Source organism: Budorcas taxicolor, unplaced genomic scaffold, assembly GCF_023091745.1.
Source record: "Budorcas taxicolor isolate Tak-1 unplaced genomic scaffold, Takin1.1 scaffold233, whole genome shotgun sequence".
NCBI classification, from domain to species: Eukaryota; Metazoa; Chordata; class Mammalia; order Artiodactyla; family Bovidae; genus Budorcas; species Budorcas taxicolor.
This window is the reverse complement of record NW_026291827.1, coordinates 90,089-194,925: the sequence shown is the minus strand read 5'-3', so window position 1 is coordinate 194,925 and position 104,837 is coordinate 90,089. Positions and strand designations below refer to the sequence as shown.

The 104,837-nt window shown below is 45.0% G+C and overlaps 4 protein-coding genes and 2 non-coding genes across 7 annotated transcripts; 3 read left to right on the top strand and 3 right to left on the bottom strand.

The window, feature by feature from the left end:
* Window positions 1-3,184: 3,184 nt before the first annotated feature.
* LOC128071153 (polycystic kidney disease protein 1-like 2) lies at window positions 3,185-48,384 on the top strand (the record flags this gene model as incomplete). The annotated part of the gene is made up of 25 exons (XM_052664117.1): window positions 3,185-3,309; window positions 4,522-4,645; window positions 5,325-5,456; window positions 7,187-7,409; window positions 7,968-8,161; window positions 12,305-12,535; window positions 14,495-14,596; window positions 17,279-17,457; window positions 19,368-19,514; window positions 21,785-21,984; window positions 22,685-22,902; window positions 23,735-23,951; window positions 26,771-26,999; window positions 28,659-28,863; window positions 30,086-30,182; window positions 33,443-33,580; window positions 34,897-35,082; window positions 35,839-36,166; window positions 38,436-38,569; window positions 40,185-40,312; window positions 42,795-42,955; window positions 44,611-44,821; window positions 46,350-46,451; window positions 46,959-47,090; window positions 48,223-48,384. Coding segments are annotated over 25 exons (4,305 nt in total), but the record flags the coding sequence as incomplete, so codon positions are not given.
* Window positions 48,385-52,666: 4,282 nt separating this feature from the next.
* Window positions 52,667-64,267, top strand: LOC128071156 (glycine cleavage system H protein, mitochondrial-like). The gene is made up of 5 exons (XM_052664123.1): window positions 52,667-52,909; window positions 56,318-56,397; window positions 57,856-57,919; window positions 63,251-63,382; window positions 64,136-64,267. The coding sequence occupies exons 1-5, from the start codon at window positions 52,762-52,764 to the stop codon at window positions 64,231-64,233; spliced, it is 522 nt and encodes a 173-aa protein (XP_052520083.1). The 5' UTR covers window positions 52,667-52,761; the 3' UTR covers window positions 64,234-64,267.
* Window positions 64,268-68,053: 3,786 nt separating this feature from the next.
* LOC128071159 (U6 spliceosomal RNA) lies at window positions 68,054-68,157 on the bottom strand. The gene has a single exon (XR_008201720.1). It is a non-coding gene; the product is annotated as a U6 spliceosomal RNA (small nuclear RNA).
* A 7,007-nt stretch (window positions 68,158-75,164) lies between these two features.
* On the bottom strand, window positions 75,165-75,237 carry TRNAG-CCC (transfer RNA glycine (anticodon CCC)). Its single transcript has one exon. It is a non-coding gene; the product is annotated as a tRNA-Gly (tRNA).
* A 1,151-nt stretch (window positions 75,238-76,388) lies between these two features.
* LOC128071158 (uncharacterized protein C16orf46 homolog) lies at window positions 76,389-85,179 on the top strand. 2 transcript variants are annotated; one of them, XM_052664126.1, is made up of 3 exons: window positions 76,389-76,598; window positions 77,743-78,702; window positions 85,156-85,179. In XM_052664126.1, the coding sequence occupies exons 1-3, from the start codon at window positions 76,389-76,391 to the stop codon at window positions 85,177-85,179; spliced, it is 1,194 nt and encodes a 397-aa protein (XP_052520086.1). The 2 variants fall into 2 exon arrangements, with proteins under 2 accessions (XP_052520086.1, XP_052520085.1); XM_052664125.1 differs by lacking the exon at window positions 85,156-85,179 and having other exon boundaries at window positions 77,743-78,747.
* Window positions 85,180-87,416: 2,237 nt separating this feature from the next.
* Window positions 87,417-102,869, bottom strand: LOC128071154 (ATM interactor). The gene is made up of 4 exons (XM_052664120.1): window positions 102,543-102,869; window positions 93,210-93,335; window positions 92,143-92,342; window positions 87,417-91,177 (listed from the first exon to the last, which is right to left on the bottom strand). Exons 1-4 carry the CDS (start codon window positions 102,867-102,869, stop codon window positions 89,365-89,367), a joined length of 2,466 nt encoding a protein of 821 aa, XP_052520080.1. The 3' UTR covers window positions 87,417-89,364.
* Between the last annotated feature and the right edge of the window lie 1,968 nt (window positions 102,870-104,837).

The window sequence follows — 104,837 nt, the reverse complement described above, 5'->3', positions numbered from 1 at the left end:
AAAACAAGACTGGGAGCTGACGTGGCTCAGATCATGAACTCCTTATTGCCAGATTCAGAATTAAATTGAAGAAAGTAGGGAAAACCACTAGACCATTCAGATATGACCTAAATCAAATCCTTCATGATTATACAGTGGAAGTGAGAAATAGATTTAAGGGACTAGATCTGATAGATAGAGTGCCTGAAGAACTATGGACGGAGGTTCATGACATTGTACAGGAGACAGGGATCAAGACCATCCCCATGGAAAAGAAATGCAAAAAAGCAAAATGGCTGTCTGGGGAGGCCTTACTAATAGCTGTGAAAAGAAGAGAAGCTTTTAAAAGCAAAGGAGAAAAGGAAAGATATAAGCATCTGAATGCAGAGTTCCAAAGTATAGCAAGGAGATAAGAAAGCCTTCCTCAGCGATCAATGCAAAGAAATAGAGGAAAACAACAGAATGGAAAGATTAGAGATCTCTTCAAGAAAATTAGAGATACCAAGGGAACATTTCATGCAAAGATGGGCTCAATAAAGGACAGAAATGGTATGGACCTAACAGAAGCAGAAGATATTAAGAAGAGGTGGCAGGAATACACAGAAGAACTATACAAAAAAGATCTTCACAACCAAGATAATCACGATGGTGTGATCACTCACCTAGAGCCAGACATCCTGGAATGTGAAGTAAAGTGGGCCTTAGAAAGCATCACTACGAACAAAGCTAGTGGAGGTGATGGAATTCCAGCTGGAGCTATTTCAAATCCTGAAAGATGATGCTGTGAAAGTGCTGCACTCAGTATGCCAGCAAATTTGGAAAACTCAGCAGTGGCCACAGGACTGGAAAAGGTCAGTTTTCATTCCAATCTCAAAGAAAGGCAATACCAAAGAATGCTCAAACCACTGCACATTTGTACTCATCTCACATGCTAGTAAAGTAATGCTCAAAAAAGTAATGCTCAAAATTCTCCAAGCCAGGCTTCAGCAATACGTGAACTGTGAACTTCCAGATGTTCAAGCTGGTTTCAGAAAAGGCAGAGGAACCAGAGGTCAAATTGCCAACCTCCGCTGGATCATCGAAAAAGCAAGAGAGTTCCAGAAAAGCATCTACTTCTGCTTTATTGACTATGCCAAAGCCTTTGACTATGTGGATCACAAGTAACTGTGGAAAATTCTGAAAGAGATGGGAATACCAGACCACCTGAACTGCCTCTTGAGAAATCTGTATGCAGGTCAGGAAGCAACAGTTAGAACTGGACATGGAACAACAGACGGGTTCCAAATAGGAAAAGGAGTACGTCAAGGCTGTATATTGTCACCCTGCTTATTTAACTTATATGCAGAGTACATCATGAGAAACGCTGGGCTGGAAGAAGCACAAGCTAGAATCAAGATTGCTGGGAGAAATATCAATAACCTCAGATATGCAGATGACACCATCCTTATGGCAGAAAGTGAAGAGGAACTCAAAAGCCTCTTGAGGAAAGTGAAAGAAGAGAGTAAAAAAGTTGGCTTCAAGCTCAACATTCAGAAAATGAAGATCATGGCATCTGGTCCCATCATTTCATGGGAAATAGATGGGGAAACAGTGGAAACAGTGTCAGACTTTATTTTTTTGTGCTCCAAAATCACTGCAGATGGTGACTGCAGCCATGAATTTAAAAGACGCTTACTCCTGGGACAGAAAGTTATGACCAACCTATATAGCATATTCAAAAGCAAAGACATTACTTTGCCAATAAAGGTCCGTCTAGTCAAGGCTACGGTTTTTCCTGTGGTCATGTATGGATGTGAGAGTTGGACTATGAAGAAGGCTGAGTGCTGAAGAATTGATGGTTTTGAACTGTGGTGTTGGAGAAGGCTCTTGAGAGTCCCTTGGACTGCAAGGAGATCCAACCAGTCCATTCTGAAGGAGATCAGTCCTGGGGGTTCTTTGGAATGAATGAAGCTAAAGCTGAAACTCTAGTACTTTGGCCACCTCATGCGAAGAAAAGGCTCACTGGAGAAGACCCTGATGCTGGGAGGGATTGGGGGCAGGAGGAGAAGGGGACGACAGAGGATGAGATGGCTGGATGGCATCACAGACTCAATGGACGTGAGCTTGAGTAAACTCCGGGAGATGGTGATGGATAGGGAGGCCTGGTGTGCTGCAATTCATGGGGTCACAAAGAGTCGGACACGACTGAGCAACTGAACTGAACTGAACTGAAGTGTTCATGTTCACTTTTGCCATCTCCTGTTTGACCATTTCCAATTTGCCTTGATTCATGGACCTAACATTCCAGGTTCCTATGCAATATTGCTCTTTACAGCATTAGGCTTTACTTCCATCACCAGTCACATCCACAACTGGGTGTTGCTTTTGCTTCGGTTCCTTCTCTTCATTCTTTCTGGAGTTATTTCTCCACTGATCTCCAGTAGCATATTGGGCACCTACCAACCTGGGACGTTCATCTCTCAGTGCCCTATATTTTTTTCCTTTTCATGCTGTTCGTGGGGTTCTCAAGGCAAGAATACTGAAGTGGTTTGCCATTCCCTTCTCCAGTACCTACCCACATAAACAAACTCAAATACTTATATTCACACAAAATCCTCCTCAACATGCATGTACACACTCACATTCACACATGTACACACACCTATCAGATGTATGCACACATGCATACATGGTCTGTCCTCTGATAGGAACTCCCCAAAAATGTCCAGCCCTCCTGGTCCTCACGCCTGCCTTGGCTTCAGTGAGGCCACATCTCCACTCAAGGCTTGAGCAGGGTTGAGGAGGAGTTTGAGCCCGGGTGAACCGCGCAGTGGCTCCGCCTGTGACTTTCCATTTCTCCTCGGGTAAGGCCTGGGCTGTGGGTGGGCATCAGGTTCCAGTGGAGCAGCAGAGGCAGGCACACAGTGAGCCTCCCCATGGTTCTGCGGCTTCCCCTTATCAACACGTGGCCTCCACAATTCACCACCCTCTCTGTGCCTCTGTCTCCCCGTCCGCCAAACAGGATGGTAAAAGCACCTGCTCACAGCACTTGGAATCTTCTCAGGGCTTATGCCCAATTCCCTACAGCACCTGGTGCTTGGTGAAGTGCTTCCCATCCGAGTCTCTGCTTTGCTCCTGCTGAAGGCCCACACGAGCTTGGTGGCAGCAACCAGAGGTGGTATATGGAGACTGGCCCACAGCAGTGGTCCCCTGCTTCCTTTTCCAGATGGCTACAGTGTCTCGGCTGCTGGAAGCTGCAGAGCATGTGCAGGCCGCCCTCCTGCTGGGGAGACTGCCCGGGGGCCTTCCAGCCATGGTGACAACCTCCTCCATCTCTGTGTACACAAACAGGTAATCTGCTGTACTGTGGGTGACCCAAAAAGCTTATCCCCTGCCCTGTTTCACTCCACATCCACATCTCTGCCTGGGACAGGCAGAGCCCAGAAGACCCACCTGGTGGGAGGCAGGGGGGTGAGTGACGGGACCTAGAAGTGGGAAGGGCTTTTCACTGTAAGGTCCCCATACTGGGTGTTTGTACAGCATGAGAAGGGAGGTGGTAAGCGCCACGTCAGTGTGGTAAGTGCACCCATGTGTCTTGAGAGATGGGTCATATTGAAGAGGGCTGAATGAGGGGGACCAACCCACTTTTAACCTCACTTAGAGTGTGTCTGGCAAGCCCGCTGCTCCGTGGACTATGGGACTTCCAGACACTCTGGCCTTAGGTGTTTCTCTGAGGAGTGCCAGCCTCTTTTCACTGAGCCCTCCTCCAGCACCTAGGGATGGCCTGCCACTTCCATGCCACCCCCTGACAATTGGGGGCTGGATGACACTGCAGGCACTGCTGGGACCCTCGGCACTGAGCACCCTCCCTTGGTTCCTCTGCCACAGATGCCCTCCTGGATCCCAGGGGCAGTTTCCCAAAGCAGCATTGTGATCATGACTAGGATCTGAAACCAGGTCCCCAGTCTACTCAATTGGGACGAGGTCAATGGCCAGTAAAGATGGAAGGTCAAGTAGGTTGGGGAGATAGGTCTGGAGAAGTGTCTACATCCAAGCTCATTTATTCATTCAACAAAATATGTATTGACCACCATCACATGCCAGGCACTGCTCTAGGCACTGGGGCGGCACGGGAGAGAAAGCAGGCTGGAGCCCTGTCCATGTGGGGCCACCTGCCCAGCCTTGAGGCATCTCCTGCCTTTTATGCTATTCCCACTGAGGCAAACAAAGAATCATCTGAGTAAGGCAGGGGTCCCTAACCTCCGGGGTCTAATGCCTGATGATCTGAGGTGGAGCCGATGTAATAATAATACAAAAAAAGTGCACAATAAGTATAATGTGCTTGAATCATCCCCAAGCCCTCCCCCGACCTGGTCTTTGGAAAATTTGGCTTCCATGAAACGGGTCCCTGGTGACAGAACGTTGGGGGCTGCTGATCTAAGGGGATCACAAAAGAAGCGCTGATGCTAAAGTAGTCCCCATGCAGTGCTAGAGTGGGCAGATCCTCCTCCGACACTGACCTTCTCCTCTCTCCCGGCACCTCTGCTCTCACCTTGTGGACAGAATACAGCCCTGGAGTTGGCGAGGCTCCTCCGTGCATGTTGCTGCAGCCAGCTCTGTGACCTTCACCCTGCCCACTGCCCCCCTCGGCTCCATGGAGGACTATCGGGAGCCTGTGGACATAAGGGTAACAATAGAAAGAACACCCTTGGAAGCAGCCCTTTACAGTCTGCAAAGCACCTGCACATATGCTTGCTCATTCATGTTGCTAACAGCTCTATAAATTAATTAAGCCCATTTTACAGGTGAGTTCAGTGACTTGCCCGAGGTGACCAGCAAAGTGGCAGGGCTGGGATTCAGACCCAGGCCTTCTGACTCCCCAGACCATCCTCTTTCCACTGTATTGTGGAATTTCTCCAGCAGCCCTGGTTTAATTAGTCCTTGGAAATGAAGCTCTTCAGACTCCATTCCATAAGTAGGCAATAGTAAACTCAGGGCTTTTTCCTTCTCAAATTAGGGCACATCTGACTCTTGGCTCCTTGAGCCTCCAAGAAAGCAGACAAACATCTTTCTCTTAGAGACCTTGTGCCTTGCTATAAGAAAGTGTCACACTGTTCATAGTCCAGTAATTGCTCAGCTGTGGCAAGTGTGATCAGGTCTCTAGGCCCAGATTTCTGAGGTCAGAACCTTGAAGGTCACACAAACACACACCAGGAAAGATAGCAGCAGCTAAAGACAGGGCCCTCTCATTCACCCCACAGCACAAGGGCCACCTGTCCACCTGTCTGGGGAAAACTTTTCCTTCACACAGGGGCCTAGTTACCTTCTGGCCCTTGGACTCCTCGGCTCTCTGTTCTTGGTTTCAGATGATGAGCTTCCCCAAGAGCCCCTTTCCAGCCCGAGGTCACTTTGATGTCAGCGGAACTGTGGGTGGCCTCTCTCTGACCAGTCCTAGTGGACAGCTCATCCCTGTGAAGAATCTGTCAGAGTATATCGAGGTAGGCTTGGGGTGTGCTCAGAAGTCAGGTGGCACTTCTGTCTTCTTTTTCAACTTGGTTCGGTCCAAAAGTTGACTGGTTATGAAATAAAATAAAGAAGAGAATCATTGGGAATCACCTGGAGTCCAGGAGGTAGGACTTCACATTTCCACTGCCAAGGGCCCAGGTTCAATCCCTGGTCAGAGAACTAAGATCCCATAAGCTGCATGGTGTGGGCAAAAAAAGAAAGGAGAAAAGAAAAAAAGAGGAGAATATTTTATTATACCCAGTAGTATATACTAAACATGTTCTGCTTTTATGGCTTCACAGAGATTCAGTTCATTGCCTAATTCATGAATAACTTTTGTGAAGTACAGAGAGAAACAATAAAATTTATTTTTTGCTTTCAGAGTAAAAAAAAGAAGAGAATCAAGAGAAATTATCCTCATCCTGCTATAAGCATTGCAAGCATTGTGGTTTAACATAAAACTATATATTTTATACAGTTTAACATAGAACTATATATTATTTGGTTATATATATGCTGTGATAAAGAATGTTCAAACGACTGGTTCAACCCCTGGTCAGGGAACTAGATCCCACATGTCGCAACTAAGATCCAGCTCAATCAAATAAATACATATTTAAAAAACGAAAAAGGGTGGAGGGAATTCCCTGGTGGTCCTGGTTAGGACTTGGTGCTTTCACTACGGTGGTCCCAGATTCAACTTTTGTGGTGCAGTCAAAAACTTTTTTAACTAACTAACTAAATAGTGGGTGGAAGGCTTTAGTTAATCCAGAGAGCTGATTAAATGGAGAGTGGTTATAAGAAGTTCTAATGTAAGAATAAAAGAGAGGAACAGCACCAACTAATTGAGCGCTACTGTGTATGTGGTGCTTGGCTAAGGATTTTGTACATAATAACATTTTTAATACTCTCAGTGAGGGCTTCCCTGGTGGCTCAGAGGTTAGGAATCTGCCTGCAATTCAGGAGACTGCCTGTAATACAGGAGAACCGGGTTTGATCTCCAACGCAGGGGACATGGGTTTGATCCCTGGTCTGGGAAGATCCCACATGCCATGGAGCAACTGAGCCTGTGCGCCACGATTGAGCCTGTGCGCTGGAGCCTAGAGCCAAGCTGTGCATCTTCTGTGCAGGTGCAGCCCCGAGCCAGGGTGCACAGCTTGAGGAGCAGGGGCCGAATAAAGGCCCCCAAGATATCCTCCTCCCTGAGCCATGAATACGTCACCTGACACGGCAAAATGTGACTCTGCAGATGTGATTTAAGTTAAAGATCCTGAAATAGATGATCCTGATCACCTGGGTGGGCCCAGTGTCATTGAGAGGTCCTTCTAAGCGGCAGGCAGGTTGCGGGGCGGGGGAGGCAGTTTGATGACTGAAGCAAGAGGTCGGGTGATGCAAGGAGGGGTCCATGAGACAATGACTGCAGGCACTTCCAGAAGCTGGAAAAGGCAAAGAAGTGGGTTCTCCCTCTGGAGCCCTGAGAAGGAAAGAAAGACAACTGTAGCCCCATGCAACTGATTCTGGGGCTTCTGGCCTAAAGGGCTGTAAGAGAAAAAACTTGTGCTGTTTTAAGCCACAAAGCTTGTGGTCATTTGTCATAGCAGCCTCAGTAAACTAATGAAAAGAGCAGAGCACAGGTTGGATTTCAGCTCCCCAGGGGCTCACCCTGATGTTCACTGGCATTCCTGTCCTTGCACACCCTTGATTTGACTGTTTCTGATGACAGATCCTGCTGCCTCGGCTTTCAGAAGGGCACAGTGAACCAACTGTGCTGAACCTGAGCAGACCTGAAGCCCTGTGGGTGAACCTGACGTCAGGCAGCGCGGCTTTGGGGATCCAGCTGCACTGGAGACCTGATGCCCCACTCACGCTCAGCCTGGGTTATGGCTACCACCCCAATGAGACCAGCTACGATGCCCAGGCTCACCTCCCGCCAACAGCTGCTTCAGGTAGTCCCACCACCCAGGGCGGCTTCTTGAGTTGCTTCCTGGGGGTGTGACCAGCTTAAAACTTGGGAATCAGAGCCATAGAGGAAAAAAAAGAAAAAGAGAAAAAACACTTGCTACATTCAGTACTTATTTTTGTTGGTGGTATTATTATTAGGCAATATACTAGGTGAACAATTAACTATATGTCCTGAAGGAGCTGAGAAGCACTCACAGAATTGACCTCATTGCAGTCCTCATGACAGGCTTTGGGGATGAGGATGACTGAAATGTTTCCTTTCCAGATAAAAACAGAGAGGTTAAGTAACTGGTCCAAAGTCACACAGCCAAGGAGGAGCAAAGTCAGAATTTGTGCCCTCATCGGTCTGATTGGCAGCCTGCTTGGCACACTGAGCTGGGCGTGCTTCCTCTCCTATACTCCTGGGACATCAGGGAGACCATCAGTGCCTGCTTCCCTGCCCAGGCACCTGGTGCTCCCCTCCCATCACATTAGATCCAGTTTCCATGAGCCTTCAGGCTGACCTGAACACCCCCACCCCCCGTACCCACTGCTTCCTGCAGATGAGCTGTCCACGTGGATCCTGAGCCCAGAGGACCTGCCTTTTGGAGAAGGCGTCTACTATCTGACTGTTATCCCAGAGTCTGACCTGGAGCCAGCTCCAGGCAGGGACCTTACAGTCGGCATCACCACCTTCCTGTCCCATTGTGTTTTCTGGGACGAAGTCCAGGGCACTTGGGACAACTCCGGGTGCCAGGTAAGGAGGGGGAAGTAAAGAAGATGGTAGAGCCGAGAGTCAAACCCAGGTCTGTCCCCAGAGCATAAGCTTTAAGCAACATGAGGCACTGCTTCTCCAGAGCCTACTCCAGGCTCCCGGAGCCCTGGAGGCAGGTGGTTCTATTAATATCAATCACACCCTTGTCTCAGGGCAGCTCAGATCTGCCTCCGAGGAGCCAAGGCCTGTGACAGTGTCCTGGCAGCAGACATTGGTTTTGAGGCCATCAGAAGCCATTTCTGGGGTAGCAGTGTCCCCCTTCCTTCTTCCATGGCTTTGCACATGCAGTTCTTTCCCCCAGAATGCCCTTTTTCCCTACCCTGACTGGAAAACTTCCATTCCCACTTCGATCTTCCAATCCAAAGCCATTTCTTGGGGGGGCAGATGTCTGCTGTCTCCCTCTGCTGGACTCCACACCCTCCCCAGGAACAGCCTCCACGTCTAGTTGAAATTTATCACACACCCGTCCCCATCCCCTAGATCATATTCCTTCTTTCATTCATCCTACACATGTTCCCCAGGTGCCAGGCCAACTGGTAGGGATACAATGATGAGACAAACCAGTGAGCACTCAGTCTAGTAGAGGACACAGACGAGAAGCAAATGGTGCGTATGTCCAATGATAGCAGTCACAAGTAGTTAAAGAGGCCAGGTCCCAGCAGAGCCACAAAAGGGGACTCAGAACCAAGCTCCTTTGGGATTTGTGTCTGCTTCCTCTTTGACTTCCTTGTCAACTCCTGCCTGGCTTCCAGCTGCCACAAACGGCAGTTCCCCAAAGTGCCAAGAAGAGACAAGGGCTCATTGAGATGCCCAAGAGACAGCATGTTTCCCACACTTGCAGCCTAAGTCTTTGTACCTTGTGAATAAGACCTGAGTGTGTTGCCACTTTTGAGAGTCCTCGCTACCAGTGACTTGTCTGATCTCCACGTTGCTGACACAGAATACCCACTGATGACTGCCTTCTGAGGCCTGAGGCTCAGATTAGGATGGTGCAGGGGCTGGCCACAAGGAGTCTGCCATTGGACAGACTTGGGTCCAATCCCACGTCATCAGTACTTTCAAGATGACCTTGGACAGGCCCCACACCTCTCTGAACTTTCCCATCTGAAAACAGGGATAAAGGATGGCTGCCACTTTCCACAGTGGGGGATCTAGACCAGGTTAGAAGTGCATACCAGTGAACTCAGTGTGGCACCTGGCACACAGTAGGTGCTCCACAGATAAAAGTGACTGCTGTGGCAGACACTCTGGGCTGAGAGAGCATGAGGACAGACTGAGGGAGGACCACTTAGCTAAATGCAAGTTACTGGCAAGTGCCTAGCTTCTGGGTGGAATCATGGGGTCCAGGAGCTTACATGTGTTTAAGAATATATAGATACTAATGCCCACACACATAAATGTGGGGCATACAAAGGTCATGTGGGAGTGTGTCATATTACTGAAATTATGCTAACCCGATACAGTAAAACCTGATGGTCATTATAGAAGCAGATGTTGGCACAGATGAATACCGATACAGAGCCATCTGATATAGGACACAGAAACCCACTCCAGTGTTCTTGCCTGGGAAGTCCCATGAACAGACGTGCCTGGCAGGCTACAGTCCATGGGGTTGCAAAGAGTCAGACACGACTGAGTGAAAGCGCACAGAGAGAGAGAGAGAGAGAGAGAGAGAGAGAGAGAGAGAGAGAGAGAGAGAGAGCCATAAATAATTAAACGGGGGGGAAAAAAAATAAATAGGATCACCAATTTTCGATGGAAAAATCACCACTGTCTATTCTCTAAATAACTAAAGAAATCTCCAAATCTGTGAACTGCAGACCTTTTCAGTGGAGTAAAGGCAGAATTATTGCAAGGGGTTTGAGAACTCTATTCTTTTTTATGTATTTTTTCAAAGGATACTAAAGGTGCAGCTTCTGTCATGGGGGAATCTCATGAAGAGTTTCTGGTTTTTCCAGATTAGCTCTGGTTTTCAAAAGGGCTGTCATGCTGGAAAAGAGTAGGAAAGCCACTGCCCTCCAAGTCTTTGTGAAAACCCAGGAAAGTAAAACGTTAGGCATAGATCAGGTTTGGCCCCTGGGTGCCTAGTGCTGAGAGGGTCTTGTCAGGCGCACTTGCTTGGGGTTCTTCTCTGAACCAGCCCCACCCCTCCTGGGTGTGCCAAGGGTTTGCATAAGACCCACAGCTGATGCAAAACACTGATCAGGATTGGGAAACAGTAAGCAAACACGGATGTGAGACCCACATGAACTCTGTCAATAAAACAGTTGACACCATAGCTGTCAGAGGGGTCAGCCCCGCCAGGAGGTGTGTTAAGGGTAAAAGATAAGAATGATCTGCTGAGGCATGTTTGGGCTGCCACAGGTTCTTCCTCACCAGGTGTTGAGCAAAGAACTTTCCACATGTCAGTATTTTCTGTTGTTGCCTACCTTACCACCTCATGGTGGACCCTGGAATGAAAAAGCAGTGCTGGGTTGTGGGTCTGAATGAAATCTACACCCTCCAAATAGCCCTGGGTGGACTGCAAGCTAAGGAAGGCCATAGCCTGCAAGGGAAGTCTTGCCGCTAAGTGTACAAAATGAATAAAGAGCCACTTAGAGTGCTCTCCCCTGCCTCACTCCTGTCTCTCTCTCCCCTAACCTCAGTCCCCATACCACAAGGACCCCAAGCCCAGGCTCCATCTACATGCCCCATTTCCCCATGTTTTGCCACAGGAAATGGCAACCCACTCCAGTATTCTTGCCTGGAAAATTCCATGGACAGAGGAGCCTTGTAGGCTACAGTCAAAAAGAGTTGGACACGACTGAGCGACTTCACTTCACTTCACTTCTTTGCCACTCTTGTGCTCGTGGGTGGCCACACCAGTAGCCAGTCCTCCACAGAAGGACGATCCTGAGGAATGGGTCTGGGCAGGCCCTGGAGGAGGGAATTCTGAGGTCCAAGTCCCCAGACCACAGTCTAAAAGTGGGAGTCCTAGGGTTAGGATTAGGAAAGACAAATGAGGCATCTGGAGTGCAAAATTTAAGGGGAGGCTCTTTCTCAGGGTCACCAAGGATCTCGCCCTGGTCTTTGCTGGGTTGTATGTGCTGTGGTGGGCATTCCCTCTGCCCCCATGACTCTCTTCATCTTGTGCGCAAGGGCACAGCCCTAGGATGGCTAGAGTGGGACCCTTCAAAGCATGATCCCGGGACAGGGGCCACAGGTCCTTAGGTCCAAAGTGGGTAAAATTTAGAGAATTATTTTCTATTGCTGAGAATCAGCTTAGGATGTGAATATTTGTCCTTCCTGTTTCCTTGCCATGGTTCCCCTTATCTCTGCTGTTTTTCTCTTCAGTGTAAGATAACCCACTGTCTCAGTTTGCCTGGGACTCAGGGGGCTCCCAGGATCTAAGACTTTCAGTTTGAGAAGCAGAGAGGTCCCTGGCAAACTGAGATGAGTTGGTCACCCTGAATGTCCTCTCAGCACCTTGCCCGTTGCCTGGCCTGGAAGCAGCACCCTACAAACACCTGCCTGGTGAGTGAGCACCAGGTGGGAGAGAGTACTGGAAAGGATGCATACCAAAGACATGGCAGGGGCTGCTTCTGGAGGCTGGGGGACAGAGGGCGTTTTGGCTTTACCCTTAATACTCCCTATTCAAAAAGGCAAAGCAGGTTGGCAAGATGGACATGGTCGCTCACTGAGAATGACAGGTGCAAAAATGCTTATTACAGACATGTGTAAGCATTAAGTCGCTCAGTCATGCCTAACTCTTTGTGACCTCATGGGCTGTAGTCTACCAGGCTCCTCTGTCCCTGGAATTCTCCAGGTAAGAACACTGGAGTGGGTAACTATTCCCTTCTTCAAGGGATCTTCCCAACCCAGATATTGAACCTGGGTCTCGGGCATTGCAAGCAGATTTTTTACCATCTGAGCCACCAGGTGAGCCCACTACAAGACATAATTCACTATATTTAAAAAATTACTGTTTAACTAAATAAAAAAGCCCAAAGAGAATCCTGAAGCTGGCCTTCAGCAGTCTCCCAGCCCTCCCCAGGACACCATATCTTCCCCACTCCTCACTGCTCTCCTCCCATGGGTGGGGAAGATATGCTCCCCGAGTGCTTTCACCAGGGCCTCTTCATGCAGGTGGGGCCGCAGACCACCCTCTCGCAGACCCACTGCCTTTGCAACCACCTCACCTTCTTTGGGAGCACGCTCCTGGTGATGCCCAATGCCGTGGACGTCCGCCAGACTGCTGAGCTCTTTGCCACCTTTGCGGACAACCCTGTGGTTGTGACCACCGTGAGCTGCCTCTGCGTGGCCTACCTCCTGGTGCTGATCTGGGCGAGGAGGAAGGATGTTCAGGATCAAGCCAAGGTGAGGTGGCATGATCCACGGGAACAGCAGGGGGCGAGCAGTCCCCTTGCAGGAGCTCCAGAGAATGGAGCCCTGGCGGGGAGCTGAGGGGCCAGCTGCAAATCCAGGCCTTGACCCCTGGAGTCATCTCCTGTTAGCTGGCCTCTCAGCCTCTTTACTTCTAAAATGTTCTTGTTTATCAAATTATCAGGAGGATTATAAAGCTGACGACTTATTGAGGATTGACTATGTGCCAGGTACTACTCCCACTTAATGCCCACAACAGCACCAAGGGGGAGGGTACTGATGTTGAGAGTCCCCTAGACCACCCTCAAATTCAGTGATTTGCTAGGAGGACACACAGAACTTTAAATAGCTATTATCCTCATGGTTACAGTTTACTACAGTGAAAAACTGCAGATTAAAATCAGAAAAAGGAAGGGTTCAAGAGATATCAGGCAAGAGATTCTAACTGTCCTCTCCCCATGGAGCCCTACAGACCGATGAATTCTTCTAGCAATGATGTGCAACAGCACATGTGATGCATTGCCCACCAAGGAAGCTCCCCAAACCTTGGTTTTACTAGGGGTCAGTCTCATAAGTATGGCACCCGCATGACTGCCTTTAGTCTCCAGCAACCACTGCCCCTCATCCCTGCCCAGGTCAGACTGATAGACCATGGCCCAAAGCTCTCACTACAGATCAGACTGTTAGCACATAATGCCTTGGGTGGCCCGAGGCCCCAGATAGTCAGACACCCTGATCATGCAGAATATTTCAAGAACTTAGAGATTATCTTCCAGGAGCGTGCCAAAACCAATCCTTTCTTTGGAATGTGTAGGATAACTATCTAGTCCAAAGCCACCTCCAAGGAGCCAGAATTCAAACCCAGATCTGCCTGACAATAAGTCAGGTCTGAGGGTAAAAACAAGATCAAACAATAACCAATTGTGACAACAAAGTTCTGATTCTGATACACGCATCACACCTGACCCATAGGAGCTTTCAATACACACTCACGAGTGAGTGAGCACATAAATGAATATAATGCACTGAACCTTTCAACATTGCCTACCCTCCCTACATACAGCAACACCTCTCAGGATGTGAATGGTATGAAACCTAAAAAGATAATAGTTGCCCAATTTATACTGTTGTCTTTGATTTGCCCAAGGGGTTTAACACTAATATTTTAAGTCCTTCAGCTGTAGGTTGGTTTCTGGGGAGCAGACCCTCAGATGGAGTTGAATATGCAGATTGTTTATTAAGAAGTGTGTGGGATCAGCCCCGGGGCAAGGAAGGAAGAAGGTAGGATGGGCAGGGGGAGAAGTCAATTTGGGATGCAGCCTACTGATACTTGATTGACCCCTTGAGGAGCTCTGGAATTGTCCTGAACTACGCTGAGAAGCCCAGGTCTTGATCTTTGGCAATGAACCAATCTGTCCTTAGATATCGGCTTCCCTAGGAGGTGCATGACTTTGACAGAGATGACTTGCATCCCTGACAATTCCACCTTGGCAACTGAGAAAACAGCCCTCCACTGACAATAGATCTGGGCAGCTCATCACTGACCAGCCCTCTGTAGCCTCTGACCAACTCCAGCTATTTATTTTTTACTAAAACAACATTCATTCTTTTAAAATTTCCTTAGAGGCACAATCTGGTTACCAATGGTATGAGAAATCATTTATGAACAGAGTTTGTATTTATCAGCTCAAACATCAAACATTCTCAGCTTAATACCAAATTCATTTCCAATTTGACTACTTTGGGTCATATTTAATAATAAGTGTATATTTTTTATTTTAAAAGTTTTGGTTTTCACTTGAAACCCTGCTTTTATAAAGAACAGTTCTTACCTGATGCAATGAATCAATAGCAGACATAAGTGTGATTCCCCCCTTTAACTCTCATGAACGCCCAACTCACTCCTGGCTACGTGTGTGGTGGATGACCCCACAATGCCATCCTTCTGCCCAGGTAAAGGTCACAGCGCTGGAGGACAACGACCCCTTGGCTCAGTACCACTACCTGGTGACAATCTACACCGGACACCGGAGGGGGGCAGCCACCTCCTCAAAGGTACTTGACTTACAAGACCCCTTGGTCAGTTAGCATGTACCACCCAGCAAAGCGCTGGCCAGTTGGTTGTTGAGTTACTTTAGCACACTGGATTTTGTTGTGGGTTTTTTTTTTTAACTTCTGCTTTTTTGGAGAAGAGTATCTTTTTGCTAGACAAAAATAATACCCTAAGCCCCCATATTTAAAAAGATAAAGGAGGAGTGGATTAAGGGAGATCTGGGGTCTGGTGCTGCTTCCCTGGTAGCTCAGTTGGTAAAGAATCTGCCTGCCAATGTAGTAGACACGAGAGATGTAGGTTCAGTCCCTGGGCTGGGAAGATCCCCTGGAGAAGGAAATGGCAACCCATTCCAGCATTCTTGCCTGGGAAATCCCATGGACAAAGGAGCCTGCCAGGCTACAGTTCATGGGGTTTCTAGAGTCGGACACGACTTACCCCTATCACTGGACCCACTGGTCTTCTCATTTAACCCTACTAAAGGATAATTCAAACAGCTAGTTACCTGCACTCAAATGTGCTCACATATGCAGAACAGTCAGTAGACTGCTACCAACGAATAAAGGGGAAAAAGGAATTTTTAAGAGAAAGGGGACAAAAGAAAGAAAGAAACAATGGCAATCATTTGAAAAAGAACCTCGAATTACATTTTTGAGGAAAACAGATTAGCTGGCATCCAGCTAAGAGGTCAGGCTGTCCTTGAAAGGCTGACTAAAGGTAGTGAAGCCATGATTTCATTTGTTTGTGGATTCTCCAAACTCCCTAAAAGTTTAGTTGTGGAGCACACAGCAGGTTGCTTCTGTCATGTCTCAGCATCCTTAGTTAAGTCTGGCCTGCGTCATGTCCTTCATCAGAATGTACCATCCCTCACAGCAGCCTCCAGGCTTCCTTTACTGAAACTGTGCTCCATGGAACATAGTTTGAGAACCACGGATACTGTGTGTACTCTGCTGAAGAAAGCTCTGTTGATTTGGGGTTTTTAAAAAAATACTTATTTATTTATTTATTTGGCTGCACCAGATCTTAGTCGTAGCTTGCAGGATCTTCCATCTTCATTGCAGCATGAAAACTCTTAGTTGTGGCATTCAAGATCTAGTTCCCTGACTAGGGAACTCCCTTGCATTGGGAGCTCAGAGTCTTAGCCACTGAATCACCAGGGAAGTCCCTCCATTGTTTTTTTAAAAATGATATTAGGCTCCATGAGAGCATGGCATGTGTCCATTTACTTTTTACTTTTTGAGTCCTATTTAAATCTTATTTTTACTTGTCTATACATTTATTTTTATTTGAACTAAATAAATTTTTAAAAATTGCTGCACCTCAGCGCCTCAATCAGCTATCTAACGCAGAGTAAGTACTCAGTAACTGTTTGCTGAATAATTGCAGGAATCACTTTCATCCATCTAACGAAACACCCACCCCATTTCTGTTTGATACAAGGAACTGACCTTCCTAGGAATGAAAGAGTGAAAGTATGTGATCTCCACAGGCCATTTCATGGCTCCACATTTCACTTTTCAATTGATACTTCTTAGTTGGGTTCTCCTGGTACAGTGGTTCTCAAATGGTTGGCCCCCAAGGATGGCTGGTAATTTTGGAAGTTGTTCTGGTTGTCACAACTTGGGAGAGGAAGAGATGCTACTGGCACCTAGTGAGTGGAGGCCAAGGTCGATGCTAAACATCCTACAGCACACAGGAAAGCCCCAGAGCAAGCAATTATCTGACCGAGAATGTCTACAGGGGAGACTCTGCTTTAGAAACTGACTCTGAAACAAGGATTCAAGCACAAGTAGTTCATTTGAGAGGGGATTCCAGGGCACCCCATAGGGGAGTGGGAAGCCAGGCAGGGAAGGGAAGGAACAAAGAACTCATAATCAAGCCCACCACCCGCCCTGGGCAACTGTAGCCCAATCCCACTGGGGAACTCTGGAAAGCAGTGAAGAACGTGGGCCTCAGAGTTATCCCAGCAGAGGACCGAGGGAACTGGACTGTTTATCCACCAATCCCACAAGTTATCGGGGGAACACAGCTTGCAGAGGACATTAATTCTCTGCCAGCTTTCACCTGCTGCTCTGACAGCCAAGAAACCCCTAGAGCAAGAGACAGAGCAGTGGGAGTGGGAGAGCCTCATCACAGTGGTGAGGCTGAGGGATGGGTATCAGTGGGGAATAGTGATACCTGCTGTAGTTGTTTTGGGCTCAGGTAATCAGGCATGGCCACCAGCAGCACCTGCAGGGCTTCAGAAAAATACAGATTCCTGGTAGATCTGGATGGGGCCCAAGAATATGTGTTTTCAAAGTAATGGCAGTCATTCATTCCTGCCTCAATACTGGGAACTCTGGGAGCCCTAAGAATATAGTCATTAGGGAGAAAAACCAGTTCCTGCCCTACGGCCCTTTCAAATAAATAGATGGGAAGTCTGAAAAGTTCATCAGGAAGCATTTTATGAGTACAGCTCATCTCAAAGATGTGCACACAGATAGTGTATGCAAAATCAAAGATGTGCATACAGATAGCGTATCCAAATCTTCATACAGCTGAAAAATAACTCAGGCAGGCCCAAGGTGGGAGGAGAGGAGGAGAAAGGGCTGAGCTCCGTTGGGTTTCATTGGTTTTCAGACACCTCCAGTGAAACACGGGGCTCAGTTACCATGCAGAGTTGGCCACTCCTGGCCTCTGGGTTTCAGGTGACTGTCACCCTATATGGCCTGGATGGAGAGAGTGAGCCCCACCACCTGTCGGACCCCGACATTCCGGTTTTTGAGCGAGGGGGAGTGGATGTCTTCTTGCTCTCCACCCTGTTTCCCCTGGGGGAGCTGAGGAGCCTGCGACTATGGCATGACAACTCAGGGGACCAGCCATCCTGGTGAGTCAGGGGTGGGCAAACCATGGGGACCTACTAAGCGACAGGTCCAAGGCTGGGCACTGTGCATGTGCTGCCTTGCTGATCCTCATGAGCCTCTGTAAGAAAACAGAATGGATCCCTATTTCACAGATGAGGAAACCAAGGGTCAGAGAGGCCCACCAGTCCACAGGCCACACATAATGCTCAGTCTCTCATTTAGCTCTCAGTTTCCACATCTATAAAATGGGGATAGATGTCTACTCTAATGACAAACCCTGCCCAATTTGAGGAGAGTAGATGAGACACTGGCTGATTCTCCAGAAGATGTCAGAACGGCTCCCATGCTTTCCTCACTGGACACTGACCCTCTGGGACAAGTGTGCTTTATAAGTGGGAGAATCTAAACTTGGGAAAGCTTAACTGACTTGCCCAAGGTCACACAACTGGCAAGCTCAGAGCCAAGAGTCCTCCCCATTTTGTCTGAGGCCCAGATGAGTGGCCTCCAGCCGGAACACTTGCCGGTGGCTGGCAGCTTTCAGAAAACATAGCATTTCAACCACTGTCCTTAACTCATCTACAGGATTAAGACCCTCAGCTGAGGGTTGGTTCCTAGGATGCAGACTCTGAGATGAAGTTGAATATGGAGGCTGTTTACCTAAGGGATGCCTGGTATCAGCCCCTGGACAGGGAGGGAAGCAAGCAGGATGGGCAGAAGAGCTTTGATACAGCCCAAAGACAGCTCAGCTGACCACACAGGGAGGCCTGGAGCTGTGCTGAGTTGGGTTGAGATGTCCAGGTCTTGATCACACCCAGGTGCCTCACCCAATAGGCACTGGATGTCAGCCACCTCAGGAGGGTGTGTGACCTCAACAGAGGTGGCTCTTACATGACTGATGGGGACTATCCTCCATGAAAGGAGAAAATGCATGTCAAGAGGTTCTTAGCATAATCCCCACCGTGCAGTAAATGCTCAATAAAGAGTGCCTACAAGGCTTCCCTGGAGGCTCAGTGGTAAAGGATTCTCTTGCCAATGTAGGTTTGATCCCTGATCTGGGAAGATCCCACATGCCTCAGAGCAACAAAGCCCATGCACCACAACTTTTGACCCTGAGCTCCAGAGCCCTGGAGCCACAACTACGGAAGGCCAAGCGCCCTAGAACCCATGCTCCACAACAAGAGAAGCCACCGCAATGAGAAGCCCACCTACTGCAACCAAGAGTAGCCCCCACTTGCTACAACTAGAGAAAAGCCCACACAGCAACAAAGACCCAGCTGAAAATAAAAATAGATAACATTATTTTTTAATAAATAAAACATAAAAGTAGATAGTTAAAAAAAAAAAAGAGTGCCTATTGATATCATAAGTCTCATTTCCCTGTAAGGCAACAGAGAAAACAGTTGCTGCTGAATCTGACCACCCAGCAGAGGCAAGATGACTTCATTTCTTCCCTGGGCCTCAAAGATCTAAATCAGATTTGATGATCACCACAGAGCCCTTGGAGGGCAGGCCCATTCTGTGGATGGAGGCCCAGGGGAGGACCAGGTTTGTGTGCTCAAGCCTGCACCTCCCTGGACACACAGTCCAAACAATTCCACTTTCCTTGCTTGTATCAGGATGGTGACCCTGGGCTTGCTCCCCTACACGAGGGTGCACAGTTTCAGAATGCACGCTCTTGCAGCATACCTGTGAAAACTTGGCAGCCTCCAAGCTGGTGGTCTACACTAGCTGAATTCCCCAGATGAAGCCAAATTCACCCACTGATTGGGGCATTTTGATCAAGGCACTAACGGCAATGAAGAAAAATACAAAGGCTCTTTTTAGGAGTTCTCGTTCTTGGGCTCAGGTCTGCAATATATTAACATTATCTTCAAGGGGTCCAAAGACATCTCATCCGCCTAACATTATCTTCAAAAGTGTGGGTCCCCTCCAGGTATGTAAGCCGGGCGCGGGTGCATGACCTGGCAATGGACCGCAAGTGGCACTTCCTCTGCAACTCATGGCTATCCATCGATGTCGGAGACTGTGTCCTTGACAAGGTATTTCCGGTGGCCACAGAGGAGGACAGGAAACAATTCAGGTACTGTTCTTTTTTCTTTAAAGCAAATGCTCTTTTACTTTGTCATTTCATCTCTAGAGAAGTTGCCTCATAATTCAGTCTCAGCCAAATAAAAGCATGTTTCTGCTTGCAGGTCTGGGTAGCTCTGAATGTGTGATATTAATGACTAATCAGTTTTTCTTGATGTGATAGAAGGGCCCTGGAGGGACACGGATCCTTCAAGGCAGAATTATCTTCAGGTGGTGATAACAGTTATAGAACAGTTATCCAAATTTCCTTGGATGTCACAGAATAATACTTTTTATATGAGTGAACAGACTGATCTGAATGGTGATTCTATGTCTGGCCACCTGGAGCCTCTTCTTCACATCGCTTTACTCTCAATGCGTTTTTCAGCGTCTCCCGTGCTTTACTCACTCCCTCATCCCCTTTCCTGTTGTGCACCCTTCCACAGCTGTTCCCAGACACACATAAGCAGATACAAATGTACATGCCTGTACACCCACACACACAGGACACCACATATTGCCGTTTATCTTATATCTTTTAAAACAGCATGTTATTCTGAATATGTTGCCTTTTTTCTTTTAAAGGACTTCCCTGGTGGCTCAGATGGTAAAGCATCTGCCTACCATGCGGGAGCCCCGGGTTCAATCTCTGGGTCGGGAAGATCTCCTGGAGAAGGAAATGGCAACCCATTCCAGTATTCTTGCCTGGAAAATCCCATGGACGGAGGAGCCTATAGGCTACAGTCCATGGGGTCGCAAAGAGTCGGACACAACTGAGCAACTTCATTTTCACTTTTCACTTTAATAATATATCACACACATCCTTCTAGGAAGGTCAAACTTCTGAGTTAAACTTTCCTTATTGGCTGCATGATATTCCACAGAATGGATGACCCACAATTCTCCTACACATGGGCATTCGGTCTACTTTTAGTATATCTACCAAAAGGTGACATTTTCTCCCAGCTGCCACTGGGAGCAGCTCAGCCTCCAAGGGGGAAGAAGTCTGAACCAGAGAGACTTGGACCCCAACAGAGGCATAAAATAGATGTGGGCACAAGTCATAAAGTCCCACACGCCTGCTGGTGACTTGCTGTGTAACCCTGGATAAGTCACCACACCTCCCCAGGTCTCAGCTTCCACATCTGAAAACTGACCAATTCAATGTGCCTACCCCATAGGGGGCCTTGGGTCCCATGGAACAATGTAGTAATGTGCTTGGCACACTGTGCGGTTCAGGCTAAGTACTCAGTTCCAGGGGCACCTCTTATCTCCAACTGCATCAGCACACATGATGCCTGGAAACCTGGCAATGAGCTCTCTGAAGACAGGAGCTTCTCATCCCTGTGAATCCCTGGGGCCCAGCAGACAGCCTGGGACAGGGCACTGGGGTATCAAATATTTGCTGAATAAGACAAATAACATGGACACTGTTTTTGGCAACCGACCTCTCTCTCTTCCTTCACCTTTACTCTGAGTCTAGGGCACCCACATTCCCTACAGTGACAGTCAAAGTATTGTACAACCCTGGAGGGTGCTGGCACTGACCAATCAGAACAAGCGACAGTAGGAAATCTCTGCTCTGGACACTCTATTATCAGAATCTGCATCTTTCAAAAGCTCCTGAGGTTGAACTACATTCTACTCAACAGGGAAATAATACAAATCCCAAATAATACAAATGTGATGCCTTTTCTGAGATCCTGTTTCACAATTCTTACTCTCTCAACTCAGTCTGAATCCAAAACCTGGGATTTTTAACCACTATTCTCTAATGCTGTAATTATAACAAAGCAAATAATATTAAGAGTTATATTATTATATTATATATTATATTATTATATTATATTATTATATAAAAATTATAACAAAAAATATTGCTAACACTGATGAATACTCACCTGTATGTCAGCTACTTTGCCAAATGCTTTTATCACTTTTAATCCTTTCAACAATCCAGTGAAGCACTTTCTGTTATTAACTGCCTCCCCCCATTTTACAGATGAGTAAACTGAGGTACAAAGAGTAAAGTAACTTGCCTTGCCTGAGGTCACACAGTAGGTAAGAGGGCTCCAACCACTCTGTCCAGAGTCCCCATCACTAATTCTAAATGATGCTACTATGATGCTGTATTTCTTCTATAACAGAAAAAAAAAAAAAAAACAGATGAAGAATTTTAGAAACAAATCCTCTCTCTCAGTCCAGGATTGCTCCAAAGAGACCAGGCCTCTCCCCTATTCCTGTCTCCCTAATGCCTGTCACTCTCCCCTGGTCTGTCCACAGCCACCTGTTTTTCTTGAAGACCTCCACAGGCTTCAAGGATGGCCACATTTGGTGCTCCATCTTCAGCAGCTCAGCTTGGAGCAACTTCACACGTGTCCAGAGGGTGTCCTGCTGCTTCTCACTGCTCCTCTGCACCATGCTGACCAGCATCATGTTCTGGGGTGTCCCCAAGGACCCAGCTGAGCAAAAGATGGACTTGGGTAACTCCCACTCTCAAGGCATGGAGAACAGGCCTACAGGCAGTAGACATGAGCTGTCACTGCCCCAGAAATGCCATGCAGTTTCAGAGGTCCCAAGACTACCCTGAAGTTCAATAACTCATTAGAAGGACTCAGAAGTCAGATATGCAATTATACTCATAATTATTAGAGAAAGGATACAGATCAAAATCAGAAAAGGGAAGAGGTATGTGGGGCAGGATCCATGGGAGACTAGGCACTGAGCTTCCAGTGGAGTCTGGATGGCACTCACTCCTTCAGACAATGACATGTGATCACATGCGCAGAGTAATGCCAACCACGGATCCTCTCTTGAGCCTTAGTGTCTAGTTTTTATTGGGGCATGCTAACATAGACATGGCTAACCCTGGATGACTGACCTAAGACTCCAGCTCCTCTAGACGTTGAGGTGATACAGGGTAACCAAGGTCCCCACCATAAATCACATTGCTAGCACAGACTATACCAGATGACCCAAGAAACCAGGTAAACAAAGGCACACCCACCAGGCAGGACATCCCAAGGGCTCAGTGGTCACCACCCGCCGGCCCCCCGCCCCCAGCCTTGGAGCCATTCAAGAGGCAGACCTCTCTTCAGGCAAGGTTAACCTTTGCTGCATAGCCACATTCTGGGAAGGGTGGAGGGGACTCTCTCCTTGACCCTTGCCCTCCATCTGCCCCAGGTCAAATCGAGTTCACTTGGCAGGAAGTGATGATTGGGCTGGAGAGCTCACTCCTCATGTTCCCCATCAACCTCCTGATTGTTCAGATCTTTCGGAATACCCGTCCTCGGGTGGCCAAGGAGCAGAACGCTGGGAAATGGGATGGGCGGCGCCTCAGCCTGGCGCCCTCACCACAGCCCATGGAGGATGGCCTTCTGACGCCTGAAGCAGTGACCAAGGCAGGTCTCAACCCCGGCAGCATAGGGGGACTTTCAGCCTGGGAAGAAGCTGGGGTGGGGACTAGGGTTTGAGGCCTGCAGTCCATGTTTTCTGACAGCATCAGCCACCAAGATTCATCAACTGCACACACGCGCACGTACACATATGTGCAAACACGTGTACATGACACGTACACATGCACGCACATACACATGCCACATGTACACACATTCACACAAACCATGGATGCACCCACAAATATGTACAGATGCACACAATGTATATCTGCACAGTGCACATGTTTACATGTGCACACATGTACCCACACGAATGCTTACACACATGCCACATGTACACATTCACACACACCACACATCTACAACACATACATATATGCAAACAACACGCACACATCTCCATACACATGTACACACATGTGCGTGGATACACTTGTTTGTACACATGTGCAAGCACAGACCTACAACATACATTCACACATGCACAGATACCTTTTTTGGGTATCTATTCTGTACAAAATATACTTTCACTACAGATCATAGGCTGGAAGTACCCAGAAAGAATTTCTTCTGTATTCATGCATTCATTACACATTTATTGAGCACCTACTATGTGCCACACTTTGAGGAGTATAGCCTGAAATGTGTCAGTTGAAATCCTAGAATAGAGATTTTATGCAGGACAAAACAGAAGCTCAAGGTGGTCCAAGGTCATGTCTCAGTAGGCACACCTGGGATCAGACCCCGAGTGTCCAGCCCCAGGGTGAGTGCTCTTGAGTACTCTGCTGTCCCCTTACCTGTAGTTCACATCCTGTTCCCACTGGATGACTTGCAGGATTTGTGGAGACTTGTCAGCTCCCTGTTCAAAGCTCTGAAGGTGCCACCCCCTCTCTTGGGCTGGGACTCCATGAACTCAATGAACATCAACCAACTGCTGGCCTTGATGGAAGATGTCATCTGTCAACAGAACAAAGCAGGACAGGTCTTCTCGGAGGAAGTCAGCCAGACAGGGGCCCCTTTAACACTCACCCTTGGATCAGTACAAGTAAAAGGTGAGTCTTGATATTTCTCTGCTTAGAGAGGGCATGTTGGAGCCAGGTGGATGCAGGACTGAGGGCTGTGTCTGTATCACTAGGGGGTCAAGAAGTCCTCCCAGGGTTTCCCTCACCAGCCTCCACTCCAACCACTCACCATAGCCTCCCTCTCTGTACTGCAGGTATCCTGGTCTCCACATAATTCCAAGGTGCCTTCCCATGAAGGCCTGTACACATTGTTAGTCTTCTGACCTTTAATTTTCTCTCCCCTCTCTTTGCATGGCTAATGCCTACTCAGCTTGTATTCTTGGCTGACGTGTCCCTTCCTCAGAGGAGCAACTCAACCACTCAGCCCACAACAGCGTCTCCAGCCATGTGCTCTTTAGCCCTTAAGTATCTCCTGCACTGCTTTCACATTGCTTGTTGCCAGATCATGAATTACATGGAGAGCTGCACATGTATACTGCACATTATTCTGGCCTGAACTAGTCTGACTCCCCTCTTGCCCCTTTCCACCTAGATCACTGTCTCCAGTGCTTAGATCAGTTGTCCAATAGAACTTCTCACAGTGACAGGAATGGTCTATGTCTCCATTGACCAATATGGCAGCCACTGGCCACAAGTAGCTATCGGCGCACTTGAAACATGGCCAGTGTGACTAGGGAACTAAATTAGTTTTAATTTAAATAGTCACACATGGCAAGTGGCTGCCATATTGGGTGGTGTGGCTTAAGTATGCTGCCATTTTTAAAACACAAGACTGATCACTGTCTCAACCTTGTTTTGAATACAAAAATGGGCTCTATAGATTGGGGAGTTTGAATTCATAACTCTTTGGCCCACTTCTGATACAGTGAATTAAATTTTCTGGAGTGAGGCCAGGAATCTGCATTTTAAACCAATCACTTTGGTGACTGTTATGTGGACTGTCAGCCACTGCCCCACTGACAAGGTCCCAGTTCCTTAATGGAGCACTCAAAGCCCACCTGACCAGGCCCATGCTGACCCCATGGTCAGCTCCATTTTGACTCCTGTGTTCCAGCCACACTGGAAGATTAGCCCCAGAGAGCTGGGCTTGGGCTGCCCATGAAGGTCATCACAGCAGGAGCTCTGCTGATGCCCACACTGGACACTAATTCCTGTTTGGGGGTCTTTGGGGTTTGGGGGCATAGGCATTCACAGCATAGGCCTTAGAACAAGGACTGTGGAGTTGGTCAGACCTGGGGCTCTCCCACAAGCAAGAGCAGCTGTGCAGCTTTGGACAATTGGTCAACCTCCTTGAGAAAACCATTTCTTCCTCTGTAAAATGGAAGCATTGATCCAGCCCTCTCCTTGGCTGGTTCTGAGGAATCAGTGAGATTATTTGGACATGTGAACTGCTTAGACCCGAGACTAACACAGAGCAGGGATTCAGTAAGTGATTATCATTGGGAGTGATGGGATCTTCTGGAAACACTGCCAGAATGCTTGCAACACCAAGGCTGTTGATGCTGGAAACTAGCTGTGGCGTCAGTGAGGGAGGCCCAGGAAGGAGTTGGGGTGGGGTAGGAGGCCTGAGTTGAGTCAAGGGAGGCAGGGTCTGTGTCGCCATTCCTTTACCCACAGCTGGTCTGAGCCTCTACTTTCTCCACATCATTTATTTGCTCAGTCACTTCTCACTCGTGACTGGAGAGGGGTCCTGGAGCCAGGGTGCTCCATCGTGCCATCTTCTATATCTAGTTTCATGCACCCTTTATGAAAATGAACTCTGGTCCAGACCTGGGCTCTTCTTGCCCAGGAGAAAACCCCAGGGGTGCCGGTCTCCCATCTCAGGGTCCAGGGACTCAGGCCAGGCTCTACCTGGAGAGGCCAAGCTTCCCTTAGAAGGTATGGGTAAACAGTGGAAAGGGTCAAAAGTGTGTTTTTCTTGCATGAATATGTTTTACCTCTGTAATTTAAGACATAAAACTCTTTTGCTTTTTAAAAAACTTTTTAGGAAACTGAAATTTGAAGAAAAGAACTGCAGAAGAACATTCAGAAGTAATCAGGGGAAACTTTTTCACTGGCTGTTTCATGCTGTTAAGGAATTATTATTAATTGTTTTAAAAATTGATAATGACATTGGTTTTGTTTTTAAAAGGAGCCTTTTCCTGATACAGGAGAATATTTAGTGTCAGGACATGGGGCTCGGAATTTAGGTAAGATACAACTGGCCATGAGGAGATAATTTTGAGCAATGGGTACAGGTTCATCTCATTCTCTTTTCTAATTTAGAATTTTTCATAATAAAAAAACTAAAAACAAAAGATCAAGACTTACACCATCTTTGGCAACAGGCAAACTTGGCTTCAAATTAAAATCTGGTATGAATTAAAATATTTGCAGATGAGAGAACTCTGTGTCTAGGATTTGCTTTTTATATACTCCAGAAACACACACACACACACACACACACACACACAAACACTGCGGGGCAGAGACAAGACTGCCAAAATGTGGAATGTGGGTATATGCTGTGGGAGGGCAATAGGTATATTATTCTCATCTCTTCTATGTGTAAGGAAATTTTGAAAATGCCCTTGATAAAAGACTAGAAATATGTGTGTGCTCAGTTGCTCAGTCATGTCTGATTCTTTGTGGACCCCATGGACTGTAGCCTGGCAGGGTCTTCTGTCCATGGGACTTTTGGGCAAGGAGCACACTCAGACCATGTGGGCTGAGTACCCCATCTTTCTGAATCTCAGGTTTCTCGAGTGCTCAAGAGAAGAAAACCATCACCAACACCCCTATTTCTATTGCAGGCAGTCTACTCTGTCATTCAGCACCAGCTGATGCTCTTTCTCTCCCTTGTCCTCCAGAAGACATGCAACGCCCCAGGCCCACGGCGGGCCCAAGTGATGCCTGGAAGAACAGCACCTTCCGGCAGTGTCTCTACCTTCAGCTGGAGCACCTGGAGCAAGAGCTGCTGCTCCTGGAGCCCCAGGGCTCCTCCCAGGGTCAGAGCCACACCAGGGCACTAGGGCAGCTACAGACCCTGAAGGGCTGTCTGGTGGCACAGGCTGGAACCCTGCCCCCAGCACATTCCAGGTAATCCACTCCCCTGGGTGTTCCCAGCCTAGGGGCCTGCATCCTGGGCAACTCTATCAGATCTAGTCCCTTAAATCTATTTCCCACTTACACTGTATAATCATAAGGGATTTGATTTAGGTCATACCTGAATGGTCTAGCGGTTTTCCCTACTTTCTTCAATTTAAGTCTGAATTTGGCAATCAGGAGTTCATGATCTGAGCCACAGTCAGCTCCTGGTCTTGTTTTTGGTGACTGTATAGAGCTTCTCCAACTTTGGCTGCAAAGAATATAATCAGTCTGATTTCGGTGTTGACCATCTGGCAATGTCCATGTGTAGAGTCTTCTCTTGTGTTGTTGGAAGAGGGTGTTTGCTATGACCAGTGTGTTCTCTTGGCAAAACTCTATTAGCCTTTGCCCTGTTTCATTCCGTATTCCAAGGTCAAATTTGCCTGTTACTCCAGGTGTTTCTTGACTTCCTACTTTTGCATTCCAGTCCCCTATAATGAAAAGGACATCTTTTGGGGGTGTTAGTTCTAAAAGGTCTTGTAGGTCTTCATAGAACCGTTCAACTTCAGCTTCTTCAGCATTACTGGTTGGGGCATAGACTTGGATTACTGTGACACTGAATGGTTTGCCTTGGAAACGAACAGAGATCATTCTGTCGTTTTTGAGATTGCATCCAAGTACTGCATTTCGGACTCTTTTGTTGATCATGATGGCTACTGCATTTCTTCTAAGGGATTCCTGCCCGTAGTAGTAGATATAATGGTCATCTGAGTTAAATTCACCCATTCCAGTCCATTTTAGTTTGCTGATTCCTAGAATGTCGACGTTCAGACTTGCCATCTCCTGTTTGAGCACTTCCAATTTGCCTTGATTCATGGACCTTATATTCCAGGTTCCTATGCAATATTGTTCTTTGCAGCATTGGACCTTGCTTCTATCACCAGTTACATCCACAACTGGGTATTGTTTTTGCTTTGGCTCCATCCCTTCATTCTTTCTGGAGGTTCTCCAGTAGCATATTGGGCACCTACCGACCTGGGGAGTTCATCTTTCAGTATCCCATCATTTTGCCTTTTCATACTGTTCATGGGGTTCTCAAGGCAAGAATACTGAAGTGGTTTGCCATTCCCTTCTCCAGTGGACCACATTCTGTCAGACCTGTCCACCATGACCCGCCCATCTTGGGTGGCCCCACACGGCATGGCTTAGTTTCATTGAGTTAGACAAGGCTGTGGTCCGTGTGATTAGATTGACTAGTTTTCTGTGATTATGGTTTCATTGTGTCTGCCCTCTGATGCCCTCTCACAACACCTACTGTCTTACTTGGGTTTCTCTTACCTTGGACGTGGGGTATCTCTTCACGGCTGCTCCAGCAAAGCGCAGCCACTGCTTCTTACCGTGGATGAGGGTATCTCCTCACCGCCACCCCTCCTGACCTTGAATGTGGAGTAGCTCCTCTCGGCCCTCCTGCGTCCAGTAAGCATTGAGTAAAGGTGACCTCAATAGCATATCTGTATGTATATCAGACAGAATACAGAACAAGACAAGAAGAAAACTGAGGGTCTGAGGGGTCAAGGAGCTTGACCAAGTCATGCAGCTGGTGGAGGTGGAGCAGGAGTTGAACTTGAGCCCAAATGGTGCCACACTAATTATATCCACCCTCTCTTGCAGTTCCTTGCAGGCAAGCAAGCTCCCTCGAGGCCTGCCCTGGTGGTGTGTCCTGGTGGGCTGGCTCCTGGTGGTAGTCACAAGTGGGGTGGCAGCCTTCTTCACCATGCTCTACGGCTTGCACTACGGGCGGACTAGCTCCCTCAAGTGGCTCATCTCCATGGCCGTCTCCTTCGTGGAGAGTGTGTTTGTCACCCAGCCACTGAAGGTCAGGACCTCTGTGGGGCTGCCCTCATGTCCTCCTCCCCTCTGTCCATGCTTTCCCTCCTTCCAGCTGCTCCCTCCTTAGGCTTCAGCAGTTCCCTCATTTGTTCATTCAACAAACCCAGCTGTAGGGCCACTTCTGGGTAGACCTGGGGCAGGAAGGTAATTACCAGGATAACCCATACTCCCCTCATGGCCAAATGCTGGCATCTCATCATCACTGTCACCCTTGGAGGGTCTTCGCCTCCACTTTACAGATGGGAAAACCTGAGGTAAAGTGGACATGAGTATGAGCAAACTCTGGGAGATGAAGGACTGGGAAGCCTGGTGTGCTGCAGTCCACAGGGTCACAAAGAGTCAGACAAGATTTAGAGACTGAAGAACAACAACAAAAGAGGATAAGGTCACCAAAAAATCTTGCCCTAGGTCACATGTAAAACAGGAATGATATATTTCCTCAGGGCTAGGATGCTTTCGATTGTGGCATGTGCAACTTACAAGAACTTTATTTTCAGAAAATAAAAACACCAAGTCATTAAATGTGTCCATGAACTGGAAATACACTCCTATTCCTGAAAATGTAAAATTATGCAAGTGAGCAGTCAGAGTCACTGAACCTGGCCTGGAAGAAGCCAGGTGGTAGGAATACTGGCATGGGGTAAGGGGAAGCTACAGAAATGAGGGAACATTTATAGAGAGACTCTTTCTACCTATGAGGCATTGCAGAATCTTTCTCACACCCCCACCCAAAACAGCTCCTAACACCTGCCCCAATCCAGTCTGAGAATATTAAGAACAGAGACCTGAGCCTTATGCTTCTATACTATGGGTGCAGAGACAATGTAATGGGAGGAATTACTTCATATAGAAAGGGAGGGACAGACGGAGGGAGCAGGTAGGCATATATGCTAGGGAGGTGTAAGTCACCAGGCTGAGAGGTAACAGAAGGGCTAAGCAAAAGGAGAGCAGCGGGTGGGAGGCTCAGGGAATGCCAGAAGCAGGGTGAGTTCAAGGATTTGCCTGTCTTGGCCTGGTTGGTGACCAGGCGCACACACACTTCATGACCATGTGCCCTCTCTGCAGAGGATGGGTTGGTTCCCACCTGGCTGCCCCAGAGCATGGCTCCTGTCCCAGGACACCAATGTATCTCCCATTCTACCCAACTCAGACCAGGAATTGACAGAGTTTCCAACACAGGCTTGGGGTTCACGATGGGTGTTTTGCAGGTGCTGGGGTTCGCAGCTTTCTTTGCGCTGGTGTTGAAGCGAGTGGAGGACGAGGAGGAGCCTGTGGTCCCCCTCCTGGGACATCTCTCCGGCCCAGGTAATGGTGCCTGGGTGCAGGCAGGGGGCTGACAAGGCTGAGAAAGCCCCACAGAGCCCAGCCACTGGGTGATCCTGGGCTCAGACCTTTGCTCCCCATCAGATTTCAGCCCTACTGGTGAGGCACCCCCAGACCATCCAGGAACAAGTGCCTCCTCCTCTGTCTCCTGGGCAACATCATTCCTCCCCATCCAAGCCTTTCTGACACCCAAGCATGAAGAGGCACCATGGGGTCCATGTTCAGCGGGGGCCATCATCCTCTGTGTAATACCAAGCAAGCTTTCCTCTCCAGGATTCAGGTCATTAGAGAACTAAAATACAAGTTGTGGGGGTGAGGGGTGAGAATGGGGGATAAGAGAGTTGTAATTAGGGTTCCCAGACAAGGGTCTGCAAACAACAGCCAGGGGCCCAAATCCAGCCCAGCACCTGCTTTTGTAAAGCATTTTAGTGGAACACAGCCATGCTGCCTCTGGTCAGAGGAGCCCATGACCAGACCTCTTCCCCCCAACCTGACCTCTCACTTTCCAGCCAAAACTCCTGAGGGTCCCTACAATAAGAGAATTACAAAAAACAAACAGGCAAACAGAACAGAATCAACATTCTAACAGTCTATGCAGAGATTCTGACTCTCAAGGAAAAACAGGAGCAAACAAAAGCCCATACCCCTATATCCCCAGGCAGTATGGTGACCTCCTCATGGGCCTGGAGCCTTCCGTCCTCCAATAGCGTTTTGGCTTTGCAGATCCAAAAAGTCCATTAAAACCATCTTCCAAGTCAAAAATTAATTTTCTCCAAAGAGACATCAGCCTCCCAATCAATTAAATATTCATCAGTCATTCCTTTGGCATTTATCCAGGGAGTACTTGCTGTGTTCCAGGCAATACACTGCCTTGGGAACATGATTTACATAAAACCCAATCACTGTAAGTGTATAATTCATTGATTTTAGTAAATTTATAGAGTTGTGCAACTATCACCACAATTCAGAACAGCTGTGTTACCCCCAAAAGTTCCCTCTTGCCTGTTTGAAATCAATCCTTGCTCTCCACTCAGCCCTAGCAACACAGCACTGACTGGCTGGAACAGGTTACTGCTCTTAGAATAAAAGGCATTTGTGGTGTTAGAGGTAAAGAACCCGCCTGCCAGGGCAGGAGATGTAAGAGATGCAGGTTCGATCCCTGGGTCGGGAAGATCCCCTGGAGAAGAGCATGGCAACCCACTCCAGTATTCTTGCCTGGAGAACCCCATGGACAGAGGAGCCTGGTGGGCTACAGTCTATCGGGTCACAAAGAGTTGGACATGACTGAAGTGACTTAGCACACTTGGAATAAACAGCCCATTTGGGAGACACACTAACAAATAAATGTACAAAATGACTTGTAAGAAAGAATGAGGAGGGTAGAATAAGAGGGTGCAGGCCTCTCTGCTGAAGGGGTACCTAAACTGGCTCCCAGAGGATGGGACAGGGAAGGACTGAACACTGAGTATGTGCAAAGACCCTGAGGTGGAACCATAGCTTGTCGTTTTATAGCAGTTGCTGACAGGGTGGCTAGAGCATGGGGAGCTGTGTGCACGTGGAAGGAGTGGTTCAAGATGAGGGCAGAGAAGTGGGTGAGGACCAGGCCATGCCATGTCCTGGGGCCAGGCTGGGGCTTTGGAGTGTCTTAAATAGGAGATTTGTGATTTTAGGAAGATTACTATGACTGCTCTTGGAGACCAGAGGTAGTGGGTCAAAGGTAGAAGTGGGGAGGCCAGTAGGAAGACTAGTGAAATGGTCCTAGACTGGGGATGGCATGCGTTAGCAGTGGGGATGGACAGAGGGGCGTGGATCTAAAAAGACAGTTGGGTCAACATACCCATATCAGACTGCCTATAAACGGTGTTAATACCAAATGCAGACAAGGATGCAGAGAAGCTGGAGGACTGATACAGTCCCCGTGGGAATGTAGAATGGTACAGACATTCTGGAATTTCCTTTCAAAACTAAAAATGGGTTTACCATTTGACTCGGCAATTGCACTCTTGGGCATTTATCCCAGAGAAATGAAGACTTATTTTCATACAGGAATCTGTACACAAACGTTCACAGCAGTTTCATTCGCAATAGTCAAAAGATACTTAGCCACTCCAAGGAATCTACCCAAGAGAAATGAAAATATATGTCCATACAAAACATTCATAGACACACTATTCTTAATAGCCCAAACCAGGAGTAATCCAAATATCCATCAATAGGTGAATTAAACAAAACATAGTATGTCCATTCAACAGAATACTGCTCAAACATAAAAAGAAACTAACTACTAATATACATAACATGGATGAGCATCAAATCATTACACTAAGTAAAAGATGCCAGATACAAAAAAATATGTACATATGACTCTATTTATATGAAATGTCTAGAAAGAAAAATCTATGGATACAGAAGCAAATTAATGAGGCTGAGGGTAGAGATAGAGTGGGAGTAGACACTAACTTCAGAGACATGAGGGAACCTCTAGGGGTGACAGAAACACTCTAAAACTGGGTTGTGGTGATGGTGGCACAACTCTATAAATTTACTAAAATCACTGAATTGTAGGCTTCTATAGGGTGAGTTTGTGAAAATTATAGCCAGAAGGCAATGGCACCCAACTCCAGTACTCTTGCCTGGAAAATCCCATGGACAGAGGAGCCTGGTAGGCTGCAGTCCATGGGGTCGCGAAGAGTCAAACAAGACTGAGCGACTTCACCTTCACTTTTCACTTTCATGCATTGGAGAAGGAAATGGCAACCCACTCCAGTGTTCTTGCCTGGAGAATCCCGGGGATGGCGGAGCCTGGTGGGCTGCCGTCTATGGGGTCACACAGAGTCAGACACGACTGAAGTGACTTAGCAGCAGTAGCAGCAAAGTGGTCTGAGAAAGAAGATACTTGGAGTTAGACATACCAGGACTTTGAGATACTAGATACCCTCATCTTTCCAAGTTCGGGAAGCACTGGGATCCACCTTAGAGTTCAGGAACACAGGAAGACTGCATCCAGTGATCGGTGAGACCACAGTAATGGGAGGCATCTGTTCCTGGAGAAGAAGGGACGGGACCCTGGGCACTGGGATAGCCCAGGCAGAGGAATGGAGGGCAGCATTGGGAAATGGCTCCTGAAGAGGGGGGATGATGGGTCCTGTGGTACCTGGTGAGGGGGGTCTCTCAGTTGCAAATGTACGACCTGGTTTCACTGCCCATTTGGGGGACTGCTCTTATGCCCTTCACTTTCACAGACCCCTCTGCCTTGTTCCGAGCACGAAGAAACAGCAGAAAGGATATCTACCAGCCACCTCTGGCCTCTGACATTGAGAAGATGAAAACCATGCACCTCAAGGAGCAGAAAGCGTTTGCCTTAATCAGAGAAATCTTGGGTAGGCAGCCAAGATTACCTATCAGTGACCTTCCCACTTGCTGGTTCTTAACACCAACTTGAACAGATGTGGTACAATCTCTTTTCTTTTTCTACTCTTTTTGTTCTGTTTATTCATTTGGTTTTCCAGGCACTGGTCAACCCCCGATTAGTGTTCTAGATGTCTCTTGAGATGTGCATTCACATGAGACATTTTGTCTCTTCATCTTCCAGGGGAGTCTCTCCGGGAGTCCTCTGACAAGCTCTTGTAAAGACTGGCTACTGTCATTCTGAGGTCCCTCTTCACTGGGCCCTGAGAATTCTCTTTGTTATTCTACTGTGTTGAAGCTGTGGCCTGGATCTCATATTTTCATCCTTCTTGGTTCATTCCTTTGTTTCATGAAACACACTCTCCCATAGCTTCCATGACAAGGAGGCCATGCTTGCGTTTGTGCTTCCACTGGCCAAGCACGTATGGCTAAAGCACACAGCTTTAGTAGGAGCTTGCGTAGGAATTGCATATACAGAATGAAGAACAAGAGGGGTGTGGGCAGAACCCCAATAAGTCGTCTTGATGTCGGGGGAGGGGTGCCAGAATGCATATTCCCAAGCCATGGACCCAGAGATTCCGGTTCAGTAAGGTTATGCATCCCCCACATGATTCTAACTTCGGGCTTTCTCAACTAAATCTTTGTACCTAATGGCCCTTAGGTCACACTCATCTGTTTACAGGTGAGCTGCATGAGGGCAGGGAACACATCTGTCATCTTTATCACTCTATCCTGAGCATTGCAACTTGGCAGAGCACCCCCTTTTTTTTTGCCATGCCGCACAGCATGTGGGGTATTAGCTCCCAACAAAGGATTGAACCCGTGCCCCCTGCAGTGGAAGCCCTGGACCACCAGGGGAGTCCCTGGAGCCCCATTTTTAAAAAATCCTCTTTAAGAAACATTCAGACAGCACAAAGTCCGTGCAGGCACTATTTAAAGTGCTTTATGAACATTAACTTTTTGACTCCATCACAACTCTGTGTGACGGAATTTTCATCTCCACTTCACAGACGAGAAGAAGGAGACTCAGAAGGGTTAAGTCACTTGCGAAGGGCACATGGGTAGGAAATATCAGAGCTGGGATTTGAACCCAGACAGAGGCTCACGGCCTGTGGACTTTGCTCCTTTCTGCTGTCCTTATAAGGACTGGCTCCTTTGTCACCAGAGGGGCGAGTGACAGGTCTACAAGACCTCAACTGTTCTGAGCCATGTGCCCTTCCACATCTTGCCCTGCGCTTGGTAGGAGTTGGGGCTTCTCCCTGATGAGGGGCTGTGCCTCCCTTCCCAGCGTACCTGGGCTTTCTGTGGATGCTGCTGCTGGTTGCCTATGGGCAGAGGGACCCCAGCGCCTATCACTTCAACAGACACCTCGAGCACAGCTTCACCCAAGGCTTTTCAACTGTGCTGAGCTTCCAACAGTTCTTCACATGGGCCAACACCACCCTCGTGAGCAACCTGTACAGTCATTATCCAGGTATTGTTCCCAGCCCAGGATGTGTATCAGCACCTTGCACACACTCCTTTCTTGGAACAGCAGTGGGTCACTGCCTCAGCCTTACAGAGAACCAATAACCACAGAACGATATGCTTTGAAGGAGAGACCCGCTGAGGGCCCCTAACCCTTCCAGAATGCAGCGTAAAGAACCTCCTTCTTAGATAACTGAGCCAGAGTTGGCCAGGTGGAAATGATGTGGCAGGCAGAAAGGACAACATAAGTGAAGGCAAGCCTGAAACACCAAGGCACTACACTTCCTGGAACTACAGAGTGTTGAGTGTGGCTGCCTTGTCGGGTAGGAGTAGAGGACCTGTGAGAAGCAAAGCGGGACAGAGGAACAGGGGCCACATCATGAAGGCTCTGGAAGTTCACAGTTTATGTTTAAGGAAGTGAAGAGCCATTGACAGCTTCTTTGTGAGGCACTAACAATCAGTTCTGTGGTATAAATAGCACATGGAATCTGAAGTAGAGGGTAGGTAAGGGAAAGGACAAAAATGGTCTCCAAGATGTCGCCTGGGTAGGGTGTGTCATTCCTCAAGAGAAGTTATGCAAAAAGTAGACCAGGTCCAAGGTGGGGAGATGGTGATGAATGGTTGAATGTGGTTGGCCATGAACTTCTCTTGGCTGATTCTACGTGGGTACACTGGAGGTCGTGTTAGCATCCAGGCCAAAAAGCTTGGAATATGTTACAATGATGCTGATGGCTATATTTACCCATGTGTTTCTCATCCCCAGGCTTTGTCACTGATGGGAACGCCAAGCTGGTTGGTAGTGCCCAGATTCGCCAAGTGAGGGTCCAGGAGAGCTCCTGCCTTCTTGGCCCGCAGCTGCAGGCTTTTCTTGACAGGTGCCGTGCACCATATTCCCTGGATGTGGAAGACCTGTCAGACTATGGGGAAGGTTGGAATGCCTCCGTCCTCAACAACAGCAATGACTTTTCCCAGGCTTGGCGGTACCAGAGCCAGAGCCAGCGCCGAGGGTATCCCCTCTGGGGCAAACTCACCATGTACCGGGGAGGAGGTTACGTGGTCCCCTTGGGGACTGATCGCCAAAGTGCATCAAGGTAAGGCTTACTTGATTCACGTGCAGCAGAGGAAAGACATTTGCTTGATTCCAGGTCTGATTGGCGGGTGCAGCCTTCAAAACAGGGCTGAGCCAAGCTCATTTTATCATTGTGGGGAGGGCCTGGGGGATTCAGAGGCACTCAGGTAGTATTTTCAGGCCACTGGGAACTATGTAGTCTCCAAGTTGGAAGAGAGATCCTGCCTCCAGGATTCTCAGCCTGGGCACCAAGCCTGGTGGCCTCAGTTAGAAACAGTAGAGAGATGGGGAAGCACCACACAAAGCACCCACCACCAGGCAAGTAGGAAGTGGTTAGGGCTCTTAAACCTTAACCACAAATTTGCAAGTTCTGAGGTTTTACCTACTCATAAGCTAACATGCTAGTTTGTTTCATGGATGCTGGCAGAAGACACAAGACTCCTAGGTCAGAGAAAAAGGATTTCACTCCTCACAGCAAAAAACAGTAGCAGAGCTTCATGGTAATGGGACAGTCCCCAGGAAGGGCCATGATAGATGCTTGCCCATGCAGGGAGTGACAGTACCAAGGAGGAACACTGCATGTGGAGCACTTTATCCACTGTTCCTACAGTGGCGGAAGCAAGCCTGCTCTTTGTCTGAAGGAGGACGTCATCCCATTGCTTGAAGCTGCCCACTGCAAACTCAGCACTGAGATGAGGCCTGGGTAAAGCCCAGCCAGAACCTTGCGTTTCTGGAACACTCGGCATGAATGTGTGGGGACACACAGGGCTCACGCACACTGCCTCTCCCAGCACGCTCTAGTGTTGGTGGTTTGAAACCGGGCACTGCTCCTGTTAGCGGTGTAGATCCAGGTGAGTGAGTAAACCCGTGTGAACCCCTGGCTCCTCCGGTGCATTATTACAACATCAAGGAACAGAGGTAACAAACTCCAAAAGAAAACACCTGGCGGGGTCCCCTGGGATTAAGAACAGGCCAGAAATAGTCTATTTCCACATAAGAGGTGTTTTCCTGCCACTCAGAATTGACACATTCAGCAGGGTGCATACCCACCAGAAAAGTGAAAGTCGCTCAGTCACATCTGACTCTTTGCGACCCCATGGAATTCTCCAGGCCAGGATACTGGAGTGGGTAGCTCTTCCTTTCTCCAGGGGATCTTCCCGACCCAGGAATCAAATTGGGGTCTCCCACATTGCAGGGAGATTCTTTACCAGTTGAGCTACCAGGGAAGCCCCAAACTCACCAGGGATGGGGCATATTTTAAAACAGACCCATCATTACTGCTCTAATAACAGCTATTATTATTAATACTGCAAGCACACACACACATATTTCTATTTTCTCTTCATAATGATCCCGAGGCACTGGTGTTAACACCACTGCAGATGAGGAAGCTGAGACCTCGAGATGTTATCAGCTTGCCCACGAGGCAGGCAAGTTTTGAACCCAGGTCCCTCTGGCACATGCTGTTCCTACACCTGTGAGCAGATCTCTGGGAACTGGTTTTGTGAACTTTCAGCCCAAGAGGGACTGTGGCAGCTATAGCTGCTGCCTGCCAAGCCCCTAATGTTCTATGTGGCTCCTCTAACACCATGTCCTCAAACTTTAAAATGCGTCAGATACGAAGTACTACATATAAGATTGGGACTTCCCTGGTGGTCCAGTGGTTAAGACTCCATGCTTCCACTGCAGGGGGCATGGATTTGATCTCTCTGGTCAGGGAACTGAGATCTCGCATGCTACTCCACATGCCAAAAAAATAATAAAAATGAAAATGAAATAGACTAGCAACAAGGATATATTGTCCAGCACAGAGAATTATAGGCCTTACTTTGTACTAACTTTTAATGGAAGTTATTAAAATCTATAAAAATACTGAATCACTATGCTGTACACCTGAACTAACATTGTACATCAAGTATACTTTAAAAAGATAGACAGAGATGGATAATGGTTAAAACAAACCAAAAAACCACATCATAATCCCTTGGATGGCTCACCAAAGCACAGATTCCCAGGTCCCCACCCCCAGAGATTCTGACTGGGGAGATCCAGGGTGGAGCTTGAGAATTTGCATTTCTAACAAGTTTCCAGATGATGTGATACTAGCAGTCTGGGGACCACATTTTTAGAACCTCTGCACTCCTAGGAGCAGCCTGAAGGCCCTGGGGCCTGGGGCGCAGAGGAGAAACAGAGGGAGGAATCTTGACAGCAGGCATTGGGCTCCTCCCTGGGCTGAGAGGGCAAGGAGCCCCTATGTATTGAGACACCCCTAAATGCTCCTCTTCCCACAGAACCCTCCAGTATCTCTTTGACAACACCTGGCTGGACAGCTTGACCAGAGCTGTGTTTGTGGAGTTCACGGTCTACAACGCTAACGTCAACCTGTTCTGCATTGTCACTCTGACCCTGGAGACCAGCGCCCTTGGTGGGCAGGCTTGCCTGTGAACCTATCTGCATGTTCCAGATGATAGACACCCCTCCCTCTGGGCTAGGGCTCCTCACCCCCAGGCCAGAGCTCCAGGGCAAAAGGTTGTTTGGGCAATACTGCCAAAGGGTCTTAGTTCTGCCTTTGTCCCTAAAGGCAAAGTTTCAGGGCTGCTCCACCCTTCTTCCTGGCTGCCTGCATTTCTCTCTGGCCTGTCTCTCAAGTCTGGGAGACAGTTGGGGTCTGAAGGCAGCTCACGTTCTTGAGCTTTCCACTCTCCTGTGTGTGGGGATGGGGGCCTAGCAGTGAAGGGCTGGGGAGGGGGTGACCTGGTAACAGATAACTTCACCTAAATCACACTTTATTTACGGTATCTCAATGTACAATGCAAAAGTTACGTGCAACCTACACGTAAAAGTCCATTTTACATCAAATTCTAATACACACATACCAATATATTAAAACATAACTGAGACAAGGGCTTCAAAAATAATTTCCTTAACTACATGTAATACTATTTTGTGTTCTATTCTTTCTCTCCATTCCCTGCTTTCCACCCTTTTTTTAATGCTAATCATAATCCACTAAAAACAGTGATTTAAGGCCTCTTCAGCTAATAATCAATTTTCCTAAAATCAACCACCTCTTTTTTAAAAATAAAACTTTTAAAATATGACCTTTTTTTTTTCCTGCCCACTCTTTGTGGCATGTGGGATCTTATTCTCCTGACCTGGCATTGAACCTGGGTCCCCTGAAGTGGAAGCACAGGGTCCTAACCACTGGACTGCCAGGGAATTCTGTAAATTACATATTTTAAAAAGTAATATTTGTAGTTCTTTTAAAATTTCAGGACTGTGGAAAGTGCAAAGTAAAAGGCTTTCAACTTTCATTATCATTCGCTACTGTCAAAAGTTTCTTTCAAATCCTTTTTGGGGGATTTATTCGGACGTCTTATAATTTCCTAGTTCTTTTTGCCATCTCTCTGGCTGTTTAAGAACCTTTTAAACAATTGTTCCCAACACAACCTGATTAATTTATTTCTACAAATGAGAAGCATGGTGTAGGTTTCTGGTCTAGCTGATTCAGCAGCCCACTGATGTCAGCAAGGTCTCAGGTGACTTGTATCTCTCCAGTCTGCCATTTTTCGGACTGGCTTTATCTTTACAGGCAGTAGCCTTATTAGTCAAATTGGTTTAGGAAAAGACATAAATGGATGAAAAAGAATTCTAAAAAGGTTGAATTTTAGGCATATTGGTTAACAGCTGAATTGATCTCCAGCGTTCTCTTTAGATGAAACGGCCTTAAACAGGCCAACTTGGAGTAAATTGATGTTAGGCAAGCAGGTATGCTGTGGCTGGAGGTGATGAGGGTACAATGGCCGATGCTGAAGGAAAAGGCCGGAGGCTGTCTTCTACTGCAGCCCCCCTTGTCCCGTCAGATACGTTTCTGGCCTTCCCCTTTCATTCCCTTGGTCTGTGGGTTAGAAGGACCTCTATCTTCTTTTCTGCCCGTGGCCACCCCTCAGAAGGGCTTGAGTTCACTTCCTCTCACTGATGACTTCCGGTATCGAGTGCGCATGTGGCCGCGGGTGAGGAAAACACGCTCTGCTTTGCAGGAACCTTCTTTGCACATGCGCACCTGCAGAGCCTGCACCTGTACCCCTTTACTGACGGCTGGCACCCCTTCGTGGTAGCCGCGGAGATCGTCTACTTCCTGTTCCTCCTCTACTACATGGTTGTGCAGGTGAGGGGCGGGCTTGCGGCTCCATGAGTGAGGACGGAGTGGGCATGCGCCTGCCTGGTCTCTCTCCCTACTCCCCTCTTCCTCTCAGGGGGCCTAAAGAAGGGAGAGGAAGATGTTCTGCTTAGCTGAGTGCCATGGCAATCTTCCACATTCCCAGCTCAGGCACCTCTCAGGATCTGAGACTTTAGGATGGTCCTTCCTGGGTGGTCTGTAGGAATTAGGGAAAATCCCCTTTCCCACATTTACCACCATGTTGCACACTGATCCATAAACCTGGATTCCACATGGTCTCTAAGCACTGCCAATTCAAAACCACCAGCCAACAGTTACCTAATAGCAGTTTAAGTCCCTGCATTTCTCTAACAACATCAAAGGAGGCCCATCCACCACCCACCTTTCCTCTCCATAGCCCTCACACTCTGCCTGCAGCTGCTTCAGAAAGCCTCTAAAACTCTTAAATCCTTCTCATCACGCTGCTTAAACAGTTAAAAATCCCTCCATCTCTTTATAAAAGAGGTGAATTTAGCCTCTTACCAGCCAAACACATGTCCTTCTTCCAGAGGAGTGGGAAAGAGGAGGGAAGTGGAACAGACAACACAAGATTCTCTTGCATGTAAGGAAAAGGGCTGAGAGGGAGGGCGAGACCACAAACTGTTCTCATTTAACAATAACTCCTATTCCCCCTAAGAAAACAACTTATAAAAAAAAACTGATTAGGCATTGAACCCCCTAGTGGATCAGTGGTAGAGAATCTGCCTGTCCATGTAGGAGCCATGTGTTCAATCCCCGGGTTGGGAAGATCCCCCAGAGAAGGAAACAGCAACCCACTCCAGTATTCCTGCCTGGGAGAATCCCCATGGACAGAGGAGCCTGGCGGGCTACAGTCCATGGGGCCTCAAAGAGTTGGATATGACTTAGCAACTAAACAACAAAGCATTAAACTGAATGTGAAGCTCATCTCAGACAATCTGATAAAGAGGTTGTAAAGACAAATAAATCTCACCCTTGCATATCTTCAGGCAGATACACACCCACTCTTAAAATTAATGTTGATTAATCCTTAAGAGGACTTGGAATACCACTTATACCACTATAGGATTGTTTATACCACTAGAAGGCAATAGCACCCCACTACAGTACTCTTGCCTGGAAAATCCCATGGATGGAGGAGCCTGGTGGGCTGCAGTCCATGGGGTCGCTAAGAGTCCGACATGACTGAGTGACTTCACTTTTCACTTTCATGCATTGGAGAAGGAAATGGCAACCCACTCCAGGGTTCTTGCCTGGAGAATCCCAGGGACAGGGGAGCCTGGTGGGCTGCCGTCTATGGGGTTGCACAGAGTCGGACATGACTGAAGTGACTTAGCAGCAGCAGCAGCAGCAGCAGCAGGATTGTTTATACCACTAGTTCAACCTAAGTTCACCTGTTAATTGTGGTAGCCACCTGAGTTTGCTAACTGCCTTTACCAAATGGAAAAAACAGACTTCTATGTTTACAACAGGAGGTAATTTTCCAACTTGTAACCAAGTGGCTTGGCGCCTACCTTCCCAGAGAAACTGGGAGATAAGGGCTCTATCTTACTTGATGACTACATTTCAAAGAGATGACTCCTTGGCCCTTGAGAAAAAAATTTCTGACTTTTAACATTGGGCAAGAGGATTGTTTTTGTTTCCCTGATGGCTCAGACAGTAAAGTGTCTGCCTGAAATGCAGAAGATTTGGGTTTGATCACTGGGTTGGAAAGATCCCCTGGAGAAGGAAATGGCAACCCACTGCAGCACTCTTGCCTAGAAAATCCCATGGATCGGAGGAGCCTGGCAGGCTACAGTCCATGTGGTTGCAAAGAGTCAGACAAGACTGAATGACTTCACTTCCCTTAAGAGGATTGTTTAGCTTTAAAAAGATGTACATACATCTCAAAGTAAGGGTCAAGTCAGTTCTTATGTATTGGCTTTTATGTGTGTGTTAGTCACTCATGTCCGACTCTTTGCGACCCCATGGACTGTAGCCCGCCAGGCTCCTCTGTCCATGGGATTTTCCAGGCAAGAGTACTGGAGTGGGTTGCCATTTCCTTCTCCAGGGGATCTTTCCAACCCAGGGATCAAACCTGAATCTCCTGTACTGCAGGCAGATTCTTTACTGTCTGAGCCACCAGGAAAGTTCTTACATCTCAAAGAGGCAGAGAAAGAATTCACAATTATAAGTTTTCTAAAGTAAATGCTTTTTTGAGGGGAGAGTTTTCTTCCTCCCTTCTCCCCCTGCCTTTTTTTTTGCATCTGAGAGAATTAAGTGCTTTTTTATTAGATCCTGTACTTTCTCTTAAACACCCACAAATCCTGCAGCCCCGACTGATGATGGGGACAGGTGAGGTCCATGCACAGGATTGGGGAGAGGCCCCTGTGCTCTATGCATATGAAGCCAGGGCTCTGAGAAACCCCTAGGGATCCACAGCCTTTGTTAGAACCTCTGGCTCCTTTCCCAGGGCGATCTCCTGAGGAAGAAAAAGTGGTGCTATTTCCACAGCAAGTGGAACATTCTGGAGCTGGCCATCATCCTGGCCAGCTGGAGTGCCCTGGCGGTGTTTGTGAAGAGGGCCGTCCTGGTGGAGCGTGACCTCCAGCGCTACCGAAAACACGGGGAAGAGTAAGTGGCTCTGCCTCAGGCCCCAGCTCCTACCACTAACACTGACACTGCTGCCTCCAGCTCTGAGTGGCCCAGAGGGAGGCTTCTGAAATCCTGCTGGCCCTCAGAGGATCCAGGGTTACTCTTTAAAAAATAACTCTAGCTGTAGCACTTAGACTTGGGGTCTGAAGCATACACAACTGGACAGGACTCAAAGACAAAAACAGAATCTTTTGCAAATCTTACCAAAGCATAGGACTACGTGACACTCTGTAAGGTCCTCTCCGGCTTTGGGGGCAGGGTCGTTGCAAGTATTAGTGCCCAGTCAACCCACGTCTGCTACCATTCGCCAAGAGTCCACCCTGGGCTGTGCAGGAGGTACTAACGTTGGATCCTCAGGAGAAGCCATGGAGGTAGATGCTGTCATCACTCCAGTTCACAAATAGGGAAATTAGAGAGGTAATGGGACTTCCCCAATGCCACAAAACGAAAAAGTGGCAGAGAAAGAATTCAAACCTAGTTTATGTCTCCAGGATCTTGGTACTCACTCTGAAACATCCATTGATTGTATAGATATGGCTAACATTTATTGAGTCATTGTTGGATACCTTACACTTTCATAAAAAACCACCTTAAAAGCATTATCTCATCTACTTTAATCTTCCTAGAACTTCTAAGAGATGATGTTATCCCTTTTTTGCAGATGAAGTAATTGAAGCTCAGAGAGGTTGTCTCTGCAAGGTCACACAGAAAGGAAATGCAGAGCTTAGAATCTGAACTCTGCACTCTATCCTAGACTGTGTCCTTCATTAACAAACTTCATTCACAAACCCCTCAAAGGGGAGAAAATGGAAGGCAGGAGGTTAAACAGAAGGATGTTTTTTCTCAGGCATTATATACATTAAATGCTTTTATAAACTTCAGATCATATAATTTTTTTCTATAACCTGTTCGCCATCCATGTCCATAGATACAGGTATAAGTCATACTCCATAATGTACCAACATTAAGACTGAACTGACATTCAAAGGCAGACACAAAAGGGGCATGAAAGGCAGGGCAGGACGGCAGGAAGAGCCTGGACTGTGGAATGAGACACAGCTGGATTCCAACTCTCATTCTTCCACCACTAGTTTTATCACTATATCACTAGCTATGTGACCTTGTACCAACTATCTGTCCTTATTTGTAAAATGGAGATGTGATATCTCACCCGGTGGTCTTGAAGTTCAAATGGAACAATGCAATTGAGGTTCCTCAGCACAGCAAACGGATAGTACTTCCATCATTCCTTTAAATGTAAAGATGGTGTGGATACACACTCAGACAGGTATGCAGGAGGACGTGGCATCCAGTGACCCCCAAAGCAGAGGGGAGGCTTGTGGAACTCCCTTACTTCTGTCTTCTCAACTCTGGGAGGATTCCTCCTTTATCAATCTTCTTCAGCTCTGTGGCCATTAACCAAGATTGTCAGGTAATAGTCCTGTGACCACCACCAGCACCATCCCTTTTGTAAACAGGACGCTCACCCTCACCATGACCACCATCTCTTGAATGCCTGGCTGGGGAGTTAGGACAGCTCTGTCCCCAGACCATGATCAGGCTAATCTTGACAGATGAGTGCTGGCTGAGGCTCTCACCATCTCTGAGACCAGTCTCTCCATTTGGTCCCACAGAGTGATCAGCTTCAGCGAGACTGCAGCAGCCGATGCTGCCCTTGGCTACATCCTTGCCTTCCTGGTACTCCTATCCACAGTGAAGCTTTGGCATCTGTTCAGGCTGAACCCCAAAATGAACATGATCACGTCAGCTCTGCATCGTGCCTGGGGGGACATTTCAGGCTTTATCGTTGTCATCCTTATCATGCTCCTGGCTTACTCCATTGCAGTGAGTGGCTCCTTTGGGAAAACTTTCTGGGCTAGTCTCCTCAGAAGTAAAGGCTGCTCAGTGGTGGAGAGTTGGGGGGCTAGGAAAACCCTGGGAATCTGAGGGAGATGGTGGATCTTCTTTCTGAGTCTGCAGCCTTTCAGCTGGGAGCTCATGAACTGGTCACCCCAAATGGCAGAGGCTGGACACCTCGGTTGGATAAGAGTGAGGAAGTGTAGTCTCTATGACTGAAGGGACCAACTATCTGCCACGAAGGACTCCTTTCTTTACCTACTATGCCTTAAGGGCCAGTTGTCCTGACATCCGTTACCCTGACATGCACAGAGCCCTCCCTCAGGCCAGGGGATGCAGAGGTGAAGTGGGCAGTCCCTGACCCTGAGGTGGGGCAGAGATTGGGGACAGAAGATGGACATGACTGCAGGCCATGTTGGTGCCTGATGCCCTACACATGAGGCACGAACTTAGAAGGGCCGAAACCACTTCATTTAGCTCCTTAACACTGAGAGCTTTTTGACAATCATGCTCTTATGTGACTGAAAACAATTTTTTTGAACTATCAATTATTTGTTTTACTATCGAGTAAAATGAGAAACAAAGACCCTCTGCCACATGCTGATTTCCATCTAAAGAAGCTTCAGCCCCATCCTCTCCAAGTCTATGATTCCCACTGTAACCCAGGCTCCCACCTCTCTGCGACCCTTCACCCAGTCCCAACCCACACCAGCCCCCTTCCCAGTTCTCACCCTGCCCCATCCAGTCTCTCACCTCTGTCATCTCCCTGGTGTCCATACCATACAGCAGTCCATCTTATCCTAGACTTCACTCCACCTCTAACCTTTTCCCTGCCCTTTCCACCCCAGTCCTGGCTCTCACTCCACTGACCCCACCTCATCTTCCTCTCTCACCCTCAGAAATGGGATGAAGTGTGCTGAATAAGTGATGGAGGGTATTGGCTAAGAAGCTGGAATCTGGCTTTGTTAAAAGTACCCCATCCCATCCTTTAATTCATGCGGATTTTTTCAGTCCTCCATCTGCAGTGTGTGGGCTCCAAGGACACTGCAGTGTCTTGTGGGGCCAGGAGTCACCAACTCAGGGCCGAGGAACTGCTGGGCTTCCCTTTGATGCAAGAGCTATGGGGAAATCTTTGAAGAGGGGGTAGCTATGGTGAGAGGAGACCATGGTGGGGAGGCTGGTCCTGCCCAGGCAGAAGCCTGTTGTGCATCCAACCCAAATCCCCCAGAGCAAAGAGGCTGGGGCTGCAGAGAGCGCAGCACCATTACTGAGCCTTAGAGTGACCATCTGGGAGACCACAGCAGTGGCCTCCGAGTGTTGGTGTGTGAGCCCAGGTGCATGTGCATCCCCTACAGAACTAAGTGTGTACACACACCCATTTGAAGGCCCTGTGACATGGACAGTATTGCCAGGCCAAGGATGTGGCTGATCCAGACTGCTGACTCTGCTGTCAAACAACACCTTTTGGGGGTGGCATGGTTTCTTTCCTTGTTCATAAGGACTCTTTCCTTAACAGTCAAACTTAATCTTTGGTTGGAAACTCCGTTCCTACAAAACCCTCTTTGATGCGGCAGAAACAATGATCAGCCTTCAGCTGGGAATCTTCAACTATGAGGAGGTAATGGAGGAGAGAGGCAGTGAGGGGGGTATGGATATTACCATCAACACCAAACCTTTATGAAAATTAGAGAAAGCACCCCTCAAATGCCTCCCCAGTGGATGTCACACCTTGGGTCCATGACCTGGCAAGCGCAGGGCAACTCCACACAAATAAAAATGTTCCCACAGCTCACCCTGGGGACCCCTGTCTACAGAACATCAGACACTGGCTAATCAGGGGAAGGCTGTGCTGGTGGGTGTCTGGAAGGGAATGCTCCTGAGGCTAGCCAGAATGACACCCGTATTGGAAACGGCAGCAGTGGGGAAGAGAGGGGTTGCCCTTTCCATCTCCGGGCAGCTTTTGAGAGCACTGCCCACACTCTCAGCCCCCAGGCAGAAGGGAAACTTCCTGGCTCCAGGATCTGCCTAGCTCTAAGGACCAGCTTCCCTCTGAAGGTGCCTACTGAGGGAAGTGACCACTAGCACACAGGACCCTGAGGGATGATTCTGGTTCTCTCCCTGACAGGTCCTGGACTACAGCCCAGTGCTCGGCTCCTTACTAATTGGGTCCTGCATCGTTTTCGTGACATTTGTGGTGCTGAATCTGTTTATCTCTGTCATCCTGGTGGCGTTCAATGAAGAGCAAAAAAATTATCAGGTGGGTCCCTTTGGCTTGGTCTTCAAAAGTCACTGATCTTGAACTAAGAAGAGGCTGGCTGAGCAGCATTAGACATTAGGGGAACCAAAGGATCACTGTAGCTCAAGGGCCTCATTTCACAGGAAGGGAAATGGAGGCCCAGAAGGAGGAAATTAATTCCCCAAGATCATAGCAAATGAAAGGCAGACTAGAATCACGTCTCCAATTCCCAGCTTGGGACTCTGTTCATTACATCGGTGATTCCCAGCTATGCCTGTACACTAGAATCATCTGGGGGCTTCAGGAAATGCCTGCTACTTCACCTGAGGCAAATAAAAACAGAATCCCTGGGGGAAGGATCCAGCCACTGGTATTCCTAAAATTTCTTGTGTGGTCTGCATGTACAGTCAAGACTGAGAACCCCTTGGATTTAGGTGATGACAAACAAAAGTTAATATTTCATGAAGTGGACTGTCTCCATTCAGAGATCTGCAAAATGGGGTGTAAGGCAGGAAACTTTTATAGGATAAAGAATAAAGGATAAGGAAGTAGAAAATAGAAAATATCTGATTGGCCAGGGCCACAGAGTCAGCCTTGTTTGGGGTGAGAAGGAAGAGGAATTAAGTATAGAGCCTGGAGTGGTCTGGCGTCTGGGGACTGGCTGACTGGCTATACTGCATTGCTGGGGGAGCCTTTACAGAGACACAAAAGATATCCAAGTTTCAATTTGCTGACATGGCACCCTGGGGAGGAGTGGCTCCATCTTGGGGATAGAAATTTATTTCAAGATGTCATATGGTCACTTTGGCTTTAATTTGAGAAACCACCAAACTCTTCTCCATTTCACATTCCCAGAAGCAACACATGAGGGTCTTTGTACACAAATTCCTAATAGCCTTTGTTGGGGGTGGTAGAGGACATCTTGTCATTTTCAGTGGAGGGGAAGAAGGAAATCCCTGGGGATAAAGGCAGGAGTGAATACCCTTAAGATTCCCAGAAGAAGGTCAATTCCAAAACAAAAGCAACTCTAAACAGTGATATCACTTTGGCAGGGACCAAAGTGGATGATAAAACCATGGTTTCCCCATAAGAAAGAAAAGCCCCTGAAGAGAACAGCTCTACATCAGTCACATGGTTCTTTCTCCCTCTGCAGCTGTCGGAGGATGGAGAGATCGTCGATTTGCTACTGATGAAGACACTCAGTTTTCTGGGCATTAAATGCAAAAGGCAGGAGCCTGGAAGCAGCAGTGAGCAGCCTGAGTTGTTGTCTGAGGTCTGGCACCCTCAACCTGTTTCAACTGTGCCCCCAATTTAAGCTGTTGGTCCAGGCATGATCTGTAGAATAGGGGAAGGCCAGCACATTAGGCCTACACTTACCAGTGATTCTGTAATCTCTCCAGGTTAGTACTTTTCTGTGTCCATATTAGAGTCACCAAGCCTGGCAAGCAAAAAAAGATAAGAGAAATACATACATATAGTTGCCACCACTATGATACTGTTCAAATGTATTTCCTCCTAGAAATAAAACAAATATTGTCTGGAGTTCATGGGGAAAAGATCCCCTCTATAGACTAATTATTTCATCTTCTTGGTCAGTCAGGAGTTGCCTTTGAATGATTCTAGTTCAGGGTTTCCCAAACTGCGGTCCAACAGATGCTAATGGATGTTGTATTAGTTTGCTAGGGTTGCCAGAACAAAGTGCCACAAACTGGGTAGCCTAAAACAATGAAAGCGTATTGCTCCACGGTTCTGGAGGCTAGAAGTCCACAACCGAGGTGCTGACAGGGCCATGCTCCTGCGGCAGGCTCTATGAAGGAGCTCCCTCTTTTAGCTTCCAGCGTGTGCCAGCAATCCTTGGCATTCCTTGGCTTGTAGGTGCGTCACTGCAGCCTCTGCCTCAGTTGTCACATGGCCTTCTCCCCAGTACGGGGGCTGGGACTTCAGCCTATCTCTTTAGGGGACACAATTCAACTCATAACAGGTGTCGTCCTCCCTTAAATGTTTCTAGATCAAATGTGGGAAACACTGGACATACAAATTCTTTAGCATGGGAATTGTTAGAGCTTTTAATATGCTAAATGCATATGGTGAATCTCTTGGGATAGTGTGAGCAATAACATGTGTAATGATTCCCAAACCCCTATAACCAAGGCTTCTGGTATGACAGCACTTCAATCAGGGCTAGTGTTCTTTAGGCAATATTTTGAGAACTGCTGATCTATACTAGTGGTTCTCAATCTTGCCTACATGCTAGAGACCCCAGACTTCACCCCAATTTATCTATCAGCATCTCTGAGTCACAGGCATCAATATTTTTTATGTCCCCTAGGTGATTCCAATGTGCAGTCAGACATGATAAACATGCTTTAAATTCTGAGAACCATAGATCTAGATAATAAAAGTCTTCCAGGTAACTGTGAGGATAAGTGTACATTTCCGCTCTGTTGCACAGTGGAAGCACCTGATGAATCCTTTCCAATTTATCCTGTCTTGTCTCTCCTCACACACCCATTGGAGCAGATACTCTAGGTTACCTGCCCCAGATCCATTCCATGCTTTCCTCCTTGCTGTCAGAATCCTGATTTATTCAAGTAGCCACTACCCTTACCCCATGTGACACACAGCAAGGTGAGGCTGCAGCCACCTCAAAGTAAATCTCAGTCTGTCTTGATAATAGCCCTTGACAATGAGCCATTTAGGCTGGCCACATGATCCAGTCCCACTCCAGTACTCTTGCCTGGAAAATCCCATGGACAGAGAAGCCAGGTAGGCTGCAGTCCATGGGGTTGCTAAGAGTTGGGCACGACTGAGCGACTTCACTTTCACGCATTGGAGAAGGAAATGGCAACCCACTCCAGTATTCTTGCCTGGAGAATACCAGGGACAGAGGAGCCTAGTGGGCTGCCGTCTATGGGGTCGCACAGAGTCGGACACGACTGAAGCGATTTAGCAGCAGCATGATCCAGTCTGGCCAATGAAAATTTTGAAAAAAGGTCTCTGGGACACTTCTGGGAAAGGTCAGTTTGGTAATAAAAAGAGATGAGCTCAAGGGCTGCTGAACACTGTCTGGTATAAGACTGCTGGAACTCTGACAGCTACCTTGAGACCATGGGGTACAATCTGAAGATGGCAGAGCAGAAAGATGAAAGGAACATGCATACTTGATGAGGTCTTTAAATAGCTAGTGTAACAATGAAGCTGAACTACTGCCAGTCTTCTATCTGGATGAGAGCTTAAATTTTCTTTTATGATGGTTGAACCAGGATCCCACTCTACTACTAACAATGGATCCTTTACAAACAAAGAGACACATAACATGACAATGCACATAAAACCTTGGGGGATTTATCTTCTATCCACCCCAAAACCCATCATCCATTATGTATTTTGTCATGAGCTACATTTTCAGATACTCATCAAATAACTCATAGCAAAGTGTACACATGTCTTCTGAAAATATGGCACAGAAATCAACCCAAACACATACTGTCTGTTTGTTTTAAACAGGAAAAGTTCTAAGATCTGGATTAGTTATAAATTCTTCATTTCTTTTTCCAACTACTCCACTTCTCTATTGACTGTAAATATCAAATTGTAAACTTCTTCCATTGTATTTCTGTGAGAGAAATAAATATATCTGCACAGAGAGATGAAGTGAAGTGAAGTGAAGTGAAGTGAAGTGAAGTCGCTCAGTCGTGTCTGACTCTTGGCTCCTCTGTCCAGGGGATTCTCCAGGCAAGAATACTGGAGTGGGTTACCATTTCCTTCTCCAGGGGATCTTCCTGACCCAGGGATCGAACCCAGGTCTTCCACACTGGAGGCAGGTGCTTTAACCTCTGAGCCATCAGGGACTGTCACAAAGAGATGAGCAGACCCCTTTGAGACACCTGAAAGAAATGACCACCTAAATTTCCAGGTGCCTGTACCAATTGTATAATGAGATGACCTTTCACATCTCAAGCCATGGATGCTACAAAGATAATCAGATGGAAAAAAAAATTTTAATCCCCAATGCTTGTTACATTAAGAAAAAAAAAAGACACACTTCCTACTGCTTTGGCATAAGGGCCCATGACATAGCCCACAGATTGGTAAGTGACCCTGTTCTTTGTATCAAATGAGTTATTGAAGCTGGGAATAAATATTTTAGGGGATGGCTTGCATTATGCTGAAGTGACTTGCAACAAAACAATAAAAACAGAACACTGACATTATGGAAGTTAACCAAGATCTGGAGTTTAGAATACAGCACTGTGAATCAGTCAGCATCCCAAACAGTGGCAAGTAGAACTGAGCTTAAGAGCAGTTGACTGCAAATTGGACTGATGAGCAAGTTCTGCTACAGACACCTAGTTTGCTTAAACCATTGAATGTCTCCCTCATTCCACTCCTGGGAAAGTTAGTTAACCTTTCCAAGCCTCCAGCTCTTCATCTACGAAATGAGTATAATACCTACCAGTAGGGGTTTGGTGAGGATTACAAAGGTAGTGCATCCCTTCCAGGCACATAACAAAGGTTCAGTGTACTCAGAGGAAAAGACAACTCAGAGGAGCATGACAGCCCCTGCAAACTACTGCACAGATGTGTTGACATCCCCAGTTTTGTGAGGCAGAATCTCAGCACAACATTTGGGTCTCCCAAACACACACACACATATATTCGCACATATACTCATACACGCATATACTTCAAGGTATACCCTGTAATACTGACAGTGTGGAGATTGAGGTGTTTCTTTCTCACTCCAGTGTTTCTTTGCTGATTCTTGCCTACTCCACAAAATCTGTGTTAAAGGTGAGGTCTTTTCCCAAACCTAATTTTCTGTCTCCTTGGATTGGGTGAGACATGTCTTCTGCTTTTCTGCTAAAGTTTCAGTCACAGGACCGCTTAAGCAAGGAGCTGATCATGCTGGGTCTCAACTCTCTGCCTTTTGACTGCTACTGCAGTAGCTCCTGCAGTATAGACTCCACCAGAAGCCACTCCTGACCCTTCAACAAGTCCTTGCCCCTCTATGAGCTTCATGATTAGGTTTCTCTCCTCTTTGGAGACTGTAGGGTTTGGGGCATATGCAAAGTAATAAAGGTTTCAATATTTCAAAAAGTCAAAGAGAAACTGCATTCGTGTTAGCGCACCTTTGGCCAGTGCCCAACAACCAACTTTGGCTGGAATGATTCTTTGGATCTGCTATGAATACTGCTCTGGGTGACCTTGATCCTCTTTAGAAGGTGGAGACCTCATCTTTTAACAGGACTGGGAGCACCCTGCCTCCCCGAGGACCCAAGAGCACCACTCCTGCCTGGAGCCCGTCTCATAGCCTGGGTGGGTCTTGGAAGTCACAAATGCTGACCTACAGCTTTCACTCGCCCAGAAGCACCGCCTGAAGGCGTGGTCCCACCCCTCCCGGGACGCCCCGCTCCCGACGCCCCGCCCAGCTCGGCCTGGCCCGCCTAGTCCACAAACCAGTCCCCGCCCCTCGCCACCGCCCCTTCCGGGCCTCAGGGCTTTCCGAGCGTCCACGCCCTTCCCGCATGCGGCCCTGTCAGGCCCCGCCCCTCCCGGGGCCCCGCCCCCGCGCCCCAGTCCAGCCAGCTCGCTCCGGCTCGCTCCGGCCCGGGGCTGCCCAGTCCCGCCCCGCCCCCGCCGGCCGGGGTGCTCTAGGTGCCGCGCGGAGACCCTCTGCACCCGTGCGAACATGGCGCTGCGCGCGGTGCGGAGCGTGCGGGCCGCGGTCGGCAGCCTGCGCGCCATCTCGGCACCCAGCGCGCCCTGCTCGCTGCGGTCCTGGGGACTGCGAGCGGGTGCCGTTCGGGCGCTGCGCACCGGCCCTGCTCTGCTGTCGGGTGAGTGCTGGAGGGCACGTGGGCCGAGCCGGGCTGCCTCGGGGGAAAGGGGCTGGGCCTCAATCCTTACCTCGGGTCCTCGGCCGCGGGCCGCCCGGGTCCAGCGAGGCGACCTCTGCGCGTTTTTTGTTGCTGGGACCCCGTGTTGCGGCGCCGTTGCTACCTCCCTGAGCTGCTTGGACGGCCCCGCAGCCTTTGTCCTGTGGGTTGGGAGCCGGGGCGAGGGGGCGGGGAGACTGAAGACTGGCGCGGCCGCCGTGTCCAGGGTGGTTCTGGCAGGATCGTCGGCCGCTCGCTGCTGCAGACCTGGGCAAGGTTGCTGAGCTCCTTCGTGACCTTAGGTTCCTCGCATTTGTGAGCATCGTGCACCCTGAGTGAGGACAAGTAATAGGCTTTACTTTGCTATGCATATCGTCACTGTAAGTTCTGAAGTAAAAGTAAAGCAAGAGCATTTATTGAAACTTAAAGCACTGGGTCTAGTTTTACCAGCTAAAGCTAGCATAATGTTGCAGACAACTATTTCCTAAAGCAGTGCGATAGTCTCCTGGGTTCCACTGAGGACGTTCTGCTAAAGTCTGCATCGTCGTATATAAAGTATAGTCGTGAATGTGTGTTGGGCTGAAACGAGGCCTTACATACACGGGCTTGAAGTAACTGGGAGACTTGCCCGTAAATATCTTGGCCATCTGTGCTACTTCAGCACAAGTGAACGCAGAGCAAAAACTGCTGTACTTCATGCACCAAAATGTGAGGCACTATGTGCACCTGTTCGCGAACTCCGGCTTCTTACTTGCACGGAGCACAGGTCTGGTGGCTGTTGTGTCATTAAGTTCGTTGTTTTAGAAACCTGTTTGGGACTAGAAAAGTTGATAAATTTAGTTCAAAGTCAAACATAACGAAGCTTACTTATCTCCTCCCCACCCGCCCACCGTAATCTCTCAGATCTGTTGGTGGTACCTATCGGTACGTTACTAATTTACATACATCAATACATTACTAATTTGAATATAAGGGAAAAGCATTTCTCAGATAACTGACTTAAAAGCTTGTATTTTTTTGGTTAGTTCAGTATTACTTTTTTGCATTGTCCTGTTAACTAGTTAAATATTGCCCAAGATATCAATAGCCATGATCTGGTTGAACACGAGTTTTCAATACTAGAGACTTGAGTTCCATTGGCTTCCTCTTCCTCTATGGTCACTTGTTTCCCTCGCTGGAAAAATGGAAATGATAATCCCTACTTTACAGACTTGTTGGATGAAATGAAACAATGTAACTGCTGTACATATAGCCTGATACATAGTAAGTACTTGATAATGTTACTTATTATATGTTAGTGTATAGAATCAGCAGAAAATTGATCAAATGTTAGTGTATTTGATTCAGTGACTTTGAAAGGGGGGAAAATGCAAAGTTCTCATAAATTACTCAAAACACTTTATTTTCTGGGGGCTGAAACCCATTGTTTTCAAGACTCAAAAGAAAACTACCAAATCTCCTGTTCACTTTTCCTCCCATTGGGCCAGGGGTTAAAGGAGAATTGTACCAATCATTGTTTTTAGCCTAAATTTCGTGGCCTGGTATAAAGACTTAATGGCCTTTGAGGCTAACAGGACCTGGGTGCATTTAGCTTAGCAATGTTGCTGCCTTTTCCTCTAAACTGTGGTTGCTCAGTTGCTAAAACTGAATGTTGAGAACTCTTGTTCCTCAAGATTATCTTTACAATTAGGCAAGATGGCAAGGCCAAGGTCAGGACAGTTTCAGAGAAGTCATATTTATGGTTGTCCAGTCCTTTCTATAAAAAAGTGTATTAGTTTAAACTGCTAGTTCTAGAGCTGTCACAGAATGTTAGGGAGAATTGAGTGCTGTAGCCAGATAACTATATACTCTATGTTTTGCTCAGAATCTTCTTACACTTTAAAAAATTACTTCCCTCCAACTTTTGATTGCTTACTGTATGCCAAGGACAGTGTTGAGAACTGGGGCTACGAATGCAATAAACCCTGCTCTTGCTTGCTTTGTGCTTGGTCTACTCCCCGGGGGAAGGTGACAGAAGAGCTGTATCTGTAGCATGTTAAGCGCCATGAGTGTGTTGGGGGGAGAGGTGCAGAGAGCTGGGGGAGCAGACTGGACGGCCCAGGAACCCAGGCTTGGAGGGCTAGATAAGGCTGCTGGCAGGAAGTTTCTAAGCTGAGATCAAAAGTCAAGAAAAGGCAGTGGGGAGAGTGGGTTGCAGTCAGAACACTAAGTACAAACAAACCTTAACCTTAGGGAAACATCAGATTGACCTGAAGCATTCAGTAATTTGAAGTGGAGCGGAGCAACTGACGGTGAGATTTTGCAACCTCTTCCACTGAGGAGTATGATATTCAAGTTATTTAATGATGGGGGTGGAAATTAATACTTTTTATTTACATTCTGCTATGTATCAGAGCTGTGTAATCAAGAGAGTTTAATGTTTTAAGTACAGTTATCTTTTGGGTTAGGGGTAAGAGTGAACTAGCAATACTTTTAAAACTATTGAAATTAACAAGCCATTTTCATATTAATTTCTGTACTTTTGGAAAACTGCTTCACTTCAGAATGTGGTATATATTTAAGATATGCTTCATAAAAATTTTTATTCTTTTAAGCAAGTACTATTAATTCCTAAGTAATTTTTTTCACATCACTCAAATTTTGGTAGGTCTTTGTTCCAGGAATCCTTGAGTAGTTTGGCCATCCTTGTATTTGAAAAGAAGCAGGTTATAAAGCCAAGGGCTAACCTGTCCAGTGAATGTTGAGCAGAGCTTGCCTTTCTACCAGTTAATGTCTTAGCTCTGAGGTGACAACTGAGTTCTGATGGTATAATTTGCTTCTCATAATGATGGTAGCCACTTTATTCAAGGGCTGACTTGAATTCAGTTAAAGTAGAATCAAGAACTTAGTCATTATAATTGTTCAAGGTCAGTTTTATTCTTGATACAGCTCTACCTAAAGAGGCACATTATTTTTTAGGTTAAATCATTTATGAGCAGTCTTTATGCTCCCAAAACTTCATCACTCTTTCTTCAGAGGGACAGACTTCTTTCTGCAAGACAGATCAGTAGTGGATAGGTATACATTTGAAATGTGCTCCAGTATTTGTGTGTATGATTTAGACCGAGTAATGTTGAGTACAAATAATCAAATCGCCAAAAGATCCAAAGGTATTTACATCAAGCCATCTTTGCCTAAATAATACCACTGTTGAGATGTGTCTTTTCATATGATCTATTTCGTCCTGGGCAGTATACTGTTGAATGACAGTGTCAATAAGTCAAACAGATACTGGGAAGGCCTTGCCTTTTGATAGCATTGATATGAAAAAAAAAATGCTTTTAAAGAAGTGATGCCACTGCTTTTCTGAAATGTTGGTCTTTATTTTAGTGCGGAAATTCACAGAAAAACACGAATGGGTAACAACAGAAAATGGTGTTGGAACAGTGGGAATCAGCAATTTTGCACAGGTACTAGATTGTCTTGAAATATTTAAAACAGTCTGCTCTTGCCTAAATTCCATTGTCTTTATCTTTTAAAAATTGTTTATTCTGCCCCTTAGTATCTTGGGCCCTTTAAAGGCCCTTAGAAGAACATCTGTCATAGGTGGAAAAAGAAAAACATAGGAAAGTGTATAGTGTTTTAAGAGATTAAAAGGTTAACAGTTAAAAAATTCAAGGGAAATGTTTGTTTCATATTGAGGCAGTTAAGGAAAGCAGCAGAACAAGCAAAAGGGCTGGAGTGTTAGTGTTTTGTGGATAATAGTGATATACACATGACCTGATATACACAGGACTTCCCTGGTGGCTCAGACAGTAAAGCATCTGCCTACAATGTGGGAGCCACTTCACTTTCACACATGACCTGGGGACTTGAAGAAGGAACACCTAGAATGGCACAGATTACACAAAGATAAACTTTTTATTTCGAGTTTATCTCAACTAATTCCACTATTGCCACTGAGCCTGTAGTTTGATACTGTGTAAAAGAAAACTACAATACTAGAAAACTACACCAGGACTTCCCTGGTGGCTCAGATGGTAAAGCGTCTGCCTACAATGTGGGAGACCTGGGTTCAATCCCTGGGTTGGGAAGATCTCCTAAAGGAAATGGCAACCCACTCCAGTATTCTTGCCTGGAAAATCCCATGGACGGAGGAGACTGTTAGGCTACAGTCCATGGGGTTGCAAAGAGTCGGACATGACTGAGCGACTTCATTCAAAAGAAAACTAGAAGCCAGACAGCAATATGGGTCAGTGACTTTTCAACTGGACCTCTGGGTGGGGTGGGGAGAGGAGGGGGCAGGGGATATTAACTGATTGGAGGATATGGTATTCCTCAGAAATGCTGGGATCTCATGTACTGAGAATCAATGACAGCCGTATCTTTGTGGGCATATCTGTGTACCTACTGAGGCCCAGTACAGAATGCTCTGTGAAATACTGTATAAATATTGTCCTCCTCTCCTCAATTTTATGAGAGGAAATCACTTAACATGGAAAACGACACGCAAAACAATATGTGGTGGATGACCTGAATCGTACAAGGGGTTGTAACCCGCTCAACTTGATGGAGAGATCACTGTTGATTAGTCAGCAAATCAATAGGAGAAATGTCCTCAGTAAAATTGCAGAAGTGGAAAAGCACAAAGTGTGTTTGTTCTTAAAGGAGCTAGTCATCTTTTCGGGGGCATATGGTTGGTGACAAGGGTCACTGCCACCTGTGGGCCAGCTGATGGCATGTTTTCTTGCAAGTTCTGAGGTAAGAATAATTTTGCATTTTTAAAGGGTTATAAGAAAAAACAGAATTTGATCCCTCAAGTGTAAAGTATATACTATTTGAATTAAAGGGATTAAATGCTTGGCTTGTTCCTAATTACTAGGTTTAATTTGATCTCTTAGAGATTTTTTTGTTTTTGTTTTTTAAAGGAAGCTTTGGGAGATGTTGTTTACTGTAGTCTGCCTGAAGTTGGGACAAAGTTGAACAAACAAGGTGAGTGTTTTTCTCATCTTGGTATGTCATGATTCATGCCATGAGTTTTCTTTATCTTGAATAATAACTTGTCTGCATCCTATTGCCATCCCTAGCTGTAAGGAATGATGATAGTGAAGAATAGTGAACATTTTCATATTTTATAATGGAAGGTAGGAAGTAGAGAGAAATGGCTTTTAGCACCATCCCTGCCACACATTGATGCATTAGTGATATAGCTGAGGTCTCTTAAGTTTAAAAAATAAAATCTGTTTTTCTTTGGAGGCAGTAAAGAATATCAGAACATGAGCTCGTGAGTCGGAATCTGGTTTTAAATCCAGGCCCCTCAACATATCAGCTGTGCGATTTGGCGGAAATTACTTAATGTAGATCTCATCTGTGAGTTAGGATAATAACTGCCTCATATAGTAGTTGTAAAGATTAAATGGAATTAGCATAACATCCAGCATAAGATTTGTTGTTGTTTAGTCACTAAGTTGTGTCCAACTCTTTTGCAACCCTTTGGACTGTGGCCTGCCAGGCTCCTCTGTCCATGGGATCTTCCAGGCAAGAATCTTGGAGTGGGTTGCCATTCCTCCTCTTCCTGACCCAGGCATGGAACTCATGTCTCCTGCATTGGCAGGTGGATTCTTTACCATGGAGATTAGTACTTGATAAATGTCAAGCAGTGGAACCACATGTATTATTATTCATGGGCTCCTTGACATGTATAAGACACTGCTAGAGAATTTAAATATCTGTTTTCTAATATCTTTGACAATATTTGCCATATCTTTTTCTGCTTAAACTTTCCCTATCATTTATCTTGTTCAAACTTTCTTTTTATCTGTACATCAGTTGTTTTCTTTTTTATGCTTAATTTTAAATTTCCATTAATATATGTTGAGTAACCTCCTTAAACTAATGAATGCTTTAAACTTTCTGCCAAAGGTGTTTTTTAAATTGGTAATGAAATTTATATATGGTGAAAATGCCTAGATCTAGATCTTAACTAGATCTAGGCATTAACTATATACTCAACTGTATAATCCAAACAGTTTTGGTAAACGATAACCTCTTCTCTGATTTCTGTCACCATAGATTACTTCTGCCTATTCTTTAACTTCATTTAAAAGGAATCAGACGACATTATGCCTGGTTTCTTTTGTCTATTGTCCTGAGTTTGAGATACATTCATATTAAGTGCTCAGTAATTTGCTTTTTATGCCAGCGGTATCCTATTGTGTTTGCTGAAGTGGTTATACCATTTGTATTCTCACCAACAGTATCAGAGAGTTCCATGTACAACATATCTCATTGTGGTTTTAATGTGCATTTCCCTAGTGACAGATTGTTCACCTTTCCATGAGCTTTTTGCCACTCACACCTTTGTGAAGTCTCTAGTCTAATTTATCTTATCGATTTTCAGCATCTTTTATAAATTCTAGATATAAAACCTTTTTCAAATATGTATTTTATGAATATTTTCTCATATTTATGTATAAAACATTGTGTCTTCTCTAAGATATCTTTGTCTGTCTTCATAGTTCCCAGATTATATACCCCAGTAACATGAGGTGCTATGGGATATTTTTAATTTTTAACATCTGTTGGGCACAGCACAAACTAAGATTCAGTTAAGTTAACAATTTCAATATTGAAATCTTACTCTATTACTTTGGGTAATGTATCTTTGAAGCAAGTACTACACAGTTGGTGTGGAACATGAGGTTGGGCACTGGTTGATATGACCTGATTTCCTGATGGAGAACTTATACAATATGCAGCAGACATACTTATATCTGTAAATTGTAATTAAGAATGAAAATTCTGTTTTTGTTCAATTTCTGTGTTTGTTTTTTTTAAACTGCTACTCAATTGCTAGGATATAAAAACCTTCTAAGTAGTTTGGACCTGACCTCTTAATAAATTGAAATGTTAGGTATTTATTTTGGTCTAGGAGAAGGCAATGGCAGCCTACTTCAGTACCTTGGCCTGGCAAATCCCATGGACAGAGGAGCCTGGTAGGCTGCAGTCCATGGGGTCGCTAGGAGTCGGACATGACTGAGCAACCTTACTTTCACTTTTCACTTTCATGAATTGGAGAAGGAAATGGCAACCCACTCCAGTGTTCTTGCCTGGAGAATCCCAGGGATGGGGGAGCCTGGTGGGCTGCCATCTATGGGGTCGCAGAGAGTCGGACACGACTGAAGTGACTTAGAAGCAGCAGCAACAGCAGTGATTACCACAAAATCACCACCAAGGGCACTGAGAACTGAGAAAGGGCACAGTATGGGCAACTCAGGTCCATACCAAGGTTCATAGAGATTGAACATTTCATTATTAGGTATATTTAGCTGTGGGAGTTTTCACAGATGCCCACTATCAGATGAAGCAGTTCCTTTCTATATCTAGTTTGCTGAGATTATCATTTGTGGATGTTGAATTTTTGTTGAATTTTTTCCATCTGTTGACATGTCTGAAGGGTTTTTCTTGTTAATGTGATCAATGATTCATTTTTTAATGTTAAACATTCATTTTGACTGTTTAACCAACCTTGGATTCCTGGTAGTCATTGTGTAAGAACTGTTTCTTTAAAATGTACTGTTGAATTTGACTTGCTGTTTTTTTACATTATGTTCATGAGAGATACTGGTCTTTTCTTAAAATGGCTTTGTCAAATTTTGGAATCTGTTCTATCTGGTGCATAGAATAAGTTTAGAAATGTTCCCACCTCTTTTTCTGAAAGAATGTGCATCAGTCTTGCTAGCTCTTCATCAATTTTATCAATCTCTTGAAAGAATTTCTACTATGTAGAATTCTACAATGCTAAATTTTCTATTTTCCATTTCATTTATTTTTTCATAGCTTTATTTTCTTCCTCCAACTTAACGTTTTCTCGCTTCTGGAAATTTATGGGTTTGTTGGTTTCCACGGTTTTTCTTAAATTGACTTTTTTATCTATACCGTAAAATGCCATCTCCCTTGCGATGAGTGGCAGCTAAAATCTAGTTTGATGCTTTTTGTTGGTTGTGCTGGGTATTCGTTGCTGCAAGGGCTTTTGTCTAGTTGTGGGTAAGAGGGGCTGTTCTCTAGCTGGAGTACACAGGCTTCTCATTCCGGGGCTTCTCTTGTTGCGAAGCATGGGCTCTAGGTGTGTGGGCTTCAATAGTTGTGGCTCATGGGCTCAGTAGTTGCAGCATACAGGCTTAGTTGCTCCACAGCATGTGGGAGTCTTTCTGGATCAGGGATTGAACCCATGACCCCTGCAGGCAGATTCTTAACCATTGGGCCACCAGGGAAGTCCCTAAAAGTCTTTTTTTTTTTTTAAGAATCAAAAGTGTCATAGCTTCTTTCGAATGTTGCCTCTTCTCTATAAACTGCCTTCTTTTGTTCACTTTCTAGTATCTTTAGAAGCCAGGTCATTGATTTTAAGATGTTATTTTTAAATAAAACCTAAAGATATTACCATTATCTCTGTTTCATTGACTACACTAAAGCCTTTGAGTGTGTGGATCATAACAAACTGTGAAGAGCTCTTAAAGAGATGGGAATACCGTACCATCTTACCTGTCTCCTCAGAAGCCTGTATGTAGTTCAAGAAGCAACAGTTAGAACCCTGTATGGAACAACTGATTGGTTCAAGACTGAGAAAGGAGTAGGACAGGGCTGTCTAGTGTCACTGTGTTTGTCTAACTAACCTATACACTGAGCACATTATGAGAAATGCTGGGCTGGACAAGTTACAAGCTGGTATCAAGATAGGTGGGAAAGGGACTTTCCTGGTGGTCCAGTGGCTAAGACTCTGTGCTCCCCAATGCAGGGGGCCGGGGCCTGGGGTCTGATCCCTGGTCAAGTAAAGTAGATCCCATATGCTACAACTAAGAGCCTGCATGCTGCAACTAAAGATCCTGCGTACTGCAACTAACACCCAGTTCAGTAAAAAAAAAAAAAAAAAAAAGATGGGAGAAACGTCAACCTCAGATATGCAGATGATACCACTCTAAATGGCAGAAAGCAAAGAGCAATTAAAGAGCTTCTTAGTGACAATGAAGGAGGAAAGTGAAAAAGCTGGCTTGAAACTCAACACTGAAAACTAAGACTTCATGACAAATAGAAGGGGAAAGGGTGGAAGTAGTGACAGACTTCTTCTTCTTGGGCTCTAAAAATCACTGCAGATGGTGACTGCAGCCATGAAATCAGAAGACGATTGCTTCTTGGCAGTAAAGCTATCACAAACCTCGACAGTGTGTTGAAAAGCAGAGTCAATAGTCTGCCAACAAAGGTCTGTATAGTCAAGGCTACGGTCTTCCCAGTGGTCACGTAAGGTCGTCAGAGATGGACCGTAAAGAAGGCAGAGCACCAAAGAATTGATGCCTTCAAACTATGGTGCTGGAGAAGACTCCTGAAAGTCCCTTGGACAGCAAGGCGATCAAGCCAGTCTATCTTGAGGGAAATCATCAACCCTGAATATTGATTGGAAGAACTGATGGTGAAGCTGACGCTTCAGTATTTTGATCATCTGATGCAAAGAGCTTACTCATTAGAAAAGACCCTGATGCTGGGAAAGATTGAGGGCAGAAGAATAGGGTGTCAGAGGATGAGATGTCTGGATGGCATCATGGGTGCAATGGACATGAACTCAGGCAAACTTTAGGAGATGGTGAGGGACAGGGAGGCCTGGTGCACTGCAGTCCATGGGGTTGCAAAGAGTCGGACATGACAGGGTGACTGAACAAAAGATATTATTTCCTTCTAAGTACTACTTTAGCTCTACCCCCACAAACTGGTATGTTATATTCACATTCAGTTCAGATCAATTTTAGATGGTCTTTCTTCATGTTCAGTGATCCTTTCTTCTGTATCCAGTCGACTATTAGTGCCATCTAGTGAATATTTTATTTTAGATAGGCCTTCCAGTTCTAGAATGTCCATTTTAAAAATTATTAGTTTTTTGCAGGTATTCCCCCAAACATTCACTCACTGTGATTTTGTAACAGCGGTTTTGAGATTTCTCTGCTAATTCCAATATGTGGGTCTGTGGAACATTTGGAGATCTTTATATTGACTGCTTTTTCACTTTGGCAGGCCCATACTCAATCCTCTGACCCCTTGAGCAAATAAGACTATGATTTTTTACTTGTGTTCTAGTTACACTGTGCTGTTTGGATGGGGCAATGTTGTCAGGCTACAAATTGTATAAGTGAAGATCTTGCATGACAAAACCTATGGTTTTATTTAAAGATATTTAGATCTTTTTATTATGACTATAGAGGTGATCACTTTTCTCTATTTTGTATTTTGGGATCACTAACTTGACATTTCATATTTTCTTTAATTTTCTCAATTTAGAGGAGTTTGGTGCTTTGGAAAGTGTGAAAGCTGCTAGTGAACTCTATTCTCCTCTATCAGGAGAAGTAACTGAAATTAATAAAGCTCTAGCAGAAAATCCAGGACTTGTCAATAAGTCGTGTTATGAAGATGGTAAGTTGTTGCTGAAAATTTTTTTAAGGATTGTTTGCTGCAGTTAACATTTAGTCTAGACTATAAAGCAATCTTTAACTGATTGTGATTTCTTTTGGTACTTCTTGGTATTATAATAAATAGATATGCTGCTTTAAAAAGGAAAAACACAGGTTAGGTTATATTTTGGATCTCTCTCAATAAAAGCATTGCCTAATTTTATAGGGTTCTTAGTGTTGTAGTTGTAGACTCACTGTAAACACGTCAAAGTACTTACCTCTTCAGTCATAAAGATCTAATCACATTTTGTGATAAAGATGGTTAACAATATTTATTGCATTGTTTTCTCATATTTTCATCTTCTTCATAATGTAGTAAGGTAAACTAGTAGCAGTTTTTTCCCTTTCATAGATGAAATTCTCAAAGGATTTCTTTGGTAAAGTCAAACAGCCAATAAAATGCAAAATTAGCATTAAGTTGTAGTTTCCTATTTCCTATCACCTACTTCTCTCTTCTAATGCTTTCTAATGCCATTAATTTCAGTAGTTATAGTCTTGGTGTTCCTAATTTTATATACCTGTATATTTGGATCCCTGTGTAAAGTTGTTAATGCTTATTAACTACAACCTCAGATTTCTTAATCCATGATGGTACAATTTCTTCTGGTTCTTTATCGTTATTATATGTAAGAAATATTAATTCTTAAGGTTAAAATTTATGTGATTTTCTCTTTTAAAAGGTGATTTGGAATATGATACTTTTTTTTGGTTGCAGGTTGGCTGATCAAGATGACATTCAGTAACCCTTCTGAACTAGATGAACTAATGAGTGAAGAAGCATATGAGAAATACATAAAATCTATTGAGGAGTGAAAATGGAACCCCTAAATAAACTACTTTGAAACAACTTAATCTAGCATAGTTGTCTTAACTTAGTGGTGGATAGATATTTAAAAAGCAACTTTTAGCAAAAGAAACTACTTGTAACAATGTTTCCTGAAGAAAATACCGCTTAACTTTCTAATGACTTTAGATAAACACTGTGCATCTTTTCCACAGCATCCTGTGATTTTTAGGCTAGGCTCCAGTTATAATATTCAGAATTCCTGAAATTATCTCTGGTAAAACTAATTACAAAAATTATGTAATTCAAGGATAACATGGTTATCTTAAACCTTATATGACACTGTAACTTGCTTACAGCTATCCTTGGATTTGGGTCAAAATTATCTTCCCACTAGAAATAACTGCCAGTGGAGAAAAGTTTGTTAGTTGTATAGTGTCCAATGAAGAATATTACTATCTTAATTTTGCAATATACTGTGTTTGCTGGTGCTATTTTTATACAGTGAAGTAACAGCCTTGCAGGAGAATAAACAATTTAATAATATTCAACTTCTTAATCATGAATTTTGTTCTGCTGTTAATATTTCATAGTATGTTTCCTAGTATTTATAAAGATGCTAATTTTAACGTATGGGAAGTCTTTTCTTTTTTTTTTTAAAGGAAATTTAAGTCCTGACAATGAGAAAGTTCCAAGAAAATGTTTCCTTTTAGTCACAAACCTGGCTTTTCTTAAGCAAAGATCTAATTGCCTGATAACATCAAGTACTATTTTTTTATTATCTTTAATGTATTGAAAAAGAAATCACTGACTTTGTTTTTCTGTCATGCTAAATTACAAGAGTGGAGTAAAAACAAGAAAAGGTGAAATTGTGACCAGTCTGGTACATGACAACCTTAAGAAAGCTAAGCCACATAAGTAATGGGAATAGAAGTGGACACAGTGAAACTTGTGGCCAACATAGCATACAGTAAGAACAAACTCTTCTATCATTTTCCCAATACTGGAGGAGAAGGGAAGTATTTAGGCATTACTGTCTTCTGGTAAATAAAGAGCAAACACGAGAACCTAGAGTATGTAGATAGATAAGTAACATACAAGCCTTTCCTGTTCCTCTGTAAAATGGATGCATTCTTTCCAGGACTGAGCCAGTAGCCCTTTCACTGCTGAGCTGCCTGTCAGTGATGGCTCAGTGGGTAAAGTGTCTGCCTACAATGCGGGAGACCCAGGTTCGATCCCTGGGTCAGGAAGATCCCCTGGAGAAGGAAATGTCAATCCACTCCAGTACTCTTGCCTGGAAAATCCCATGGACTGTAGCCTACCAGGCTTCTCAGTCCATGGGGTCACAAAGAGTCGGACACGACTGAGTGACTTTTCCCCCTTTCCCCCACTTTGGAACTAGAAAGGGATGAGTAATAATTGCTCATCTTAGTCTAAATAATTAAATTTTGTTTTAAAGGTGCTCTTGTGTATTACCTTCTTTGGTCTTTACGATAGCCAGAGCTTGGTAGGGCATATCCATAACTACCACCATTTCACAGATTAGGTGATGGAAAGGATAAAAGCTGGAAGTTATGGTTAGGGTTTTCACATTTCCTGATTCACTATCAGTTCCTTTGCAAATGTGTGTTACTATAAAAATACAAGGGAATTCCCTGGAGATCCAGTGGTTAGGACTCTTTCACTATGCAATGAAAGTTAGGCACTTTCATTGCTGGGGCCCAGGTTCAATTCCTGGTTGGGGAACTAAGACTGCACAACGTGTGATGTAGCCAAATATATATATTCAAATGGGAGTCTAGTCAAAGCTATGGTTTTTCCAGTAGTCAATGTATGGATGTGAAACTTGGACCATAAAGAAAGCTGAGTGCTGAAGAACTGTGGTGTTGGGAGAAGACTCTTGAGAATCCCTTGGACTGCAAGAAGACCCAACCAGTCTATCCTAGAGGAAATCAGTCCTGAATATTCATTGGAAGGACTGATGCAGAAGCTCCAATACTTTGGCCACATGATGTGAAGAACTGACTCACTGGAAAAGGCCCTGATGCTGGTAAAGATCGAAGGCAGGAGGAGAAGGGCGCGACAGAGGATGAGATGGTTGGATGGCATCACTGACTCGAAGGACATGAGTTTGAGCAAGCTCCAAGAATTGGTGATGGACAGGGAAGCCTGGTGTGCTGCAGTGCATGGAGTCGAAAGAGTTGGACACAGCTGAATGACTGAACTGAACTGGGAGTCTGCTGGGGGAAGGGGATCGAATCAAAGAACAGCTATCACAACTTGGTCTTTTCACAGTTTAGAACATAGAGCCAATTCAATTCTGTTATAGTGCTGCTGAAAATAATAGGTGTTGAATGGCACTTCAAATGGACTAAATCAACAAAGAATTCAGTTTCTCAGACCTCATTCCTTTGAATCATTTTGGTCTTAATAGAGAAGCTTAACATATGTTTTGAATAATGCTCTCTAATTAAAACTCAAGAAATGAAACAGGTAACCCTGAAGGTTAAATTTCTTTTTTTTTTCATTTCCCCGAAGTTGACAGTCTTAAGTTTTAATAAGAAACCACTAGAGGGCTCGCGATAGGCATGCTAGTATGAAAATGAGGCTGGTACTTCCGATCACCTCAGCATAATCAACTTCGGAATTTTTCTGAATTTCTGCAGTTTCAGGCTGCTAAAATGTCAGGGTACCACCCACTTTCAGTTTTTAAAAATATGCTAAGTATATAACTGTCTTATTACTCAACAATCACTGTATTTCAGACCTAATCATATATCTATGTTTGTGATGAACTTTTTCTTACCAGCAACATGGTTTTACTATTGACTACTTCCTCCACTCCTTTTAAGTGGACGTTGGGTTAGATATAGGTTCAAAACTGAATGGTAAGTTTCTGTATACCTCCTGCCACCATTTTGGTGTTTTTATAACACCCCTTTGCCAACTCTGAGATCTTATTCTACAAGAACTTTTGTATCTTGATTCCATCTCTACTTCGGCATTTTATAAACATGACTAGCTAAACACACTTGTCCATTTATGTTTCTGCACAGTCATGCTATCAAACTTCTACTTGCTAAGCCTCAGTGGTGATTACAAGCCCCTTTAAAAGGGGTATGCAGGCATAATTAGTGTGAAGCACATCAGTTGCCACATCTTCCAACTTCCAAATGTACTTAGGGCAAGGTGCTTTCAGTCAACGTGTTTAATTAACAGTCATTTAATAAATCTTAGTTAAGACTTTTGGTATACTTCCCCAAAACTGAGAATGTAGCTTTAATGACTGGGGTAACATCCTGCTAGTCAGGTGGTTTCAAATTTTCCATTTTCAACATAACTGAAGGGAGGTCCTCCCTAACCAAACTGTCTGCTGAAGTTAAGAGACACAGCAGTGACAAAATCCCTTTCATGTGTGTCTTCCTATGAACAAGTTATTTCACTCAGCTTACATCTTTGAAAAAAAATGAATAAAACTGAGACTGAATCTCTCATTCTGGTAATATGTAATATTTTCCCATAGATACATGAATTGATGAGAGGACAGCCCTATATTCTGTACACTTTCAGGAACATTCTTTTGTTTACTATTTGTAAACACAAGGAATACACTCCTATTATTTGCTGAGTAGAAATAAAGGTGATCATATATCTGAAAACAAATTTGGTTGTTTTAACTTTACAGTCATGAAAAATTTTTAAATTTCATTTTCAAATTATATTTTTGTGTTATGTTAGGATGAAATTCTGTGGATAAAATATACAGTTATGAATTCAAGGGGAAAAATCAAAAGAAAAGTTTCCATTTTTTTCTTTCACTTTATAGTTTTTTTCCTTTACAATTAAAAAAAATATATAGAATGCTTCACAAACTTGTGTGTCATCCTTGTGCAGGGACCACACTAATCTCTGTATTATTCCAATTGTAGTATATGTGTTGCCAAAGCGAGCACAAAATTTTCCATTTTTTTCATGTATTTTGATAATCTGGATGTTACATCCTTTAACATTTATGATTGGGAACTTCCTGATGTCCCAGTGGTTATGATTCTCGGCTTTCACTGCAGGGACCCAGGTTCAATCCCTGGTTTAGAGAAGTGATATTCCATGTGGGTCAGTCACGTAAAAAAGAAAATATAATTGAAAATTTCATGTTTTAACACACAAAAAATGTGGAATGAGGCATGCAGTTTTGCATAATTCTTAGAAGTATACATAAATACTATTAATTACAGGTTATAAAATACAAAAGATCCAAAAGTGTATTTTTAGGTAGAGAATACCTTAAGTAGTCATATTCTAGAAAAGTACGTTGTTCTAAGGTCTTAGAATGTCGTATTTATGTCATAAAAATGGTCTTTCCTTTCAATTGATAGGCTTTGTAATTAATATAGTGTATGTCAATCACCTTGGACTCTTTTGAGACCCCATGGGCTGTAGCCTCCCAAGCTCCTCTGTCCATGGAATTTTTCTAGGAAAGAATACTGGAGTGGGTTGCCATTTCCTTCTCAAGGGGCTCTTCCAAACCCAGGGATGGAACAGGGTCTCCTTGCACTGCAGACAGACTCTTTACCATCTTAGTCATCAGGGTAGCCCACACAGCTTTTAATCAACAGTGGTATAAAAGGCTTATATTTCTCAAGCAGTAATAGTTACACTTTTAAAAGCAGAAAGGCTTTGGAACCAGAACTGAACCACCATGAATGCCTGATTTCGGGCAGTTTCCCACTCCTGGGTGCACATTGGGATGCCCGAAAGTACCAGCACCAAAAGTGGGAGGGGAGGAGAGGGGGACCTTTCACTGTCTTCAATGAGTTCCTCAGCTGATATAACGACGTGGGGCTATTTGACATCTGTGGAAAACATGCCAACGCCCACTTCACAGGTTGTGCTGCTACAAGACTTGGGTTCCAACTAGTCCCGCCCAAAGAAGCGGCTTAAACGCCTACTGTGAAGTTTCTGGCCTGTACTGCCCCGGCACAGTCCTTATGTGGGGAAGGGCAATTTGGGGACAATTTCGTTCATCTGGTACCTCGCGGGTAGAGGCCAGGGATGCTACTATCCACCCGTCAACACAGAACCAACCGCGCCACGGGCAACGGTGCTGAGGGCGAGACCCTGGCTCTCTGAGGGGAAGCTGAGTCCTCGCTTTCTAACTCCAAGGCCTGACGGGCGCCTAAGGGGACACGGTACCTCGCCATGTGACCTCCCGCGCGCTCACCGGCTGTGAGCGCCGCATGCGCCGGTGGAAGGTTCGCGGCCGCGCACAGCCTGTCGGGAGCACGCGCCAACCGCGGTCTGTCAGAGGCGCTTCCCGCGCTGAGCTTTGTTGCGCGGGGCGAATGTACGTCACTTCCGCCGCGAATCCCCTCCCTCCCCCAGGGGCTGCCCATCGCCCCGCCCCCAGCGCGTCTGTAACGCAGGGCAACCGCCCCTGTAGCCCGCCGGCGGGGACTAAGCTGCCCGGGTCCTTCCACCCCGCTGGGCCCTCAGGAGGGTGTGAGCGGCCGGGCCGCTTCCCCGCCTCCGGGTCGAGGCCCCAGACTGCTCCATCGGCGGCAGAGCGAGAAGCCTTGCCCAGTTGGGAAGGGAGCTGCCTTCTGAGGCGGGGAGGTAAAAGGAAGAGAAGCTGGATCTGAAGAAGAGTGGGCAGGGCCTGGGGAGGGGGTGCGGAGTGGGTGGGGCAGTGGGAGGAGCCGCTGAAAGGGCGGAGCCCTGTGAGGGAACGGCCCTTGGAGGAAGGGGTGGGGTTGGTGGGGGCGCTTTGCTGGAGGGCATATCTATTGAAAGAAGGGGAGGCACCTTTTGTGGCCAGGTAGGATGCCACTCTAGTGTTCTTGCCTGGAGATTCCAGGGACGGGGGAGCCTGGTGGGCTGCCGTCTATGGGGTCGCACAGAGTCGGACACGACTGAAGCGGCTTAGCAGCAGCAGCAGCAGCAGGATGTGGAGGAAGGGGAGGGCCGAGAGGAGGAAGAAAGAAAGGTCTTGGAAGAAGGGCAGAGAGTCACGCTGTCAAGTGCCTGGGCTTTTGGAAACAGGTGGCAAGAGCTGTGTGTTTGAAGACTTGAATTTTCCTGTACATTGTATGCTGTGTGAGAGCTGGGAAGACTGGGGTTGCTTTACCATTTCACTACCCTTGCTAGGCAGAAGGAGAAGCGGGTGGCAGAGGATGGGATGGTCAAACAGCAACGACTACTCAATGGACATGAAAAGATCCCTGATGCTGGGAAAGATTGAAGGCAGGAGGAGAAGAGGCGACAGAGGATGAGATGGTTGGATGGCATCACCGACTCGATAGACATGAGTTTGATTAAACCACGGGAGTTGGTGATGGACAGGGAGGCCTAGAGTACTACAGTCCATGGGGTCGCAAAGAGTGGGACACGACTGAGCAACTGAACTGAACTGGGAGATAGTGGAGCACAGGAGGAGCCTGGCATGCTGCAGTCTGTCGGGGGCAGGGGAGGGGGGGCGGTCAAAAAGAGTCGACGGGACTTAGCTACTGAACAACCACCACCAGTGCTAGGCATCTCATGAACACTTAATGAGTAATGAATGTGACTGGGAAAAGCAGAAGAGTTGGAGACTGGGATTGGAGTGAAATGCTCTGATAGGGAGAGATGGTTGTAGAAACTGTGCTCCTAGGAATCGTTCTATGAATAATCAAAGCTGCTGTGCTCTGTGGGCATGTAAGAAGCATAAAGCTCAGGTAATTAACATGGTGGTTTAGTCACTAAGTTGTGTTGGACTCTTGCGACCCCATGGACTGTAGCCTGCCAGGCTCCTCTGTCCATGGGATTCTCCAGGCAAGAATACTGGAGTGGGTTGCCATTTCCTTCTCCAGGGGATCTTCCCAACCCAGGAATCCAACCCAGGTCTCCTGCATTGCAGGCAAATTCTTTACCGACTGAACTATGAGGTACAGGAATTGAGGGTAGCCATTTGTAGTCTGATTATATGGATGAGTGATAGCAGAAATGTGTCAAAGATAATGGCGAAAAGACTGCTGGCGTTCTTCAGTCAATAAGATGTCTCAAATTCCTCTCATCCTTTAAATCTCTGACTTCTGCTGCTGCTGCTGCTCCTGCTGCTAGCCAAAGAAAACTCTCTGCTTTTAAAGGACACATATCATTAGATTTCCTGAAGGAGGGCATGGCAACCCACTCCAGTATCCTTGCCTGGGGAATCCCCATGGACAGAAGAGCCTGGTGGGCTACAGTCCATGCAGTCGCAGAGTCGGATACGACTGAGTGACTAAGTACAGCACATCATTAGATTAGGCCCATCCCAGTAAACCAAGATTGTTTCCCTGTCATCAGGTCAACCAATTGGTACCCATAATTACATCTGTAAAATCCCTTTTGCCATGTAACATAACTTATTCATGGAATAGTCCCAGGGATTAGGATGGAAAACCTTGTGGAGGGAGGATTTGCAGAACTTAATTTACTATGTTATCTTTTAGGAATATTGTAGAAAAATTACTGCAGCAGGTTTTTTTGTTTACCCAGTTTCAATGAACATAAATTATACATTATTAAGCCTACCTTTAATGAGAATTTTGTCTTTGAATTGACTCATGTACACTCTTAGTCTTTCAAAGAATGGTCCTTGGGACTTACCTGGTGGTACAGTGAATAAGAATCTGCCTTCCAATACAAGAGGCAGGGGGTTGATCCCTGATCCAGGGAGATTCCACAAGCCACAGAGCAACTAAGCCCATGCACCACAATTACTGAGCCGGAGCTCTAAAGCCTGCAAACCACAACTACTGAGCCCGTGTGCTGCAGTTTCTGAAGCCCATGTGCCCAAGTGTGTGTATTACTGTTGTTGTTGTTTAGGTGCTAAGTCGTGTCCGACTCTTTTGCCAACTGTGATGGCAAAATATGATGGCAAATGTGGGGAAACACTGGCTTTTAGGTACTTCTGCCTAGAAGTGACTCATATGATTTCAGTCCTGTTATTAGCCGAAATAAGTCACAAGGCACGCTTAACTTCAAGGAGAAATGTAGATAATACTTCTCTATCTCCAAAAGGAAAAGGAGGCAAGATTTGGGGGACCAATAGTAGCATCTTGGTACCACACTGATCTGGTATCATCAGAGGTGATGTATGAAGCAAATGACCTTTACGTATGTTATAAATGTCACTACCTTTAAAAATAGAGTCCAGGGACTATGGGAATGGAAAAGTCCTAGACTTGGGGACAGAGGATGAGATGGTTGGATGGCATCACTGACTCAATGGACATGATTTTGAGCAAACTCCAGGAGATAGTGGAGGATGGAGAAGCCTGGCATGCTGCAGTCCATGGGGTCGCAAAGAGTCAGGCACGACTTAGCAACTGAAGCTAGAACTAAAACATTATAATTATTTTCTTAAAACTGTTTTCAATTTTCTAGATTCAGAAACATTTATGAAAATACAAGGTCCAAGAATAGATAGACAGTCTCAAAGAAATTGGAGGAGTAACTGTTGAATATCAAGATATGAATCTGGAGCAGGATTTATTTTAGATATTAACAAGCTGGCTTTAAAATTTATTAGGAAATTTAAAAGGAACTATAATAGGTAAAAAGAAATTATGAAAATGAAGAATAAAATGGAGGGATCACATTACCCAGTTTTAAAAATTACCATAAACTATAGGAATCAATATGATATTGGTGAATGGAGAGACACAGGTCAATGGGCCAGAATAGGGTGTTCTAAAATATACCCAAATAAATATCAGTTCAGTCGCTCAGTCGTGTCCGAGTCTTTGCAGCTCCATGAATTGCAGCATGCCAGGCTTTCCCTGTCCATCACCAACCCCTGGAGTTTACCCAAACTCTTATCCGTTGTGTCAGTGATGCCATCCAACCATCTCATCCTCTGTCGTCCCCTTCTCCTGCCTTCAATCTTTCCCAGGATCAGGGTCTTTTCAAATGAGTCAGCTCTTCACATCAGGTGGCCAAAGTATTGGAGTTTCAGCTTCAACATCAGTCCTTACAATGAACACTCAGGACTGATCTCCTTTAGGATGGACTGGTTGGATCCCTTTGCAGTCCAAGGGACTCTCAAGAGTCTTCTCCAACACCACAGTTCAAAAGCAGCAATTCTTTGGCAATCAGCTTTCTTTATAGCTCAACTCTCACAGCCATACATGACTACTGGAGAAATAATTGCCTTGACTAGACAGACCTTTGTTGGCAAAGTAATGTCTCTGCTTTTTAATATGCTGTCTAGCTTGGTCATAACTTTCCTTCCAAGGAGCAAGCATTTTTTAATTTCATGGCTGCAGTCACCATCTGCAGTGATTTTGGAGCCCCCCAAAATAAAGTCTGCCACTGTTTCCACTGTTTCCCCATCTATTTGCCATGAAGTGATGGGGCCGGATGCCATGATCATAGTTTTCTGAATGTTAAGCTTTAAGCCTACTTTTTCACTCTCCTCTTTCACTTTCATCAAGAGGCTCTTTAGTTCTTCTTCACTTTCTGCCATAAGGCTGGTGTCATCTGCATATCTGAGGTTATTGATCTCTCTCCTGCCAAATAAACATAGCCAATTGATTTTTGACCAAAAAAAAAAAGTTAAATGCAGGAAGAATAATCTTTGAACAAGAATGTTGCAACAACTGGCTGTTCATATTCAAAAACTTAATTCAAAATGGATCATAGACCTAAATATAAACCATAAAACTATATAACTTTGAAAACTAAATACAGAAAATCTTTATGACTTGTGGTTAGGCAAAGTGTTTTTAGACATGACACCAAAAACATAATCCATTAAAAACCAAACCAAACCCAAATTTGATAAAACTGGTCCTCATTTTAACTTTTATACAACATATCTATGAGAGTAGCAACAGAAGATAATGTCCTTTCGTTGGCCTCTGCTGTAATATTGGTGTCTTTGCCACTGACCAGTGGTAATGAAGTCTTTGTTCCTTTCAGGAGCAGGGCAGTTCATATTCTAAGTTACAGATTGGTTAGGGTGTCAAAGCACCATTGAGTTTGCCAGATGTCTAACAAAGAGGCATTTGGTAGTCTTTGTACTTCTCAGTTCATTAACAAATGACATCATCACAACGTGGGGTTAGAGATCCTAAAGGTAACGTCTGTGTTTTTTCTTTTCCTCCTGCATTTCCAGTGCCTTCTTTTGTATTCAGTAAATTCAATGATAGGCCTTGAGTCCTTTGACTTAAAGAGTAATTGGCCAGTTATTTATGGAGTGTCTCCAAATCTTCCCCTGTGGCTCAGCTGGTAAAGAATCCACCTGTAATGTGGGAGACCTGGGTTCAATCACTGGGTTGGGAAGATCCCTTGGAGAAGTAAAAGGCTACCCTCTCCAGTATTCTGGCCTAGAGAATTCCATGGACTGTGTAGCCCATGGGGTCACAAAGAGTCAGACACAACTGAGTGACTTTCACTTTCACTTTTCCAAATCATCTTCGTAAACTATATTCTCCCATTTATTTCTGAGTTGTTTCCCCACCTTTTGGTACATCTCTTTAAATAAGTCCCTGTTCAAGGTCTTTACCCCAATTAAATTATCCAAACCGTGAAATCTGTTCTTTGATACATTTATTCAGTTTGCTTAAGATCAAAATTCATGCTTTGCTCACCTCCACTGTTACCCCATGTTTTATTTCTTGAACCATTCTGTTAACATGGTGGCTCAAAAAAAAAAAAAACATTATGGAAAATTTCACAGTAAAGTACAGTGAATAGTGCAGTTAACCTCAATGTCCTCATACCCTTCTACAATAAACAGAATCTGTGGCTTTTTTTATTTCCTCATTCTCTCTCCAACCACAACCAACCACCCCCACCCCCTTGCAGGATTATTTTGAAGCAAATCATGATGGCTTGTGTTCAATTGGTAAAATAATGAGCTATTTTACAGGCTTTTTAAAAAAATTCTTATTTATTTATTTGGCTCTGCCAGGTCTTAGTTACAGCATGCATGATCCAATTCCCTGACCAGGGATTGAACCCAGGCTCCCTGCATTGGGAGTGCAGAGTCTTAGCCACTGGACCACCAGGGAAGGCCCCTATTTACAGGGTTTTTTGCTGATCATTTTCTTCCATCTCTGTTTAGTTTAAATGCTACTAGAAAAGATATTTTCTGTATCACACTGAATTTCCCATAGGCTCTGTTTCTTAGAGTCTCACTCATCTTTTTTTTTATTTTCATTCATCTTCTTTATTTCATTTCTAAATATCTTAAGTTCCTTTGGCCTTTTCATCTTGAAAAGGATCAGCTTTTCTTTGGGTTTATTCTTGTTTATCCAGACATGTACTTTCGGGGCTTGGACCTCAGTCAACAGTTTCTTCTTTGTACATTTTTTGGTTCTAGCCACTTCAATAGCGTATGTCATAGAATTTAATATCTTCTGGCATACATGTGTGTGCCTTCCTGCTTTGTACTCCAAATCCAATTTTCTAGTTGCATCTGCAAATGCATTTTCCCATGGGAGCATTTTCACTGTGATCCTTGTGTTTCCTTGATGTGATTTTCTTGGAAACATACAGATTTTGATGTATGTTTTATACCAGCGATTCTTAAACCAAATCAGATTGTAAAGCTCTGTGGAAATCAAAAAGTGGAAGAACACAAACTCTGATTTACTTTAAATCTATAAACATAAGAGGCATAATTTTACTATCAGAAAATCAGTATTATATCACTGCAGATTTTTGCATTCCAAATAGAAGGAAAACTGCATGTAATTGGTAAGAAATCACATAGCCACCCTTTTAGGTGACCTTTGATTGCTTTTTGCACATTTCTATTTGTCATCTCTTACCTGAGTTTGGAAGATAAGAATGGACAATGAATCTTTTTTTTTTTAAATAAATCCAGGTGTTTTATTTGTTTTCTGCCACACTATTCAGCATGCGGGATCTTAGTTCCCTGATCAGGGATAGAACCCATACCCCCTGAAGTGGAAGCACCAGGGAAGTCCTAAATCCGTAAGTCTTTGAAATTAGCCTTATATTTTATAATGTCAATAGCTGGCAATGGATGGTTTCATAATATTTCTTCTGTCTATTCCTGAACATGTCTTGACGATGTTTCACCTCAGTTATTGAACTGGTTTTTTAACAGAAACAAAGCAGTATTAAAAGCTAAGTTCCGTTTGCATTTTAAACCACAGGAAGAAGATGTTAAAGACTTTAAGCAACCATCACAGTAATGGATTTCGGTCACAAAAATGAGACTGAAATTGAAAATAGTGAAAATTATGAAATTCAAAGCACAGAAGAAACTGAATTAATCTATACTTGTCCAGATGAAAGAAGTGAAAAGAATCATGTTTGTTGTCTTCTCAATATCAGTGACGTTACACTTGAACAAGATAGAACAGCCAAAGAGTTTGTCATTGGAACTGGATGGGAAGAAGCAGTGAGTATTTTCTTGAGTTAGGTCTTGTGCATGTTAGGGTTTTGATACAAGCCTTTTACTATTTTCAGAAATAGTTATTGTTGCCCCCAAAATTTGTAAGCAAGGAAACAGAAACCTCTGAAACAGAGGTAGAATATTAATGATGATAATAGCAGTACCTTTTATTGAGTATTTATGACCATTCTGTATGGGCAAGCACAGTACTAAATGCTTCACATACATCAATTCATTCACCCTCTCAGGTGTTATGAATAGCCTCACTCTTTGGAAAAGGGAAACAAAGCACCAAAAATGAAATGTGTCAAAATCTCCTAGGCGGTGGTCAAGGCAGGAGTTGAACCGAGCTTTTCTGGACTCCAGAACCCAATTCCCTTAACTCAAGCTACTTAACTCCTGCCACTTAACTCCCCAAGAGACCAAAGATTTCTATCCTGGTGGTTTTATGCATAACCCTGTGGTTTATTCTTAAACTATTCTTAGAAGCAATAATGAAATATAAGGGAATTGGTGTGATTGCTTGGCAATGTCACAGCTAGGGCGGGGAGGGGAGAGGGGGTGTTTCTGGATGTACTGGGGTTGAGGCTGGGGTGCTGCTCCACATTGTAGAGTGCCCGGGGTGGCTCCCACCACAGGAGATTTTCCAGCCCTATCTCAGTTTGGGCTGCTATAAGAGAATACCGTAGGCTGGGCAGCTTAAGCAGCAGACATTTATTTCTTACAGTTTGGGAGGAATGTTTGAGATCTGGGTGCCAACATGGTCGGTTTCTTGGTGGGAGCCGTATTCTTGGTTATATCCTCACACAGCCTTCTTTGGTGCAGGCAAGCGCAGAGAGCCTGCAGTACAAGAAAGCCTGCAGGCGGGACAAGTATGGTTTTGATTTTAATAGTTCTGAATTTATTTTAATACACATCTAAAAAATATATATAGTCAGCACATCAGTGTGCTGATAGATACTATTGCTTAGTATTTTAGTCTTTGAAAATACTATTACAAATACCATGGCGTAGTAGGAGGCTAAACTAAGCATGAAAAAACTAAATTAAGTCAATCCAAAGAAAAATATTGATTCAAATAGAGTCAAAATGGGGATGTGGCCACAGTGGGGGCAGCTAGGCTGAGAGTAACACACTGCTTTATCTGCAGGTCCGAGGCTGGGGACAGATTTCTCCAACTGCCTGCATCTGGCCCAGGAAGAAGCTTAAGAAGGCGAGGGTGGGAGAAAGTGCCAGCAGCTGCTTACTCTGTGTCAATCTCTCCCATGGGAGCCTGGAGGCCAGGCTTCATTCGGAGGCAGGGAAGTTGGAGTCTGGGGCTTCAGCTCCAGCTCCAGCTGAGGCAGGCCCAGAGAAGGATGGAGGCAGCCTATCCCAGACCCCGGGCACCCCCCCAGGCCCCACTACCACCTCCAGGGAAGTTAGCAAAATCTGCTTTCCCGCCTACAGTCAGGGAGAGAAGAAAAGTCTGCAAATAAAGGAGTTCATTTGGTGCCTGGAAGACTGGGCCACCCCGGAGACTGTTAGGGGCAAGGACCCCAGAAGGCCCTGGAGGGGCACTGACAGAATTCTCCCCTCCTCAGACTCCCTGACTTCCAAAGCCCTTTTAGTCCTCCCTCCTTTGAAGTCTTCGCCCCCAGATGGCTTGGATGTTCTGGGTAAGAAGACTAAGAACTTTTTCTTGCGGCCAGAAGAGAAGGGGCTGAGTGTGGAAAAGGATGAGTGTGTGGCTTATGCCTATGGAGTGAAAGCCGTTGACGGGGCCGGCGAAAAGCAGCCCACTGAGCTGGCCAGGCACCACAAAGTCAAGGACACGCAGCCTTTCCTCACCCCGGTGGCCCGGATGCCCCTGCTGGCCGAGCCTGAGCCCTGCTGCCTGCACTGGTCCCTCCTGCCTGAGAAAAACCTGCTGTGCCCTCCCTGCTATCTCGCCACCTTCCAGCTTTTGCAGAAACAAGGAGCGAGAAAGTACAAAGCCAGACTCAAAGCCAGGGAGCCCAGGCCTCCCATGAAAGCCCCAAAGCGCGTCCTCACAGAGGCCAAGCAGGAAAACAGGCCCCGAATGTTGGAGACCAAAGTGTTCTCAAGACCGCTCTTGCCATCCCTCACAGTGAGCAGAGTTGTTATTCCCATTTCCACTCACAGACTCCTTTGAGCTGCTACAATATAATTCCCTGGGAATAAGCAGCGTCTGAACGTGGTTCATCTTCTTTCCCCTGTCTCCCTCCTGCCCCACCCCAGTCTCTTTCTCTTTCTCCTTCTCTTTATCTCGCACGCTCTTCTCTCCCTCTCTCCCCTGGTCCTTTTTTGGTAGTAGATCGGGGACAGCTGAACCTCATAGTATGGATTTTGATGTACTCTCAAAACCTCCACATTTTTGTGTTACCTGCTTCTGTTGCTTAGCCATTTACAAAACGCACACTGGTAGTGCCAGTCTCAGCCTCAGCCTGGCTTATCTGTGCCCTGGAAGACAAGTGGACGGTGGGGAAGCTGGAGGGCCTCCCTCCGGGGTTGCCCCCAGGTCAGCCCCCGAGCCAGCCGGCAGGGGCGCTTTCTGCCCCCTGAACCCCAGTGCTTCAAGCCAGGCGTCCTGGGCTTGTTGAGGCCAAATCGTTTCCTGATCTTTTGAACCTGGCAGATGGTCTATCAGTTGCCACATTTTCTCTTGCAACAGAGATCTGCTTTAATTGAAACAGTGTTGTAAGAGGAAATTCCAGTCTGTGTCCAGATGAATTTCCTGTGTCCAGGGTGGCATATCCTTATATTGATACTGGATGGATGGATGTGCCATGTCCATTGTATCTTATGTGTCCCAGACTTCATATACTTAGAACCTCATGTTAGTCTCTGTGTCTGGGAGGTTTTGGCTACCTTTCTACAAAATTCATCGTGAGAGGCAGGTTGAGAATAATAATTATTGTCTAAATGTCACTGAGATTATTGTTAGCACACATGCTCCTTCCAGTCTTATATCTACTATTTGGGAACTTGACAACCCCAGACAGAGTTACGGAATGGAGGTGTGGCTTTCTTCCTTCTTCCATCTTTCCTCCCCCCTCATTTTACCCCAGTACACATTTCCTGAAGTTGTGTATAAATTAAATGTTTGTAAATAAGTTATATTTTAAATGTGAAGTGACAATGCTATGTAGAGAGATGCTGTGAAGAACCATTTTGTAATGTGAATAACCATTTAGCCACTCTGTAATTATATAGTTTGCATTTGCTTAAAGTAGATCATACTTGAACTGTAGGCTTTCCATCTCCTAAGTGATGGGCAGACAGAATTTATGGCTATTTGTAAACATCTGTTTTCCATAACTGGTCTTTGTAATGTCTTTTCTGTTTAAGTTTAGGAGTTTTGTTGGTTTGCCTTTACAAAACACCAGAAATGCAGGAATGATTACAGTACAATAGTCATTTAAAGGTGTATTTTGCCTTTTGAGATTGGACACTTTACAGATGAAGCAGTTTTCAGTTTCTACTCACCCTTTCTTGTCTGAATGAAGAAACCATCTGAATTCAACCCCAAGAAGAGGTCCCGATTTCCCTGTGTCTGCCCACTGCGGGTGTTGGATCCTGTACTGCTTGAGCACTGTCCAGCTCTGGCAACCTGCCTACCTGAGTCAGTGGTTTTTTTCAAGTCCTTCTTTGTAGGCTGCAGAATAATGAATAAGCTCACTATGTATATACCTGTCAAAGTGTTTGCTTGGGAGAGAAAAGTATCTACCAGTATGAAGGAGGGACAAAGCTCACCTGCTTAGCTCAGGGGTACTTACCAGTTGAGATCTTGCCACAGTTTGAACTGATACAAGTGACAACAGAAAGAATTTTTTTTTTTTCTTAAGAAAAACTCACTTGTTGAGATAAGGGTTATATATTCTATACCTTTGGGGATAAACATATAATAATTTAGAACTGAGATTTAGTTTGAACGAAGGAAGGACCCAAATTTACAGGTTTGTTGTTGTTCAGTTGCTCAGTCATGTTTGATTCTTTCCACCCCGTGTCTGTTTTAGTAAAAAATTTTTTTAATCAACTAGTTTTTTTTTTAAAATTATGAAAGCATCTATTTCTTTAGGTAATTATTCAAATACCTGATAAAGTCCCTCTGGTATCTTATTTTTGTTGGTTGAGGAAGTTTGGCTTGCTTCTCTGTGGACAGAGTCACTCTAGGCCTTGTCCCAGTTTCTAGTCAGATTAAATCAGGACGTTCAAACTGGTCTTTGATATCCAAGTCTATCTAGATAAAGGCTAAATGTTTACTAGAATGCAATAACAAAAATCCTTCCATTTTAAGGTGTCAACGTTATAATTCAGTCCCAATCACCTTCTTTCTACCTCCAGGTGATGACCTCAAATTAAGTTTTGGTTCTTATGTGTTGTTGTTAATCGCTCAGTTGTGTGCAACTCTGTGCCACCCCCCAAACTGTAGCCCGCCAGGCTCTTCTGTCCGTGGAATTTTCCAGCGAGAATACTGGAGTGGGTTGCCATTCCCTGCTCCAGGGGATCTTCCAGACCCAGGGATCGATTCTCAAGCCAAACATGGAGGGCTCAGTGTTTCATCTTTTATTCTGTTAGTTTGTATCATTAGTAAAACTTTCCAAACTCTTTTCTGGAAATTAAAAAAATCACCGAGTGGAAGTGTGGCTACACCCAACACAGGGCTCCTCTGCAGAGCCTCACCTCCTAGGGGAGGCCAGACTGAGTTCTGGGAGTGCTGCTGAGCAAGTGCAGGGCTGGAGGGACTGGACACCTGGGAGAGTGTAGATCTGAGAGTGATGAGGGGACAAGGGCGAGGGGAAGATTAAGTCAGAATAGGACCCGGCGATGTTTGGACAAGTATGGCGAGCTTTGGCTGCTCGGGGAGACTTCCTCTCATTTTTAGCTTTGTTCTTTTTAGTCTGGACTAGATCTACTTTGCTTTCAATCTCTCCCTCTCCCTAAGTGCCAGAGCCCCAGCCCATCTCTATGCAGGATACCCCGGCTGGCCAAGCAGGCTGAGCTGCACAATTGGAGTCCTCACACCTGGGACTTTTTGGGGTGTCTGGGCTTGGGTCCAAGTGCAGCCTTGGTGCTGCAGTTCAGGGGCTCCTGAGAAGCCAGATGAGGAAGAAAACAGGGGCTCCTGTGGCTGTGACTGAGGGCAGACAAGGGAGTTTGCTGGTGCCACAGGCAATACTCACCCACTGTCTGCCAGGCTAACTGTGGCCCTGGAGCCAGGAGAGGTTCTGTGCTGTGCCCCTGATGCCCAGGCTAAACTCTGACCCGAGTGCCACTAACCCATCACATGACACCATAATTCCACTTGAGTTGAGTTAGCAAGGCACTATTCTAAGTGTTCAGAGCCTCTTCTGGGTATTGCCTCCTTTTATCCTGAGCAAATTCATGAGGCTCAGGGCTCATTTTCTCCTGTGACCCAAGAAGAAACCCATCAACAGAGAGTTTGGGTTCAGGTGTGCAGCTTGGGCATCTGAAGGTGCCAACTTATCTCCAAGGTGAAGAAACAGCTGGAGTAGTGGGTGGAAAGAATCATGTAGGGCAAGGAAAGAGGACTTCGGAATGTCTTTCCTTCCTGTGAGGTGGGAATAATTTCAGACACAGAATGTGGTGAAGATGAGAAGGTCATGTATGTACAAGGCTCACAGAGATTTGTGGTTTTCCAGAATGTCATGATCAGATCAAATACAAATAGCTGGATCATTTCCCTTTAACAAATGCCTGGCTGTTCAGAATCATTTAGAAATCCTGTGGGCATGGCCAGTTGTCACGTGGACTCTTTAAAAAGCTCACCTCCCTAACTTGTCGACTTGGGGGTCCTTGGTTGGGATGCCTGTCAATCAGTTCATGGGCCATCTTCATTGCCTGGCCCTTCTCATCCTGTTTTGCCTGAATTTCCACTGCAGCAGTCTAAACATGATTGCTCTGCAGACTTATGCCATGTCTCTCAGACTGGTGTTGTGTCATCCTGAGGTGTTACAGTGAAAAATTTACTTCTCAAGTTTAATCTAGCAGATCAAAGCTATTGTGTATCTTCCTGAACTCAGTCTTAAAGTAACTCAATAACTAAAACTAGCACCATCATCTTTTTTTACTAGGAGCTGAAAACTAGACATTTTTAAATTGACTCTGTCCTATAAAATGAGGAGTTAGGGACTTCCCTGATGTTGCAGTGGTTAAAACCCTGTGCTTCCAGTACAGGGGCTGCAGGTTCGATCCCTGGTCAGGGGGAAAAATTGAGGGAATTAATACTTAAGGTACTTCCTGATTCTGTCATTTTAGTGACGTTAACTTGCCTGTAAACATTACTAGACACTCAAAATGTGGACAGTTCTTTCTGTCATAGATTTGTGATCAGATTGACTCTGGATGCTGGCTTTTGTAGTGTGAAATTAAAAGAAAATCTAAGTGAATTTCAATTTCTACATTTCAAAAGTTGCTTACAGTAGAAGTCCTAAAAGAGATTTTTTTTTTTTTTTTTTTACATAAGACCCGGGTGGCTCAGTGGTAAAGAACCCTCCTTAATGTAGGAGATGCAAGAGATGTGGGTTCGATCCCTGGAGGAGGAAATGGCAACCCACTCCAGTGTTCTTGCCTGGGAAATCCCATGGACAGAGGAGCCTACAGTCCATGGGGTTGCAAAGAGATAGACTGAGCAACTGAGCACCCACCAGAGCCCAACTTTTCTAATACATCCTTTCTAAACAGCAGACACACTTTAATTTTAGGCTGTGCTGGGCTTTCGTTGCTGGGTACAGACTTTCTCTAGTTGCGGCAAGTAGGGGCTTCTCATTGCTGTGGCTTCTCTTGTTGAGGAGCGCGGGCTCTAGGGTGCGTGTGCTTCAGTAGTTGCTGCACACGGGCTCAGGAGTTGTGGCGCATGGGCTTAGTTGCCCCGAGGCATCTGGGATTTTCCTGGGCCAGGGATCACATGGCAATATACACACTTCTTAAAGATTTCAGTGGCTGAGCATCTTTGGAAATAAGCACTGCATCCACCGCAATGCTTAAAGTTCCACCTCACCAGCTGGCCCCTTGGGCAGGACTTTTCAACCTTGGCACTACTGGCGTTAGGGATGGGTAGTTCTTTGTGTGGGGTTGTTTTGTGCATAGAGGAGAACAGCAGCATCTCTGACCTCTACGCACTAGATGCCAACGGTCCCCTCCCAGTTGTGACAATCAAGAATATCTTTAGACATTGCCAAGTGCCACAAGGGTCCAGGTGAGAATAGGTGCTTTAGGGAATTATCTAGAACCCAATACCTGTTTGCAGCTTCTCTGACAGCTTTGCTTCCAGAGCGAGTGGAAGCCTTGACACAGAGGCAAAGGGAATTGTGGGAGAAGTTCCGCCTGCCTCATCCTGGGCAGCTCTTGGTTTTGACTGGTCCCTCAGGGCCTCCCGGGGGCACCTGCTCCGTTTCCCTCCAGGCCTGCTTTTCCCTGGGACCATTTCTCTCAGAGTTAACAGTAGGGCTCATTTAGTCAGAGCCAGGGAGAGCTGTAGGCATAATCTGATTCTCTTTAGGAGAATGTGCATTATTTTGGCAAGGTTTTCAAGAAAATTCTAAGACGCTAAATTGGTGTATTTACATTTAATGGCATAATTCAGAATTCTCTACTTTTCAACCAGTACTCTCCTCACATTCACTGCTAAATTGCTGTGAATACTGAGGCAGCCCAGTATGTATGACCCTCCTTAAAGCCACTGGAAAATTGATACTTTATATATGTGAAAATGGCTTTTTTCCTCTCCTTTGGCTCAAACTACAAGCCTTGCTTCCCTATGTATCTTAAAATGAAACAATTTCTCACTTACTTAAATTTGAGGAGTGCTAACTTGAAGACATAAACTAGCCTTATTTCCAGCAACGCAGGAGGGTTAGGACTATTAACTCTGTAAAATGTGAAAGAACTGTTAGCAATTTCATTTAACATCTGCATGTGCTCTGAAGAGAAGCAGAAATCTAACTAACAAGATAAAAGCCACTGGTCCCAATACTGTTCATGACTCTGCTCGGGCTCTGTTTTGTGGCCATTCACCAAATCCTCATGATGGACTTTTCTAATGTAATCCTAATGTAATCCCAGGAAAATGGAATGTTAGGGAGATACCATTATAGTAGCTAATGGGAGAACTTGAAATCTGAAGACTTACTCCTTAGACACATATGTCATCAGAGAAACGGGATTTAAACGGTTCTAAAATATACCATATCTTACCAAAAGAAAAGGCTAAAAAAAAAAAAACAACCAGCCTACAACTCATTAATAAGTACCAGACTCTCAAATATAGCTAAACAAAAACTATTACCACAAACTAAACTAAGACAATATAAACAGTTCCTAAAGCATCATTTGCCAAAGTTTGGATGGCTTCTCAAAAAGCAAACTTATAAAATCTTAAGTTTTGAGCGCTCACTTTTTAAATAGGGAAGTCTTTGAGGAGCATTCTAAGGTCAGATATCCTTTTGTGATAAGTTAATTCAGATGCACTGACTTCTGCCAAATTTTTATTGCAGCACAAGCTCTACATTTTCTGAAGTCACTAAATTTCTCGTTACAGCACAGGAAAAAGAAGATAAAGTAGGAGAGGTATCAGTTTCAAATTCAGTCCTAAGCAGCAACATTTTTGAGATGCAATCATAAAACCAAATATTTCACCCAGGACAAGGAAAAAGCAGTGGATCACCAGAAAGCAGAGTACAAAGCTGCAAGCAGACGTGGAAAAACAAACAAGAAAAAAGCAAGAAAAGCAGTGAGAAGATGCCAAGCTTGGGACAAGGTCTTATTGACACATACTATGCTAATCTCACTTAAGCCAAAAAAAGAAAAAAAAAAAGTCTTTGTTCACATAGGTAATATATACATCTTTGAGAATTCATGGAGATAAAGTTTTTAAAAAATATTTTTTTATTTTCTGAAATATATGACTGTTTCAATGATAAACTAAAAGTTATAAATTCTGTTGTTTCTTCTTTGTAGTCTTTATGTCCTGTAATATTAACTTGCTAGATGGTAAAGGAACCAAGTGAATGGAAGGGCCTTGATAATGAATTTCCCCTGTGACAATCTTTGCTATTTCTGATTTTGTAGATTTAGAACAAAGTTACAAATGTGCTTAGTATTTATTAGTAAGGCAATATATAGATTTTTACATGTTTCTCCCTGAAGTTGAAGGAACTGAATGAATACCGGCACTCTTCCCGTTTATTATAGACAGTACTCTTATTCCCTCATTTGCTCCTTTCAAACATGCATATTTTATCCTATTTTTAAAAATGTATTATTTACTTACTTATTCTTTTTGGCGGCACTGGGTCTCCTTTACTGCATGTGGGCTTCTCACTGCAGCGGCTTCTCTTACTGTGGAGCACAGGCTCAGTAGCTGTGGCGCACGGGCTTAGCCGTGCGGTACGTGTAATCTTCCTGGACCAGGGATCGAACCTGTGTCCCTGGCATTGTCAGGGGGACCACCAGGCAGGTCCCCACACATGCATGTTTTAAAGTAGAGAGCCCAAATGTGTTAATTTGAGGAGACCAACAACCTGAGAGTCCATTTGCTCTTTAGTTCTGCACCTGTTGATAGATATGTAGACTAGTAAATATAGTTCACACAACTGTGAGAAACTTTGGATTTAAGCACTGCAAAACAATGGTATTTAAAGGACTATCTTCTTTTTTTTTTCTTTTAAAGGACTATCTTCTTGACTATCAAGAACATTAGATTAGCCTACATCTTGCTGAAAAAACTAAATTAACATTCATGTGTTTTAAGGCTTTTAGGTGTTGGGAGTAACCAGTAAGTCAAAAGACTGTGTCCTTTCCTAGTGTCAGATCTAATCCGTGACACTTTAATGTACATAAGATAAGCAGACACATGTATATGAGATATAAAACAATACTTGAGACTCCAAAGGCATCACCAACTCAATGGACATGGGTTTGGGTGGACTCTGGGAGTTGGTGATGGACAGGGAGGCCTGGCGTGCTGCGGTTCATGGGGTTGCAAAGAGTGGGACATGACTGAGCAACTGAACTGAACCAAAGGCATCATTCCTAAATGCTTCTAAGTTACACATTCCTCCCAGGCTCTTTGTTTAAGAGCCTTCTGAAGACAAATCTGAGAAGCATTACTTTAAATATTCAAGTAGTAAGCGCTCTTCCGTGTCAGTATTAGGTTAAGTCTGGACTGGAACTAAGATAAGCATTCTAAAACTGAGATCATAAAGGATTACATGAAAAAACCACCCTGTCAGTTACCACTATTAAAACAATTCAACTTCACAACTAGTGAACAATTCAACTTCACAATGTTTTCTTCCAATCAAAAGTAGCTTCAAACTTTGCATCTTTCAGGTAAGCCTATAAAAAATTTCTTCTTTTATTTCCCTTTATCTCAAAGGAATCGAACACACTGATTTGGCTTTCCTACAGTTAGTGACTGAGCAAAGAACTACTCATAGCCTTACCCTTGCATATTTGCTCTTAAGCTGGAACCACATTACTTACAAAGATAAAAGACACCCCATTATGAAATGGTGACATTTGGATGAAAAAAAAAATGGGTAATTTACTTTGAAAAAATTTTCCAAAAACTTATGGTAGTTTTTATCAAAATAAAAACTTTACATCAAAATAGCAGCTTTGGTAATAGAATGTCTTTTTCCTTTCTACTGGGAAAACTGTTAGCATATTTTCATGAACAAAGATAATGGAAATAACTAGGCACAGTCATTTCATCATGTGACTTTCAGAGGAAGAATTTGTGAAGAGTAAAGGCAACAAAGTCACATTATGAGTATGTTGAAGAATTCACACAAAAGGTAGAATTCTCACTTCTCTTTAATCACTGAGTTTTCAGCTTTTACAAATAATCTTAGAACAATTCAGGGAACTAACTAAGGTTCAGGGTGGGGGACAGTTCTTACTGGTACATGAACTATTACATGCTCAATTTTCTGTAAATAATTCCGTTGGCTGAATTAACAAACACTGTCACAGACACACAGATTTTTTTTTTTAAAGCCATAGATCACTGCATATATATTTACAAAAAGCCAGAACAAACATGCACTTCTTACTAGGAGAACTGAAATAGATGTTTGAAACGTTAAGGCAGTGATGATTCTAAAACATAATGAAATACTAAGTTAAGGCTTTATGTTTGTTTTGAAACCCACATTCATAGGCAACTGTGACCCAAGCAAACTTTTATCTACCAGGTTGAGTTCATCTGCCCAGGACATGTTATTTATCCATTACCACCAATTCTTCTATGGGATAGGAATTAGTAGCAACACCAATGATTTTCTCTAATGAATTATTAGTTCCTTCCTTAGGTTGTATTTTGAGGGTTTAGTCTTCAGCAGCATCAAGCATGTGCCACATAAGGAATAGAGCATTTTTTGGGGTAAACTTAGGAAAATATACAGACTGCACTGATTTTTACTTGCCTGAAAGCTGGCCAACAATCAAGAACTCAGGATCTTCTAAATACAAAAAACCCTACAAGTGTACCTGACTGCTCAGCCATCTCAAAACATACTATGTTCTTGAAGTGCTGGATCTTCACTTCATTTTCTTTGAAGACCGTTCAGCATTACCCTCTCTAAACAAACAAAGCAACATAATGCAGAATGCCGTATTTTAGACGGACCTCTTCTAGAATTGCCATCCTCAAGGCACAAACACTATTCTTGCTAGACCAGTGTGTTTCCTCATTCAAGGAAGAAAATGAGGTGGATGAAAAGAAGATTCACTTTACTATAGTTGTTGATTGCACTCTTGCCCTAGCAAGCTTATGAAAAGTGTTGAAATGTAACAGGGAATATCCTTTTCTTCTTACATTACTATTTTTATTGTTTTTTAACATTTAGAGCGACAAAACTCAGACTCAGCGGGTGGGGTGCACCTTCAGGAGCAGCTCTGGAGCACCACCCTGGCCTTTGGTAGGGTGCAGGAGGGATGGCTTGTAGGACACACTCCAGGATGAGCTAACGCGTGATTCTACAGCCCAGCATTTCCATAGTCAGGATGACTTACTGTCACTGAGACTGAAAGGATCACTATTTACACTAAGTGCTTGCCGCTACCACTTTAAGCAATAATTGTACAGCAACATGTCTTGTGAGCAAAGTACTACACACTTATGTTCCTACCAGTAACAGTTCACGTAGAGGGATGGCATTGGCTATATGCAAATTGTCTCAGAAGCTAAAGACAACAGTAGTTTTCCTTTGTGTCTTCAAATTAGGGAAGACTAAGATGTCAAAGCAGGCGAAGCTGTTGTTGTTTAAATCTGACGGTGCAGCATCAGACTTCTTTACACGTTATCAGGGAACAGGACTCTCTTAACAAGCACTGGCAAGAGTATTTTAGGTGCAATTTAAGTCAGTCATGCTTTGACGAAAATGTTTTGAAGATCTGAAGTTTGTACCCTAAGTCCTGGTGAGCTTGGCTTCAGCTAAATGGCAAGATGGGTTTTAAAGGTGTGAAATACATTTTTTTTTAAAAAAGGGAAGACTACACTGAAAGGGCAAATGTTGGTAACACAAAAACAATCATGTTCAGATCAACATCTTACACTTTATAATACACTCAAAAATTTTTACACAAACTTCATGTTTACAGGTACAAAAAGGCAAAGAACCTCAAAGAATCGAAGTAACTGTATCGTCGACTACATTCAGTAGAGTTAATACTGTTGTCCCTGTTCTTCACCTTCTAAATCCAGAAGGGAACTGTGAATCCATCCCCGATGTGGACTCCGCTTTCAGAAGTTGGAGACTGGGTGTAGTTCTGCACACGTTTGGGTTTCAACAGAGCTGAACTGAGACTCCATCGTGTTCCAGGCCAGATCAGCCAGAAGAAAGTCATCCATTGCTGTCTGAGTTTCATTGCTGGTGAAGAATAAGCTCCCCAAAGTTTCGAAGCCAGAGTTCATGGTCTGTGTTTCGGCACTGTTCAACTGAACTTTGCTTTCTAGGGCAGGCAGGTTTTTAGCAGTGGAGATTCCGTCAGTCTGGGTCTCTGTGTCAGATGAATCAGTACTCATAGAAAAGCTGGAGTGTTTCAGGATACTTCCCAGGGGCAGACGAGGGCTACTATCTAAAAAGAAGTTCAGGTCTGTCTGTGTCTGCGTGTCAAACATCTCAAGGCCTAAGAAGCTAGAATTTCCCCTACAACTGTAGGCCTGGGCAGAAGGGTCTGCAAGGAAGAAGTCAGTTTGGGTTTCTATGTCCAGCGACTCCAAGACTGGCTCAGTGGTCATGGTGCTAAGCTCACTCTCCTCGGTTTGTGTCTGTATATTTGAGGCTGAAAAGAACTCTTCAATATCAAAATCAATCGCAGGATTCTGGGTTGGGCCAGATGGGAGCTGGGTGTCAGGTCCAGTGTTTGTGTCAGACAAAAGACTACGACTGCCCAGCGTCTGGCCAGGTAGGTTACTTGACAAGATGTTTTCTAGATCACTTAGTAAATCCATGGTTTGGGTCTGATTATCTGTTGTGTTCTGTGACGAAAGTATACTGTTTGGTGCACTGAAGTTTATAATTGGTGTGGATTTCTCAATATCTTGAGTTAAAGTTTTAGCGTGGTTCTGAGGTAACAAGTCATGAGTTACAGTCTCTGCTACTAAGCTGCTGCTTATAATACTGTCTGTAGACACACCATATGATGAATGGACACTTTCAAAAATGTTTCCACACATTACAGCTTGGTCCATCTGTACTCGGTCATCTGCTGGACTTTGCATTCCGCTGGTCTGAGTTTCTCTGGAGATCCCACCTGGCTGGAAACTGGCATCTGTAAATGCATCAGTCTGAGCAGCGATGGATGAGGTTACCTTAGAACTGGGCAAAAAAGTCTGAGTTTGAACACTAATGGGAAGGGAAACCTGGGAACCAAATGTCAAATCAGTTTGCGAACAGGATGACACAGAGGAGTCAGGGCTGGCCCACTGTGCAGACGGCATGAACTGTGGTGTGGTGTAGGACAGGTCTGTCTGCACATTGATGGAAGAAATGCTATTCTTCTGACATGTGTTCCCCAGTTCTTGTAACGGGCTAAATGGGCTTTTACCCAAGTTCACTTGAATACCTGTGCTAATCGGCTCAACAGCAACAGGATTTACAACTTTTGAAAGAGGGAGGCTCTCCTTGAGAGAGCAGGTCTCCGAATCCAGGCCGAGGATCAGGGTTCCAATGGACAAGGGCAGTAAGTGCACGGCACCGGGGGCAGAGCCCTGATGGTCGACACCCAACACCACAGGCTGGGCCGAGGAGTCGGCTGTAGGCACAAAGACAGGCACGGGAGAAAACTGCATGACGGGGAGTTTAACCAAAGCCACTTTGGGCTTTGGTAAAAGCAACTTCTGAGGGTACCTTGGAGCTGCTGGAAGAGTCTGTTGTTTGGCATTAGAGCTGCAAGAGTCTTCAAAGGAAGCCAGCAGCTTTATTTCTGAAGTCTCTAGCTCTGGAGCGTCTGGTCGGGGAACTGGCTGCTTGCTCAGTGATTCAACGGTCTTCCTGGACAGCTTCCGGCTGCGCAGGCAGCTTTCCATTTTCCTTTTCTTACTAGGTGGGTCCCTGAAAACAACGACAGAGTGAAAAAGAGAAAAGTGGTTTTAAACTGCAGCTTTCTTCATCAACCCTGGCACTGTATCTTCACTTATAAGCTCTATGTCTCACATCTACAGCAGGGGTCAGATTCAGCCCAGTGAAAAGAAATCCCGTTTGTAATCTGGCCCATTACACAGTTGTTCAGAAACATGCAAACAGGAAAGGAGGAAGCACACCTTTGGGTAAAGCTCTAGGCACTAGAACTCAACTTAGATCCACAAGCATCAGGAAGCTAACATATTATATAATGCAGTGATTATCATTTCTAAAATAGGAAGCTATTAATCCAAATATAAATTTGACCTTTCAAATGAAGCGATTTCATGATTTAAACAACTCTTCAACAATCCAGTATCCCTCTAATAGAAAACGATGAAAGTTTTGGAAGAATTGAAAACTCAACAGGGACTTCCCTGGCGGTCCAGTGGTCAAGAATCCACCTCCAGTGCAAGTGACACAGATTTGATCCCTGGTCCGAGTAGATCCTGCCTCTGGCGGACCAACCAAGCCTGTGCACCGCAACTACTGAATGCTTGCGCCGTAACTACTGCAGCTTGTGCTCCACAGCAAGAGAAGCCTCCACAGTGAGAAGCCCTGGCGTCACACACAAGAGCAGCCCCTGCTCACTGCAACTAGAGAAAGCCCACACAGCAGTCAAGACCCAGAAAAGCCAAAAATAAATACACAAATCTTAAAAAAAAAAAAAAGCCCAGGAAGTTTTCAATTGGGAATAATAAGGGACCTTTTAAAGGAGTTGGTAAATGAGTAAGGAGCACAACTGGGTCAAGTAGATGTGGATTATTTACTAGTACTGCTGCCATTTCCGAAAGTCCCCTTCTTCACGTCTCACCTTTTCCCTACCATTCCTCCTCTCTGCTCACGCTACCAGCGCTCCAGGGAGTTTCCGGCTTCTGGCGCCACCCCTCCCTCACCTGTGCTCTGCAGGGATCTCATGGCCAGTTCGGTAGACGTGGGACTGCAACGCGGTCCGGCTGGCGTAGGGACAGCCACACGTGCACTGGAAGGTCTTGCCGCAATCCTCTGCGTGTCTTTTCAAGTCCCACTCGGTGCCATACGAATTGCTGCACTTACTACATTTATGCTTCTTTTCAGCATGCATTTTCATAAAGTGCTAGGAAGAACACAAAAGGACCAAACTGAAAATCTGCAACTGCTCAAAACCTTTCAAAAGTCATCAACATACCCCAAATAACAATGATTTTACATGAAAAAATATAGCAGTGCAAATCAAAAGAATGAAAAATTCATTTTTCATTTTGCCTGCAAAATGAAATTTCAAATTCTTTTGCCTGCAAAAGAAAAAGCAGGCAAGCTGCTGTTTAATATATGCCTCATCTCTGTGAAAAGTTGAGACTGTTTTGGAAACAATCCAGGGTATCCACCCCTACATTCTAATGTACAAGTAAGTGCTGCAAGCAGAACAAGTCTTGGAGTGCTTTTCTCAGGAACCCCTCCAGCAAACCCTCAGGGAAGTGTTTCAGTTTCTTCCCGTCCAGAATCACCACCTTCCCCACTGACCAGGTCCCTCACTCCTCTCTGGGGGAGCTGCTTCTGAAATTCTTTTCCTAGAGTTTCTTCCTCCCTCGGGAGAACACCTCCCTATGCCTCTGCTCCTCTAACCTTGAAAGAGTCACACCAGAGATCTGGACGCACACCCAATCTATCATACTTTGCTGACCTGGTCTTCTCTCCAAATCCACTCTGGACATCTTCCCCTCAAGAACCAGCCAGCCTTTGCTCACACCCACTCATTCTTTCCCAAGTGAGAGACTCGGGTGTCTGTCCTTATAAGCAGCTTTCTGCTCAATTCTCTTGTTATGATTGGCAAGTAATTACAATACATTGGGTTTATGACATCTGCATTTCATCCCTAGAGAAGTATATAGTTAAGTATAGTAAGTATAAGTATAGAGAAGTATATAGTTAAGTATAGTTAAGTATAGTAAGTATAGTAAGTTAGTTAAGGCAAGTAAAATACCTGTTTTACGAGAGAAAATTGAGAAAATGGTCTGTCAGGGCCTCTAGGGCATCCTTCAATTGGACAACAGTAGAATTTCGGTACAGTTTTCAGATCTTTTCTTACTGTTGGATTTACTATGCCATCCTGCAAAAGAAAAATGAAATAATGATCTTTAAAAAACCATCAGAGCAAGTTGGGGGTGATAATAAGGAACAACTAAAGATGGGCACAAGGGAGCTTTATAGAGCGAGGAAAATGTTCTAAAGTTTGGGATTGCAGCACTGGTTGCAGAACTGTGCATCTACTTAAAAATAACTGAATTATTCACTTAAAATGTATAAATTTTATCACGCATAAACTATAACTCAATATATGTTACAATTTTTCAAAATAACATAAACAAAAAACAACTATGTTGTTTAAAAATCTTCTATCCATTCCTTTAAGATTCTTTCTAGATTTAAAAATCTCTGCCCTTAACCCAATGTCTTTAATTGCAAGAGTTTCTCAGGCTCAAGACTTAGTGTCATCCTTAAGTCTTCCCTCCTTTCTTATCTCACCCCCACTGAGTCAGGGTGAGCCTCTGAAAAAAACCTCCTTTGACTACGATTGAGGTCTTCCTGACAAAGAGCACAGTGACTTTCTCTGATCACCACTATGCCCCCTAACAGAGCTAAAGCGAGCTGACACAGCTCTTATACGGCAGCATGAATACAGGCACCATGCTCTAATCTGAAACTTAGTAATCATTATAATGGCCAGCACTAACACAGCGCCTACTACTGTGCTGGGCACTGCTGTAAGCACCTCATATATGTATGAATTCATCTGAGTAATCCTTTGTTATTAAGTATGTGATTGACTTTTTGATGGGTTTTAAAAATAACTGGTGAGTTAATTTAGCTTGAAGTACTATCTTATAGCCCTTGACGAACCCACAGACCTCAGGAGTGAAACACCGATGGCCTCCACTCTAATTCTTAACTGGCCACCCCCGGTTGGCCCCAGAGGAAGGTGTGTGGGGGCTGGAGTGATGAAGGGCCTCTACAGGCCCCTGGAAACACCCAGACATGTGTGAGGCCTCAGCTGCTGCGGCAGCTCCTCGATGTTTGAGTCCTTAGGTGCTGTGATGAGAGAGGACTCAATACCTTTGGAACATGCCACCTCCTCCTCTACCATCAGTGTGCACCTAGAGAGGAAATGAACGACCACGTGGCTAAGACTCCCTTTGGTTTAACAAGCTCTGTAGATGATCCTAATGTGTAGCTGAGCTTAAGAACCATGGTGCAGTGGTTAAACCCATGGATTCTGGAATATGGACTGCTGTAGTTTAGTTTGAATTGCTCCTTTCCTTTGACCTTGAAAAACTTAACTGTCTTGGTTTCCTTATCTGTGAAGTAGGCACGATAATAGGACCTACTTCAGGGTTGTGGTGAGGACTGGTGGCTCAGAGGTTAAAGTGTCTGCCTGTAATGTGGGAGACCTGGGTTTGATCCCTGGGTCCGGAAGATCCCCTGGAGAAGGAAATGGCAACCCACTCCAGTATTCTTACCTGGAGAATCCCATGGACGGAGGAGCCTGGTGGGCTACAGTCCACGGGGTTGCAAAGAGTCGGACACGACTGAGCGACTTCACTTTCACTTTCAGGGTTGTGGTGAGGACTCAGTTAGTAGCATTACAGTTAACAGTATTATAAAACAGTGCTTATCACATAATCCCCCAATGGCTCAGCAGGTGAAGAATCCACCTGCAATGCAGGATCAATCCCTGGTTGGGAAGATTCCCTGGAGGAGAAGTCCTCCACTCCAGTATTCTTGCCTGGAAAGTCCTATGGACAAAGGAGTCTGGTGGGCTATAGTCCATGGGTCCCAAAGAGTCAGACATGACTCAGTGACTAAGGCTATCACATAATCACTCCATTATTACAGCTACTAGTTATCTGCTGTGGAGATTTTTGTTGCTTCTTTTGCTTTCTACCAACCAACTTAGTGACAATAAGCTAATCTACACTCATACTATACATTAAACACTGTTTTTGTGGCACAGAAATACAAGCAAAGTAAACAGATCAGACTGAATCACACTTACATGCTTTTGCACAGCAAAGGAAACCATAATAAAACGGAAAAACAACCTGTGGAATGGGAGAAAATATTTGCAACGATGCAACATAGAAGGGCTTAATCTCTAAAATATACAAACAGCTCATATAACTCAACAACAAAAAACAAACGACCCATTCAAAAAACAGGTGGAAGAACTAAATAGACATTTCTTCAAAGAAGACATACATATGGCCAACAAGCACATGAAACATTACTCAACATCGCTAATTATTAGAGAAATGCTAATCAAAACTACAGTGAGCTACCACTTCACATCAGTCAGAATGGCCATCATTAAAGTCTACAAATACGAAACCCTGAAGAGGCGTGGAGAAAAGGGAACCCTCCTACACTGTTGCTGGGAATGTAAGTTGGTGCAGCCACTATGGAAAACAGTATGAGGTTCCTCAGAAAACTAAAAATAGAACTGCCATATGATCCAGCAATCCCACTCCTGGGCATATATCCAGATAAAACTACAATTCAAAAAGATACATGCACCGTTATATTCGTAACAGCACTATTCACAATAGCCAAGACATGGAAACAACCCAAATGTCCAGCAACAGATGAATGCACAACGATGATGTGACGTATGTATATACAACAGAGTGCAGCTCAGCCATAAGAAAGAACGAAACGATGCCACTGGCAGCAACACGGCTGGAACTCGCAATGGTCATGTAAGTGAAGTTTAAGTCAAAAAGAGAAAGACAGCTACCACATGATATCACTTACATGTGAGATCTGAAATGTGACACAAAATAATTTATCCATGAAACAGAAGTGGACTCATAGGTATAGAGAACAGACTCGTGGTAGCCAAGGAGGAGGGGTGCTGGGGGAGGGATAGACCAAGAGTCCGGGGTTAGCAGATCCTAACTACTATATATAGAATATACAGACAACAAGGTTCTACTGCATACTACAGGGAACTATATTCAAGACCCAGTGACAAACCATAACAGAGAAAAATATGAAAAAGAAAGTATATAATGTAAAACTGAATCACTTTGCTGTGAACATAACATTGTAAATCAACTATACTTCGATTTAAAAAAGAAAACCTATGGACTCATCTTAAAGAAAATATTATACTTGTGAAAGTCTGATTGGAATGCTGCTTTTGTTAAAACAAGGACATCTGCTAGGCTCAAATGACAATAACACTGTCATCAAACTCATCCCATTCACCAATTTATCTTTTTTAAAGGAAATACTTCTCAAACTTATATTAACTTCCTTCTAGTGTATAATATGCAAGAAAAAATGAAATGTGGACAAGATATTAAGAAAGACCCTATAAGCATTAATTCTCTTGACCATTACTAAATTCTTCTTAGTTATATACCAAGGAGACGGCCCTCTTCTGTGTTTTAGCCTGTCAAATGTTCTATAAAACTTTGCTTACGGGGTCACCACAAAATTCATGCTCATTTCTAAAACATCCTCAATTTGCTTAGCAATCCTTTTATTACCCCTTTTCAAACTCCCTATCATGCATGTTCTCATATACCTGTTCACTTCCCTTTTTAAAAAATTAACAAAATTTATTTTTAAGAGTTTTATTCCATAGCAAAACTGAGTGGAAAGTACAGAGTCCCCATACACTATATGCAGCCCCCCAACCCACTCCAATATAGCCTGTTTCACTATTAACATCTCTCAGCAGAATGGTGCATTTGTTTACAACTGATGAAACTACACTGACACATCATTATGACCCAGTCTCTAGATTATATTAGAATCCACTATTGGTGCTGCACATTCTATGGGTTTTGCTGAATGATAATGACAGTTATCCATTATTATATCATACAGAGTGTATTCACTTCCCTAAAAATCTGTGCTCCGCCTATTCATGACACCTTTCCCTGTAAGCACTGACAACCACTGACTGACCACTCATTTCTCTTTAGGGCTGATACTCCACCGTCTGCATGTATCACTGTTACTTACTGATTCACCTTCTGAAGGACATCTTGGTTGCTTCCAAGTTTTGCTAGCTATTCTTTTATAATGTCTCCTGCCACCTCCTCGTCTTTCCTTTTTCACTGCTACCATCAATAGTTCAAGTATGCCGACTGTTTGGACTTTGTCACTAGCCTAATTTCTAAACCTTCACTTTTCTTTTCATTCACATGTTGCCAGATTCACCTTTCTAAAATATAGCTCTGATTATAACATTACCTCACTCAAACATATTCGAGGGCACTCCAAATTCTTCTAGCCACTGGGACATCCACAGTCCTGTACTAAACAGCTTCAAACTACACTTCTTTTCTGTTATTTCTCTGTTATAGCTAATGGAACTCCTTAACATTCCCCAAATGTTTTCAAGAGGAGGAATATATGTATTTGTTGCACTTAGGAATCTTTTCAAGAGTAGATGTTTATGGTCACCTAAGTTAAAGCTGTATCACATGCCAGGATGAGCCGCTAAAGGCAGCCATGCCGATGCCAACATCTTGCTGTTGTCATTACAGGTGCAGCAACAACCTGGCGTGGTTCACTTTCCCGCATTCTTAGGGCCAATTCCTCGGCCCATCCCCACACCACCTCTCTACCCAGTTCCTGACCTTCTTCCCAACCCTGTTTAGAGACAATAAGCTCTGAGATGAGAACAGGGGAGAGAAGAAATGGTGATGGCACAGTAAAACATGAACTGCAGTAAAAAGTGGTATTTTCGTTCTTAAGTGCTATATACATTTTACAATAAAACTTAGCAGACTTTTTTTTTTTAACTTTACCTTCTGTGCATAACTGAAAAAAATGTACAGAGAATACTTCATGTTTTGTGTACTTTTTTGGGTATCTGTTTATAAAATCTTTTAAATAAAAGAATTTGAAAAAGAACTTATGAGAGGAAACAATAAAAAACAAGATGGAGAAAAGTAAACAAAGAGAAAAAAAAGCAAAGCAAGAGAAAGGACCCTGCTGAAGAAGAGAGGATAAAAGCAAAGAACTGTGGGAACTGTTTGGGGGGAAAAAAGGCACTGTAGCTTCTCAAGCACCTCTTTGCATTCATAGAAATATCCCCAGGAAGAAAAGTAGCTTGCTCTGTTATTATATATTTAAAATTAGACATCTTTGTACAATATGATCTATGGAGCAACTTGGAACCTTTCCTTGAAGAAGAAAAAGAAAAAATTGCTGGAAAATCATTAAAAACAAACCCATGGACTGAACATACCATAAAATCCACTATGCCATGCTCTAAAAATGTGTGTTGCTGGGTAAGATGTTCTTTAATGGTCCTCCTGTCCCTTTCACTATTTTCAAACACGAGGGATAAAAGAATCAAGAAATGCTCATCTACTCCTACTCTTCTTTTCCCCCGAATCACCAGGAACCCACATAAAATTACGAGGTATCATGGACCTTGCAACTTACAACCCTTATCTCCACTTTATCCATCATCATTCAGAGGAACTTATTAATCCTAAGGGAATATTTGAGTGAGGGCAGGATACCTTCTGAGGAAAGATTAGAATAAAATGAGAACATCACATCAACCAATGGGGAAGGGAAGAAAAGATTATCATAATCCAGGAGAAAAAAACAAACTAGGAAAGAAAAAAACTACAGGAAAGAAAAAAGAAAACTAGGAAAGAAACTAGAATTATGTAAGTAGCTGTAATCAACAGATTAAAGGGAAAATCTCCATGGAATACTATGCATATCTCCAAGTGGACATACTCAGGCTTCAGGGCCAGGAGGAGCACACTGGAGTCTCTGGTCCAACACAGAACCCTTTCAAGGCCACAGGGAGCTCCCCTTCAGCCCTTCTCCTTAGGCCTCTATCCCCTACCCACCCAACACTTGGAGAACATCGTGTCAGGAGTAGTGTTTGGACTCAGGAGCCTGCTTCTTTGGCTCCCGACTCAGTGCAGATTCACCACGCTGGGCAACACTGTGCAGATATGGCTGTTTTGTCACATAGGCCACCTTTATTTTAAAAAACACCAAGACAGCACATGTTCAGGGGCCACATGGTTAGAAAGACAGAACAAGGAAGCAAAGTGAGCCTGTCTGACAAGAAAAAAACAACGATGGTTCAGGGTGAGGTTTCTCAAATTTCCCCTGAAACAGGTCTCTCTAGTGACCTAGGAAGGCAACTCAGGAGAGTCCATTTTGGGGTTGTTCAATTTTCAGTTCAGAAAGAGATTTTGAAGGCACTGTGCTGTCTTCAGACAAGAGAAATCTGAGAAATGACTAGAACTGGAAAAATGGCTTCACACAGATTCTAAGCAGGAGAGACTACTGATACTCAGGTGGGCTAAAGTTCAAGTAAAGACCTGACTGTCAAAATCTGCCCTTGCCTCAAACATATTCCTTCTTCTTAGTCTACTGTATGCTTCAGAATTCCTGAACTTTATATATTTTAAAAACACAATTAGAAATAAACTTATTCAAGCTAGGCTTCAGCAGTACATGAACTGAGAACTTCAGGTGAACAAGCTGGATTTAGAAAAGGCAGAGGAATCAGGAATCAAACTGCCAACATACGCTGTCATAGTAAAGACAAGGGAATTAAAAAAAAAAATCTACTTCTGCTTCACTGACTACACTAAAGCCTTTGACTGTATGGGTTACAACAAACTGTGGAATATTCTTAATGAGATGGGAATACCAGACCACATTACCTGCCTCCTGAGAAACCTGCATGCAGGACAAGAAGCAACAGTTAGAACCAGACATGGAACAATGGCCCAGTTCCAAATTGGGAAAGGAGTACGTCAAGGCTACATATTGTTACCCTGCTTATTTAACTTACATGCAGAGAACATCATGAGAAATGCTGGGCTGGATGAATCACAAGCTAGAATCAAGACTGCTGGGAGAAATATCAACAACCTCAGATATGCAGATGACACCACCCTTATGGCAGAAAGTGAAGAGGAACTAAAGAGCCTCTTGATGAAGGTGAAAGAGGAGAGTGAAAAAGTTAGCTTAAAACTCAACATTCAAAAAATGAAGATCATGGATGGCATCCAATCCCATCACTTCATGGCAAACAGATGGGGAAACAATGGAAACAGTGTCAGATTTCATTTTCTTGGGCTCCAAAATCACTGCAGATGGTGACTGCAGCCATGAAATTAAGACGCTTACTCCTTGCGAGAAAAGTTATGACCAAGCTAGACAGCATATTAAAAAGCAGAGACATTACTTTGCCAACAAAGGTCCGTCTAGTCAAGGCAATGGTTTCTCCAGTAGTCATGTATGGATGTGAGAGTTGGTCCATAAAGAAGGCTGAGCGCCGAAGAATTGATGCTTTTGAACTGCAGTGTTGAAGAAGACTTGAGAGTCCCTTGCACACAAGGAGATTGAACCAATCAATCCAAAAGGAAATCAATCCTGAATAATCATTGGAAGGGCTGGTGCTGAAGCTGAAGTTTCAGTACTTTAGCCATCTGATGCAAGGAGCCAACTAATTGGAAAAGACCTTGATGCTGGGTAAGATTGAGGGCTAGAGGAGAAGGGGATGACACAGGAAGAGATGGCTGAATGGTATCGCTGACTCAATGGACATGAGTTTGAGCAAACTCGGAGAGAGCGAAGGACAGTGAAGCCTGGAGCGCTGCAGTTCATGGGGTTGCAAAAAGTCAGACATGACAAAGGGAATGAACAATTGTATACTATCAAACCAATCCTGAGAAGTATTGATAAATGTTATCTTTTGCTTAATGGATTCTTCACAAGGTCTGGACAGATATAGCTCCTGACAGCAGTTCCACAAAAAACAACAATATAAAGTGTTAAAAAGTGCTTGCCAGAACGACGTTCAGGACAACAAGGTAAAGACAGTCCTCATCAGACTGGCCACTTCCGTTGTGCTTAGAGATGTAATGTCTACCTTAGTAATCAGTGATGGGATAATCTGAAGGTGGGTGATGGCTGTTACATATGAGCTAAAGAGAACACAGGAATTAGACTGCAGAATTCCTACAAATATATAGTTCATCCACTCAAGTTAAAATATGCTTAAGGAAGGGAAGTGTTTAATTAAAATTTAGTATGAAGGAGGAAACAGGAGAACGACCATTCCCAGAGTTACTGCACTTGTGTGTGGAAGCAACCCAGAACTATCATGGAAAATTGCAGTTCCACCTACAGGGAAAATTACAGACCCACCTCAGCTTACCTCCACAGTACATTCCCTGATTGGGCTCCCTCATCTTCCTAAGAACACTGTTGCCTCTCTAATTAGCTGGAGCTGGAAGTGGACAGCCCTTCATGGTCATCATATCTGCCCTACTACAGACGACAAGCTCAAGCTTTCTGTTAAATTCTTATCAGAAGTCTGATTCTAACAACATTCCTGAGGAAGCTTTACCTGAAGGGCAGACATACCATGCAAGAGACTAGGTGATTTAAACTTGCTCCTCAATCAAGTCAGACCACCAAAAGCTACATACTCACAATGCAGCTTTCAATGACACACTTTAAAATTACGTTCTTAGCCACTGTTGGCTTAGAAAGACTTTAAGAAGTGGTGGAAGGAAATGTCCTATTGTAGTGATTGAGAAATTATTATTTAAGTGGTATTGGGTGGGGCTGGACCTCTGGGTTTTTAATAAGCTTTCCACAGACGTGCACTTCGGGTTGAAAAAAGAATCACCTCCCCATTTTATGTAATGTGGAATGAACGTTCGGGATTATTGTCCTGTGATTATATATAAAGTCCCCTCTTAAGATCCTCGGGGGAGACTTCCCTTAGCTCTCATTCCTGAGCCAAGCTGATATTACCAAAGCGGTGGAACTTGTTGCCAAATCTGTAGCTCCCTGCTAATGACTGGGCAGCACCCAAAGGCCCGAAAGAGGTGCTTGTGGGTGTGGTGCAAAGAGAGCCGGCAGAGAGCTGAGCCCGCGTTTAAAGCCCAGCACTACGCGGGCAGCGTCACCGGTTTCTCTGCAACAGGACGGAGGTGCCCTGAGAGCTCACGACACGACCGTGAGAAACGCCCGGGCCGCCGCCGCGTGCGCGCCGGTGGTCCCGCGGGTCGGAGCCCGCAGCCTGACGCGTGACACAGGGCTTTCCCCCCGCCGTGCCCTCCTGCGTCCGGGCTTCCACTCTCCCTGCGGGAGGCCCCTCGGCGGTCCGGCCCGCTCTGAGGGCCGCGGCGGCCGCCACCCCCGCCGCCGGCCGGACCCCGGCGCGGTCGCGTCCGCGGCCCTCGCCGCCCGCGTCAGACGCTCGGTGGCGCCAGGCCCCGGGAGGCGCGGCCCGCGGCGGGCTCACCTGCAGGCGGTGGCTCTTGACCAGGTGCATGTTGAGCGCGGGGCTGTTGGGCAGGATCTTGCCGCAGCCGCGCACCGTGCACAGGATGTTGGTCCGCACGGCCCGGGACAGCTCGCTCACCGACGGCTGGATGAGCTCCCGGGCCGGCGGCGCCGAACCCGCGGGCTGCTGCCTCGCCGGCGGCGGGCGCGGCCGGCTGCCTCTCAGCCGCCCGGGGGGCACCCACGGGCCCGAGGCGGCGGCGGCTCCCCTCGCGGCCGCCGGGACGGCCGGGGCGCCCGAGGCGAGAGCCGCGGGATCCGCCGCCGCCGCCTCAGAAGCCGCCATGGCTCTCGCGCCGCGGCCGGACCAAGCCAGCCGGCCCCGCCTCCCGCCGCAGCGACTTCCGGCAGGGGGCGGGGCCTTATTAGCATCCGGCGGGGCCCGGCGGCGGCGGCGGCGGCGGCGGCGCCCCCTGCCGGAGGCGGAGGGCGCGTCTGCGGCGGAGCGCCGCCAGGTGAGGCGGGCGGGGTGTAAAACTTCACAGGGGTTCCTGGGAACAGGTAGGACGTGTAGGTCCCTCTGAGCCTCATTCGCCTTCCTAGAAATCTGAACCTCGGGGAAAAGTTGGATACAAGAAAAAACACTGCTTTCGGGAACGTTACTTCCCAAAGATTAGAAATAAACCAAGTGTTCAAGAGCAGCAGAGGCCGAACCTTGTTAATTACAATGATTTGTTTACCGGACACTGCGGAATGCACTTTTCATCCAGTATCTCATTTTGTCCTCAAAACAGACCTCGCGGTTACCTACTATAAGTTCTTCCTCATCTGCAGAGAGGCAAGTAACTAGCCTGGGACACATTATACAAACAAAAGAACTGTTATAATTGACAGTTAATTATTTTAGAGAGGGTAGATTTACTTGCCTGTATTTTAACTGGTGAAATCTGATTACTATTTGGGAGACAGTGTAGCTCAGGGCAGGGTTCCAGAAACGAAGTAGGAAGAGGGACCAGATAGGTCAAGTAAATGAGTGTAGGAGGCCAGGCGTACTTAAAAGGGAGGGGTGAGGACCCCAGGGAAATCAGATCTAGCCTAACCAGAGCAGGGGCTACCAGTCTTTGGTATTGCCATGTTTATTTTTCAAGGTTTTTATGTGAAAACTCCCAACTTTTTAATATATTAGCAGCTCTGCTTGTTTTCTACTGCTGCAGTAACGAGCTACCACACGCCTGGTGACCTGAAAATTTGTTACTCACAGTTCTGGAGGTCAGAAGTCTGAAATAAGTCTACTACGTCAGGATCAAGGTGTGGGCCTGGCTGCTTTTTCTGGAGGCTCTATGGAAGAATCTTGTTTACTTGCTTTGTCCAGCTTCTCAAGTCATTTATGGTGAGTCGCGCCCTCTTCACATCACTCTGATTTCTTCAGTACTCACATCTCCCTCTGCTCTCTTCTATCCCTTTTCCCACTTTTGAGGACCTAGTGATTACATTGGGCCCTTCCAGGAAACCTCGGATAACTCCCCCACCTGCAAAGTAACAGGTTTACATATTCCAGGGACTAGGATGTGGACATCTTTGAGAAGGGTACTGTTTTGCCCACCGGAGTAACTAATTCTGATTTTAAAGTATTGTGTGCCAAAAAACCCCTACGTGTGAGACAGCATCCATAAGGCTTTTCTTTCTTCCAGCTCGGTGTGCAAGAGGGCAGACTCAAGTCCGACTGCTTGGGTTAGTTAGTTAGTGTTAGTTGCTCAGTTGTGTCTAACTTTGTGACCCCATGGACTACAGCCCGCCAGGCTTCTCTGTCCATGGAATTCTCCAGGAACAAATACTGCAGTGGGTTGCCATTTCCTTCTCCAGGGGATCTTCCCGACCCAGGGATCAAACCCAGGTCTCCTGCATTGCAGGCAGATGCTTTACCACTGAGCCACCAGGGAAGCCCAATGGTAATCTTACCTCTAGTTTTTATTTATCCGTTTCTTTTTCTGTCCTTCATTTGCCCATATTTCCTCACTTTTAATTCTATCTTAATTGTAACATATGTTGTTTTAACACCAAATCCTTTGTGGATCAAGATAGGTACTATGTTTTAAAGTGTTATTATAAAAGGACATGTGATTTAGTGATGATCATTGAAGGATTTTCACTAAAAGTGACTGATGTGCCAGTTTTTAAATATCTTTATTTACAAATTGGTATATTATCGGTCAGTTTGAATGCCATATATGTGATAAAACATATTATGAGAAATATCATATTTACAATGAAATCATTATATAACTGAATCACCTAGTAGGCTACCTCCTGCAAT

Coding starts and splice junctions, on each gene's coding strand:
- LOC128071156 (XM_052664123.1), top strand. CDS start 52,762: ATGGCGCTGCGCGCGGTGCGGAGCGTGCGGGCCGCGGTCGGCAGCCTG. Junction 57,920..63,250: donor GACAAAGTTGAACAAACAAG/GTGAGTGTTTTT, acceptor TTCTCAATTTAG/AGGAGTTTGGTGCTTTGGAA. Junction 63,383..64,135: donor TAAGTCGTGTTATGAAGATG/GTAAGTTGTTGC, acceptor TTTTGGTTGCAG/GTTGGCTGATCAAGATGACA.
- LOC128071158 (XM_052664125.1), top strand. CDS start 76,389: ATGGATTTCGGTCACAAAAATGAGACTGAAATTGAAAATAGTGAAAAT. Junction 76,599..77,742: donor GAACTGGATGGGAAGAAGCA/GTGAGTATTTTC, acceptor CTTTATCTGCAG/GTCCGAGGCTGGGGACAGAT.
- LOC128071154 (XM_052664120.1), bottom strand. CDS start 102,869: ATGGCGGCTTCTGAGGCGGCGGCGGCGGATCCCGCGGCTCTCGCCTCG. Junction 93,336..102,542: donor TCAAGAGCCACCGCCTGCAG/GTGAGCCCGCCG, acceptor TTTCTTTTGCAG/GATGGCATAGTAAATCCAAC. Junction 91,178..92,142: donor GAGATCCCTGCAGAGCACAG/GTGAGGGAGGGG, acceptor CGTTGTTTTCAG/GGACCCACCTAGTAAGAAAA.